General features: G+C 40.1%; 1 protein-coding gene and 1 long non-coding RNA gene across 4 annotated transcripts in view; both read right to left on the reverse strand.

Annotated features, from left to right (window-relative positions):
* Positions 1-3,744, reverse strand: part of LOC138119874 (uncharacterized) — a 9,353-nt gene extending 5,609 nt beyond the window's left edge. For both annotated transcript variants that reach the window (XR_011155647.1, XR_011155646.1), the window contains exons 1-2: positions 3,645-3,744; positions 3,311-3,471 (exon numbers count right to left, since the gene is read on the reverse strand). This is a non-coding gene — a long non-coding RNA (uncharacterized lncRNA). The remainder of the gene's footprint in view (positions 1-3,310; positions 3,472-3,644) is intronic.
* An 18,032-nt stretch (positions 3,745-21,776) lies between these two features.
* On the reverse strand, positions 21,777-110,875 carry USP25 (ubiquitin specific peptidase 25). 2 transcript variants are annotated; one of them, XM_069024147.1, is made up of 26 exons: positions 110,750-110,875; positions 90,294-90,371; positions 89,079-89,223; positions 79,869-79,992; positions 73,702-73,864; positions 60,813-60,899; positions 56,072-56,209; positions 55,137-55,213; positions 54,345-54,418; positions 52,717-52,865; positions 50,400-50,527; positions 49,522-49,617; positions 49,053-49,214; positions 46,418-46,626; positions 46,136-46,206; positions 42,440-42,668; positions 40,988-41,185; positions 39,382-39,521; positions 36,528-36,641; positions 34,615-34,710; positions 31,119-31,297; positions 30,280-30,358; positions 28,637-28,716; positions 23,702-23,825; positions 22,817-23,012; positions 21,777-22,369 (listed from the first exon to the last, which is right to left on the reverse strand). In XM_069024147.1, the coding sequence occupies exons 1-26, from the start codon at positions 110,792-110,794 to the stop codon at positions 22,197-22,199; spliced, it is 3,354 nt and encodes a 1,117-aa protein (XP_068880248.1). In that variant the 5' UTR covers positions 110,795-110,875; the 3' UTR covers positions 21,777-22,196. The 2 variants fall into 2 exon arrangements, with proteins under 2 accessions (XP_068880248.1, XP_068880256.1); XM_069024155.1 differs by lacking the exons at positions 34,615-34,710; positions 36,528-36,641.
* Between the last annotated feature and the right edge of the window lie 33,304 nt (positions 110,876-144,179).

A 144,179-nucleotide genomic window follows, 5' to 3' on the forward strand; every position in this document is an offset into this window, starting at 1 on the left:
AAAGCTGTAACCTGATCACCAGTTATTTTGGAGAAAGTTCCTCTGGCTCTGCTGGAGCCATGCCCCTTTGTATAAACAGCACAAGGAGACACTGCCTGGACAGCTGGTGGCTGGGGAGCCCCTCCACTCATGCAGGCAAGACAGAAACCTCAACGTGAACCTCAGCTTCCTGGCAGGAGTTTTCACAGTGGTGTTACTTGCTACATGGCTGCCCAACCTTTCTCTCTTCTCCTCTTCCACTCACCCACAGGGTGGTCAGGAAGATTTCTTATGAATCAGATCAGGTTTCTTTAACTAGAAAATTTCCCATCAGCTCCACTCGTACAAGGCAGAGCTGTGCAGGCATCCTGACAATTCCTACCTGGAAGCAGTCTGCTGAAATGAAAGCTAGAATTCAGCTTTAAAGGGGTCTGGCTTCTCCCTGACAATTTCAACCTCTGAGACAAAATGAGTAATTTTGAGAGCAAAGATCAACCTCACTTGAGAGTCTAGACATCAGAAACTGGCAATTGTTGCAAAGCAAACACTGAACTTTGAAGTCCTGCTCTTTCATTTCATACAGCGAAAGTCCTTATCACTCAAACTTAAACCACAGTGACTTTCCTCCAAAGTGCACATTGCACTGAAGCTCTCTTGCGAAAGACTCTGAACTTTTATCTTCCATTTTGAGAATACTGCTTGAAAAAATACAATTTGGCACTTCAAAAGAGACATTTGACTTGTCCTTGTCTCAAATGATTGCCCCTTATAGCCGTTGAGCAACTGCAGCTTTGGGAGCATTTCAAAGAGAAATGCTCTAGCATTTGGTATCAGAGAAAGTAGTTTGAGCTACTGTAATTCCCCATTATCATCTTCTTTGAAAATGTACTATTCCTTAGCGAGACACACAGCTTAATTTTCTCAGTCCTATTTTTAAGCTGTGGTACCTAACAGGGCTGATACTGCAGATGAAGAAAAGGTGGTTTAATGTATTTCTTTTCATTAAATCTGAAGAAAATAATAGCTGCATCCATTTGGGGTAGGAATAGATAAAAAACATCATTAAGTTCTTAAAGCTTGTGTTAAAATGCAATCTGTTATCCTTAAGAAAACAATCATTATCTTCCATGTCAATGAAATATAATGTGTGTGTACACTCATACATATGTATGCCAATGCACAAAACCACAGGTTTTTCTTTTTTAAATTTAAGTGACAGCATATGTAAACAAACACACTTTGATGTACATACTTATGCTCTAAAATCATTTACCATACTTGAAAGGCCAAAAATCCCAACAACAAAAATAAAATCCAAACCCCAAACTGAGAGTTACCAATAGTTCTCTGCATTTCATTTAAAACACTTCATTATCCGTCCTGCTTTCTATCAGATTCTCAGATATGCTCCATCTGACTTAAAACCTTATAGCAAGGTTACCAAGAGGAACAGAATCAGGTCAGCACATTAAACTAGATTTTTCTTTTACAACAGCTTCCAGGCAAATCTTCAGATTTTCCATGTTATTTACAAGGACATTAAGAAGGTCTTGTGCTTTCTACCTCAGTGATTTATTCTTCCCATATGCAGATGTGGTAATTCTTTAGAAGCTGGTTAATTAAATGTTCTAGCAATAACAGTAGGATCTTGACAGACTAACTTTGATTTACCAACCTTATAAAAAGCCTGTCCTTACCTTTCAGAACCTGACTTTATTGTGGGATGTGCTAAATGAGAATAATAATTCTTAAAATAAATTAGCTAAAAAAGTTAGTGTCTTACACCCCAAGATATGGCTGCAAACACAGTAAATGCTTTTACATAAGGATTTGACAATTTGTTATAAAGTATTTATGAAAAGTATTTGTAATATCAGGAGTATCAAAAGTTAAGCTATTATTAGAAATGACTTGGTGATAAGAGATGCTGTTAAACAGACACCTACTGCTTTTGTCAAATACAATTTGCATAGCAGCAGTACATTCCTACACAGTTTTGTTAGGAGATAAGGGAAAAAAATATCTTCATTCAGATAGATTTCTTCCTTTTTTTTAAACTAGCATCTACTTTGCATTCAAATAGGTCTAGGTGGTTTTCTAGACACCACTATACTTAACCCCAACTATGAGGAATCAGTATTAAGGTCCAAATGTCAAATTTTCTTCTATTCTATTTTCACTGTGTGGGCTGTCTTAATAACTTTGATTTGATACAAACCACAGAACGTCTGGAACCACACGTGTTTTCCTGACTTTCTTCATGCTGGATTTAAATATTCTTATTTTAATTGGTACACAGTACATAATGTAATACATTATTACCACTAGAAAAATTGTCAGAAACCATCTCCTGTGTATCCTGCCTGCCTTTTCCAATCTTCTTCCCCCATCCCCTCTGCTGCAAAAGACTGATTCACCAGGACTATTAAATGATGTAGTGCTGTATGGTGTGAACCATATGATGCCCCTCTTGCAGAGAGTTGTACATTGGTTGTAAGAAAGTTTTCAATAACTACTGGGAAGTTTGTATCATCAGTAACTGATAAATCTGGAATTACCCATTCTCACTCAGTTTATTGATGGAGGCAATAGTGTTATGGCTTTAGATAGTGAATTCACACGAGAATTAATTGCTTGCAAAAGCTTTTAGACAAGAAGAATCCCTGTAGAAAAATACATCTGGGTAACATCAGATGTACATGAGATAAAGAGCAAGTGGCAAATACACCAATGTTTTCTGAAAGATATTTAGGTAAAACTAGAGGCATCTTCTTCAAGAGACTATTTCCTAGGAGTGTGATATTTCTGTATTTACATATTCCATCAGGCCCAGCAAAAAATTCAAACCTTATCTACACCATAACAGCATATACAATCAAGGAAAATGTTCTATAGCAAAGATGCTAATATTTGTGTCCTTAATGCAAATTGGAAAGCTGCAATTTTTCTCAGAAGATAACGTCACACCATCAGTCAGTCATACATACAATCAGATTTTATCTATCAGCTTTATCACCAGACTGGCAGTAACCAGAATACAAGTACTGGAGTCCTGCAAATAATAATGACAAATAAATCCCACCACTCCTGCTGCTACCTAAACATGCTCAGCAGCTTCCACAACTGGACACTAACCACAAAACCAAACTGGGACAAAGTCTTCCCTAGGCTGCTTTTGTTTACTTTTAGGAAAAATACTGTTCTTCAGTTACTTTAAGTTATACAGCTCAACAAAAAAACTTATAATTATTCTTCCTACAAAACTTAATATTATATGTATATCAAAGTCACCACTAGCTTGCCTGGAAAAATCCCTTAGGAAAAGTCTTACCTTATGTGGAGGAGACAAATTAAACCCAAGTTTGCAGTTTGAGACTTTCTTTTTTCTTCTAAGATGAATTTATCTCTTTTCAGTTCAGTACCTCTGTGCTCTCTTCTGACCTAATTTTGTCTGTGATAAATGCCAGAGTTGCAGTGGAGTCACTTGAGCTCCTGTAAGAAAAGAACTGAAGTAAAAAATGAATGCACTCAACATTCCTGCTCTGACAGATTGCTTGACAGGACACTAAAAGCCTTGCAAGGCTATAGGTGAGGTAAAGCCCCAGAACCACCATTCTTTTAGACAAAATTGCATTTTGGTTGTCTGCTAATTATTCTGTACTAACATAACGAAGTTAAAGCTCATTCAGACTAAGCAGGTCTACATTTTGTTTTATGAGATTAATTCCCACAGTACTGCACGACCAGAAGACATTCAAATTAAATTTCAGCTTAGTTTAGACAGGAGAAAGACAAAAAAATGCTTTCTACTGAGAGGCACTGCAAAACACAGCTGGCACAGAAGTTTCTCAATTTAACTGTTTTCTGTTCCTCCCCTACCCAAGCTCCTTGCAGGGAATGGTTTTCACTTGCTGATGGAGGGTCAGCAAATTGGACAGAAGAGTGAGCACAGGTGCACCTGCTCTTGCAGAAGTGGGCAGAGAACAGCCACAGAAGGTGTGGGGAGGCTTCTCATCCCAGCCCTTCTGGGGGGATCCCAAGGTGTGTCAGAGGCCCTGCCACAAAAGCCCACACTGCAGGGTAAGGCAGGCAGGACAGCTCAGACCCCTCAGGTAACAACATTAAAAGGGCTCTACTGGCCAGGGTCAAAAGCTCTTCCAGCCCCATATCCTGTCCCAAATGCTGTCCTAGGGGTAACATAGGCAAGCACACCATGATTTTTGCTCTACTGTTTGCTCCCAGCTTCCAACCTGCAGCCTTATAGAGCCAGCAGGCATTTCTTTACAGGCCCATAGCAGGGCTGAAGCCCTCCTGGACTTACAGGATTCACTTCTCTCCACCTCAATAAGAGAAAAGTCCCTCACAGAGCAAAGACTTCAGCTGGAGGGGAAAACTGAAGAAGTTAGATCAGATAATCTCATCACCACTCAACACATTTAGGAAGAGGAGTCTTTCTCTGGAAACTGAAGCAAAGCATGTGACACCTTATGAAGCAGTTGGTGGGAGGCCAACAATTAAACAATTGTGGCTATATGTTATACAGTATTAAGCCTTAAGATGATGCAATAAAAAACATTATTAAATGTTTGCTTATAGCAGAAACTTAACAAAGTTGGGCTATTTTAATACCATGATCAGGTTCACTGATTCACTGCAAATGCTCCAAAGTAATTTTAACTTCCCAGAAATCATGCAGGTATATTCTGAGGTCTCAGTTTGTTGAACAGGCAAATGTTTTGTTATGTAGGATCAAGGAATGCCCAACTCCATCTTCTATTAGCAAAAAACCCCATAAGATATTTTACCTGGAGCATATGAGAACAAGAACTGTCTGTTTACACTGCTAATGAACACCTGCTTCATATTAGATGAGCAAGAAAATATATTCATCAGAAGAGCAAATTTTCCTCTATTAAAACTGCTCCATTTTTCCTAGTGTCTCCTCAGTCTTCTGTGAAAAACAAACAAAAAACTAAACCCCAAACCCTTTTTTAAGGAATTGGATTATCATATTTTTGGACTACTAGTAAAACACAATATTGTAGACATGTCAAGGGTACAGTGTTTCCCAAACCTATGTAATAAAATTCCTCAATGTCTGTAAACGATTGACTGAGGCTCTGAAAAGTCAATGTTTAAAAGCACATTTCAAGCCTGACTTTCAGATGCCCAAGTGAACAGTTGAAAAAAAAAAAAATCAATATTTTAAACAGTACAGCCACAGTTCCTCTGCACTCCATTATTGTTAGAAGATGGGTACATTCACATCAACACCATAAAACAGAACACCCACGTTGTTTAGGTATTATAAAAACTTGCAGATCTACAGAAGTGGAACAAATTTATGAAAGCATTATAGATTGCATTCTTGTTTTTAAAGGAAGAGCAGATCGTTTTCATACATCCTGTTGCTTAAACACTTCTTAATCTCCTACAAAATACTTGGATTTTCAAAGGTTTAAGGAAATTTAGTTTTGCTCCCCAATGTCAATGACACTAAGGTCTTTACTGAAGTAGTGTCTCTTTTGGAAGCTCATCTTAAATTCAAAAGAAAATGTGAAAGGCATAGACATAGATGTAGCAATCATTAGTACTCATTCTTCACCATCCTTATCCATCTTTTTCACAGTACTTAAATGCCTAAACCAAACAAAAGCAACCTCATCATGTAAAAATTTATACTTAGGAGACAGCTGTAAAAACCAAAACCCAAAACAAAATAAAACAAACAAACAAAAACAAACAAACCCCCAAAACATACAGAAAAACCCCCACCTAAACAAAACAAACAAACAAAAAAAAAAGGTGGGGTATGACTTGGGCACCCAAAATTATTTTGCAGCAATGAGAGAGAAAAACCTCAGTGCATCAGTCACTTCTGATAGCAAAGTAATAGCATTTATTTTCTAATGATCTTTTTTTACAGCAAGAAATATAATCTTGTATGAGTAATAGTAATCAGAGTGCCAGCTATAGAAAACACAGCAGCAATATATCCATAGTTTCATACTGCTGCTGTTACACAGTTTCCTAGTTTTGGCACCCCTTTTACAAGCACTCTTTAGCTTGTGGTTGAATTGTTCAGGCACTTATAACTCTTCCTCAAGGTGCTGAAAGGATTTTAGAAAAAGCAGTTGGGACTGCACCAGAGAAAGGAAAACAAAGTCATGTTTTACACATGTGTCTAATGTTGCTCTCTGCCTTCCATGATTTTAAAAAAAGAACAGGATTTCCAAAACTAGGATTCAAAAACTGCATGTTTCCTCCGCTTCCAAACCAAGCAGGGCATTTAGCTCTGAGGACTGGAGGAGGGATTTAAAGAAGTACACTCAGCACTGGTTTGTAAAGCAAAATGGTTACAACTTTTATCAATATTACTACTATTAGTTTACAAGGAGCACATGGAACCAAAAACTATCAGGGCTAAAGACTGCTAAGGCCCATCTTCCTTACTTGTCAGTCCCACAGGAGTCCTGGTGGGGCAACGGGCCTTATTATTCATTACTTAATTAATTGCAATTACTATTACTATGATTGCACTACTGCTACCAGCAACTGTGCAGCACAGTGCTGAAGATTTTTTGCAAGGAAGTATCCACTGTGTGAAGGCATCTCCCGTGAGCCTGTCTGGTTTCTGCAGTACCATGCCATCAACTCTCGATTCAATTCTCTGTCCTCTCAACTTCCCAGGGTTCATGGGATGGGAGTTCTCTATTGTGGACTTCTTTATTCCACCTGCTCCCAAGAGGAGCTTGCACAGTGGTTTGATTTACTATGAGACCCTGATAGTAGCTCAGCTGGGCAGAGCACGGTGTTAATAACACCAAGGTTGTGGTTTTGATCCCTGCCCAGGCCATACACATAAGAGCTGGACTTGATGATTGATTGTTGTGGGTCCCTTCCAAGTCACAATATTCTGTGCAATCTGAAACAGGACAGAGAGGACTGGAAAGCAGCTCATTCTGACACGAGTGATGACAGAAAACCTCTTCTTCCCTCAGGAGAAGTACAACTAAATAAGGACTAAAAGCTGGATCCTAGGACGAGTTGCCACTAAATGGTCATTTGAGCAAGGGTGTTTTGCATTGGTATCCAAGCGGCTGCTGCTGTTTGTGCAAACAGTGATCCATGGTAGCCATGCAAAAAGCCACACACAAAACACTTGTGACCTCTGGAATCTTACAGTTCACTTGGAACACAAAGGCTTTAACAGAGAGGAAAAAAGGTACAAATGAGAAGCTGAGAATGACAGCTTAAGTCCACTTTTATCTTTAGCACTTACCTCCCAGAAATAGCTTTTTTTGAAGTTCCATTTAGCACAGAACTGGCTAATAGGTGAATAATTCCCTACGGTGCACTCTCTCCAATCGTTTTAATATCAGCATAATAAAGCTGAATTTTAATTGACTTTGATGTTACAGTTACCCTAAAATGAGTCTTATTCTGCTTTCAACTAAGTCATAAGTAACATTTTCTTTATAAAGTGACAATATTGCTCAAAACTTGTGATGTGAATGTATTGGATACCCTAGGTAACTAATGTTCTGGAGAGTATTGGCTCCACACAGCACTCTAAAATCTGGACAATCACATTTGACCTATGATCTCTATAGATTTTTTCAGTTTCTTTTATGCTCTTTATATGGTTCATTACTTTGAAAGTGATTTTTAGACGTATTAATTTTTCAGAAGTCAAAATAAACAAAAAAACTTTAAGGTTATTTTAAGGTTGCATGTTTGCAGAGGTCTGAGTAGCTTTGAACTGAAATATTGATTATCAGCTTTCAAGGTGGAACTACTAAGCCCTTGCAAGCAAATCTGCTTGAGTGGCAGCCTACAGACATCCAGAACTTGTTAAAACATGAGTCTGAAGGGTCTTGCCTTTTCTCTGAACACACAGCATATTCCATTTTCTCCTTTGTGGAGGAAGAATTGTAATAAACACACACACATATACATATATGTCTATTCATACACACACATTTGTGCCAATCCCAGATTACAGACAGCAACTGTTCTGTCTCATCTATAGAAGGAGCAGATGAAGACTGACTTGATAGAACATAATCAAGACTTTTTTTAAACATATTTTCAGTTTTCCTGAGTGGGAAAGGAGCATTCAACCAGCTTCACTAGAAGCTTGTGGTTCTAGGAGGAACACTCAGCCCCCCAAACAGAAATACAGACCTCAAACACAGGGCCCAACCTTACCCTTCTTTTATTTCTGCTCAACTTCCTTTCCATACATTGGGGAGGACACATCTTTCTCCACTCTGTCTTTCAAAACTAAAAGATGTTCAAGATCATTATTCACTTTTACCATCTCTGATTTTAGTCTGCTAACAGCAGAACTTTTCTCTCAGCTGGGGTTTCAAGAACATATTCTAACACAAACCAGAAAGTGATGGTGAGACTACACATCCCCAAGTCTTGTGTCCCTCCCTGCCTCAAGTGAGTGTCAGGTCCAATTGCTGCAGGGCTGGGTTTGCTCTGGGGTACCTGCTCATAAACCACGACTTGGCTCTCCAAAATTGAAACCACATTTCCAAGAAGCGTATAATCAATCTTTCAGAGGAGGAATAGGGCAGCAATCTATTTTTCATGCTTTTGTAACCCCTCATGACAAGGTACCACATTAAGATTTTTTCCAAGTGTGCGTCATTTCAGACTGTACAGGTCACAACTACATAACCCCAGTGAACATTTCCATTACAGCATAACCTCTGCTGAATGAACCACACAGAAGAACTTACAAGCCTTGATATGTGAGGGGGGATACCACTGCACTGTCTTAGTTTTAACACATAGGACAACTAAGCAGTTCAGGAATCCCCCGGGGTAATCTAGAAAGAGTTTAGCAACTGCAAGAACAAGGACTACAATGGCAAAAAACCAATTTACTGCATGCTTTGGTTCTGCAACAAGGCACCAATACAGCTGGAAATAATGTAAGGGCAGGCAAAGTACTGGGGATTTTGAGTTTATATTAAGGAAATTGCCCTTTTTATTTTACTACTTCCACCACTGTAGGTGGTACTCCATTAAGAAAAATTCGTTACCTCAGTCTGAAATTCCATAGCTACAGGTTTCTCACTCGAAGTGGAACCTGGAAAATTTGCATGAATAAGGCATGAGCCTTATCACTGAGTACTACTGCTGCACATATTAACTCCATCCTTGACTTTTGGCAAAGCTTCTCTCTGAATATTTCACAGCGAGTACAAAGTGCAGCTGAAGAAAGTTCCTGATGCTTCTCAGCAAAGCATTTGGAAGTGGAACCATGGAAAAAGCTCAGCACCAGAAGCATGACATACTTCCTTCTGTTCTGTGCTAGAGACCAGGCTGGCAGCTGGGGACTGCTGTCAGCCCTGGAGCTCTGAGCAGTGACAGAAGTCCATTGTCACCAGGCTGGCAGCCCTGTGACACGCTGCCAGCAAGGCACGGTGTGACATGGCTGGGACAGTCAGGCTGAGCTCTCTGGAGCAGGTAGAGCATCAGCTTTGCTCCAGACAGCAGGAAGGGGAGCACGGAGCAACTGCTGTGTTAATTAAATCCATCAAATGGCAGCTCCTTAGCATGAACACAAATGGCTCAGTGCTGGCCTCAGGTTTCCAGCTCTCACAAGCCATGGAAAAGTAATTTTGATGGCAAGAAAGAAAAATGCAATGGGTCTTGAGAGTGGGGGGCTTTAAACTCCTCATTATATGAAAACTGAGTATCAGAGAGCATTTCTGCTGTACGTTGGCTTCTGTTTCATAGGGCAACTTTGTGTAAACACACATCTATCTGTTTCTTGCCCATATGACCTCATACACTGCACATTGGGAAAAAAAGAAAATTTCATAAGTCCTAAAGCACATTGGGTAAGGAGAAATGCCTGCAGGAAAGATCTTGTAGATATGCTACAGCAACACAAATTCATCCATCTCTATAACTTTGACCACAAGTCACGGTATCTAAACATCTCAGGCTATCTCTGACATGTTCATGTAGTGCTATTTTGGTCTTGCACACGTGGCACTGAGTGGCACAGAAGCACAAACACTGTACACCACTTAAATTCATCAAGAATTAAAAAGTCACCAATAGAGCTGGTCCAAATATTTTAAAAGACTAATCATACCTTCCAATATGCCCAGAAAATAACATCATTCTATTTTTTTAGCTTTTCATACACACACAGCCCCCTCCAGTTTGTCCAGTCATTCTCAGTACTCTGTAATGTGCATCTCAGGGGGAACCCCTTCCAGTCTGTGGGATGAAGAAATGGAATGTATGCCACAGGAGGGACAAAAACAAAGGCAAGACAGCATCAAAGGAGAAAAAAAAAAACTCTTTGTGATAGTTTTATTTCTTCTTTCAGCCTCCTGATAAAATCCCAGGTAGTTCCATAAGCAGGAAGTGATGGAGAAGACAAGGCAGCAGCTACTTGGGCCTGCTGAGAACCTGCACCACCTTCCTCTCCTGTGCCCCTGACATGGCAAAGCAGGGACACAGAGTTTTCCCTGCCCTCCTTTCCCCAAGGAGCAACTCAACCCTGCCTGCCCTCTGCTTGTCAGCCCTGCAAGTGGAACCAATAGCTGGCTGCACATTAGCTCAGAACATGCTGACATGCCACTCTAGAGAACCTATTTAAAAGGTTAATAACTTTTTAAATCCAATTAGAGGGCCTAATTAGCTAAAGCAATCTTTGGTCTGCCTACTGAATCTCAAACTAGGTGAGCACAATAAAGATTAATCTGTTCTTCATTCTTATGCAGGCAGCAAAGGGGATGCTGGAGCCCCTGAATGCCTCAGTTTTCAGGTGGGCACCAGAATGACCTGATCAAGCTCAGGTTTGAACTTGCTCTGAAGTTCAAATCCAGCAGAAAAGCTCAAGCCACAAACTTTGTGTTCCATTGTCATGGTATCATGATGCTGATACTTCAGTCCTGACAAGCACTGCTACACTTGCTATTTTTGCCATTCTTGGGCACAGGAAGTCAAAATTATCTGATTTGCTAGGAAGAGTAGCAGTAAAAAAAATTGGCAATTTTATTTCTCACTCAGGTATCTCTGTGGAACTTTTCCTTTGTGACCTCAACTAAGCCAGATCATCTTGTATCCACTGTTGCTTTTTCACATGTACATACTTCCAAAGAAGCAGGTAACCCATCAGTTAGTTACTAACCCACTAATTAGTAGTTAACTTGCTCTAGGCATCCAACTGAAATCTTATTTCATTATTTCATAAACTATTTTTTCTCTTTCCTGCTAGACATCACTAGCAGACATAAAATGTGAATATATAAGTGAGCAAAATTACTATTTTCATAGAAATTTAAGCCAAACCAAAATAACCTACAACAAAACCTCCTGAAAATTTCCAGTGTGTAGCTCTCCTAAATCTCCCATTTATACACAACCTTAAAGGTAGAAAGGCTAAATTCACAATATGTCAAATTATTTTTAAACATCTGCTAATAAACTATCCTGAATTCTCTTGTTCACAGGCACACCTGAGTCTCAAAAAGCCCCACTGATTTTCCTAGGAATGCTTCCTGGGAGCTGGTACATCTTGCCACAGCCATGGTACTGGTACCAATGACAAAGTGAATTTCAGAGGAAAAGGACCAGTTGCTAAGAACACCGCCCCAGGCTGTTTTAAATTCAGAAAGCAGATTAGTATGAATCTGCCACAGGAACTGCAGCCATTAGAACAAACTACTGAAAGAAGCTGCCTGTCCTAAAATAGTCTCTAATCACTTCAGGCTTCCCCTGGTAAAATCTACATCTCGTTTCCAGCCGAAGGGAAGAAAGGAATTGTTCTAATTCACGCGAACACACAACTAAAAGTGTAAAATTACTTTTCCCTTGCTGCAGGTCTTAAGTGCCCTGAGAGGAAAAAAGGCTTCCACGGGACCTCTCCGGAGCCCTTCTGCTCGGCAGAGCGTTCACTGCGGGAAACTCCAAGTGCCTCCGTTTATTTCCACAGCCCCCCCGGGTCCCGACGGGCTCGCAGAGCTCTGGTGCTCCCGCAGAACCATCCCGGAGCTCGGTCCCGTCACGGACCGCGGGATCCCGGCCTGCAGTGGAGGCCGCGGCCCGGCAGGTGCCGCTGCGGCCCCGCGGGAGGCCCCGCCATGCCCGCGCTGCCCGGGAGCGGGGGCGGCCTGGGCTGGCAGGGACCGGGAACAGCGCCCACTTCCAACCCCGGCCACGGGCAGGGAACGGGAGCGGCCTGGGCTGGCAGGGACCGGGAACAGCGCCCACTTCCAACCCCGGCCACGGGCAGGGAACGGGAGCGGCCTGGGCTGGCAGGGACCGGGAACAGCGCCCACTTCCAACCCCGGCCACGGGCAGGGAACGGGAGCGGCCTGGGCTGGCAGGGACCGGGAACAGCGCCCACTTCCAACCCCGGCCACGGGCAGGGAACGGGAGCGGCCTGGGCTGGCAGGGACCGGGAACAGCGCCCACTTCCAACCCCGGCCACGGGCAGGGAACGGGAGCGGCCTGGGCTGGCAGGGACCGGGAACAGCGCCCACTTCCAACCCTGGCCACGGCCAGGGAACGGGAGCGGCCTGGGCTGGCAGGGACCGGGAACAGCGCCCACTTCCAACCCCGGCCACGGGCAGGGAACGGGAGCGGCCTGGGCTGGCAGGGACCGGGAACAGCGCCCACTTCCAACCCTGGCCACGGCCAGGGAACGGGAGCGGCCTGGGCTGGCAGGGACCGGGAACAGCGCCCACTTCCAACCCCGGCCACGGGCAGGGACGCCTCCCACCGCACCAGGGTGCCCAGAGCCGCATCCAGCCCGGCTCTGAACGCTGCCAGCAATGCGGAGTGCACAAGCTGCCTGGGCAGCCCACAGTTCTCATCACCCAAATCCACACTGAGGTAATATACATAGACGGAACAAATTCAGAGTATTCCAGAATCCTATTACCCTAGAGGTCCCCACAGCCCTCCCAGAGGGCAGCTGTGTCCATGGCTGAGGGCAGCATTCACGTTTTTCATGGAGCACGGCAGAGATACACTTCATCCCTTGGCAGACCCTGTTCCCCAGGACAGTGCAGCATCAGAGGCTCTGAAGGGATCACTGCCAGCATTAGGCTCTTCAGAAAATATAGAAAGATATAACACAAACCAACTCCAGCCCAGAAAAACCCCAGGCTCTATAAAATCAGCAATAGCACACGTTCCATATATTTACAGGAGAAAAGCTGTCCAAATTAATGCATTCATTTAAAATCATTTCCTATGCAGGTCAGAGAAAAAGCTCAACAAATTTGGAAAAAATAGATTAAAAAGTATGTACACTGCCACTAAGCCCTCCACTGAAACCTTCCAGACTCTTTAAGGAGATAGGCCATATAAGAAATAGAAACTTTTAAAATATTGTAATACAGTAAGAGCTTGATCAAAACTGAACTTCAAGTATTTTAGCTGCATTCCTCATCGCTAGGCTGTCACCACGTAAGATTTTCAGACAGCAAAAGTTTCAGCTTCATCACATCCGTGTTCATTTGCAGTGTGTCTGATGTCATTTTAACATTTTTATCTTTCTCCGGTGTAGGAGGCCTGAGTCGGTAGGACTGATGCTGAAATTTTTAACTCTGGGGCTTAACATGTAAAAAAGTAGATTCCCACATGCAATCCTGCTGCACATGCTGTTGGAACATTTGCTATCACTGCGGAGCTGTGAAGGCTGTTCAGTGAGAGCACACTGTGCTGGTGTCAAAGAAAGCCTAGTGCCAAGTCCAACTCTACCAGGTGCTACATGAAGCACCATCATTCCCTTCAGGGAGACCATTGATTACCAAAGGAGCCTTCCCATTACACCCTCACGTCTTTTAATGCTGTCTGAGATGGCCACAAGACCAAAATTTATGATTTATCATAGAATCACAGACTGGGTAAGTTTGGAAGGAACCACAGTGGGTCATCAGGTTCCACCTCCCTGCTCAAGCAGGGTCATCCCAGAGCACATGGCACAGGATTGCATCCAGACACTTCTGGAATATCTCCAGTGAGGGCCTCCACACCCTCTCTGGGTGACCTGTTCCAGTGCTCGGTCACTGCACAGTGAATTTCTTCCTCATGTTCAGGTGGAACTTCCTGGGCATCAGTTTCTGCCATTGCCTCTTGTGCCATTGTTGGGCACCACTGAGCAGAGCCTGGTCCATGCTCTGACCCCTCCCTGCAGACACTGACAGACATGGATGGGGTCCCCTCTCAGTCATCTCTTCTCAAGGCTGAACAGCCCCAGCTCCCTCAGCCTTTCCTCACAAGAGAGATGCTCCAGCCCTTCATCATCTCTGTAACCTCCACTGGAGCTGCTCCAGGAGCTCCATGTCTCTCTTGTCCTGAGGAGCCCAGAACTGGCCACAGCACTCCAGATGTGCCTCATCAGGGCTGTGCAGAGGGGCAGGATCACTCCCTGACCTGCTGGCAATGCTCTGCCTAATGCACCCCAGGGCACCATTTGCCTTCTTGGCCGCAGGGCACACAGCTTTTTTGTTTATTCCATGGACAGTTTTGTGATGTCATGACAGGAGAGGTTTCTTCTTACTGGAAACTTCTTTCCAGAGGAAGCACTACTAGAGAAGGGAAGGAGTCACACACATCCTGCAAAAAGCTCTTCATCAGGGAGCAGAAATATAAGCAATGACTACAGAAATACGAAAATGCTGTAAAACCTGAAGGATATACTTTGCAATGAGTCAGTCAGTCAATCACAATGTAGCTGAGTACTCAGTAAGCTGGATTCAGTTGAGTGCAGGTTTAAAATAGGATAGTCCTCTTCACTGTTAGAAAGTAAGGCCATCCTTCCCTTATCCAACAGGGCTTGTACCCTAGAAAGGAGAGGCTCAGAAAGGACTTGAAGTGAAAATGAGCTCACAGGTGTGACACTACACAGGAGTGTGGCAAAGCTGGCACTCAGCCGAGGAAGCAGACAGCTGAGAGACTCAGCTGGTGACAAGGGGAACAGCCAGAGTGCAGACAGTGACTCCGGTGGAAAAGATGGGGCTTTGCCCAACTGTTTTCAGCTGTCCCTATTCCAAAAAAAAGCATGCCGGTTCCCCTAAGGCTCCTGTCCAAAATACACCAGTTTCCCCTCTTCTACAGTAGGGAGCCCCACTCCATCATTTCTCATGGACTAATCCAGCTTTGCCTACATTATTGAGAAGCACTGAGTCTCCTCTGGGCAAAGAGTCTGTTCAAACCCAGGAAGAGGGAACAAAGCCACCTGCAGAAATCCGGATGGAAGATCTCTGTCCGCTCACACCTCTGAGTGTCTGTGTAGCTGACAACACCTGTCATGTCTTTTCTGAAGTCTGAAGGGACCAAACTCCACAATACTCTCTCTCTGGAAAGAGGTGTTGGAAGTACAGTACTTAAAAGCCCTCAACATTTACTCATTGTCCAGCACTTCCCTGTAGACACTGTTTGCACAGCACCCTTTTATAGACGGCTTGTGAATAGCATGTGCAACCACGCCAAATCATTCAGTCTTAATAGCAGAACTAACTCAAGACAGATTAGTTTAAACCTGACTGTAGTACTTGTGTCTCTTCCCCTCTTAGCCAGAGCTTACCAGTATTTGGTATCTATCTTAAACCTCTTGTAGCTCTCTTTGCCACACAACTCATCTTTTCCTTGAAAAAAACAAAGGAAAAAAAAATAAACAACCAAGCAATCAAGCAAATTATAGTCTGCCCTGAGCCCACTACTTAGTTTCAGAAGTGCCTTGGCTGTGGACAGTAGGCAGTTAGCCAGGTAACAGCATAGACATTACTGAGGATAATTACTGCTAAGTTTCACAACTTCGCTGAACTGACAGAAAATTCTCATTGGAATGCACCGTACTTTCTTGCTTAACACCAAGAACTGACATTAGACATTTACAAAACAAGCCTATCCAAAGAAAACATAAAATGACTACAGAGCAGATAAAAATCCACCCTACATACTTTTAAATCAGTGTGTTTAGCTGTGTGCCTACTCCAGGAACAAAGACGAGAACAAACACACTGTGCATGCAAGTGCCTTCCCAAAGGGATTATGACCAGTTTGAACACTTACCAGATCTTACCTAGAAACTTCTACTTTCTTAGAAAAGATATGCAGCTTTCCTAATCTTGTGGGGAACTGTGTTAAGGGAGAAATAATTTCATTTTACTTTGTTATTAAACAGAAAACAACATTATGGCTCTTCTCTGTCAGCTGCAACCAACAGGTAATTAACTCCATCACCTTCCATTTCAAACAAATTCACATAGCACAAAGCACCATAAAATCTCGTAAGAAGTCCAAGTAGCACAGGGATGTCACTGTCTCCAGTGGAGTAGAACAATGGTGAACAGAATCAGTGCTGTTTCACTTTCTCCCTACAAAGCATTTGAGTAACAGCCTTAAATTGAACCAAGATAAGGGGGGAGGGGAGTAAATTCCTAAAACACAGCAGTATAAACCCTTGTATGCAAAGAATGTTGAGGATTACGTCCTACAGAAGGAAACTGAAGTGATAAATCATCTGTTCAAGCATCTTGCAACAACCACAAAACTAAAAATCACCATCAGCTGAGGGTGGAACAAGTGCCAGTGCCAAGTACAATGACAGGTTTTAATCTCACATTGAAAAATATTGGAGATGACAAATTTTCCTTCAGAAATTCAAAGAGAAATTATATGCATTTCAAAACATAATGTACTTGTTCAAACAGACTGAGCAAGGGAGGGAGGAAATAAGAAGTTTTTTGGACATCCAAACTCAACTTGGACTTTGCAGAACAGTATTATCTTCCTGGAGGAATAGGGGGATTATTTGATTTTGTGGGGGCAGTTTGTTTTTGTTGTTTTGTTTTTTTGTTTTTTTTGTTTTTTTTTACTTTCCAGACAAAAGAGCTTCATAACCAGATTACAAGAACGTACTTTACCTTGAACTATTAAAAGTTACAAGTTTTTTGGTTTCACCGATTAAGGTTCCTTACCAAAGCAAATCCCTCCAACATCTTCCCTAAGAACACAGGAGGTTTTCTTCAAATTGCATTATATAACACTGACTTCTTCGCTTAAAACTTATTTCAACAAATGTATTTTTTTTCTAATCCACATAAAAGTTTACTATGTTTACATAGCAATTCCCTCCAGCTCATGATCCTGTATTATTGATAGTTTTTTTTTAAAAAGCAACCCCTCCCCAGACTCCCACAGGTTTCTCAAGCCCTTAGCCCACATTCAGCTGAAAGTTTTACTGTTACAGATTGAAGGTCACAGACAAAATGAACACTTTGTTTCTTGAACAGTATCTAGAGCAATTACTGCCCTTCCCCTATTGCCTGTATATCCACAAAGTGCAAATGGGTCCAGGGAACTTTAACACAGATAAAAAAGCAGATAATGGTCCTGAACAGTGATAGGAAACACCCAGACACAGAACACAAACATGGGTAAGGACTGCAGTTACCAACTGAAATCAGCACAGCAGGAAAAGCTGCTTTTTGCCAGAACTTATGTTTGACTGCAGTTTTAATAATTCAAGACAAAGTATAAAGATCAGGGTAAACTGAAGATTATTGCACATGAGGAACAGCCTCTACAACCTTCATAAACTAGGACAGTGCTGATACAGTACACAAGACACTCCTCACACTCCTAAAGTGCTCAGTTAAGTCAGAGTCCAATATTTCCCTTTTTTCTCTTTTTTTTTTCATGATGTGCCAAGACATGGTACAGAAGAACTCTGCAGTTTAGTTAACTCTGGCTAACTATCCATAACTTCCCTCTTTCAGGCTCTCAAATGCTAAGCTGCCAGACAGTATACATGTGGATGGTGTTATTCAACCCACAGACCCTGAACAGGCATTTCCAGGAAAAGCAAGACAAAAACTGAAGCCCACACTAATCAGATGGAAGCAGAGGAATCCTGGTTCTGTATCCTGGTGGTGAAGGCACAGTGGTTAGTTCAAGGTGATGGTGAATCAAAGACTTAACCAACTACAAAGCCTGGAAAATTAATATTCAGGTGACTTCACTGGGGAACAACAGGGGAGGGGGAAATAAAAAGTGAAAGAATGAACCATGGAGCCCAAACTTCAAGAGGTACATCAGTTTAGATATGAAGAAAGTGATGAAAAATGACCATATCCTAATACTCATGATAAATCCATCCTGTGACCATCATCCTGAAGACAAGCCTTTCCCACTGTGCATTTCCCAGCCTGCGAGAAGGGGATTTGGGTTGATCCCAATCACCAGAAAGCAAGTCCAGCTGTTCTTTCAAAGTGTTACCTCAAGAAAGTTTTTGAGAGGCAAGAGTCCTTTCCTACTAATTACAGCAAAGATGTGAATTTCATAATTGAGAACATTTCACGGCCAAGTCCAAGATTTTAAGGGCATGACAATAAAGCTGGAGCACACGTGTGTACAGCGGCAACAGACGCGTCCGCCAAAGTTTGGGGGCTTTGCTCCCATATGGATCAGAACGGAAATAGAAATGCTGAACCAAGCAGGAATGTTCTGCTGGTTCTTGCCTATAAAAAAAGATGCTCTTTAGCAGTTAAAAGTGTATTCAGGTAACTTATCCACCAAGATCAGGACTTCAAAAGATCTTCAAGGACACTAGGTAAAGAAAAACTGGCTTACAATAACATGAAAAACAGTTGTTTCACTTGAATCACTCACTCCCCTTTCGAATTCCATCTACTGCATTTTGCTAAAAGACCTCTTTAGATGAGAGCATTTTCATATCTGTATTAATGTCCTCTCCAGAAACAAGAAATGGAAAGACGCAAACCACTTTCCTCTCACTGCCAAGACTGATACTCACTTTTTTCGCATTCTTCTCGACTCAAACCTAGAATATATATTTTTAAAAAAAACGCGTTTATGTTGAAAAATGCTGCACAGATGAGGTGACTCACGGCAGACTTGGTGTATTGTTCCATCAAAATTCTTTACCTTGTGCTTATATAAGGCCTCCCACAGACATTTGGACTCACTGGAGCTTGAAAGAAGGAAACGCGACAAATGAAGAATATGGGCAGCAACCATTGTCTCCCTTTATGAACCTTTACATTTGTTGGACAGTATCCAGCTGTCTCTTGTGTGTTGGTGTCCAGGTCCTTTCTGGAGCTGAAATCTTCACAGGAGTAGCCTAAAAGTAACCTGAAAGATACTTAATATAGACATTACAAAATTTTGGTATGTTAATGCTTGAACACGAAGCATGTGCTTTTGGCTCTGCTCATACTTCAGGTTTTCTAGAGCAAAGCTGTTCCTGCAGTAAAGCACAGACTGTCCACAAAGCTGATTCAATAGCGAAGGTCAGGTCTTGGTGTCTGGTGCGATTCCAAGTATCACCAGATCTTAGAAGTACAAACTGACTCCTGCCATCCTCTCCATTTGTGCAGCTCAATTCTGCTGTTGCTCATAGCCTTCTGCTAGGCTGAGGCTAACAGACCTGCTATGGCAGCCTGAACTAGAAACAACAGCATTCTTGATACTACCAAAATATCACTTCAAGTACAGCAATAGGATTGGGAAGCTAAAATGAAGACACATGCTTGGGCAGGATAAAAAAAAAAGGCAATTAACTAAAAAAGGACAACCTCAGGGTCTTTCTCAGTATGAAGCAACATCTGGAAAAAACACCATCTTTCACCTGATGGTGCAGGTGATTTTGTAAACAAATTTTGGTTAAGTTTCCTTAATCTTTTTGTGTTCTATTAACTGAAAAAAGAAACCCTGACAAAGACCTTCATAATACTGAAGAGACCACATCTCCTTACATAATTCAGTCCCAGAGTATCAGGTAGCCAAATGGACTGTGTGTTTTACTACCTTGCAGTTACTTGTAGATGTTTTGTGCTGGGCATTGTGAATCCAAGCTATCAACTGCCTTACTGCAGTGAGAAAAGCAAGGCTTTTAAGACAAAATTAATGATTTTGCTGAAAGTTTAAACTCATATATTTAAAATATATAGAAATTGCAAAATACATATATATTTATTTCTGCTCTACTGCCTTCTCAATTCAACTCAAAAGTTTGTCTTTGCAAGGGAATACACATTTATCTTCAGTACAATGAACTTCAATGGATTATTTTCATACTTTCAGAAACTGAAAACAAAAAAAACTGAAACAAAGAACAAACCTCATCCTTCCTTGCTTCAATTAAAATATCTTAGGTATTCTTCCCAAATGAAATAATTTCTCTTTTTACCTTAGAAAGAGTGCCTTTCCCCGTGTGTTTGTCATGAAAGATTAACCAGATGAGGGTAACTGGCTCTTTCAGGGTAAGAAGGGAGCTTTCCTTAAAAGCTTCCACAAACACTCAAACTCAAAACCTGTTAGCCATAACAAAACAAAGTTGCTTTTTCACAACTAACTCCTTTTACTATTATTGAAAAAGTGGGGAGCGATCTGTTCAAAACCTTGTTTAAAAATACAGCGCTAAGTAGGCATATTCTTGAGTTTCAAATCAAAGTGGAACAGGTGCAAAACGTGAAAGCTTTTAAAATGTATTCTCTCCCATTTCATGGTAAGCATACCTTTTTTTCTTAAGAGGGATATTTCACACATCAACAGTCTCAGACCTAAAATAAGGCTCCTGTGCAGTATTTCACTTGTAAAAGGTCAATATTCTTTCTTAAAAAAAGAATTTGATAAAATAAATGGGTAGTTTGAAAAAGCATGAAGCACTGCAATACTGACGAGAGAAGTGGAGAACAGCCCTGAACAGATTCTGAATTGAAGGCCACATTCTATTCCCAGTACACTGTGATCCAGTGTCTCTCCAGAGTGAAAAACTTCAGACTGATACATGCCGAGATTGAACTCTGCTGCTTCTTGCATATGAGATGCCCACATTTCTGCCCACTGCATTTCTAGGTGGTCTGAACTTCATCACTCCTTCCCTTCCCTCTGTGGCCTTTATTAACGGATATTCACACCACTTGAAAGCCTGTAAGGAAAAGTTGTGTTGCTCCAATAAAAACATACAAATAAATATTCACATATTTTACTGATCTAACACAAAACGTTTTCTAAAAAGAGAAGGAATCAAAATAGTGTCAGGTAACAGGATTACTTAGGGATGCATTAAATCTCTTTTTCCACAAAATAATTAAGTTTCTTCATTAAAACCAGACAGTGTTTCAATACTACAAAACAAGCCAAATAGATATGTTCTTTTACTTCCAAAAGAAATTTAATTAGGACAGATAAAAGATTTCTGAGATATTTTGTTGCAACAATAGCAACCCATTTCAAGTAAAGATTAACGCTAAGATTTTATTTCTGGTCAATTACATGACTAAAATATCAATTAAAAATGGATTAATCCTTAAGCCTCATAAATTCCGTTTTTTAAAACCTTTATTTTCTCTACCTAAATCAATTTTTAGAAGTTTTGCTCAGATGGTGCAATATATTTATACTGAAAATACTTTTAATTTTTTTTACTTCAATTTTTTTCTAAGAATAGAAGGAAGGTGCCATTATTGTTTTGCTTCAGAAGCCAGTCCCTACTATTAGGAAAGACTTGGCATGGCCATTCATGTGCACACTAAAGTGCTCAGGTGCAGTATCATACAGACCAGTGAAGAATATACAAAACACCATTGTGTATAATACTGTGACAGTTTTTCAATATATTCACATACAGTAACCTCTGACTACCTGAAAGGAAACTGGCCATAAATCCTGAAGAACCTTGTCTATAAAATTGAGTAACCCATCAATATACCGTATCTCTTCTAAAAATACCCGTATTTTACAATAATATACAAGGTATCTGCTTGCAAACACAGAAGTAGCCATAAATAAAACTTTATTCTTTCTTTTCATTTACAAGCTACCAAGTACCATGTATTTACACAGCACTGGACACTTAAAGTAGTTGCAGTCACAAAATGATCCAGACAGCTGTTGATAAAGTAAAGGATCTTAAGATAAAAGCAAAGTAATACTGTAACAGATAAATGGCAAAAAAGCAGTTTTGCCATAATGATCAGACTTGCATGTTGCATCAATTCTGGTTGAAACGACTGAGCGCCATGCGATTCTCAGCTTTGTTTGCAGTCTGGCTAAAGTTTGTACAGTCATTTCTCTTTTGCAGTTATTAAAATAAAAAAGTTAAAAACTATAGCAGCAACAAGCAAACCCTGTGACAGGAAGGCAAGGTTTAAGAACTAAAAAAGTTTATACAATGTGCTTAGGAAGGTCTGCAGAATTTATCTTCCATCGGCTGGAGTTCGACTGAGTGACAACATGATTCGGGCGTATCTTTCACACAGTTCATGTGTGGAGTAGGAGGGTAACTTTGGCGGGTCATTGAAACCTTTGATCTCTGTAGAACAATCTAGCAGTTTTGGCAGGAAATCTGTTAGTTTTTCTTGCAAGTTGGCTGCAAATCAAACCAGAAAGACAAACATAAGCATTTATGTCTGCATGTGGAATTGTCCTTTTTCTGCCCAGTGTTGACTTTTTTTTTTTTTTATTAGTGGGTGGAAGAGGAGGAGTTTCACTTGGAATAATTCACATTCTTTAGACCTACCAGCAGTAACTAGGACATACCAATTCCTAGTAACATACTGATATAAATATCCCTTTAGATGGTCTAACAACACAAATGCTTTTCCATTCAAAAAGCATGTCTCTTACAGCCTGATACCCCAGTGCAACACGTGGAAAAACTTTTTATTTAAATGTGTACAGGATTATTCAAAAGTCAGGGTAGCTCAAAAAGCATTACCACGGCACAAAAGATACAGGTTTAATTCCAGACGTTGACAACATCATACTTATAAAAGAGGTGCACAAGGGCATTTTACCTTAAGAATAAATGACTTACGTTCCATTTCTTGTCCAAGATAGGAACACCAACGGTTTCTCATATCTTCCACAGCAACAATATCTTTCTCTTCCATTTCATCCACCAGTAGTAATGGCAAACATGGGACAATAAGCTCGTTCATAATGATCAGACCATTATTTACTTCCTGATCATCTCCTGACTCAAACAGTGCTGCAGCATGTTCGTTTAGTTTCTTCAGAAACCACCACAAAAAAAGGAAAGCCTTTAAGTACACAGCATTTCACATTCTACCATGCATCATTATCAGTTTATTTTAAAGCACAGTCTTCCTACAGAATTACGTGGCAGTTTGTATTAACCACAGCTGTGTTTTAACATTTACAGCATGATGCATATGCTCTACTAATGCACTAAAACTTGTGCTGTTCCTCAAGCCACTTCATTTCATACCTGCCAACTCCAATTTTGCAGCTGTTTTGTTAAGACTGAGATTCCATCACCTGCTTTCACTTTTTCACTATTGTTAAAAGTGACATAACAAGGAAAAAATCCCTTGTTTCAGGCACAGCATCATTACTGATGCCTTTCCCAATATTTGTCTCCCCGTCAAACCATGGCAGCAGGGTGAGTCTGCTCACCAACATTGTCAGCCACTGCTCCTACCTAGTCCAGACATGATGGCAGTGAGCACACTATTTATAATCAAAGAAAATGATTGGCTATTAAAAAAAAGAAAGGGGGGGGAAATAATGTTTTCTTTTTTAATTTTGCTTTTTTTTTACAAGCCTTGGTATTAAACTGCTAATGGAGGGATGTTTGGGGTTTGTTGTACGTGATGGCAACACTCTTTTACTAATTAATTTTATTAAAACTTTGCAGCAAACTTAACTTTTTGAGACCTACACTTCCCCCTTCACTTACTAGCAAACACTCTCGTCTGTAGTGAGATATCAGCTCTTCATCGTGCCCTCTGTACGGGCCTTTGGACAAGAGTTCTTTGTTATTCTGGTAAGCATAGATAAGATAGAGCAAGGCTTCCATGTAGCTGAAGGGAAGAAACAGAAGTATTAGATGCAATATCCACGTACCTCCTGCATCAAGGTAACGACTGTGTGCCTCAAAGAACAGGTAATTCCACTTGCTGGACAGCAAGTCCACCCCTCCCCACCAATCTCTTCATAATGTTTTTTTAAACCATACAGTTTTGTCTTTTACAGAGATTAGAACAAATTATTATTAAGTTAGATCATTGCACCTGAACTCTGATCCAAAGCTCACTGAAACCAATGAGTATCGTTTCACTCACTTCAAAACTAGCTTTAGATTGGCCTTGAGCATCCATGAAAACTTAGTTTTTCCTGAGTGCATTTGTCACATTGGGTTTGAGCTTCTGTTGCCATAATTATCTTGATACCGTTCTACACCTCAGCAAGTAAGATTTAAAGCAGTCACCTTATTTCTAAAACAAAAACTGAATTTTTTAAGCTTCATTAACTGTAAGTTCTTCCAAGTTCCTTGAAATCTCATGCGATGGAAGAAGCCATCACAGCATTTCAAAAGCAGAAGTGCTGTTAGACTGTTGATATTTGTGTCTTTAATCTGAATGCAGTAGATAAATGCAAGGCTAATTGGTAGAAAAGGAGTAAGAGAGGACCCAAGAACCTATCAGTTAATCATTGACAGAGATCCTTTCATGCACAGATGAACAGTCTCCCCTCGTACTGCTGAACACCATCCCCTGCAAACACCTGAAATGGTCAATTCTCTGATTTACAGAGACCCAGTTATGACAGACAAACACTGAAAGCAGTTCAGGCAGCTACCCTAAAAACAGGCAGTTTGATATCTCATTTTTATTCAAATAAAAAAAAAATATAGGAAGAGAAATTTCCTAAGAGAGTGGTTAAAGGAACATGATATTGTGCATGCACTCACACCTGACGAGAGTATGAGCTCATGGGTCAAGTTGAAACTACCAAAACCAAATTACCAAGCTACTGAAAAAGGCTAAAATTTATGTACGCACACAGAGCGTACCTGAATACATGACAAGAGTTTTCCAAAGTAAAAAACTCAAGACTTGAGGTAATAGCTCCCAATGAGACAATATAAAAATAAGGGAAAATTGAAACCACAATGATTCCTTAAAGCTTAATCTTCTAATACCCCTGTTTAGAAGAACAAGATGAATCCCAACATTACAATTTCAGAATCTACTGGAAGCTATGTTTTCCATCATGAGATCTGCTCATAGTTCCTGCAATCAGAAGTATTTATTGCTTAAGTAGTAGAAGTAGAGTTACAGTTCACCAATATTTTGCCCTAAAAGTAAAAAACAATGCTTTCATTTAAAAAGTAGTCCTATTACCCTCTCCTCAAGTCCAGTTTTCCTACCCATGAAAGTTCTTCACACCACTGGTCACCAATGAAACTGATCAGTTGAAAATTTAATGTAGGAGGAAAGGGGAAGAAAAGATGATTACAAGAACTGAAACTGCTGGTTATAAAGCCAGAGAAGGAGGACCTTTTCTTCCATTCTTAGTTCAGTTATTTGTGAAACTGCAGGATGAAGCTACAGTGTCAACAGCTCTGCTGATGCAAAATAAAACTCAGTGCTGGCAGTGGCCTTATTTCCAGTTGCTCTCTTCTTGCTTCTCCCCTCACTTGTGTGTGACCCTTTCCTGAAACAACTGTGGTGCCATGTAACAGCAAGGTAAATTATTTTAGATTATCATGATTGCACATCCAAGCTCAGACTCCTTATATATCTTGGGTCTGAGGAATGGGACTACAGCGTAAATTAGCAAACAGATCCATAGAATCATAGGGTGGCCGGGGTTGGAAAGGGACCTCAAGGGTCATTTGTTTCCAACCCCTGTGCCATGGACAGGGACACCTTCCACTATACCAGGTTGCTCAGAGCCCCATGCAACCTGGCTGTGAACACTTCCAGGGATGGAGCCTCCACTGCTTCTCTGGGCAACCTGTGCCAGTGCCTCACTACCCTCACTGTAAAGAATTTCTTCCTGATAACTAACCCAAACCTCCTCTCTGTCAGTTTGAAGCCATTCCCTCTTGCCCTGTCACTCCATGTTCTTGTAGAAAGTTTCTCTCTATCTTTCTTATAGGCTCCTTTCAGATACTCAGGCAAAGGTTGCTTTCAAGTTTCCACGCAACCTTCTCTTCCTTCAGTCTGAACAGCCCCAACCTTCTCATCCTGTCTTAATCAGGCAGGTGCTCCATCCCTCTGATCACCTTGGTGCCTCCTCTGGGCTGGCTCCAGCAGGTCCCTGTCCTTCCTGTGCTGGGACCCCAGAGCTGGATGCAGCACTGCAGGTGGGGTCTCAGCAGAGCGGGGCAGAGGGGCAGAATCCCCTCCCTGCCCTGCTGCCCATGGGGCTTTGGATGCAGTCCAGAACATGGCTGGCTTTCTGCCTTCTCACACCAGAACTGCACATAAGCTCAAGCCTCTGCAGCCTAAGCCTAAGATCACTGAAGCTGCTCACAAAATTCTGGAGCTCACTGGGTCAAGGCTTTGGAAAAATGCAGAAAGCACAGAATGGAAAAATTTTAGCACTGCTCTGAAAAAGGCATTTTAGTCAAAACTGAAAAGCTGTATTGGCTTTCCAGGAATCTTAGAAGGCAACTGGTAAAACCTACCGTTTGTTCACTTTTAAGTTGCTGCCAGAAAAGTGATCTGCAGGCAAAACTCCTACCAAGGCTCATTATCTGGCTAGGTTCATCTCAGCCAGACTACATCTCACTCCAAACTACAGTCAGAGGAGATCTGCCTGAAAGACCCCTTAATCCTTCACCTGCAGTGAAAAGTGGCCCTTGTCACCCACCATCAGGGATCACGAGTGACCACTGTAAGTAGGCATGAAAAAGATACACCAAACTACTTTAATGCTGATTTTTGTGTTTGTTTGACACAATACAATTAAAGAAATCAGAGACTACTTGAATGAAGGTTGACTTTTAGCTCCATCAAGACACTGAGCACTGCTAGGTTATCACTTAGTGTTACTGAAGCTAAAGAAAGTTGGTCAACAGAGACATGGGTTTGCCGGGAAAAAAAGCTTCAAAACAGTCCTACTAATGAAAATCATATTTCTACTATGAAAGTCAATCCTTTCATAAATATTTTTAAAGTTATGTTTTTATGATTTCAGTGTTAAAGGAACTGACAGGGATCAGCAATTTAGTCTCATTTCCAGCATAAGGATGGTACCATTGCTCTCTCAAGTGTGCAAGGCAGGAACCTCAGTAAACCTCTGAGTCCTTTGGGAACCTGAAGCTGAAACACAGGAAAGCATTTGCACAAGATGCCTTTGGAGTGGGTCACTGGATACCCAGATCCTCACTCATCCACTAACTATACTTCAGTCCTACCATCTTTGTATCAAGCACTTCTTGAAGCACTTCTGAAATTGTACTTTTTATTTCTGACCTATATTAGAGTGTAAGATTGGTGATCATAGGCTTGTTTTCTAAATTATGAGGATGTTTTGTAATAAACACCTCACCCTAATTCTGCAAGTTATTGTAAATACTGGAGAACTTTGTTTAGCACATAGCAGAATCCTGTGCTTCCCTCTCTCCTCTATGACATAATCAGAATATGTTATGGCAAGAAGAAATTTACTGAAAACACTGGTATTTTACAATTGATGGTGCCACTCTGGAGTTCCAGTGCCAAGGAACTTGAAGATGTTTCACCCCTGCCGGCAAGACAGAGAGTGCATGAAGCACAGGGGTTCCTATAAACCACACCAATGCCTGTGATATTTTTGCCTCTTTAAGGGATGAAGCAACACCAGAGTGTTTATTTTTCAAATAAGCCAGGCAATCTTCTGACTAGCCTTTGTACATGAACTGTTTAAGGCCAATAGTGTAGCATATTTCAATTTAGATTATTAATAAATGTACTGTTTATTACATGGTGGTAACTCCAAGACAACCCAAGACTCTGGGCTCATTGTGTCAGCCAGTATAAAAAGACGTGTCCTGTCACAAAGGCAAGGCTGTGTCTTTTGCAATAGATTTTCCTGTGTTGTTTGGGGCCTTTCTTTTTTGGGAGGATACAAGACAAGAAAGAGAAATATGAAGCAATTTACTACACAACAAAGAGACAAAAAATTAAATTTGATTCCCACTATAAATTTCCCTACCTATTGTTTTATACATGAAAAATCAGTGATTGACTACATTTATACTGTAATCACTATTCTTGTTGCATGTGTAGATCAGAATAAATCTGAGCTGTTTTGAATTAAGTACATAAATGTCACCCATTTTATACAGCCAGGATTTCTTACTTGGTTCAAAAAGAGAAGGGAATGAATCACCACGGAGTTAAGGACAATCAGCTACAATTATGACAGCTATGCATGATAGTTTTTCTCAAATATGTTCTGTTTTCCTGACCTTTAGAGCCCATCATAGGAGGAGTTTTGGCTCAGACTAATGCAGAAAGTAAAACTGCTTGACAGGGGCTTGACTAATTGTGTCTGCTGATAAAAGCAGATAAATGTATGTGTACAGGTGGTGCCAGAGAAGGAGGGCTGAGGGACACCCAGAGCACTCAAGAGTAGAACAGAAGGAAGAACAGGGGTGCACGTGGAGGGTGCTCTCAAAAGAACACATGGCTTGATAATGGAAATTGGAAATGAGATTGGAAATGAAAATTATGAATAGGAAGATGCAAGACTGAAGACATCAGTAGACTGAATAAATGCTTAACTGAAATGAAGAATACATTAAACAGTTCTAAATTTAAAAAATAGCTTTACTTATCAATATTACATTTTGCCTTTACATCATTCTACTGCATTTGAGTTCTGGACTACCACTTACCTCTTTTTTTGGAAAAACTCCAATCCTACCATGAGAAACATGGTTGTTTCCCTGAAATGTCTATAGTCTTGATGCCATCTCTGCATGTAAGAAAGGGTAAATAGAACTTCATCCACAGAAATGAAATATAATTAATTTTTTTAAACACACACCCCCCCCTCCACTTAAATTTTGTGTCCAATAGTCATAGTAAGTGCATATTAAGATATTAAGCTCAATTTTCAATACAAGAATGACATAGAAAAAACCTGAACACTTTACATGGGAAGTGCTAAAAAATCCCAAATGCAACTCAGATGAGTTGTTGGCACTGGAGCAGAACATTTATCTTACTGCATCACCATTTATACAAAGTGACTCCTGGTTCACTTTACAGGTAAATGCTCCAGGTGAGAAAGGCACTTTCTCTACAGAGGGTTAATTGCTGACTTGCAATTGTGCATTAAAGATAAAATAGGGGACAGCACACCATAAGACACAGCCACTTGCAGATTCAACAGAAAGACCTTGAGGAAGCATCCATAAAATGCCAACTCACTATACAGACTGACACAACCTATGGAGAAATCCCCAGCTACCTATTGCAGGAGCTAAAAAAGGGGCACTTTTCTGCAGAAGAACAGAAGATACCCCCACTCCCCACTCTTAGAGCTAAGTCCAAAATTGTTTGTTCTCTTTGTGCAGCATCATTTAGAAAACAGTAAAATGTTCAGCCCTGCACAGCCAAGAAAATGCAACCAGAATGCCACTCTGAGGGTCCTTCCCTATCAGTGACTAGGGAGGCACACTAATGTAGCAGCATCTACTGTAGGTCCTAAACCTGGTAATGAGAAGTGGCAATTAGAATATTTGCCACTGGACTTGTGAGGGAAAGATTACTGCCATTATCCTTCTGACCAAGTTGTTTGGACCTAACAGCACAACAAGGAGGTATAGGTGGTGCACTGGGACCTGCCCAGACATAAATATCCACTGTTAAGAGGTCTTAATGACCAGAATTACTCGGACTTGAAACTGATACTGGAAAACCAGCTACAGGCTTAGTTTTAGATGTGAGATGATTTTTTTAGCAATTATTAGTCACGATTATTTAATGTCCAAGATTCATTCTCACTTTCCCTCCAAGTTTTTCTAAACACAGGAGGAAAAATTAAATGCATAAGCTGATTATGCATGGTCTTGACAAAGAAAAGAATCTGCTGCTCCTAAGAAAATGGGAATGGGTGCAGAGACAGCTGGAGGAAAAGCACCAACGGGACCGTGCCTGCTACGCAGCTCTCAAGAGGAGCAAGGCTGGGCACAGACCACTCTCCTCCTTCCCTGCCAGCTGTGTCTGCATAGAGAAAGCCATGTGGCTCATGTGGTGATAAATTACAAAATGTTCTTAGTGACGTCAAGACTCGTTAACAAAGTAAGGGCAGACTCCAACCTGACACTAATTTATGGTTCAAACACTGGAACTACAGATGTGGAAAAAACAGCTTTAGCTCAAGAGCAGCCTTTGGACAAATAAGGGGTCTTTAAATAAATAGCAAGTTTTAACTTCTCGGTCTGAGACAAGAAGAAATTTGTGAAGATAAAATTAAGCTTTACTGATAACTATTTCACATTACAACTTAATTTAAAGCATAAGAAATACTGACCTCATATTCCTCCATGTTTACTTCATCTGGCTTTATCATTTCAAGTTTGGCTTGAGCAACTTTCATGATGTTACGGCACCTAACAAAAAGCAATAAAAAAATCATGAAATATTACTGGAAATTCACAGAGGATATTATCCTTACAAAGACAGGAGCCTCAAACAGTATGAGCTACAGTCTTATGCAAACGAGTATGAAAATGCTGTGGAAAATGTACATTTTATTATGCATGGTATAATCAGCAGGAGAAAGCATACTTCTGAAGTATGTGTGATGGAGGCCTGTGCTATTTAAAGGATTACTTCTTTTATTTCGCTAAATTGCCACATTGCTCAGTCTTTCTTTTAATTTTAAATTTCAGATAGCTTGAAACTCCCTGACACTTACTTTGTAGAAGTTTAGAAGATTATTCTCTACACAGAAATCAGACTTATGTTCTCTAACTTTTAATTTACGTATTTATGTAAGTAAGTAGATGGAATTTCGAGAGGAAGAGAGACATTGTCTTGCTCTGAAGTCAGTCACTCACCCAGCTGGAAAGGCTCTGCTGTCTACTGCTGGCTTTCAGGGCAGTAAACACACAGTGAAAGAAGGTACAGAAATCTATGTGCAAAATTATGAACACTGAGCATTTCTACTTATTTTAGATGAGTATAAATGCAACTTCTTGATTACTCCTTTAACAGGGATTTTTATAAAGATGATTTGTTTTACAAAGTGAACTTGCAAGCTATTAACTAGGAGATAAAGCTAAACACACTAGCCAAATATGAAGGGGTGTTTCCACACATCAGAGAACATTCATGAACACAGGAAATGAGATGTGCAGATCTTATTACCTTTCATCAAAGCTGAGATTGTGATCTCCAAACTGCTCCAGTAATGTTCTCTCAATTATCTTCTTTGGTGCCTGGTTTTGGATGAAGTAAACAATTGCATGACGCAAACGATAATCACATTCAGGTGGTGGATCTTCTTGGGCTAATTTTAGCAGACGTGTGTATTCCAATTTAATTGCCTACATAATTTTAAAAAATAGACATTATTCCTTCTGGCTTCTAACTCAAACATCACAGACACAAGATAATTTACATCCCATCACATTTTGCCTACAAAATTTTTTAACGGTTCCAGGTTCCACAGACCACCCTTCTAAGAAGTCTAAACTATTAAACTTTTTAAAAAAGCAAACAAACAGAAAACAAACAGATAAATTGTCAAGTTGGCCCTTTCTCTCCCCTGTCAAGCCTGACAAAATCCCAAGTAAACCCTCCCTTCAAAAGTAGTTTCAATGCTGTGCTATGTCTCCCTGAAAGGACATTTATCCAGTCCTCAGAGATGTTTCTTTAAGCTCAAGACAAGTATAAGATTTCAGATGCTTGACCTAAAGAAATTTTCTGAAGTCTCATAAGGTAAAAAAAGTACCTCTAATACATGGTTAAATGCAAAGACATGAATAAAAAATATCCTAGACAAATTTTGGTGAATATGTATGATTTGGAAAATAATAAGTGGGAGTGAAATACGTCTTTCAATGAAAAACAAATGATAGGATTTCTAAAGAAAATAGTAATTCAATATGAACAGTACTGCCCTACAGGGCAGGATGCAGCCCTCACTGAATACTTTAGATAAACTTTAGAGGTCATCAGAAGCATTTACTTTTCCAGCTTTGCCAGCACATTAGGTTTTAATGAACATCTTTTGATATGTTCATTATATTTTTTTCACTGAAACTATACAGCATAAACAACAGCAACAAGAAAAATAATTAGAAAAATGGTGACAAATGTTACCATACATTCCAGGTGATCAGATGGTTTGCTAACACATTAGCGAATTTTCAGTACAATACAATGTATGCACAAAATAAAACACCAAAGCAGTTAGGAAAAAAAACCAAAACAACCTGTTCAGTATTTCAAATGCCTTTATGCTGTAGTACCTGGCATTTAACTATCAGAAATTTAGGCTCCCATCCTCTGCTAATAACACATTTTGTTTCAGGACTAAGCATGCAGTATAATAATCATACAGGTTTAAACATAGAGCATGTGGACACCTTCACAACTTAGGAGAATGTTCTGCATCAATATCTTTAAATACTCATGATATGCATTACCATTAAAAAGAATGTTTAGGACAACATCATAAATGCCAAAAGCCACCAAGTTTCTATTCTCTTACATCATAAGTTCTACCATTAGAAAGTCCACATTGCTAACAGTTAAACCCTGTTTACTGAGGAAACAAAAATAAACTGCTATTAGGCATTTAATTTTTCATATAGTTACTTAGGAGTAGGAAAAATACAACACAAACCCTGTATTTTTATATTAATTTTTAAAATACTGTGATATTCTACAGATTCAGAAATCTTAGGCAAAATGAAGTAAGAACACTATTTCTCTACACAGAACACAGGAAAAAGGGACAGTAGAGAAAAGTATTATATGCTTTCATTTTCTCACTCAGGATATTATATAAAGATCTTAAGGGTAACATTCTGCAAGGAGTTGTCTATAAAGGTTAAAGAACAATGATTTGAAGAGACCACTGACCAAGAAATATCTGAATGTTAGTCATGTCTTAAACCTGAGATCTAGAGGGGGAGTGAAACCTTGGCAATGTAACAATGACCCACACAAAGGGGTTACAAAGGGGTTTCACCTGAGTTAAATTAAAACGAAGATATAGAACCCCCCCCCGCCCAGTTTTCTGAAAACACTGATTTAATTTAAAAAAAACACATGAAGGAACACAGTAACAGTATTAAAAGATATCACAGAAGCTTTTACAGTAAGTTAAGGGAAAACGTGAGATTTAATCCGATGCATCCCAAAACAAAAATTTTGTTCCTAAAAAGGACCACTTCATCTGTATCCATTCATACTAATGTATTCCTTCAAAATGAACCATGTTTCACCTCTTCTAAGCTATTGCAAACACAATTCAGTAGAAAATGAGTAAGGAATGTTTTCTACTTTATGTCAAAACATTTTCTCACTCAAAGACATTCTGCCCCCATAAAGCCTAAATGTTTAAGCATTCGAAATTAAAGAGTGAAAATAACTTCAACTGAGCATTGTTTTGATAACTCTGAAGCATTAAATATAATTTTATTTTGAAGTAACTTTCTGTTTTAAAACTATCAAAACACCCTTCATATTAAAAAATATAATTAGATATAATTGAACTTTCTTGTAAGGAGTGATTTGATCAAATGAGGGGTTTTTTTAACTTAAAAAATAATTGTTGTATTTTCATTAATAAATCTGAAAGAAAGAGCAACCAGGACTGAATCCCAAACAAACCCAATTTCACTCAACAGAGGCTGTGGCAGGTGCCTCTCCCCTCCCTGAGATCAGGCACAGTTAAGAGAGACAACCCTGCAAACATGCCATGGTTATAACCCTTCTCTAAGTATCCACTTCAAACACCCACACAAATAGACAAACCAACCAACCCATCAGGTTTCAATTTCCTTACCAAGGGGTTGCAAACTTTTTGTTGGTGATGGTAGGGTTTTTTGTTTGTTAGCCTGTTGTTTGTTTGGGGGTTTTGTGGCTTTTACAATTTCTTCCAGTGGAAGAACACCATAACACTTGAGACTCAACGACAAGCAAGAAACTTCTTTCCCCTCTCCAAATCACGTTTGAGAGGATTTTACATTTTATACCATGTCAAAGCAATTCCCTTTCTAATATCCTGAAAATTCAAGAGGCCACGAGCTAAAAGTGCTCAGAAGTTTGTGTATTTAAGAAAATGAATATATTCCTAAGTCTGGTATCACAGTGAAGATTAATCACCGCAAAAAGCATGACATCTAATTCCCAGTAATAAAAAACTGCCTAAATAAATAGTATTGACACCCATGCAGTTACACAAAAGCAAGCAATTTAAATTTATTAAAAATATTTTAAGGAGTACAAACCAAGAACATATCGTTGAAATAAACAACAAATGACTAAACACTAAAGTCCTGGGTAAAAAATACCGTGATGTCCCACAGTCTAGCAAAGGCATGGGGTTTATTACTCACAGGAGAAAAAAACCCCACATATTTTACTGATTACACATCTAGGTTTCATGTTACTAGTATGTTACTTGCTACTATTATTAAAAAGCTAAGATGCAGAAAGGTCTATGAGCTACTGATATCAACGAGGGCAAATATCTGTATATTTTTCAAGGGAGGAATATCTAAATGAAGGACTGATATAAACAAGCATGTATAAATTCTGGAAAAGACTTTATATACAGAAAGGGGTTGAGAGAGTAGCATATCTAACAGGAAAAGTCAAGAGGAGAAAAAGTTGAAAATGTTAGTTGTACCTTAAAGAACCCTGCTTCTGGCCCACACCTGTCATAAACATTCCTGGCTTTACCTATAGCCATGATAATACCTTGCATGTTCGGGGTCAGCATGACCTGCCACAAGGGATTGAAGGTAAAAGTTTTGAATGATTAATATTTTAATGACTAAATTCAATATGCTTTTAGTCTCATGCAAGATGAAAAAGCAACTTAATGCATGCATACATCGAAATGGCACATTTCAATACAGACCTGGTGAGCATATTCTGCAAATCAAATCATGGCATGTGTATATATAGTTTTACTGTAACAACATTAAAGGAATCTTACAAAAAATAAGATAAAAAGAAGAAGTAAGAAAACTGTGTCAAAAAAGTTACATGGACCAAACTTCCCAGGAAAGGAACACGCACAGTTCAGCATTAGTACCAAGCAGAAACTGCACACTGAATGAGTGCTACCCATGGCCATCTAAGGATTTAAAAAAAAAAAATTCAACTAGAAAAATCACCCAGTCATACTTCAGATATACTGCACTAAACCCATGGCAAACTATAAAACCTGTATTTTATGCATATTTCAAGGTCAAAATAAGAGACTCACTGCTGCAAATGCAATCAATCCCTGAAGCATCTGCAGAAAATTCCTTAAACATCAAACCCAAAACAATTAACAAACACCAATCCAAACACAAGCCATCTCTCACTGCTATTCACATCAGTTACATACAGTTTGATACATCCAGGCTACTCAGAAAAGCCTTTCTCCTTTTTTATCTGTAAGCAAAGGAATACACTCCCTCTCTCCCTGCCCAAGGTACTGCTGGCACAGCAACAAAAGATGAAAGATCTTAAACTCCCTGCAAGTCTCCCACACATAACAACATTTTAAAAAAGTGAATACACTTACAAAATGAACAGGGAAATAGGCAAGAAAGTTATCCTCTAGGAAGACAATGTCATGGGGACAAAAGTAAAAAGAAACAAACAAACAAACAAGCAAGTCATTATATGAGGTTAAATCCTCATTTCTTTCAAGCTGGAGACTACACATCTGTGAGAAGCTAAACTCAGTGTGATGATGTGAATTAAACCATTTTATTCCCCATCCCATACTCCCAGTTATAACTGATCACACTTCCAGGGCAGAATGACCTGAAATATCCATTTCCCTAGGGAAGCTAATGCCCTCCAAGAACCCACATTCAGACCCCTGAGAATATGGCTGCACCAACCCTGTTCCCAAGCACAACAAACACGGAGTAAGCAGTGACAAGGGAGGGCAGTTTGATGACCTGCAACGTTGCTGAAACTGGGCAGCAAAAAATAATGCCTCTCAGAGTAACAACGAGCCTCTCAATTATCCCTCAAGTTGTACCAGGTACGTCTCACCCTGAGTCTGATTTTTTTTTTTTTTTTTTTTTAAGATTTACTAGGGTAAGTTCTACCAGCCATAGCACTTCCAGGTTACCTTCATGGCTAATTTAATCCCCAAAGCCTGAAAAGCTTAACCTTGGCAAATAAGAGATCAGACTTGAACATCAGCTTTACTAGACTGACAAGAAAGCACAAACATTAAGAACATCCCTCAGTGTCCTGTCACTTTTTAAATAATGCAGCAGTGTGCAGTCTATCATCAGCATTTTGAAGGCTACCTGGCATAATATAAACATTCAACCTCCACAGCTGAAGAGACAAATACACCTTCAGTGTAAATGGTACCATGCAAAGCGTGCCAAATTAGAGTTTGTAGTGCTTTCCTTTCATATTTCATGACAAACTATGACATTGGTAAAGATTACAAATCGCTAAGCATTTAGTTTTGCAGAAGTCTGTTAGGTGTCACAGTGTGCAAACATGCCAAAAATTCTCATCAGGCAGCACAAGAAAGCACCGAGGAGGAGCGGTGCACACAACTGCAATCAGAGGTACCTCATCGTCATAACCCCCCTCCTCTGACTCAATCACAAAAGTCCCTACATCAGGGATCGCCACCTCTACCACTCGCTGGGTAGGAGCTGCTTGAGCTGGGGCATTAGCAGAGCTCTGCAGAAGAAAACCATTATCAGTATGTGTTTGGGGAAAAAAAGAATAATCATCATCATCATCAGAAAAGACAGCAAAATTATGGAGAGATTCAAACTGACAGGCTGATCTAGTACAATGATGTGCACTGCTGAAATTCTGAAAAAATTCAGAAACTGTATCTATTTAGAGAATACAAGTGATATTCATAATTTTTTAAGCAATACATTTTAAAATTAAGCCATAATTACTAAAATTATTTCATTTGTTCTTTATTCACTAATGCTATCTTTACAGGTTAGTATACCGGTATTGAAACTCTAATATCCATTACAAATTTAAGGCACTTGGTAAAGGATGAGTCTGTGAACCACCATTTTTTGTACATTTCACCCCAAAATTACTAAGTATATCATAAAATAACAGAAAAGTTTAGGAAGGGACCTCAAAGATCATCTAGTCCTAAAGATGCCACCCACTAGATCAGGCTGCTCCAGGCCCATGCAGTCTGGCCTTGAAGAGGGCCAGGTCAGATACTTCTTATCTGAAATACCTGATGAAGTCACACTAAAGGATAGAAACAAGCTAAAAGCTAACATTTCCTGATGCTCTGGGAGGTAAAAAAAATACAAAAAAAGCTTCTAGCAATCAAGATATTTTAAAGAATATTTAAAGGAGCATTACATTCAACTGGTTTGTTTTTCAGGAGAGCAATTAAACAGAAAACTGGGAGAAGATTATCCTAGTCACTAAAATACTTTCTACTTTAAAGTAAGTTTTAAATAATGAAGACAAACCTTGGCTCCTATGGTCTATCACAGAATAATAGGCAGTTTACAACATTTGCAGAACTTAAACCTTGGCTCTAATCCAAGCAATCACAAAATGCCATGCTACTTGTTCTGCAATTATAACAATAGCCTCACTTTTTAACAAAGATTCCAAAACATACTCAGGATCTATTTACACCCAACACTGTACAAATACAAAGGAAGACTGTGCAATCAGAGGGCAGAAAAAAAAGGACAAAAGGCAGAAAATGGACAAAATGAATATAGGTGAATAACCTATAATCCTGTTACATGCGCTGATGTTGGCTTTCCTTCTTTTAAAAATGGACAAACAAAAAGTGAATGAATGGAATATATGCCTGCATGTCTGAATGCATATGGAAGTAGAATAATTAGAAAGCATGCTGATACAGTGAGAAGGAAGAACAGTTCTGCCTAAATGAAATTTGGGGATATAGAGAGCAGCTTTTAAACATTAACAGAGTACCTTCAGATTAACTAGAAATTTACTTTACATTTTAACAGCTAAAGTACATTTGGTTCTAAATTATGCTTGCATTATTTGTTTTTTATCTTTTGTCTCATTAAACAGATTGTGGTGTTCCCCAACCACAGTCTTGTGAAGTCCTAAGGCTGACCACAGCGTCAAGTGTCATTATCCTGAACTACAACACTTGATCCATGGAAAAAAGTCTAAGATTCTTTCACATCCCACTGGGATGATGGCCACAAACCCTGGAAAGAGGACAGCATTATGAAAGACATTTCATAATGTGTTTTGGTATCTTCATAGCCACCTCTTCAGCTGGAGTAACACGTATTAAACAGCCTCCCACTAAGCTTTTCTGAGAACTCAAAAAAGGCCAATATGCAGCAGCCTAAGCCTTTAGTGGAAGAGCATTTTTTGATCCACGGTTAGATGAGTTTCCCTGTTAGCTTTGATTTCAGTTTAGCAGAGGAAGCATGCTTCCCTGATTTCCTGACACTACAGGAGGGATGTAAAACACAGCAGGTCAACAGGGTGTCAATAAGCAGTCACGTAATTTTCAAAGATTTTAAGATATCTGGGGCCAGACTGCTTCTGTTTAATGAGGGCTCACACCTGATCTTAGGAAGCATTCTGCAGAGATCTAAATTGTTTAGAGGTCTAGTGGTTTCTAGGGATGCCTAAGGAAGCCATATGGTACATTTATGGATATAGTTTCAAGACATGTACGTATGTTGTTTTAATGGTCCTTGGTTTTGTGGCAAACACATTTGTCATTTATCTACATACTTATAGGGAAGGAAAAAAATATTTGCTGAAAAAAAAAGTCAAACATGAGTTTCATTAATAACCCATAAAATAGTTGATGTCCCATTCCTCTTAGTACATTTTGTACAAGGTGAAAACGGAAACAACCAACAGTGATTATTAGAGACATTTTAAGTTGATATAGGCATCCTATGAAACACAAAAAATGATTTTCATCAAGTTGTGAATCTGCATTAAAGCTACAGAACACTGCTGAAAACCCCCTTATTTTTCAAATCTACATTAACTTTCACAGGTCTGTCAAAGGAACTCAATTATATTCTTATATTTCTCAGATAAAAACCTGAATGTCTAAAGCAGTATTTTTCAAGTCTTTTACATGGTCTGTCAATGTTTACTCCTCAAAAATATATGGGATCATCTAACATTTTTAAAAGATGGTGGGCACAAACAGCTGATTGTAATTTGAACAATATGCTGTACTCCTGACAAGCACTTTAATCCCAGAGAATACCTATTTTAGTATTTTTTTTTGCACTACGCCCATTACCACTGTACACACTTTCTGAAGGGACTTTAGTGTTGGACAATCCCTGAAGATAAAGCAATTTTCAGTTCAAAGTTTCCAGACTCACACCCTTTTATCAGTGTTTGTATCATTTTCACTTGTAAAATAAAAGCAAAAGAAGTATTTCAAGCTTCAAAATGTCCTCACCGTATCCATTATAGCTTCTGGACCTCTATCTTCTTGTTCAGCTAAAGCTTTATTGATTGCTTGTACAGAATCTTCTTTTAAGTGCTTTGAAATATCAGTTCTTGATGGCTGCTCTAAATACTCTGGTTCTCCTGCTTGAACTTAGTGACAGAAATAAGATAACAATTTTGCGTGTTAACATAAGGATGAATTTTAAATGGATTAGTTTTATTTGGATCACTGTCTCATAGACAAGGTAACCACACAGAAAATGCAGGGTAGGTCACACAGTTCACAAATACAACTTTACACCAGTCTGTGTCTCATGTCATCTTCAACACTTCCTTATGCACGTAGCTCTGATTTTCTATCGGGAACAATAGACCTGTCCTGTCTATAGACCCATTAAAGCTCTTGAGTGAGGGGTGTTCATCAATCAATCATCAGGGGTGATTGAGAACAAAGATGAGATTCTAGTTAGAGTTTCTGTGGGATACAGAATCAACATATGGAATGACCTCCAGCCACTTGAGTGCAAGATTTATTTTCACTTTGTAAAATAATAAACACATTATATTTTTCTGCCTTAAGGGAAATCTCAGTCTCCTCCACTTGAGAGCAATAAATTGATTAGTACAAATAGTGTCTTATATTCCTTATTTGATGAAACCAAATTTTGGCAGACAAATAAAACATTCATTTTGTACTTTCCATTACTAACAAAAGAAACAGCATGAGTCTCAAAGTGTTTGTGAACTCAAAACTTAGAAAATGATGAAGGAACTCTCCGCAGAGTTTGCAAAACAAGCAATGCCATTAAATCACTGCACTTCTTACACTCATTTTGCAGTCACACATAGTTATGAGAAATATGTGCTCAATCTTTAGGACTCAAATACAGCAATGAGAACATCTGGACAGCAAATCCATCATGTCATCTTTCGTGTAATATATACAGCCCACTGCAATGGAGCAAAAGGTGGATGTTACCAAAAACCTGGCAGGTTTTTAAGTGTCAAAGCAGCTCTTGTTTATAATCAGATTGTCAGTGGTCCTTATTAGCTGGGTTCCTACAAGCATTGGCCTCACAGCTGCTGCTCAGAATCTTTTCCACAGTTTTAACACCCTCATTTCCACACAGTAATTTCTTAATCACGCCCTACTATTGTTGTATCTATTCACTGTACAACACCAAATAAATTATTCTGCTCTTCAGCTTTAAATGCTGTTCCAATTTAAAATGTGAATTAAGGTCTCACACTACATCATCCAGAAAAGAAGAAATATATCATTTACGGACTAACAGATCCTCAAAACAGACTGGTGAGACCTATCTTAAAAAGCCTCCGTTTCTACAGGGGGAAAAAAAAAACCAAAAAACTCAGGACAACTGGGAGGGAAAAGGCAAAAGAACCAAAGAATAATTATTTTCTTTAAATAAAAAATGAAATGCAAAAAGCCACCCCAACAAGGCTAAACGTCAAGTACAGTTACCTTAGCCAAGTAAATGGCTGTAAGTCAAGATTACACAAATTAACTTGATCCTTTGTTAAGTTGTAAAATGATATGTACAATCCCCAGTGATTTTTGGTCCTACTCCCTTTACAAATAGGTAGAAGCAGCTAACCTGGAGCAGGAGAGGGTGCTGGTGCCCTGGGTATCTGAGATAACAATTTCTCCTGCTGTGCCTTCTGAGCAAGTTCTGCATCCCACTCTTCAAGTTCTTTTTCAAAACGTTTATTGTCTTCCTTGACATAATCCCTTAGATCAGAAGGCAGCGTGTCCATTCCAACAAGGATCTGTCCTGTTTCTTTGTTAAATTCCTCTGTGGTAACATGAAATGTAAGTTTCAGAAAAAGAAAGAATAGGACAGAAGAAAGTAGGTTCAACAGATTTCCTCAATTCCTCAAGTGAATTATCAGAAATGTACAGTGTAACACCACATCCCCAAAACTACGTTAGTTTTAACTGGTTTTACTATCTGTTGAGCACTCTATGTGAACATTCAGAGAACAGTAACAAACCCCCCCACCACTGCTTTACAGTATTACTGCCACAGAGAGCTGGACACAGCTAAACTTCCCAAGAGAAAAGGGAAAGGAGAGCAGGCCTACAGGAATTCAGAAAGTCAGCTGATAAGAACACCAGCTAAACTGAGTAATCTTCCTTTTGCTTTGAGAATGGTCTGTGCAGGGGTATGCCAGATCCCAGGGGATCCATCAGCTGTAACTGTCCCACAGTGAACAAGCCTCAGACTAAACTGGAATGGCACAGGCAGCCTACAGGGCCCAAACACCCTATGGCTGCAAGTGTGCAACCAACCTTGGCCATCTAGCAATGCCAAGGGTAATAGTGGCTCTCATTTAAAAACTGAACAAATGAGCACTTGAGCCTTCTGCCCTATGTGAAAACAGGAACCTGAATATTTTCCCTGACCTACTACTGAATCTCTGGACACTTTCACAGACAGCTCTCTGTCTGCCATTATCAAAACCTTCATGCTAAGGGCTCTCTGTCCTCTCTTCAAACACTTCCATACTAAGCCTTATAGCTGCATATTACTACATGACCTGAAAAAAATTTCCCAATCCATGTATATTAGCTAGATTTGATGTGTGGTTGGTAGGGCTAAGTTATTCACATTTCAATTTACTGCATAAGCTTTCAAGTCTCCACGCTCCAGTAGAGTGCATCAGAGCTCTGAAGCTTAGGGAAAAAAAGCAGCTACATAAGAATTTTAATGTCAAAAGGCTCACTTCTCTGTTTCTGTATTTCTCTTCTCATCTTGACATAAACCCTCCAAAATTCTGCAATCACTTGTCTAAAATGTTCAGAAATTAGCAAACAGTTTATCTTTTTATCTTAATACTGCTGAAACACTGGCATTGTCTTTATTGATCTAAAAGTTGAGCAGCAATTGTTCCACCCACAAAAACAATCTAACAGTTAGGGGCAGGAATAAAACTTTCAATAACAATTAAAAACATTTCAAAAATCTGGAAATCCATGTGAAAGAAGTTTGCTTTACCAATGCATTTAGCTATTCTATACCATGCAGAATCCGTGTTGATAACATTACCTTGTATCAAGTATTGCTCCTTGTCATTGATATACATTAAACAATATGCACTGGCATTTCTGTAACCACCAAAAGAATCCCGTTCCAACTCTTCCCAAGTTGACTTTGTCACAGAAATATCATTATATTTCATCCATCTGTTCTGGTGGTGGTCATAAATATATGCCCAGTAGTGTCCTGCATTCGCCTGACCCTCATGAACTAGCACAGCATGCAACCTGTAAGGAACCTTAAAAAAAACAAAACAGAAAATACAACAAATGTCAACGAACCCTCCTTGACAGCATTTAGTTCCTACTGTATGCCAGCAATAATTGCTACATGAAATAAAAGTAACTGAAATAAAGTCAATCAGGATCAAAACACAACACAGAAGAAAAACAAGTAAAACTAGCAACTCACTAAGCATAAGGGCTTGAAACTATGTTACTTACCACTAATAGTTACATGAGATCTTAAAAATATTAGTCAGTGTAGAACATAAATTCTACTCTGCTGTCTTTACTGCCAGGCATTGTTTTTTCTTAATTGCTTAATATTCCTACCTTCATTGTATCTACCAAAAAAAACCCCAAATAAGTCAGCCTTGACTGCTTGTGATTTGCTTCAGTTCCAACCTGGCAAACCTGTCAAAAAGTCTGGAAAGGCACATGCAAATTCAAGGTAATAAACTCAGTGTTTTCTGTGTGACAGTAAGAGAATTTATTGAAATTGATATCTGTGAGTTAAATACTTCAGTTACCCAAAACCAAAATTCCTACAGTAGAATAGGAACACAACTGTTTTCCAGTATTTTAAATGTATCAGGAAAAGCACTGCTAAGTAAAGCATGGAAGACCTGAAGAGGTCCTCTCCTCCTTCTGAGGCAAAGGATGATAGCAGTTTCCAGGATCAGTGTAAAAAGAATTCCAGGCTACATTTGTAAACCAACAATTAAGAAGATTGGGAAACTTAGTTTCTGTCTAAGTAGCTGGAAATCTGAAGGAGAGAGAGAAGCAGAATGAATGAGTTCTTCCTTCCTTACAAGTCTTTTGAATGCATCTTACTGATTGCCTCATTTTAACCTGCTGGAATAGCACATGAAACATAAAAGGGAAACTGAGCTTCCCTGCTATGCACAGTGTGCCTGAATGACAACAGTTCGGCTGGGATGAAAAATCCAAAACCAGCTTGTATTGGTGTCACAATCTGGACTGAAGATAAACAGCCTCTTTAACTCAAGGTATACTCAGTACTTTTTGCAAATACCATTTAAGTACTGCAATAATCATAAATACACACAACTGTGACTTGACAAACTCCCTGAAGTTGTTTTTAACTCGATCATTCTCTTCCAGGCTATATGCAAGTGCTGGAGATTTTGCAACTCCCCTTGAACTGTAAAGCTGAGTGACTTCACAGCAGCTGGAATCAAACAGCCTGTCATTCCAGAGACTAAACTGTACTCTGAACCTCCCAAACACAAGAAGTATACACAGAAAAAACCCTGGAAAGTCCTTAAATCTGAATGCTCTGGGGTTTTTAACATTGGTTATTAAATCAGTGTGAAAGTCTCCTTAAAATGGTTGCAAGCCTGTGTATATGCACAAAAAATGCATGCAGATCCTGATTTCAAAAAAAGGTGTCTCTTTAGACTTTGACAAAATAAAATCTTCTCACGCTAAAATCAGGCACTAAAAATCCCCATTGAATTCAAACTGTTTAACTTAAAACCATGCTAACTGGGTCAGCTTGAGGGTCCCCACCCTCTCCTCCAAGTCAGGAGAAGCAGCTGTCAGTCATCCTCACCGAGCTTTCAGGAAGGTTCCCCACAGAGGTCTGTGACCAGGGGACAGGTGAGTTCAGTGCCAACAGGCATCTCCTGTGATAAACCATTACATCAACCGTAATCAACAGTGCAAGGCAACACAAACATAGGTGGCATTAAACTTCTGAGTTCACACTCACTTTAACCAGGAATGGAGCTTCACCAACTCCATCACATGGAGCTACAGAACAGGTATATTCAAGATGAACTCCCACAGAAAAAACAGTTGTGTCTCTTTCCCAGCAAGAAGGTCACAGAAGGAAGGAAATAAATAAGCAACTGATGAAACACTCATTCAGGAGAATGAAACAATAAAGATTTCGGGAATGTATTTCATATGACCACTTGACAAAGGTTTTATGGACTATTGTAGCCTCCTTAGAATCAAAAAGAACAAAAGGAGAAGACAAAGAGCTTCTCAAACAGTTCATAAATATACTAGGAAGCATCCTCCAAATATTATAGGTTCGTCTTAAAAATGTGTCTAATTTTATGCACCTAGAACTTGACTTGTGAGAGAAAAGCTTTCCATCCTGCAATTGTACTGTCCAGAGAGGAACATCAATACTGTGAAACTGCTCCCAGGGGATGGGGCAACACCTGGCTATCAAATCACCCAGAGACAGAGACAGGCAGGGAAAAGCAGACAGCTGTGCATACCTGCCTCCTTCCTATTGTGCCAAAACAGCCACAGGGACAAACCAGCTGAGCTGCAGAAGGGCAGCTTCCCTTCCAGCCTGTGATTTCAGATGGGCCCAGCACCTGCTTAGTGTTTTACTAAGTAATCTCCTTCTTCTTTTGTAATGACAGCTGACTAGTATGTTTGCTATCCAGAGGTATTTCCTCCTGCAACACCTAAGCCAACACAGGTAGACTACTGGGATGGAAGTTACCAAATTAATTAATTTTGCTGTTAGATGACATGTAGCCTGTGGCCTTCTTGTTATAACACAAGTATTAAGGAAAAAAACTGCCTGCCAGTAGCAAGCTTAAAGAAAGTCATCTAGGCAAATCTGCCTGAAATCCTTAACATCAGAGTTCAGCTGCCAGGAACTATTACAAGCCATGTACAAAATGAAAACATACCTCAAGGAAAACTGTAAGCTGAACAGATCTTACTTGGAATGAAAATAGTTCTTATTACTAACAGAAAGTAACAGAGGAAGTAATCCTTAACCTTAAAACCTGTCAGAGTGAGAGAACATGAGTATATGAACATAAGAAACAGCAGAGGAGCCACAACTCCACAGTAAAACATTCTAAAAGCACTGTTCAGATTACACAGAAGGAGAATTTGATAAAAAACTTAGACTAATAATCAGGGTTGTGACTGACACCAAACCCAGACAGAGTTAAAAAAAAAAACCCAAAAACAAACAGCAACAAAAAACCAAGCCAACAACAACAAAACCACTCACTGGAATTAACTACAAATCAAAATCAGGAGCCTTGAATTTCCACATATTAGCATGGAAGCTGCAATACACAGTGGCAGTAAGCAGCAAAGTAAGCAGTACTTTCCTGTGTCTAATGCTTCAACACCTTAAAGCCATAAGGTTACTGAGCAATATGGGCAAATCAGGGCAAGAAAATTTTGTTGTGCAAAACTCCATTCAGGTAAAAAACGAGGATCAGAGATAGAACATATTTGGGCTTTTCATCACAGCTGCTTGAATTTAAGCTTGTCACCTGCAAAATATTTTAATGCTGTCTTTCATCTGACTGTGCACAACAACAGGGCTTGCAAAACCCACTATGACTTTCCAATGAAATTTCCCAAAACACTATATAATTGTTGTACACTTGCTCTGTTTCCAAGCATCTAAGAACTTCTAAAAAGTGACAAAAAGGATCTATTTTCAATTATCTCACACCAAAACTGTACTTACTTGGACCATTGTTTTGTCAGAGTACATCAATTCAATTGTCCGATGTATTCTAGATATACTTTCTTGTAAATCTGAAAGACAAAGAAGAAAGAACCTCTCTTCCACAAAGCTGTATAATTGCACATGGCTGCATCTTTATTTTCTCTCACAAAAAGCCGAAGAGGGGTGCGTTTCACACGTGCTACATCTGTCTACATGCCAAAACCTTCTTGGATGAAAGATTTCCCCGCCTTGCACCAATCCTTTCCTGCAGCAAATGCATTCCCCAGTGTGTGGCATTACCTCTTGTGTCATTCTCTACTTCAGTCCTCCAGCGATGCAAGCAGCCCTCCAGGACAGACAGCTCCTCCTCCGTGATGTGCCTTGGTGCCGGATGCATCGGCAGGTCAGGTGGAATCCGTGATTGTGTGAATGGTTTATGTATTACTGATCTTTGTACAGGAGATGTGCTTGGGACATCTGAAGATGAAGGCCCCTGCTGTTCTATTGTGCTGCATTCATTCAAAACATGAAATATAAAAATTGAATCATCACATAGACAGACCAAAAGTTATACCATGAAAACAAGCTTTTCATCTGAAAATGGGCATTTTAAAGGTAACAATTTCCTACAGTGCAGTTCAGAACAGCTAACTACAATAGCAATATGGAATTAGTATGTAAATTCTGAAAGCTTTGTGGTATATTACATATTAGCACAACAGCAGAGTTTGCTTTATTTGAAACACTACTGAACAATTTCAAATCACGTCATACACGTAAGTAACTGCTTTGAAACATTTACAGCTACATGGCAGAGAGAGAAGTCACAGCAGTTTGTCTTATGGCCCACTGACCATAAAATCCAGTAAGCACAAATTCTCAGTTTAATAACTTCTTAATGTGTCTTATGCCTAGCAGACATACTTTTCTTAATGTCCTACCTACAACTTAAGTTAGCTGAACAGCAATAATGAAGGGACCTCTGATATTTATGGCACACTGGAAATGAGCTACCAACCAATCTAAATTCGTTCCAAACCACTCTAAGTCAAGCTGCAAAGCAGCCATCTTAGGAGAATTCTGCAAGAGCAGCAGGGTAATAAAAATAAGGACTTGTAACAGATTTTTTTCTTTCCATCAGCAAGATCACCTATATATAATTACACTGCAGAACAGGAATGTGAAGATCTTCCTTGCAAGCTACTGAACTTTTGTGTACAGCATCATAATACAGCCTGAGGAACCTGGATTCTTTAGGAGTTTAGAAAGTTCTGAGAACTTTCAGAGCTGAGAATGTCACTCCATATACCATGCTGTGGTGTTTCTATGGATGTACAAAAAAGCCACAATACTTACATTTCTACAGAACAAACTTGCTATTTAAAGAAGTTTGAAGTGTCTTACTTTTGATACTGCATTTCATGCAAGCAATGGTAACTTTTAGAAGTTTGTCTTCTCTTATCAATCATCATTATTTCTGCTGGCATTATATCAGTAAGACATTTGATATCTTTTTAAAGCCTGTTTAGAGTCATGTACTTCACTTCTCTGAACAAAAAATTTAAACTTGACTGAGCCAGAAGACAGAACCCTACTGTCCAAATACAATATACAAAGCTATGTTATAAACTGTTACAAACTCCACTTATCCAAAGTTATACTCTATAACCACAGAATTATTTAGGTTGGAGAAAACTTCTAAGATGATCAAGTCCAACTGTTAACCCAGCACTGCCAAGTACACCACTAAACCATGTCCCTCAGTGCCCCATCTACATGTATTTTAAATACCTACAGGGATGACTCCACCACTGGCCTGGGCAGCTTGTTCCAACCTTTGACAATCCTTTCTGTGAAAAAATGTTTCTTAGTATCCAATCTAAACCTCCTCTAGCACAACTTGAGGCCATTCCCTTGTGTCCTGTCACTTGTTACCTGGGAGAAGAGGCCAGCTCCCATCTGGCTATGACCTCCTATCAGGGAGTTGTAGAAAGTGATAAGGTCTCCCCTGAGCTTCCTTTTCTCCAGGCTAAGCCCCCCCAGCTTCCTCGGCTGCTCCTCCTCAGATTTGCGCTCCAGACCCTTCCCCAGCTCCACTGCCCTTCTCTGCACATGCTCCAGTACCTCAGTGTTCTTCTTGTAGTGAGGGGCCCAGAGTGGGACACAGGATTTGAGGTGTGACCTCAGCAGTGCCCAGCACAGGGGACAGTCGCTGCCCTGGTCCTGCTGCCACACTATTGCTGATACAGGCCAGGTGCCATTGGCCCTCTTGGCCACCTGGGCACAGCTGGCTCACGTTCAGCTACTGCTGACCAGCACCCCCAGGTCCTTTTCTGCTGGGCATCATCTGCAAACTGACTAAGCATACACTCAATCCCCTATACTGAGTTACTAGCTTAAAGAGAGAGAAAAACAACATTATTGGACACTTATGTCTCTGGTACTTTAGCTACTCGGGTTTTAAGAAGTCAGATTATTAGGTTCCTGACAAACTTGGTAAAATATGTAAACTGCGTGGCAGAAAAGGAGCTTAGCTCCCAGGCAAGAAGTAAAGAGATGAACTGCACACCAGAAACTGTGACGCTATGCAGCACACACACACTGCCCAATTCAGATTCTTAAACAATACACATTGGAATCAGTGACCTCACCAGATCTTCTGTCTATTTACAATTGTAGATTGGGCTGTGCTTGAAAATGGTAATCTCCTTGTGAAGACATTTTTGTAAGTGCATGAGATAAACTCAGGTCATTAACATTTTTGTTTATTCAAGCCTGCCATACTGAAAGAAAAGAGCAGAAACTTTACACTACCCCCCCTTAGGAGACGGCTGGTTTTATTGATCTGGTGAACAAAGCAGCTGAACGTGCTCCCTCTCTCCCAGAGGCTGGTTTGCTCTGGCCTCTGCCCCAGGGAGCAGAAGGCAGCCCTTACCTGGGGGGGATCTGTGGCGGCAGAGTGCCACTGGCGGGGGCACTGGCACCCAGGTCATCCACGGGGGACGTGCACACCGGCTTGCTGGAGGCGAACTCCAGGGCATACTGCAGGACATCTACCAAGGGGAATCGTTTAGGACCAGAACCATAGCTTAAATATCTGTTAACCACAAAACGTATTAATGCCATGACTCTCAGATATTAAAAAAAAAAAAAAAAGATTAAAAAGAAAAAAAATTCTTTTTTTTTTTTTTTTGTTGACTGCAATTAATTAAAGCAAGCCTCTCCTAGCATGTTTCATGAATTAGAATTACAACACTTATACACAGCTTCCAAAGAAAGGAGAAAAGAAAAGATATATAGAAAGGAAATCTCCAGTAAATAACTATACATAAGGTGTATAATTGCAAAGAGTTATTTTATGTAGCCCATAATACTAATTGCATTTACACAGTTATCTATAGTACCGTTCTAATCTCTGCTGTAAAACTGTGAGGTACTCTTTGAGTCTCTTGATTTCATCTCGTTTAATTCTTGTTATTTCTCTGTTTTTGTGCATATACCTGTAAAACATGAAATTTAGAAAGTAGTATCAGCCCACAGTATCCCAACAGTGAAACTGAGGTCTGTCCATCAACCATACTGCATAGTGCTAATAAAAGCTCACACCCTCTAGAACCTACAACATACTTCAGCACTAAAACAGAACTGAGAAGAAAATAAGCCTTCCCTTCCACAACTTTCAGAAGATGCATTTTCCCCAGTGTCAAAAGCTCTGTTCATATAATGGATGACAAACATGTATTAGAAAGCTACTATTAGAGAAAGTCTAAATTAAGTGGTTTAAGTAGCAACCACAGAGCAACACTCTTGTTTCATTGTTTAGGTTCACAAACAACATTCAGCAGCTAACTGAAAGCCATCCTGATATTTCTGCTCTACAGAGAAACTGCATCCACTCATGCTGAAAACTGAAGAGTATCAGTTTGAGATATGTATGTTTGAAGAGTATCTGGAACACCACAAAATATCCAACTTGTCACCCTCTTTCCCAAATGGACCCATAAACAGTGTGATTTTTCAAAGTATTTTGCCTGTGCACACAAGTACCTAGCAATAAATCAAAGTGGAAGCAGGTTTTTGACACAAAGGAGCAGTATGTCTTAAATTGTTACCTATGTGTATTTTCTGAAACAGATGAAACCCATGAAAACTCTAACTTGTATAAACAGAACATAAATCTACTGTGATTTAAGTGAGCATGAAACACATAATCAACTTTAACAAACTCACAAGATTTATTTCATGTTCATACTAAGATTTTGTTGATAATATTATACCGTACCTGTCTAGATACAAAATTGGAGGAAATTCTAATTTGTTGTGTATCTTCTCTGGTCTCCCCAAAGCCTGATTAAACTCAAATCTTGACAGCTCAAAAGTTAAGACAGGAGGAAGCTCTGTGAACCAATGCTGGATAAAAAAACAAAACAAAAACAACCAGAAATCCCTAACATTAATGCCTTCCAATAGCAGAAATTCAGTAATAATGGTACAATACCTGCATTCTGACACAGCTGTGAGAGAAATTGGTTTTAGAGGGTGGGTCAGCATAAAATTTCCAAAGTTCCCATCTTCTCCCTTAACTGTAAACACAGACCATTTGTTGCCCATGGTGCATCAAAGCTTTGCTATCTGTGTTCCAGCAGAGGAGGCAGAAAGGCTTGTTTCATTCACATTTATCTCACTCATACAAAAGTCAGCTCATGCATGAACCTACCTGCCTTGCCAACTGTTCTGTTCTCTTCACTCCTCAGTGACATGAAAGGGTTGTTTTCACTGCTAGCAAGTGCTCTTCCTGCTACAGTTCTCCCAGACTCAACTTCCTGATCCTTTCATTCACCTGATATCATTTAAAGTTTCTAATGACCTCCTCTGAAACAGGATCAGCAAGTGTTTGACATTTCCCCCATATTAACAGCTTGAAGTTTCTACTCATGTCTCTAATCACTGCCATCATCATCTTATCCCATTTGACTTTGACTACTCAGTAGAGGTCTATCCACATGAGACTTCATTTCTTTTTTTACATATGTTGCTTCTCAACTACAATACAAATCCAGTCCCAGTACTGGAGATTTCTTTTTTCCCCCCTCTCCATTCTCAAACGTAACAACCACAGTCTACCCATTTAATAACTTAAGGGTATCCGACCATCACCTGAAGTTTCTCTGATTGCTGCAGACACCACTGGCACATATTTGTCATCAATGCCATAGCCTAGATGTGGCATTTGACTCAGGGCTCACTTCAAGTTCTCCTATCCAGCCAAATATCTTGAATATTCTTTTCATACAATACCTGGCAAACAGCCTTTTTTTCATGTGCTCATGGCTAAAATCGTCTTGAAGCATGATTTAAATTCCTCAGGACAGGGAATGTCTCCTTTTTCTGTTTGTACATTAGCTCACTTACTGGCACCCTGCTCTGTGACTGAGGCTTTTAGGCATCATGGTAACAACAACAACAATAATAATAGTGAACAAGCTAAATAACCCATTAGAGGCAATGGTGGGAATAAGGAGAAGAAATGCAATACTAGTTTGAGGATCAGTTAAGACAGACCATGTTAAAGCTACAATAAATTCAGAGTTCTTTAGCACGTCCAAACCTTCCAACGCATTGTAACATCTTTCAGACATTGTGTTTAAATGTAACAACTAAAAGAAGCAATATTATTATGGATTATTTCAGGGAAACATCACCAATTTACTTTTCTATGGTAATAATGCAGCAATGTTCTTCTAGCATAGGACTTAATACGTTACTGTTCTTGATTTTCCACCACTGCCAGTCTGTCATATGACTTCTATTTCCACATGCTAAGAAGCCAAGCCAACAATTTCACAGAACTCAAAGCTTAACAGTATAGACCTATGCATCACTATCCTGCTGTTTCCCACTTTCCCAACATTACAAGTTAAAAAAGCCTCAAAACCAAACCAAAAAACACCAAAACACCCAAGTCTGACATTTCTAGTCAAGCATTTATAATATAACTGACATTTCATGCATGAATACACAGAGGTCTTAACTGTAACTTCGTAAGATGAACAATTGGGCTCTTGTAGCAGGTACATACAAGGTTTCACCTAGCATGAAGAAACTAAACTTGGGATTGTACCAAGAAATTTATGAGATTTTGTTTTCTTCAAATTATATTTCAGGAAATATGCTCATTGTAAAAGGGATGGTATAAAACATTTGTTGTAAAACACAAAATTGGCACCAGAACTTCAGACTGGAGGATGATTTCAGTGTGTGTCACTAGGCTTCACAGTTAAACCCTGTGTGTGCTATGATATGATTAAAGGAAGCAAAACTTCATTACTGCAAAAGATTGACATCAAGGAAGAAATTATACCTGAACTTTTACACAAGTAGGAAAAAACCTCCTATAAATCGATTTCCCATCTTTAAAATAACTGTGATGAAACATGAACAGCTGGGTAAAGAGAAACAGCTCAGCCTTTACAGGCAGTAAGGATTCCCACATATACAGCAGGTGCCATGAACCATAAAAACCAGACATGAAACCCAAAGTAAAATAAAGGGCACTACAACAACATACTAAGAGAAGTCCACAGAAGCACTTAACTCACCTCCTGCCCAGACTTTGCAGAGTTTTCTGAATGGAGAGATTCAATTTCCCCTTCTATCATTGCAGCTTCTAGGCACTCATGCAGATCTTTAAAGCCATTAACCTGCAGTGGATACTGGCCAAACATTTCCGTGTTTTCAAATTTTTTACCTTCACATGAAAAATTAAACAGATAATGGTTTAGAAACAAACATTTACTTGAAAGAAACCCTATCTATTCCTAGGTCAATTGACCTAGTCTATTGAACAATACACACACTTTCTTATCGAACAATTTAATTATATGGCCAAAGACAATCTATGTAAAAATGTTGCTCAAACAATATTGAAAATTACTGTATTTTCCTCTTCAGCCCATTTTTTGTATTGTTTTAGCATCTTCTGGTAATAAGCAAACTCAAAATTACTTCGCAGCACAGACATATGGGAAGTTTCACACATATAAATCAAAGTTCTCCTCCTGCAGATAGGAGCTTAATAATACAAATGTATATTGTATCAGCAAAGTCAGTAGAATTGCTGGTATGAAAGAGACCTTTGTATACGTGCACTTTGCAGAAATAAACCACAAAAGACAACATTCACGATTTCTGTCCTGAAAACAAGATTATAATTTGGTAACACTGCACAAAGATGTAAGAGCAAAAATGACGAGAAATATGGGGGAGAAGTGATTTCAACCTAGGATTTCAATTTATTTCAACCCGAAGTCAGTAACAAGTCTTGCATCTCCTAGTTTTTCATTGACTTGATTTTTATATATCTCCTCTGTTAAAATGAGGATGTAAGGGATGAAAGTAGCTAAACGTAAAGGAGCGAGAATGCTAGCTCCTAGCAAGAAATCTGCCAAATGGTTCTAAAATCTGACAACAGCTCATTAGAAACATGTTCAAGGTCACAGAACAACCTGGAGGCCACTTAAAAGACTATACCTGCTTCATTCAAATGTAAAAGTCATTCACTTGGATGGGGGGCAGAATCACCAACATTAAAATGACTCAAAAGTATTTTCATAGCCTCTCGGAAACAGAGAACAGTACAGTTCTGCAGATCTACTAACTACATACAGATAAGATAAAGGGAAGCTTATTGTACAGTCTCTTCCTCCTTAGTGCTCTCTCTGACACTGCCCTTGAGCACTGACTGGTTCTCCAAAAAACTGTACTTTTAGGAGGGTGAGTTTTTCATATGAGAAATTGTGCAGAAGGAAATAGAATAATGACATTTTAAATTGCATTAAATGAATCAGAGAGAGCATGAGAGAACAGCTCAGTGCAATACAGTATCTTGCCTTCTGTACACCATTAGTAAGCGGCAACAGTGCCTTCATAATTTCTTCCAAGCATTTTCCCCTCAGCATTTCACCTCAACTTCTGTTTTCATAACCTTCAGGAGCTGAGTGTATGTTCTCAGTGCAGCAGTCTTTGTGGATCCCTGCAGCTCGCTGCATTTCTCTTCAGTCTTGTACTTGACAAACCATATTTGTCACAGACAGATTATGTCTGTGTGTTCTCCACATCTGCTCCTGCAGAAGTAGCTAAAATCCTACAACTGCATCAGTCACGTGTGTGCTTGGACAAGCACTGAACAGGCATGACCAGAGAAGTCCAAGTAAATTCTGATGCATACCTTCAAGTACACCTACGGCTAGAAATCGTCCATAAAACAACTCCACCATTGGATTCTTTGGTTTCTCTCCATCCCTAAAAAACAGGAACTATGTTAGTGCACAAAAAAAAAATCAAAGTCAAAGCTACAACCTTTGATTTATAAAACTATGAACAGACTATTCTGAACTCATTATAGAAATGTTGCCCATTTCAGTGTTAATTTATTTTTGTACTTTCCTCTAATAACAATGATTCAGTTATTTGCAGGGAAAAGTATATTCTGAAAACTAATCTTCAGAAGTGTTTCATTCTAGGACAATCTGTGCAAATCAGATTCAATTCATGAGTGGTTAAACTGTACAAAACCCTTGTAAAAACTATTTCTTGCAACATCCTAGAAAAAATTATGTATTCAAAAGAGTTTCCAGATGCTCATTAATACAAACAATGAGTATTTACTCCTGAGATGAGAAAGAGGAGGGAGGTTTTGAAGTATTTCAACTACAGGATCAAAAAGCAAAAAGGCATTCAAATTAAAAAAAGCCTAACTGATTATCTATAAAACATTTCTACTCTTTATGTACTCTGGACTTCATTCAGCTAGATTGCTAACATGAAATAAGAGGGTGAAAAAGACAACTCATGGAAAAAACCCACAAGTATTGACATGTATGGAAAAAAACACACTTGAACTGAAACAAGCTACAGAGTCAAAATTTTTTCAGCCATGCTGAGAAGTGCATTTTTGGTCATATGGTTTGCTTTTCCCTCATCCAAATGTTCAACATACAGAGCTAGAAAAAAATCTTACCTCTCTTCTTCAGCTTTAATTTGGAAGGCATCTTCTAGCCAATCTAATAATTTGTGTGTGAATTCACTAACGTCTTGCTGTTAAAAAACATAAAGTGATCAGTTCACATATGTAACAGAACACAATGAAGTGTCACCTTACAAGACCTGTTTAGCAGAAATCCCTTCCCCTCCAACAGCGTTCCAAAATCACACTATGTCTCAGACTATGCCATGATTGTTTTTTTATGAGTGGCTCTGGTGTTCCTCAGCAGTGACACTGTCCTGTGATCCTTGTTACTTGGGCTCAGCTTTCACACCATGCAAGTCCAAAGGCATCTTGTGAATCCCATTGTTCAAACCCTTTGGTATCTAACAAGTGGTGACTAATATTACTTCCATCGAGCACTAAATTCAGTGTGCTGTTGCAATTGAACACCGCAGCCACGTAACCTTATGTGGGAAAACAAAGTATCTGAAGAAACAAAATGTTTCTCAAAAAAAAAGCAGAATATGCACATTATGATTTGGGTAATATCTTGAATATGAATATTTAAATCCTCCAAAACAACATCTAAACAAGCAATATAATAGGATTGTACCAGCCCTGGATGTACTGTTAGATCAGAAGAGTATTTTTCTTTCAAAAACCCCCAGACTTAGAAGCTAAACTACATCCTAAAGGCAAGAATGCTGAACTATTAGTTAATTTCTATGATAATAGGAAGAAAGTGCATTGAATAAAATAGCTCTGCTGTCTGTAATATTTTTTTAAATCTTTCTAATAAAAGTAACTAGAAATCACATAATATTGTGGGAAAAGCACAAAGCACAAATAATTAGAAGTTGCTTTTCTGTGGACATTTTGAAATTCTGTTGTTCACTGTAAGTATTTCCTAATACAATATGACCATATGAAAACATGCATAAACTTGATTGAAAATACATGGAAATTACCTGTTGGGAATCATTTGATTTAAAAGCATCTTTAAGGATTTCAACCGCTCTTGATGGATCAACATATTTTCGCTTTGAACCAACTAGAAGTGCAAACAGGTACCTCAATTCCCGCATGAAAGGCAGATTTCTATGTTCCTGTAGGTGAAGAATGAAAATATTGAACAAAGTGATAGCAGAAATCTACTGTACAGAAGCGTTACCCCATAAACTGAGTGTATAATGCCATAATAATACGTAAGGTTACTTGTAGGACTACCAAGGTAGTGCAAGGTATGCCTTTTACTTGTCAGTTTTACAAAATAACGCAGTTCTCTGACAAGAAAATTACATTTCAGAAACTAAAAGCTCCCTGAAATCATATCTAGGTGATGCTGTTTTTCCTGAAATGGGCCTGAACTGACAACTGGACAAGAGGAGTTGCATTTAGGACAGAAACGTTTCTCTCAAGACTTACAAAGCCTTAAGTAATACATCACAACAATATGCATTATTTTACTGAAATTAGTATTCCTCTATACCTCTAGCAGAATTTCTTGTGAGCCTACACATTATTCAGCACCTTTTTTAAGCTTATTTTTTACTGAAGACTAAATTTCTAAGGTCTACATTAACCTTTATTTTTCTCTTGACACAAATAAAATAGCTTGCTCTCCTTTCTACCTAATTTGAAGTACAGTTCATGTGACTACGGCATTCTTTTTCTGGTTTCCAGAAGAGAAGAAATACTTTCTGCCTGTATAATGAAAAACAAACAAACTGAAACACAAATGCCATAGATTTAATCACAGGTTACCAATGCTGTGGAGATCAGATAGCTACTCCTGAGTAGATAGTTGGCAAATGCTTGTGAAATTAAACCCCATGTAATACCCACTTGTGTTAGAACAAAGTATCATTCAAAGGCAGCACAGATGTCTGATGCTGGTCAAACTGGAATTGCTTGATGACAAACTATTTCACATGCTCATTGAACAGCAGACTTGTTTAGTCACTCCTGTGTCCATCCAGTAGGCATAAAGCTTTTAGTACGTAAAATCTGGTTTATTTCAGCTTTAAAAACTGCACAGTGAGTCAATGTGTTCCACATAATACCTAGAAAATACTTCTAGTCATGTAAATCTCTGAATTTAACTTGCTCTGCTAGTCCACCTTGAAGTTATAAACACCTGCCAGCTATAAACACTGTTCACAGAAAAGGCTGAAGACTTCACATGCCACCCTAATTCAGCATTAAATCATCCTAATTTCAGAACAAAATCAGTCTCCCATTTAGATACTTAAAGCACTACGTAACAACAAAAGAAGGACACGAATTGCAAAAGTGGTATTTTTCTTGCTGCTTTCATAAAGTAATCTAATAAAATGAACAGAATTTCAAATTTTAGGTAACATTTTATCAAGATGCTTCAATACTGGTGATAATACAATAATAATGTAAATTATTAGCCACAGAATACTCTAGATCTTACCTTGTTTTTGTTAAATCTGAAGTACATAGGCATTATTATAATGTGCATAGTACATTACTGCGTTACCTAAATTTACACTACTAATTTGGCTGAGTTTTAGCCATACCTGTAGCCTTAGCTTGAACAACTGGCTACTAATGTCAGGAGGATTACTTGGAACAAGTATCTACAAAGGCTACCAAAGTTCTCTAAAACTAGGGAAATTCTTGCTGCTTTTTGAAAAAGCTCCATTTAATGCATTAGACATGATCCTTGATGAGAACAAACCCTAAAACCCTCAAAGTAAGGTGGGCCAGTCCCCAAGAAAAGGTATTAAGTTCCACAAAAAGACTTGCACATTAAAACAAAGAACTGATGAAGTGATCACAGCACAGCATACAGCTCTCACCTCTAAAGCATCCTGTACACCAACACAAAGGACCCCTAAAATCAGGTTTTAACTAAACACTGCATGGAAGTCTCATAATCTAAGACCATTCTCTATTTTATCACCTATCCTGCCTACATAAATAATTTCTTAATACATGTTGGAACAACTTACTATTATAAATGCTTGTAAAGCAGTCCACATATTTAATACATAGCAAACATTCATTGTGGCCAATCAGTTCACCAGGAGAGTGAGATAATGATAAGATTGTAACAATACCAGAACAGGCAGAAGGATGTGCAAACCTGTAGTGCAGTAACCCCCTTCCTCTGGTTAAAAAATGTTTCCTGAAGGTATCACTGAGGCCAAATATTTAGCTGGTCTCACTGTGTACAGCAAAAATGTGTGTACACGCTGTTCATGTGATAGCAAGAGCTAAGAGAACTGGGACAGCAAAGAAGCTGCAGGAACTACAGAGAACTGCATTTGTTTTACAGAAGGAAACCAAGGGAGAAAAATTATTTTCAAACTAAAAAGAGCAAGATCAAATTGGAGATTTTAAGTGTATGCCCAAATCCAGAAAATCAAAGACCAACTATCTGAGACAAATAGGGTGGGGCTGTTGTTTGTTTGAGGGTTTTTTGAAGTAAAAAATTATACCAATGACTTCTGGATTAAAAAGTTTACATGCCAAATTATTCATAGCATTTGGATTGAACATATTGATGGGAAAGAACAAACACCCTGCTCTGCAATATTCCCTGAAGTACAACCACATGCTTTAATGCTAAATCAAGAGATAGTCATGACCCCAGCATTAAACTCTAATTCCCACCAACTGGAAGAACAACAGGATGTAAACCCAAGTATTCAAAATCTGGGATTATTAAAACATGTCCTTTATTAGCAAGGAAATTTGATCCTGGAGAATGTCAGTCACATATGGTAGCTAATATTAGAACAAAAATAAAAACAAAACCAAAACTAAGGCAAAATAGTTTTAAAATAAGTAAGCAGTCAGAAGTAAATTCCAGGGCTTTACTGGTTTTTTTTATTGCCAACAGGTAACTTATATTACAACTTTTAATCAATTTGCCTCTAATTGCCTTCACTTAAAAAGGCACCATATTTGGGGGCATGCATGGTTATGTCTTCTATCTAAATTCCAACTAGTGAAGTGATCCCTTATCCTAATTGTTTTTCAGCTGTAGATAAGACAGCTGAGTACACCAAGTAATAACGTTACTTCATTCTGGAATGAAAGGAGAGGACACAAACTACTGCCAGAGATTCTTTCCAGAAAGCCTGCAGAAAGCAAGGTTTCTGCACAAATCCATGCACTTGCCTGGAGTCACACCATTTCACACAAACTTATTATTATCATTGTCTGTCATGGTCAGAATTTCTAATATATGGCACTTTGGAACTGCTAAAGGCATTTAGGTGCAAGTGTCAATGCTTGGGCTGGATGTTTTTGTAAACAACAGCTTCTTATTACCTATTTCACACCACCTTTTAGATGCCAATTGCTTTTTACACGCTGAAAAATGAACACAGAATTTCTGAGTACTGAAGGATATTACTAAAACAAATTATATGATGAAAAATTAAATAGTGGGCAGCAAGTCAATCTAAAAATAAAAATATTTTAGTACAATTCTTTGGTAAAGCATGACTTTCTTATTATAATACACTTCCCCATCTCCACCTTGTGTTGGGAACACTACCCATGTTTTATTTTCACACCAATCTCATGACCTAGTGCAAATATACTTTCCTACCAAAATAAGTGACTTCTTGTACTTTGAATGTGGTGGAGAAAGAAGGGGGCAGGGTAGGGGAGAAATTATCCAGTCCTGATTGAACATTTAACTTCCCTTTTATGGTACATGCCCAGAGGTTTAGAAAATGGACACTGTCTTCCCTTTGTCTGTTTTCTTTTGCTTCTCTAATTACAGCTCTTACTTTTGCTAGTGAACATTCCAGACAAGCCTGAAGGGACAAGCAACTAAGAACAGGCTAACAACACACTCCCTTCTTTAAATCTGACAGAAAGGGGCAACAAAAGTCTAATTTACTGTAAGGGTGGTGAGGCACTGGAACAGGTTGTCCAAAGAAGCTGTGGATGTCCCATCCCTGGCAGTGTTCAAGTCCAGTTTGGATAGAGCTCTGAGCAACCTGGTCTAGTGGAAGGTGCCCCTGTCCAGGGCACAGGGGTTGGAACCAATTCATCTTTAAGGCTCCTTTCAACCTAAACCATTCCATGATTCTAATTTCTTGATATGCAAAAATTCATTGCTCCATAAGTCCTTGCTAAAAATCAGGCTACCAAGCGTCTTCACATTTCATACAGCCACTTCCTTTTCCCATTTCTTCCTTTCCATTTCTTAGCATAGAAACCAAGGGGCCCCATTATATCTCTCCTCAAAGGATGCCCATGAAGGCAGAAAAACTGGTCTGTTTCGTCCCTCACTCCATGACCATTCCCCCCTTGCCAGTCTGAAGTCACAAGAATCCTAAGCCAAGGCCATGCCCTCCCCAGTCCTGTATGAGTACCAGGATAAAGTTCAGAAAATTTATGCTTATAGTCACCTCCTGAAAAAGCCAGAAGAGACAAGCTAATAACCAAAAGCTCAATCTCAGATCATGAGTGGGAGGGAACTGGAATAAAATACATTTGCTAAGACAAGCTATACACATGAAAAATGTTCTACCTCTCTCAGCACCCTGCCCCATACTCTGCTGCGAGGCTGATGCCATTTATCTAAGGAAGCTCAGAGAACTGTTAAATGGCACCTCTAAAACCCACGATGACTTGAGCTAGAGAACAGTGCAAAATTCAAGTACAAGACAGAAATGCCCTCATAAGCCACAAGGGGAAGTTGGCTTCTTGTTTTACCTTTTGGTTTCGGGGCAAATCTTGAGCATTTGCAGGAGGATTGAAATTCAAAACTAGTCTTCGAAACTCCAGTAGGTTAAATAATGACTGAAAAGAAAAAATTAAGAAAATCTTTAAGCACTTCTACAAACAATAAAAAACTCATCCAGATAAGCCTTAGCAAAACAAATGAAGTGTTAAACATATGCAAGGTTAAGTTTTATTTCAGAAGGCGGATTATTGCTAAACATATTTTCACCAGAAGACAATTATTTTTGCCAAGAAAACAGTGTAATAAAATATCTCTGCACTTAATCACATAAAAGGAACAACACTTTACATGATAGGCAAATTACGTTTTACAACAAGAATTTTATTAATTGTGTAACTGTCAGTTTTCAAATTGACATAAAACACTGTTTAGCCATCTAAAATTCACCTTGTAGGCCCTCTATCATCTACTCCTCAGTGCACAGAGAGTACATCTCTGCAGATGCAACTTAATTCCACTTGCAATTAGCTGAACTTTTTGCATTCCGTTCTCCCCTCCCATTCCGATATAATCTGAGGGATGCACATTAGAGTAAGGAAATTGGGATATAAAGCTTTGCAGGTACATTCCCATTTTATGGACACATGAAAAGACAGGTGTCTGTCTGTCTGTCTAGGACATGAAAACAGGTGTCTGCAGGCACACCCACAAAGAACTCCACAGTGTAACACAGAGCCTGGAGCCAAGAATAAAAGAGCAAGATGACTCTGGGTTGCAAAAAATAGAAGTCCAAAGCATTGGCTGAGAACTGGAGGCCTCAGCACCTATGGAACTGCATCACTGCTTTTCTATACAGGCAAAAAGCATCTTAACTAAAATCACTTCATTACAGAAGAGCATTTTGATGAAGACAGGGTAGCAGGAAGGTCAGAAGTACCTTAAACATGCTCATCAGAGAAGCACAGGAAAGATTTGCCTTCCTATTTGTACCTTCTTGGGTTTACAATCTATGATTAACTCCCCTCCCACTGCATCACATATCTCAGCTATTTGTTTTGGAAAGGCAGAGTTTGCTTACCCCAGCAATAGACTTTGATCCCAGAACTTGTCCTACCCATGTAAAGACTTAAGTCACAGATCACAACAGGTTTAATAGGTTTTCAACACCACACTGCCAAGTGAGTGAAACCCAAATTGTGAAGAGGCTCTGCACTTATGCCAGTAATTTAGAACATATTGATAGGAAAAAAAAGGTTATGAAAAATTGTCATGTTCCTGACTCTCTTTGTGAAAAGAGCCTGTACAGAGCCTAACCTTTTTCCATACCCCACAGTATACAGCACCCCCAACAAAACGAAGAGGCTACTGTTGTCACACTTTTTAGATTTAAAAAGTATCAAAAACATCAGTTGAAAAAAGACCTTTCTGACCTTGCTGAATCAAGGCAGACAACTGAGCAGTCAAACTTTTTTCCTGTTTTTCTGTTCAAAATACATGTTCCCCTTTTATCCATCCTTGCAGAGAAGGAAGATTAAAACAGAGTTCTTTGTTTACTTACTCAAAGCAGAGAAAATGTTAATATTTAATTCAAGTGTCAGTCTAGAAGCTGATACTAATTGAAGTTATGTCTCATGATGTAACAGCATTCCACTGGTGGGCTCTTCATCAAGCAAAACATAGCAATGTTTTATGTACAAAATAAACCAGCTGCTGAAATATAATGTCCAAAGGCTGAATTCTCTCCATAACTAATCCAAGTGCCATCGAAGTGCCAAGCAGCTGAGCAGGCCAATTTCATAACACAAATACACAAATTATGTACAGAAAACTGTATTCAAGTTTAGCATTTTTGCCTGGCATTCAAACCAACAAGTTTTCTTACAAAAATTCTGTTTCTTTAATTCAGAACTCTACTGATCATAATTCCATGCTTTCCGACTGACCTGCACAAACCTATCTGTGCAATCTGCTGAGTGTAATTAAGAGGATTGTCCAATTTTGTCTTTTCTTCTTCAGCCTTGTACTATTCACAATTTCTTATGCAAGATGTTTAGTTATTAAACTTCTCTCCAGGGCAGGTTACACCGTGCATGGCTGGTTTGAGTTGCAGCAGAACCCTCACCGTTCATCTGCTGCCAACACCACCAAGGCACACACAGGACAGTGTCACGTCATAGCTCACCTATACCGAGCTAAATCAACTCAAGGAAGCTTCTACCTTCACTAAAAAAAGATAAATTTCCCAGTGTTAAGTGTAAACAAGTGCCTGAAACCAGCTATTTTTGTGCCTGAAGTACCTCAGTGAGGAACCTGTAGTTCCTCCTGAGGTAAGGAAACAAAAATGAGCTCACTTAAGCCCAGCAGAGACCTCCAAGGCCAACTACTCCAAAGCCCAGAAAGGGGTGAGGCAAAACAATTTCCAGTTTGCTGAACCAACTTCTGTCCAGGTTCCCTGCACCCAGAGTAAGTGGCCCATGAGGCAGAAGCTGCTCTTCTGCAGCCACCAAGAGACACAGCAGAGACTGTCTCTGGCCCAGGTGCCACTCACTGGCCCCAGCCTAAAGCTCCAAACACATTTGCTTTCCAAACACACTGCATGAAGTGGCACCTCACCTCTTACCCACTTGGCTTCAGCTGCACAAAGGTGTCAGGAGTCCCAGTGCAAGAAAACAGGCAGGATCCAAAAGGCAGATACTTCACATCTACCATCCTTGATCAAATACCTTTACAATTTACTAAAGTATGCAAAACTTATACATGAAACAAAAACTCTCTACAAGGTGGGTTGTGGGGTTTTTTTCCCCCAGTGTATTTAAACCATGTAAAAGCTGTCATCTGGAAACTTGACCAAGTCAAGCTAAGTTATACCAATTCAAATCACCGTGAAAATCAACAGATTTTTGGAATACTGCCTTGTACTATGTCAATTTTGGGGGGTGAACAAGACAGTAAAAGTAAGTGAGAATAAACAAGAACAGAAATCCAGTGTCAGTTTAAGGCATTCACACCAACAATGCTGAATAGCAACAGACATATTGTGCCTTTCCCCTGCTATCGGTGGTTATGATGTATTTTCAGTCATGCCAGAGAGAAGTAGGTAGAGTTGTAGCTTCTATACTTCTATACTTCTATACTAAAACATTCACTTTTCTGAGTAATGCTTACTTACATAGAGTCCAAACACAATTTCTGAATTTAAGTCGCCTTGGCTTCCCTTAAAACACTCTGCTTATCCCTTTCACCTCCTAGGATTATCAAACATAAGGACCTTGGCAAAATTTAGGTTGACTGCGTAAAGGGTTAATTCTTAACATTCAAGAACTGTGATGCTGCATTAATGCTGCAAGAATAGAAATTAGTCAGCATACTACATTATAAATGCCTGGCATGCAACACAGGTCATTAAAAGCCACCAGCAGAGTCCTAAATTAATAAAGTTACTGACACCAATAACACTTAGAGAGTAGGAAAACACTACTTCTGAGTCTAGATAAAAGATGACCCAACAAGCTGCTGCAGAAGCTTCAGACGGGCTCTCTGATGGATTCTTGCAAGTTTGTAAGCATCGGGCACTAAAACCAGCTGTTTCACTAACAGACTGTTGAAAACATTTGGTTCTCTTTGGCTACAAATTTTGTATTCATTTCCAGCACTGAGAACAAAAAAACAAGAAAAAGGCAAAAAATTGTCCAAAGAACTGTGCGTTATTAATATGCATCACCTCTATACAAGTTTGTGTGAAATACTAAGTTCAGAATACCATGAACACGGACAGCTTCCCACTGAATTTGCAAAGGTTAAGCTTGGAAGGACAGAAGGAAGACAGAATAGAAGGAAGAAACCCAAAAAGCTTGAAAGAGCAACCCAAAGAGCTTGAAAAGCAATTCTTGGTAAGGAAAGAGAAAAGCATGCATTCCTATAGAGCTCCTAAACAAATTCCTTTAGGTACTGGCATTTAGCTAAAACATGATCTTGTGTAAGTTGAAAACTTAGATGTATTAGCACATCACAACACCCATTTTCCTCATTTAGTCATCTAGGGCCTTTCATGCATTTCCAATTTGACATTTATTTATTTCATTTTTAATTAAAGCCACAAAGCCAAGACCACATCTACCTTCATTCTGTGTAACAACAGAGAGCAATCTTAAATAGTGAATACATTATTACTGTTCTAAAAATAAAATGCAAAAATAGAGCCCTATGTCATAAAGTATATTAATTGGAATAGTTTGCCTCTGCCAATGTGACAAATTAGATTTATGTTCTTACTTCATTTTACAAACAATTTTGGTGGTTTAAGGTATATAGAGACAGTTTTAGTAGGGCAGATTGGCTATTATTAGAGTTAACATTTTATTCATGTTAATAACTCAAAGAAAAACACAGAGCTATGGAATATATGGTCCTATCTGCGTGCATTGCCATGTTTCCTCCAATAGAATAAAGCACTTGAAATTTACTAGTTATCAATATTTGAAGTGCTAAGGTTCAAAGTAAAAGTACTCCTAAGTACTGCACAAATTAGTGATTTAATACTCCTGCATGCCTCCAATTTAATATTAGTGTCCAAAGCTCCATATTGCAAAAACATGAGCAACTTCACTGACAGCTGAGTCCAGTTCTCACCAACGTGCAAGCCTTTTGGACTCTGTATCACTGTATCTTGAGAGAATTGGGACTGTTCAGCCTGAAGAAGAGAAGGCTTCAGGGTGACCAACTGTGGCCTTCCAATACCTTAAGTAAGCCTACAGGAAAGATGGACAGAGACTATCCTGGAGTGACAGGACAAGAGAGAATGGATTCACACTCACAGAGTAGGTTTAGATCAGATATTAGGAAGAAACTCTTTACTGTGAAGAGGACAAGGCACTGGCACAGTGGAACACTGGAAGTGTTCAAGGCCAGGCTGGATGGGGCTCAGAGCAGCCCGGTCTAGTGGAAGGTGTCCCTGCCCATGGCAGGCGGTAGGAAGCAGATAATCTTTAAGATCCCCTCTAACACCCAGGCCATTCTATGGTTCTAACCTGGGAGAATCACTTCTCTCTCCTCTTTAAGGCTTTCCACTTTTTCTATTTGTTGATTTTTTTTTTTTTCTCCTTTTTGGTTCATATTCTTGAACCTACTTTCTCACAACAAAGTCCATAAAGTGGTTGCACCAGTTGCTCTGCTTGGCCCAATGTTCCCTTCTATCCTGCTCCTCCTTATAACTTACTCTAAATTACTCTGGGGTTGTCTCCCACTCCACATGTTTGTGTCTTGTTCCTGTTAAGTCATAAATCCTGTTTCCAGAATAGATACTAATGACAGGCATTAAGAAAATCAGGAAGTCACCCAAAACATAGTTTTGTGCTTCTTTATATACACTGAGGATTTGGCACAGTCCAAAGCTTCTCTCACACTCTTTAGAAAACTTCATGTAAGGAAGACAGAAAGGAAGTGAGGAAAGCAGCTTCAACCTAGGACTTGAGCAGGTTCCTGTTCAAACTTCACTGTGGAAGTATAGGAAGAGGAGTTTTCCTTTTCTCTTCCCCGCTGAAACCAAAACTCATACAGACAGATATGACACTGCCCGACGGCTGAACTTCAGCACAACCACCCCACGTGTACAGTGGCAGTGACCAGGAAAACATGTAGCAACTTCAGAATCAGAGAGCAATTCAATCCCACGTCTCAAAAGTTTTGGAAAATACCTCTAAAAGGATATTTTTACTTACAACCAACGAACCAATTAGCTTTCCACACTGCTGAAAACCTAGGTATGAAATGCAGTTTTAAGCCATCATTTCTTACATCTCTAAAAGGCTGAGGTGCAACATGGAACAAGATGGAAAACAGCTTGCATACTGTTGGAGCTGGAAAGTCAAACTAAGACCTCTAGAAGGCTTGGGTTAAGTCAACATTTTAAACAGACAGCTCACTATGGCATTACCAGCCTGCATTTAGAGAACATTTACTTGTTTATAGCAACAAACTCAGAACACTACTGCAATTTAGAAGACAGCTAAGTATGATATGTGTCCAGAAGAATTCACTTTATGCTTGTGTCTTGGCACATACTAAAAAATGCCATTCAACCACTCCTCTATTACATGGGCAAAGCAAGAAAAAAAATCTGTTAGGACATAAAATAACAGCCAACATTTCCTTACATGGTTACAGTTTTCAACTTCTTGCCTAAATGAAGTGACATAAATTTAAATAACACACCTAAACTAGGCATCCTGTATCCTTTATTCTAACTAAATGGGCAACTATTTATGAGTCAAAGTGAAAGCCATGATTCATTAAAGCTTTTCATACCTTTGCAACAAATTTTGCAGTATTACACATCAGTAAATATATGGTAAGAGTTTGAAATATCACACAACCTGAGGGAACCAGAGACTACAGAAGCACAAAAAGCAGGAAAAGGAATACCCTGTCAGCAAATATCATAGGATGACTGAATTTGGAAGGGACAGGTTCACTTTACAGGGCAACAGAGGGAATGACAGAGGAATGGAAAGAAGAAACTAGATTTCCAACATCATCATTCCTCTGCCCATGAAACTCTACAGAACGGTTTATATCTATACCCCCCACCAGCCTGCGCCAGGCTGTTCCACAGTGAAAAGAGTGGAAAGAAAATATTCCATCAATGACCAATTTAACTCACATGGGGATCGAGCACTGAATGTTCTTCAGCCTACAGCCTTGCACTGCATGCCGAGGGAAGCAAGGGGCTCATGTACAATGTATATATGTGCACATTTAATTATATAATCCTAGTCTTTTTGGTATTAATGCACTACCACATCATCCATCCCAATCCTTCCCATTCATCATGACAAATGAGAAACCTAAAATAATGTACAAGTTAGATACTTGTGGTAGGCTGCTTTAAAGAAGAACAATATTGGTAAGAACAGTAGCTGAGTCACCAACCGGGAAGAAAATACTTGCTCGATTCTCACCCATCAAGCTGGTTCACTTCTTCCCAGAACTAGAAGTCTAGGATCAGAGGAGATCCTAACCTCATATATACTGACATCAGGAAAACAAGAAGGCTGCTCCCAAACACAAAACTACAGAGTAAAATGCCAGAAGTGGTGTTAGGGACCCTGAAAATAAAAGTTAAAGAGCACCCTTGGAGATTTATGCTTGTTAACTTCATTCAGCAAGCTATGCACTTTTGGGGAAGAAAAAAATCTCATTGGACTCTGACATACTCACAGAGAAAAGAGTGTGGAGATGCCAAGCCCCAGCTGTCCTGTTGGGATATCTCATTTGGTAAAAGGAGGGGCTGCAATCTGGCCCTCTGGAAGTCATGAGATGGGGAGGGGAGTGCACATGGTAAACGAGGAATGGGACTGAAGAAAGGGGAAACAGCAGCATTTACAGTACACTTTTCACTGATTCCCCACACACTTTCCTCCTCCCACAGAAATCTGCCTCGGCACACCGAGTCTCTGACGTTCTCTAAACAACCTGGGCATCATCTCCCATGGCACCCTTTCCACAGGGCAGGTCCTGCCAGGACATTACTTCTTGCACATGACCAGAATGCTACCTGGGACTCCAAAAGATAAAGTTAGTCTAGTGCAATGTCTTAAACCAAAATATCTAGGGGAGAACTTGCACAGCCAGCAAGCTTAAGACATGATTCCAACAACTCATCCATGTCCTGTGTTACTTGCCTTCTACATCCCACATCCTGCAAACTCTTAACTTGTGCTCAGCGTGACACAAAGGAACTGCTCCACAGGCTCCATAAATGTATTATTTCTAAGTCATTTTCAAGCTATAAACTCTTACAGCCAAGAAAACTGTGACGTTACCTTTTCACAAGGAAGCCACTAAAATCTACTGCAGAAAAGTAAAGACATACAGTGGTATGTTTGTGTTTTGTTTCTTTAAAGAACTTGATGTCTTAAGCTCTGTTTCAAAAACCAGACATATGTAGTTACAATAATGAGAATATTAAAAAATTAATAAATAAAGAAACAACGCACAGCCAACACAGAAATACTCTAAAGCCTCAAGATTTATGGGTCCTTCATCTAACTAAACAGTAGCAAAAGCATGCATGGGTGAACTCCTGTCCCACATGTAAGTTTATTACAAGTTCAAGAAGAGGTAGAAAAATCATTAAGGATCTTGATTCATTTCTTGGCAGGTGAGGAAGAAATGAACGTGATTTAATACAGTTTTGTTTCGACATATTGTCTTGGGGACTCAGTTTTAAATTAATGTTATTATCAAGTCAGAAGTCCTCAACAGCAGGGCAGATTTTCAGAAGCTACACTGTGTGAAAAATATTACTGCTCATTCTAACGCTGCTGATTGTAACTGCTGAAAGCAAAACTTTGTTTTGGAGCTCTCTGAAGAGAGACTCCCCTCTTCACCTGCAGAAGAGGGTGACTTCCACATGTGCCTACTTCTCCAAGGCAAAATAAATACAGGTTAAAGGCAACATTTCCAGCGATATTTGAATCTTGTTAGAGCTTGCTGTCACTCACTAGAAATGTCTCTGGAGGAATTTCATGCTCTTAATGCAAATACACAAACCATTTATGACTGCATTTCACTAAGCCAGTTAATTGGTACATACATTGCAAAAGGAAAGCATAAAAATGTCAAAATCTTTTTTTTTCCTTAACAAGCACCCCTTAAATGGAAGGAAGATTTTTATTTCTTTGCAATTTAGTTTTAGATTATATTACACAATATATCATTGTGACTGACAGTAGTTAACATTTAGATATTGTTGACCTAAGCAACGTGTCAGGTTACGAAAGCGTCCCAAAGAAAGCAAGAAAATATTTCTACATAGTCAATGCAACCCAAGTAGTCAATCTGCCCTGTGAATAAATAAATATGGTATTAGCTAATGTTCTAAATTAACATGCATTAAATTTCCTAGGATGGTTGCTTGAAACATAAATCTTCCTGGCTGACAGATAATATTAATAACCTAAATTTTCAACCAACTGAAGTTATAAATCTTTCAATGGTTTGCTTGAAGTACATTCCATAGACCTAACTCCAGAAGTTTCACTATCTTTTAGGATCAAGCCATTATAATTCCAGACACCACAGACTTTTCACATAGTATGGCTGGTGACCATAAGAACTAGCTAGGTCTCTTTCAAATCTGTTTTCAAGGTATAAAGTTGCACACTGGGTATAAATAACATGAGATCATAGGTCTAGCAGAGGTTTTTACATTCTCTGCCCTCTGCTCTTACCTCTGTGGTTAATAAATTAAAAATTCAAGTTTCCATGAAAACATTTATTTAAATATTTGCAGTTTCCTATATATAAAAGTCATTTACAGAAATGCACACACACAAAATCAGTCATCTTTAAATTTGGGACTACTAGGAATGTAAAATCTGATTATACAATAGAGAAGATAAAACACCAAGTCACATTATCTCCATAAAGATCTTAATGAAAATAAAATGTTTGCTTCTGTTAGGACAATGTTTCTGCTATTGCAAAAAGAGCTATGCATGCGAAGGAATAAGGAAAGGAAGAGAAATGAACAAGGGAAACATGAAAAGATCTCTAGGGACACAGAAATTTTTAACACCTGTTAGTTTACTAAATGCCTAAAGAGGCCTAAGAACATAAAAACTTCAGTATGAAGGAGGGGTCATAGAACAATTAAATCTTTTCATTTCATTACCACAGCGTTACCTACACGCAACCTGCAGGTAAGTAAATCCTTCCTGTTAAAAAAAAAACCAAAGCAACAAACAAAATGACCCACTACAAACAAAACCAAAAACCTCCAAGTCAGGCAGAACATGGGTAACAGTAATCCAATGTATGCAGTCTACTGGGATTTCAGGGCAATTTCTGAAGAAGTCATTCAATGAAAGCTTTTAACTAAGCGCCAATGAGGTGAGATGGAAGGTCCAGGCACAAACAAATAGGCAATCAAAAATTAAGAGAGGAGCAAGAGCCAAACATCTGTTCCAGCCTGAAGGGAGGTCACTGCAAATTCACAAACTCTGTGCTGTAAAATCCAGAAGAGATCTAAAAAGGACAGCTAGTTTTGACCAGGTTTACTCAGTAAAGAGATATGCAGTGTAGTAAAAGCAAGAGCTGGCAAACATGAACTGACAGAAATATCATAGGAGACTGAGTATCTATGTAAGAAGAAAGCTAAATTCAAAACTGCTATGTGTATGGTGAGGTCCATGGTGGAAAGCAGTTCTGGAATTTATAGATAATGATGGGCACCAAACTAACTAGCATTATTCAAAACTTTGAATTTATGCCACATGGTTCCATGAAAGTATCAGATCAATACATGAAGCAGAATCATAGTTAAAAGCAGAGTAAAACAATTAGGAAGGGAAGACAGAATGAAACAGAAAACATTAGTATACAATAACAGGGTAATTCAGCTCAGAAGATACTGATGGAAGTCTCTTGTCAAGCCTCCCACTTGACCTCACAGGAGGTCACCTGTGAGATCACACCAGGATACTCAGGGCTTTTTTTCAGACATCTTAAAACTTTCCAAGGTTTGACAGCCCCTGCACAGCCTCTCTGGGCAACCTCCACTGCCTGCCTGTCTTCATGGGAAAAAATGCTTCTTATATCCAGGCTTAATCTTCCTTATCTCAATGACTCCTATTGCCTCTCACCCTCCCAATATGCACTGCTCTAAAAAGCCTGGCTCCAGTAAATCAGAAACCTCTTTTATTCTCCATGACTTATCAAAAATGAGAGAGTTGCCTTGCTAAGACGTTTTCCCACTGTCTCTAATCACCACTGGACATAGCTCAGTGGGTCCTTTGGAGTTATATGGGTCAAATTAGCATCTTGAACTCTACAGACAGTTGCTGCAGTCAAGAGTACCCACATTACCTCTAGTTCTCCCATTTTTGGGGAACAGCAGATTCAGCTGTGCATCACCCCTAGTTGGCCCATCAGTGCTCATACCAAGAAGTGATTCCTCAAACCCTCCAGAAATCTGGCTTGCTTGTGTCCTGCTGTGTTGGAGCCAGCAAGAGTCAGGATGTTTATTAAAGTTTCCCATGAGAACCACAGACTGTAATCCAGAGACTTCCCTGACTTTAAGAAGACTGTGTGCACATCCTCATCCTGAGGTGGGTAGTCTGTAGCAGACTAATCATAATGGCACATTTCTACCAGCCTCTCCTCTGATCCTGATCCACAGACTCTCATCTTAAACTGTCACCTTGTCCCACACAAGTACCACACACATTTGAGCTACTCCTTCAGGAGGAAGGCAGTGCCTCTCCTTGTCATCCCTACTTGTCTTTCCTGAGGAGCCTGTATCTCTCCCTCATACCACCTCCAATTGACAGCACACTCACATCTTAAGAGCTTTCCTCATCCCCCAACTAAAATGCTACTAGAGCTAGAAAAGATCTGGAGAACAGCAACAAAGCAGATCAGAGCTTAGAACAGATTCTACAGGTGGCAGTTCAGCATCCAGCCTGGAAAAAAAAAAGACCACTGAGGTGTTGAGAGTAGGAGAGCAGCCCACAGAACCATAATGGCAATCAACTTCTGTTTGGTCCACCGGGAGACATGGAGGCTACTGGACAAAGATAGTAGGAGTCAGGTTCAAAAAAAACCACATGAAACTGAGGCAGTTCTTCATGCAATAGGAAGCACAACTGTGGAATTTCTCCCCAAAGGACCCTATGGGTGCAAAATTTTGCAAGGTTCAAGGAAGACAAGTACATACAATGGAGGTCCCCTGGGGCTTACCACCTAAATAAACTGCAAAGGATTAAAAAAAACCTTCCAAGATAAAAAGTAGTGGGAGGCTCAGTAGTGTTTTACTAGAGCAATATCCTGAGTACTGTTTGCACTCTTCTGTAAGCACCCATCTGTGGAAATTGCTGGGCAGAACATTGATCTAAATGGACTCAGCCTGAAGTACAACAGTCATCTTTCAACAGCCAGTATGAAAGTAACAGTATTAGTTTGTCTGAAGTGCTTCAGCCTGATACCAATTTGCTAAAAAGGGGTATTAAATATTTTATTTTCTTCCTCTCAAAACTCAGACTATGAAAAGTTACAATACTCTGCATTTGTTTCTTGTAGACTAAAAAAAAATTTCCCACTACTGTATTCCAGTTTCATGCTCAGCTTTCTGTAGGTTAAAATGCTTTTCAGTAGATCTACAGATTATTTACAAAAACATACATCTCCTAAGAGATGGATTCATAAAGTTTATGTACATCAATTATTGATATTAGAAAGTTAGCTTTCAGTACACAAGTTGCAGTATCTGTATTCATTTCCCTACTCACCCTATCTTTTTATAAAAAAGCATACATATTGATTGTATTACATAAAACAATCAAAACCAGTTGCAATTGCATCCATATCAGACCTTCCCCTTCATTCTTCTGAAGTTTCCTGCTTTATCAGTTATTCCTTTTACCTTACCCAGCTATGTGTATCCCCTTGTAGCCACTCGAGTAAGCACTCCATGACTATCTCCACTCTTCTACCTACCTCCATTGTCAGCCATCCCCTTTCAGTCATTTGCATGAGCTCCTTTTAATACAAAAAGTCAGTTCCTCATCTGTAACCCAATTTTCCCATGCTCTTAGGCATCCACAACTGCCACTGATGTCAGCATCAGCTGCACACACCCAGGATCTTCAGAGAGCCAACTCCTTGTCTTCAACAACTTCTTAGTAAAAAACATTTTGAAGCTTCACTTAGATATGCTACTAGTACTTTCTGCACTTTAATCTGACTTACGGACAGACACATTAAGAGATTCAATAAATAAGTATTGCTCATAAACGTCTCATGCAGTGGCCTGAACTACCCAGGAAAAGAGATGATTTTAAGTTATTCACTTAAAATGAGCTAACTCACCTCCCAATAGATACAATGAAGAGTGCACACAGCTAATTGAAGAGTGCTTACCTGAATGACAGCACTAAACCAGCACGTGTTGCCAACATTCTTTAATCCTACTGGGCAGTTGTCTTGCCGCTTTCGATCATAAGGGTTTGGAGAGTCACTCCATACCTCTGGATGCGTCCTCTTTAAACTTGCTTTATTTTCTGCAATACTGGCTTCTAGAACTCTTCAGGAACAGAAGGGAGGGGAAAAATGTGAGAAAAAACCAAAAACCCCAGAAAAACAAACAAACCCCCTCCCCACCAAGTAGTAAAATACATTCAGGTAGTAATAGAGACATGATGATGACATCATTCACTTATTGCTGCTGAGCAATATATGCAATATATTATGTTATATGCAATAACATGTCTTCAAAATGCTATTTTAATTTTAGCTATGCTACAGCAATTCCATTACCTTTTGGAAAATGGTATCAGTGAGTGCATTAATCTCCTGTGAGATCTCTAGATTACAAGAGCCATGTCTACAAGTCATCAATTATTTAAGAACCAGATTCAAACAGGATGGATAAATTTTAGGCAGCACTAACAGTACAGTGCTTTCATCTACAAATGCTTTTATTGCTGTGCAAAGCACAAAGTCGCCAATCTTCCATTTACTGACAGGAAGCCAAAGCTAGCTAGGCAACTTTCAAAAATGACCGCAGTTTTCTTAGTTTCCACTTTTGCAACTCATGCAACTGTGCTAATCCCTTCACATAGCAAGTAATTACTTTATGAGCCATGGAGAGACACCTCCCTGCAATTTTTCAAATGCCACCCAGCACTCTAATTTGTATGCTTCAATGTCCACTTTCTTTGCTGGAAACTATTCCTATGTGATTTATGCTGAATATCCGTATTTCACATGACAGTAAAACCTGATGGGTGTGAAGCTCTCCAACTCAAGCTTCACTCAACACGTTATTTCTGCATCAGCACGTATGCTCAGCCTGGCAACAAAGTACACTTTTGTGGCCAGGTATATTCTAAATAGCAAGATGGAGGTGGATGCATTGAGGTCATGTAACAGTGGCTCTAACTCATATGACAAGAGCCTGGTGTGTGCACTACTGACACAGTAGTCACTGTCCCCAGCCATCCAGTCCAACTCTGAAACAAAAAAAAATGCTGAGCTGCTCTCCAACACCAAGCATAGGATTTCACAAGCTGCAACACAAGCGTCTAAGCAGTCTGAGCAGCATGAAGAGTTGCCCCCTTTCAGTTCTAGACTCACTAAACACAAAAGAAAGGCCAGGCTTAGGTTGGTCTGTAAAGGGAGCTCCTAAAGGATAAAGTTTGAACATCTTAGGAAAAACATAGAAGCGGACAACCCCCCACCCCATAATCCCTCAGTTTCCTAACTACACCTTTATTTCAAGCTATGTTCCTGTTAAAGGAAGAAAAGCTATCTTACCAAGACCTGTGAACCATCAGATTAATTTACTGGAGATAACTGCCCTGGGGAACATACTAATTTGTCATTGATACTTATTTTGGAAAAAATACAGTAAAAGAGAGGCATTCTAAATTTGAGAGACCATTTGATACAAATACCATTTTTGTATCCATCTGTCTCAGAAAGAACATAAAACTGGTAATTTCCTAAGGATTAACCAATTTAGTTTTTTACACCACCTTGTAAACAGCACTGAAAGGACAGGCACATATTCCACTAAGACTTTCTGTTCTGACATCTCTTCAAACAGTGCACAGGGATGGAACCTGACTCTGATTGTTCTAAGAGTCTTTTCTGATAGTGTTTTCTATTAAGAAAACCCCAAAATGTAAAGAAACTGTCGAATTCATTTCCCTTTTCACCAATACAGTCCTTCAAAAGTGCTAGATGACCAGTGTATCTTTGCTTTGAGAGCACAAGTTGTCATTGAGGACATTAAAAATCAATTAAAAAATATCATACATAGTTCAAATAATTTCTCATGCATGTAGAATTGCTTAAAAAATTTTGTTTAAATTAAATTGAAGGGACCTTTAAAACTGACGGGAAGATTGACAGACTGGAATAAATTTAATTGCTTTTGTAACAGGACTACAATACCTACTTCACACAATTGGGTTTCAGGTAAACAGTCAAACTTCCCTTTTTTTGTTCCCCCCACAAGCTCAAGAATATTTCAAGGTATTTCAAGATTCAAGTTCAGAAAAATAAACATTCTCAAACTGAAACAGTTCCTTGACTCCATGAGTATTACCATTCATCAGCTTAATTACCTACTAAAATTTCTTTCTTGCATTTGAATCTGTGTTTCTTTAGCAGGTAAGGGATTTACTTATCTCTAGCTCGACCTGAAATGTGTTTCCATGTGTTAATAAAGTATTTGATTCCGAAGGCGTCATGGTATTTTTTCCTTAATTCTACTCATAATATTATCTGTCCTCAGAGAGCACAAGCAATAACTGCACATTCTATGTGCTGAATTAATTTTCAGATATAATGATAGCTGTGATGCAGTTAAATCAAAAATGAAAAGTGAAATAAAGTGTAGTGAGCACAGTAAATAGGAACCTAATGATCAGCTTGAAAGCTACATAAACAAATGTATTTACTAGCACAGTGAGATATCTCATATAAAATGCTCACTGTCTTACATTCATAGAGCCACAATTTGGGACATCACCTGGATCAAGAATCTTACATTGCTTGACGAAATGAGCATCCTTCCAGAGAGTTATTACAAGGATTTAGCAATTCTGATGACAGAGCTGAAGCCCCACTTGGAGACCCTTGGGGACAGTCTCCAGCACACAGCCACCAGCTACGTGCAGGGTTTGGCATCCCCCCGGACTCACGGGACCTATGGCTCCCCCACCTCTGAGGCTGGAATCTTGTTTGGAGCAAAACGCTGTAGCAAGGATTAGTTAGTGCCAGGCTTGGCATGAGACTTGAAAACAGTTTTTTATTTCTCTGTAACAAGATGGGCACAGCCAAGCAGCTTTGCAGAACAGCACAGGGCTCACGAGACAAAGCAAAAACCCCAGGGCAAGGCAAGTCCACAGCACAAAGATTCAGTCAAACCACTCTGAGGAAGCCCACTCAACATGCTGCAGAAAAGCCCACTCTGTCAGGTTACTCAGATAAAAGAGCATGGGAAGCTATTTGTACTGCGACTGTCTTACAGCTGGACATCCAGGAATATATCCCTGACTCTACAACATTTCACAGTCCCACCTTGGATCTACACACACAATGCTTAACCACAGTGCAGAGTTCCTAGCAGTTTCAGTGACTGTGATTTAAAAAAAAAAAGCCCAGGGATTGTGCACATCCTTTATGCCCTGACAGCCTGGACTCATTCTTATATGGGCAGTACTGCAGGCACAACACAGGCCAGCTGATTTCTCCTTCCAGTAATATCTCACTGCCTTCCTTAGTGAAGCCCTATTTGGCCAGTTTCAGACTCCTTCAATCCAGGAAAAGTAATATAAACAGAAGACACTTTCTCACAACAGGAAGTACACTGATCATGCACATTTCTCTGGGAGATGTAAAGAGGAAACAGGAAAAGACTTTAAGGGTGCCATGTACAAGATGTTCAGCTCGGACACTTGAACATTTCAGATGCACTCCTCTCAACACCTACACAGTAATCAGATCTGTCCTCATTATGCAGCCTAAAGCAATTACATTCAGGAACACAAATTCTACATGCATTACAACATTAATTACACAAGTCAAGAAATTCCATTAATTCTCACTTGGAAACCCTAACAAAATCTGTGCAAATTAGGTTCCAAACTACTACGAATACCTTTGAAAAAATATTCTCCACACCAAAAACTATTTAAATACGCACATGGCAGGAATTTTTAAAAACGAAATATTTCCACAGTTAGAATTTGCTTATTATTGACCTCCTATTTGATTTCTGCTTCTTGTTTTATCTAGAAAATCAAAAGCATATAGCTGTAGCTTGACTTGTTTACAAACACAGTGTTCTACTTTTTGTTTTGAGAAGTTCTGCAGAGATCCTGCACCTTCTATTGGAATGCCAACATTTTTCTGCGGGGTATTAACTACAAAGTGGGGGGTTTTTTGTTTTGTTTTGTGGGGGTTTTTTTGGGCGGGGGGTTTTGTAATAAAACCAGTCTGAAATTCTGTCCTTAACGAAACTGATTGAAAAGTTCAGATCAAGAATTCTGAACTTTCTATATTTGTTCAACACTGACATCATTTGCCATCAGCTCAGAGTGCTTCCACGTTACTGAGTTGATCTAATGTCTCAGTACTGCCAAAACCTTCAAGATCCTCACTCATCTCTCCATCCATTCACAAAGTCCCACTCCATTCCCTGTGTCATGAAATACTACGGATCCTTCAGTGAATATTTTTGTATGGCTTTGTGAAATGTATTTGTGCAACAAATGGTCCAAAGAACACTCCAGGAAGCACAGAAAATGTGGTGCAGTGCACCAAGGGGAATATGACCTGCAATAAGCTCTTCATTTGACATTGCACACATTACTGTATGCAATTTTGCCATTAGATGCAAGTCTATTTCACAAGACCAACATTTTCTTTGCAAATAACCAAACAGATTGTCTACATGCCTTTGTACATATAGAAAAAAGGCATACTTTGTTATTTTCTGCAGCCAAAAAAATATACACTGCAATTTAAGTAGAAAGTATTTATAATACTGTTATGGGCTAAGCAAATAGGACCAAAGAGGAGTTTTTAGTTTCAAAATTGAAAAACAAAGTCTTCAGCAAATACCCTAAATCTTCAAGGCTCCCAAGAATTGAGCACAGCACAAGCAGTCAAGGCTTGGGAAAGGAAGAAGAGGGAGAAAGTGTTCCATCCCCAGAAACAGGTCCATCTTTCTGAGTGCCTGCCTAAATCACAATTCTGTAATTATGACAATTCTGCCTTTCAAAAAAGAACAAGTGAGAGCTGACCTTCTGAAAAAAAAACGGGACAGAACTTCCACCATCCTCCTGTACAGATACACATACCAAGGTCTTAGAAAAAAGCAACCCCTTAAACACTTCTTACACTTACTAATGAGAATATAAATCCCTCTCATCCTACCTTTCCCTCCTAAAATATGTTATCTTAAATTCATATAACAAGATGGCTTTTATCACAGATGGGGGGGTGGAAGGGTATGTTAGCCTATTTATTTTTCAAAAGGAAAAAGAAAATTACTGTTGATAAAGTAATATAAATAAAGCAATAAAATACCCATATTCTCAGAGACAGAATTTTCTAATTAGTCATTTAGCCTGTCAAACACAATGAACTGAGAAAAAGAATAATTGTGGTTAATCTCCGCCATCTAAATTATTTTTCTATAAAATTGCTCTTTTACAAGGAGGCAGTACTTTGCGTCCTATCAAGGATCAAATCATTGCCTGTTTCCCTTAGAACAAGGCCAGCCACAAATGAAAAACTCAACATTCCTCCCAAGGCCAGTTACAGATGGAAAAAAGAAACAACATCCCTCCCACACAACCCTACACCCAGGCTTAGTTCAAGTCCCAAACATTTCATAATTGTATCAACATTACCAAAAAACATAAACTGTACAAAAAAGTTATCATAAAATCTGATCAAAAGTTAACTCAAAGACTCTTATCACACCCAAATTGAGAGAGTTAAGTTTATAAAACTTTAAATCCAGAACTTCACTCAAAGCTTATAAATCTTATTTGTTAAATAGGTTAATAACATTAATCATCTGCTAAAATAGAGCAGCTGCTCTTAGTATATACTCAAGTCATAATATTAATACCCACTCCCTCAGTCTCAGCCTTTGCACAGAGGGAAGAAAACATTATTGTAAAACGAACACTGCAAAAAACAGGATAAAGTATTTATTGGCTTCTTAATTATATTTTGGTTTTGTTGCTTTTTACCTGGTACACAAGAGAAGCTTCGGGGTTTAGGTCCTATTTAAATATGACCACATATTCTCTATCTCCATCCACTTCCTCCATATTTAAACAAATATATCAATATGAAACATACTATTAAATCCTAGTCCACACATAATAGACTATTTTCCAGTGTAGAACATACAATACATTAAAGCAACATCCTGAAGCCAGGCATATCAGTAGCACAAGTAAAAGTAAACAAGTCATTCTTTGTTAAAAGTTTAAAAAGCAATACAGGCCAATCTCCAACTCTTTAATTTAATTTCTGCTTTATATAAGTTGGTTGTTTACCTGCTAATGGCTTGTTCCTCATCTGTTATTCCAGTCTCCCTGAATGCCCTGTTTGATTCCTCCAAACTCAAGGCAATTGCCCTCTGAAGATCATCTTTATCATCTCCAGTGAGATCAATCACATCTGAAAAGCAAAACTATCTTTCTCAAAATTAAAAGTGAAACAGAATGAAAGGTAAGTCTTACTGTAGAGGAGAGAGCCCACGTGGATTGCTGAGCACCATTCCAGTCCATCCCTCCTGTGCACTACGCTCTTCCAACCACTAATCCTGCTAACAGCTCCCTTCTGCCTCCAAGCCAGATAAAAACCTCAGCAGCTTGCTCTTGATATGATGGGCTGTAGTTCTCCCTGCTCATAATATTCTTACATTTCACAAAGCTATGGGACAAATTTAGGAAGCCATGTTTTCTGAAAGCCTTCTTAAAGCAATACACTTAAATGCATTACTTCAGCTACTGAGTTGCTTCAGGGAACACATAATGAAGAGGACCTTACTTAAAAAGGACACCTTAATTGAGCACAGTTAATTTTTCCTCCTCATGAAGAAACAATATAATGGAGTTTTCCCAACACAGCCCCAAATTCTACAAGTATTTCTGTACCCTAGTGAGCCAAATATTTCACACAGCTTCATAACAAGTGGGAGAGTTCCTTACTCAACCTAATTATTTTCTATCCTGTCTGTGCATTCCTTTTCTGAACATATTTAAATCCAATTTCATCTACTGGAAGTATCACATCTCAACATGAAAACAAATACTGGAGACAAATTGAGAATCCATACTTGTATACATGGGGAATGCTGGATGGACTACTGACTGAAAACAGCCCAACTTCTGCTTTCTTTACCACCTCTTCTTACCTAAAGGATCAAATACTGACATCCCTCACAAACTTATTTCCTGAGGGCAGCAACAACACCCCTCTTCCTGATTCAGGTGGGATCCTACTACACACCACAACAAAAATCATGTCCCTATCAGGTACAGCCAAGCTTTTAGAGCAGCTAGAGCCTACAGGCATGTCCATCATCTGCACATGATCTTCAGAAAAGTCAAGGTCACTGTCACCATTTCTAGGGTCAAAAGTCTCGTTTTCCAAGTCAGACAGACAGAGAGGAAAAGTGCAAAAGAGACTTGTGCGTGCAATACCAGACAGACACGCACAGGGAGCATGGGCTGGTTGGGGTCTCCCTCTTCCAATGCAAAGTTTACCCAAAGAGTTATGAAAGGCACTTGTCTCCAGCCTGGGGTTTGGCCATCAGAAGCTGAAAGGCTCTAGGAGAAAGAGATACAGATTTGAAACTGGCAATTGCTCACAAAGAGAGCCAAGAGGTTTGTCAGCATTTCTCCTTCCACAGGCCAACCCAATTACCCCAAGGAGCTTGTCTGTCTAGGTGCAGACTTTTCTCCTGCATGGGCTGGCTCGCTGTAGAGACTGTAGCTTCCCCTGTTTCCCTGGGCTTTCTTTTTTTTGGGACATTTCTCACTGGATCAGAACAAAATACTGAACTCAGTATACAAGAATCATTGCCACAGCCATGCATGAACAGAAAATGGGATGACTTGTCCTGGCAGAAAGCTGAAACCAGAAAGAAGCTGTAAAGAAAGTTTTCTGTTAACATCAGCATCTTCAAAACCTTCTAAATCTTCTAGTTTTAAACTCAGCCCTGCTTCCTCCAAATAATGGTTAAATTTCTATTCTATTTAGTGGGCCTTTAAAGGAAGCACTCTTACCTGCAGAGTACACTGGGCAATCTGTCGTGATCTAGAAGTATGGAAAAACACTATTACTATAAAAGCAGCACTTCCTAATTTTATTCTTAGGCCTTCTACAGTCAGCTCAGATCTTCCAGCATAACAGAAGGGTGCTTCAACTCAGATGCCTGAAATTCTCCTTCAGAAGTACTAAAGCAATTACAACCACCACCAGCAGAAGTCTCCCCGAGAGAAGTTTTGATAAATAAGCTGCCATGCTGAGAACAACATAATTTGGGCAAAAATGCCACCTCAGCCTGGGTCACATGCAAACCTGCCTCCGTCCTGCAGCCTCAGAGAAGAAGGAGACTAGAAAGGTTGACAGAGATATGAGGATCCCCTCACCACACACACACACTACCTATTATGCTCTAAAATGTGGTGCTTGTGTTGTATTTTCTGCGCATTTACAAGGAGCCACACACAGCACCTCATCTCCCCTGAAGCCAAGCTGCATTTCTCAAAGTAGCAATAGTGGTCACAACCCAGCAGCCACACATGTTGATGGACAAGTACAGGGTTACTCTGGTCACTTCCTTATGGAGAGGAATGTTCCTTGAGCTATCCTCTAGTCAGGTAAGAGTGATGAAATTTTTATATGACAATAAAGGAAATTAGATTAAGAAGTCAGTTTCCCTGTATGGACAATATTTTCTAGAAAAAAACTCTTAATGTAGGTGAAAATTATATATTTAACAAAACCTCCCCCATTATATAAAAATCTATCTGGATCAACTCCAACTCACACTTCCATTAAAATATTCAACTTCTTTGCACCTCCCTAGCTCTCTAATTTTTATTAATCTATACCACCACCCTATGTGTTCAGAAGTTTATTACCATTCATATTACCAGTGATTACATAATTTTAATATTAAAACCCAAAATTTTTTATTACTGTTTGCTTTCCAAAAGCAGATGAGCCAAAAGAGTTTGTTTTGGCATGCAAAGGTTTTGAGTAGACCCTATAGGATTCTCCTCAGAAATATTCTCTTAATACACCGCTCCTGCTCTGCATGAAAAAAAGACAATAGCGTGAAGACCTGCTGCCAGATACTACCACTACATGGGAGTGGTGCAATCAATTCATGTCACAGAGGGTTTACCTAGCATAATTTATGTCAAAAACTACATTTATAAATATCATCTAATCCATGGTAACCTACTTCACGCAAGCTTTTAGTTCACAGCAAATGTAAAATAAAAATGGTTTTGAGATTTAAGATAATGTATTTTAGCTCATGCTTGCTGTACCTGGAGCAGGTTCAAGGTCTTTTTCAGCATCTCAGCTGACACAGTAACTCATTAAGCTGCAACACCTCACATAGGACTTGAATCCTAAATCATAAGATGCTAAAGAAGACTTCAATAGAAGTCATAAAAGAAGGGTAACAGTCTGAGACTAAACCCTTCTTTCTAAAAAACCAAGAATAAATATATAGATTTATATATATATATATGTTACCTTGTCTGCACAGCTTGTATTCCTGTCAGATGGTTACAGATTATACTAGAGTACATACAATACATGAAGTTCAAGCAGGTTTGTTTTCTTGTTTTTGTTTTAAAATATCTTCATGTTTTATAAATTCTTGTGTGGGGATGTTAATGTTACAGCTATTAACAGTAGAACTCATTCATGAAACTGAGCTACTGAAGTTTCCTATCTGACCAACAGACTTCTCTGAATGTGAGTTTGAAGAAAAATGAAAAAGATTACTTTCACTCAAAGTTTCTCAGACACACAAGTTTCTTCTGTGATAGGCTGAAGGATGCATTTCAGAAAGGTGTAAGAATAATGCCACTTGCCCAAATTTAGTTACCTGACTTTAATTTACATATGGCAGTTTCATAACACTCCTCTCACTTAGCCCACAGAACACTTCAGTTCTCACTGGCTCATCCTCATAAAGGTGCTTATTACTGTAATGTCAAATAGCCTTAGAAAGTAAACATTCTTAACCGGGCCATGACTAGTAAATAAAGTTTACTTATGAAAAAGTTCTCTATGAGCGAAGAAACTGCTCATCAACACAGTCTGGCTTAGTGCATGCGTGTTTATTCAAATAAAACTAGCATTCATAATTAATCACTTGTTTTACAAAGAAATGTATTCTTGGTTTACAATATTATTATAAAATTATGTGTCCTGATACATAAGATTCAGAGAGTTTGACATCGTTTGTAATTCTGCAAAGCAATTTTAAATTTTATATTGAAATTTGTGGCAAATATAATAGTGTATGTATAATAAATGCACTCACTATATCTATCCCCACAGATCTTCCTTTTTTTCTAAGCATTTATTAATCTGTTTACTTAGGAAGTTTTTATCATCATTTAAATAAATGGTTCTTACTTGGTTATTGCCTAGGTCATTAAAGTAATTACTGTGTTGTTGACTTGGTACTTATATGAGGAGGAGGCAGAGAGCAGAAACTTCAAACTTAAGTAGGCTGGGAAACTCAGCATGAGGGACAGATCAGAAGTAGCAACTGAACTCAGGGACAGGCAGTAGAACATCCACAGTGATGCAACAACTGGAACAGGAAGAGAAAAAATGAAGGGGCAGCCTTAATGGGTTCAACGGAGTGGTGCGAAGTATTAAAGTCCAGCAGCAAGATTCCAATTTCAACACATCAAGAATATAAAGATGCAAAAAAGAAAGTTGAGACTACATCTGGTTTATTTATTACAAGCAGGGCTATGCAAGATCCTATATACTGCCACCTATTCTGTGATGTTAAAATTCACAGTGGTCTCAGGCTCCCAATGTGAAGATTTAAAAGAATTTAGGGGGCTGTATATGCCAATTTTGGTTTAAACTGGATGGGGGGAGAGCACCCAGCACCTCTCCAGCTATTTAGCCAGGTCAAACTGCTGTACTGGTGCAGGAGCTTGTAAATATTAGCCACCACTATCTCACAGCTTCCCCATCTCAGCTGTATTTACAACATCCTACGATTATAACACCTTAAACTGACAACTCTCACACCGATGGGGGAGAGGTAATCATGACACAAAGCAACAAGTGAATCTGTAAGATGAGAAGAAGACCTCAAGGTACAAGACTCCTGACATTTTGAAGCAGGGACCTTGACATACCAAGCTGGCCAAACTCCCAGGAACCTGGATGGAGATGACACAAGTAATCCCTGAAATAGAAGGAAATGTAATGAAGAATCATAGCGATGGCTGAGTCAGGCAAGGTGACAGAAGAAGCCACTGTCAAATTCTCCTCACAGAAACAATAAATGAACAGCTAGAGAATGAGGACTGACTAGGACTTGTGCCAAGAAGGCTCCAGGAGCTACAGCCAACTCATGTTCAATCTGCAATTCACATCATCACAGCACTGAAGAAAATAGGAAGTGTTACACTTCTGTCAGAGTACTACATGGATATTTATAGAGATTCACCTATTTTTTCTTTAGAACTAAGGTGATGTCTTCATTACTGTTTCAAATGCCACAGCTCAGAAAAAAAAGCAGACTAAAGAAGGCCTAGAGGAGAAGAAAAAAAAAAGGACAGTAGGTGTAGGAAATGCATCCAAATACTTGGAAGGAATTTAGGCTGTTTCATTTAGATCTGAGAGAAGTCTTATAATACACTGTCTTCGAGCACACAACACTTTGAGATAAAAGGAATGAAGTTTACTATAATTTCCACAGGGGACACACAAGGAGTAAAGGACTTAACCTGAAGCAAAAGGAATTTAGGCAAGACACTAGGAGTCTAAAAAGTAGGGACAGTGAAGCTCCAAAACAAATTACCCCATACACTTTTCAGAGTCTCTAGAATGGAACAGTAAGAAATGTTTTATAAACACCACTTCAAAAGGATTTAGGTACAGCTGAATCTAAACTCTACCTCACTGGAAAGGGCTGACTGAATGACTTTTGAAACATATGCAAAGGCTCAAACTAAGAACAGGAAGATATAAAAAGCGAGAAGCCATGAAGTCTACAATCCTCAAATTATGAAATGCCACACAAAACAGTTACACTGTACTATGCCCTTATAAAAGGGCTTGAAATCTTTTGGTTTGGCTATGGAATGTGCAATTGCAAAGACTAATAATTCAGTTATAATGAAAAATAACTGAGTTTTCAAAAGAAGGGAGGGAGAGAATTTGTCCTGACAGCTGTTTCATTGGAACACAACACAACTTCCAAAATACATCTCTACATTCAACTGCTTCCTTTAACCCTGGGTTCTTCAAGTTCCTTCAATAATAACAAGAAAATGGATACATTCTTAGCAATCCAACAGTTCTGCTGTGCAGCCATAGAAGGAAATACACAAAATTACTTCAAATGGGAATAAAAAGGTTTCTAGAGAAATCAATAAAGTGAAAACATTTGAAAGTACTACTCAACTTCTTTCGTTTTTCTTTAAGCACAATGCCTGGGATTTACTCTAGCAAGTGGAACATTAAAATTACCTTAGATTAAAAAGAGTGCATCTGTACAATGCAAGCCTATTGTTTAAGCACTTTCTCTTCACAGATTGCAGGAAGGAAAAGAAAGTCAAAATATTAAAACCACCTTTGCAAATGGTGATTTGCACTAAGCTTGCATCACTGTTGATGTGAAAATACTACATTTGCAGGTGCTTGCACATGCCATTTTGAACAGACAAAAAGGTAAGCAACGTGAGTAACACTGTGCAAGTCAGTCTTTATTTAAAAGATGAAGTAGATTTTATGCAAATCCATTAATATTTTTGCAGCTGTCAAAATGCTGCATTTTGTAATAATACAAACCAGGTTTCCTTATACCTCCTACCATCTAGCATGCAACTCTCACCCCACTTATGACCACTGTCACTTTTGGAAGAGCCAGTTAACCATTCATGCTAATCACTGGCTGTTATGGTACACATTAACATTTTCATTTTACCCCTTAACTAAGTAACCACGTCAAACAAATGCAGTCAGTCAAGCTCACAGGACACATCTGATATATCTTTACGCAAGGAATACATTCAACAGCCTTTGTAAATGGCTGCAGGTTTTTCTGTGGCATAAAAAACAGCCCTGGTATTTATCTGTGACTCTCTCATTCCCAGTTTGGATGCTTTAACTTGGCAGGACTGCAAAGTTCGGTGACTCATAACATCCCGAGTTCCAAACACACAGGTAGTTAAGCAGTAAGGAACAGTAAGGGTGAGTTATAATTAATTCATGTAATTATACCTATGTGAGATAATAAAGGGAGTCCAATTTGAGAGATAAGATCCTGTCAGCAACTCAGCATAGCCACTGAGAACTGCTAATAAGAGTTCTTTTGCAGAAGGGAGAGGTGATGGTCAAAGCCATCCCTGAGGAAGGTGTTCCATCCTGTGCCCACCCTTCCATTCTCTCCTCACAAGTCATTGCTCTTTCACACTCCCTTGCATGACAGTGCTCACTAACACAGGGCCCTGAGACTTGGCCTTTCAGGTGCACTAGACTTTTAAGTCTAGAATCCAAATAATTACATGCAAGCACATTACAAGGAAAGTGTGGGTTTCTTCCAGAAGCTTTCACTAGATCTCTGGGGGCCTGGAGGGGGCTCCATTATCACACTGCTTTAGGCTTTTGTTCTGCTGTAGGTGTTCAGTTCTTGCCTTGTAAGTCCTTCAATATGATGAAAAGTTGACAAAGATGCCTTTATCTCATAACGTGTTTTCAGTCTAACTAAAACAACAAAGGGTGGCCAAGGGCTCTCAACTTTGTTGCCAGTGAGGACCTGACCAGACACCAATGATGTTAAAAAAAATTTTAAAAATCTATTTTTCCCGCAGCAGTTGGTGCTTCTTGATTACTGACTTGTCATGCTGTGTAGCTCTAAGGAACCTGGGTCTGCACTTCAGCCCTCCAGAAAAGAGAAGACAATCCTGAAATTCACCTTGGAATGTACAACTCAAGACCTACTCTTCTCAGTTTGACCATCAGTCACAGGCAATGTATGCTCTTGCAGGTTTGATTCATATCCCTTTCCATTGTCCCTCATTTCTTCAGTAAGGTTGTACAGCACAGTGAGTGACAGCAAAACTAAATACTTCTATTAATGGGATTACTATTAAATCTAATTAAACACAGACTCCAAGAGAATCCAGCTTACTATTCCACTGCCATAGTAGGTTGTCAGTACCAGGAACTATAACACAGCGGTGAGTTTGTTCTTAAAAGCCTTCATTTCCTCAGTGGCAATTTCCTGACACTGAAAATTAAACACATGGGGAAGGCTTGTATGTGTTTTCTTTCCAAAGGAGTGAAAAGAAAAAAACACACAAAAAACCCCAAGCCACCCACCACAACTTAGTGCAGGGATAACACAACTGCCAATAATGCACTCGGGACACTTTATACAGGGTTGCTAGTAATACCAAGGATTTAAATGCCATTTTCAGATCTGACATGCTGAGAATAAATTCATCACTAACTAAAAAAAAAAAGTTTAAGAAGTTCATGTCAGTGTTCTACAGACAAAAGATAATTGTACAATTGATAAGGAGATCTAACTAAACTTCTTTACATTGAAGCCACCATGAGCAAAACAAAGGGGGGAAAAATCCTACTGCAGGAGACACTAAATAATTCTACTAGTTTAATAAAATCTACATAGATGTACTACATATATGGCCAAAGAACTGATATATAATTATTCTCCACTGCACTGTGAATAAAATAACTATAGCATCAAGAAACTCAGATTTTACAGAAATCAATCCCACTACATAACTTCCTTTGACTTTTATTTCTATGTTATTTCCTATATTTATTTGCAGAACACATTTAATTTTTTCTCCCATAAAAAAAAACTACACTAAAGCAGAGGACTAGAACCTGCACAACTTAGAGAAATGCAGGTTGTGGGACCTCCGTATCAACTAAATGAAACTGTTTAAAATCAGGTATATTTAATGCTAATTTCATATATAAAATACCTACTCTTTTATTACAAAATACACACTTAACCTCCCACTTTTCCCTTTGGGAAAGTCATTCCTGTCAGGGAGAAACTACTCTTAAGGTTATTAAGCTTTAGCATATTAAGGCAGACAATGACAGACTCTTCTCCAATTATGTTTTGATGGAGGAGTACCCAGCTTTTGCCTTAAATCATTTACTGCATGACCCCAAAATAAATCTTGTAATATGGTGAGGGAGGAAAAAAAGGAAAAAAATATGGAAGGCCCAGTCATTCACCCTTTTATCAGTACCATACATACATGTAAAGGTAATGCTTAAAGATAGCTCAAATTAAAAAAAAACAAAAAACAAAACAAAACAAACGAAAAACCAACAACAAAACAAAACACCCCCCACTGAAATAAGAAAGGAAAGAACACATATTAATCAAAGAATTGATAAGTAAGAATTATCTGCAGATTAACAGTTTTGTCACAGGCAAGTTTTATTTCCCATGCCTTTACACTAAACTTATGAAAAGAAAAAATACCTACTGGTGTCTGCCTGGCTGCCCACGCTGATGTATCTGTCATTCCCAGGAAGGGCTGTTTGGTAGTAAGTTGCCTCCTCTAGTTGGGGAACTTTGGCATTCTTCGCGGTGAGAAAAGCCACAGCCAACTCCAGATTACCATTGCTGTCCTTTAAGCATAAAAAACCCCCCAAGAAGTGAGAGCCCCCTCACTCTTTTTATAATTTTTCTTAAAAGCAAACTACATGATTAGCAACTTCAAGTCAATAGCCACTGTACTGTCAAGTAAAAATACTGACTAGAAAATAAAGTTTCCAAACTTGACATATTCTGCATATTTCAATATTTTTAACCAAAGTAAAGATAAAACATCTTATAAAAACTTGTTTTGGTGACGTTCCACTTATTGCAGAAAAAAAACAAACAAAACACCGTCTTATAGTGTAGGTCAACCTCTCAACAACACAACCAGCACATTCACAGGCTTCTCAACAGCAGTCAGATGAATTTTTCTGAAAATCTACAGTTTCATTTTTAAAGCCAGAGATCCTGGTTTTTGAAAAGCAGTTGTGCACACGACTTATGCTAAAAACAACTATTTTTTGTGTGTGTATATATATATATATATATATTTGATTTAAATTACTAAATTCTCACCTACCATGTATAAATGGCTAAATAGTTCTGCTTGAGGGAGACAAAGCATTTTTAAAGTTTTTATATCTATTTAAGTATACGGAAATAGAATACAGAGAGACCTGCCATTCTTGCATCAAAGAACTCTTCTGTGCTGTGGAATAAATTACTGTGGCTGAAAAAACGGTGAAACAATACCAAGTTAGCAAAGGCTGGCAAGTTTAAGCAGAGTTCTTCATTCTGCACAATGAGAAAGGCGTGTGCATGATAGAAAACAACCACACCTTGACAAGAAAACACCACTTGATTCCTCAGCAGCTGACCAGCTGTAGTAGCACCAATGTATCCCAGAACAATTCACACAAAGGTTACAGGCAAGTCGTAACATTCCTGTCTTTTCATTTCTGAACACTGGATTAATTTTTATGTCAGTACCAAAAGAGAACAAGATTCCTTGTAAAGTGAACAAGCCATCATTTCCCCTGAAATAAATTCAAGCTGGGAAGGAAGGGAGGGACAAGAGTAAGAAAGGGTGGGATTTATGGCTTTCACAGGCAGTTAAGATACATTCAGGTGCACTCAGCTACAAGTCAGTTTACCTTACCTTCAGTGCCTGTTGTAGTACTTGGATGTCATTGATACCGGTGATCTCCCTCAGCTGATTTAAAAATGTTTGCTGGTGCTAAAACAAAAAAACATCATCAAAATAAGATTAGAGCCAAATAACAGCAAAACCAATTACTTACAAAAGCACATTCCTCCACAAATATTAAGGGCATCTCCATTTGAAGTTTATGCACCAAAAAGCGGTACTTCATTACTCAAGTTTGTCTTAGTTTCTGCAATTCGGGCACTTCTAATTCCCAAATGTTATGATTTTGCATTTTCCTGGGCTTGCTTGGTTTTGGATTTTTTTAAACAAAAAAATGGGTAAGCTTAGGCAACATGGACTCAACTAGCCTATATAAAGCCACAATTGGCCCTTCTAAACAAATAAAACTCCGCAGCTTTGGTCTCCAAAGGCAGTAGGGGAAATAGCTGACTGAACTCCCACCAAAACCAACTTTTTTAACTCCCAGTTACTCTCAACCCCATTATTTCCTTAACATAAATAATTCCTAGTCATTCCAACCACAAAATCAGGAAATTCAACTTTACTGATCACTGAGGTGTTTTAAGAGAAATTCTATTTAAAACTCCAAACAAAACAGTTTCTTGATACTGAAACAGAACTTCAGGAATCCATCCAAGCTGCCTTCCTAGACCAGTTGTATCCAACTCTCCCAAATCACATTAGTCAGCATCCATGACTGAGTTTAAAGTAACATTTGGAACTAGAAAAAGAACAAGAGGTCCTGGGTCTCTTAAATATTCATTCCGTAAGAACTTTGTGTCTTGGTTTTGTTTTATTTAAATAAAAACCTCGTCCCACCCCTGTTTAGAGCCAACAGATGATTCACTCTGCTCATGCTCAGCTATCACATCACAGAAGCAAAAAGCAGGCACTACGCTGGAACAATCCTTGAATTCCTGTTAATCATTAAAAGCATCTTAACCATTAAAACCATGAAAACACAGAGCACTGACCATTGTTCCATACTAACAAATTTAATTGTTCCTTTGGCAGATGGGAAATGGAGAAAAGATATTTTCAAGTGGTTTTTCTTTTTAATTCTTTGCCCACCACATCCTGAACTCCAAACAGTAATTTAATCTATGAAAGAGAAGATTTTTGTAAAGTACAGGGTTTTGTTTGCAAGACAAAAAACATATTTCCTATCGGGAAGAAATAAACATTCTCCTGCTACTCTCCAAATTCAATTTAAAATAGCAACTATAATTGTCTTGTGGCTACTTCTAAAATACTTATCTTTAAAGTGAATTATTTGGAATCAAATACTCAAATACCCTTATTCTCTCCTTATCACTGCTTTGTATAGAGGAGGAAATTAAGAGCTGCATGAATGCTGAATTCCCCAGTGTGAAATTAACCTGGCAGGCACTACTTCATGCCCTAATAAGTTGAAATAGAAGGCGTATAGTTCAGGATGCTTATGAATTACATACACAATCTTCCCTTCATTTATGATCCTAAGAGACACTGCTAACAATCCAATTTGCCTCTTTCTTTTTTCTTTTCCTTTTAAAAACCCTTCTGTTGGCACAAGAGAAGTGAAGTGATGCAGGAAAACAAACTCCCACTCTATCCCTATCCCTCACCCCCTCGTTTGTTTACTCTGTGCATTTCACAGCACTGTACAAAGCCACGACTTGTTTCCCCTATAAAGTTGCTTTCCTGCCCCTATGTCTGGAAAGAAACAAAGAAAAGAAATAAAGTATTTGGGAAAAATAATTACAACAGCATTAAAATTGGCAGCAGCAATCCAAGGGCATGACGGTAAAGTGGATTTGTTTTCTTATTTGCCACCAACATGATGGTGAACAAAACAGAAAATAGTTTCACTGTAAATTATTACAACAACAAGTTATAACAGATTTCTGTATCTTCCACAATATATACAACACTTGGAAAGGCTGACTGGAGGATCTTCATTGTTCACAGAGACTGGGAAAAGGCAGAAGAGACCGTTTACCAACAAACAATCTCTTAGCAGTTCAAAATATTGGCTGTTAATTTATGAGCACAGCTGTGACTTATAAACTTAGACATCTGTAGTTTATATCCACATTTCAGTATTCCAGTGTAAAAGCTGTGCTTCAAGGTCCCCTTCCCAAGGACATATACATTTAACAGATCAGAACCAAGCCCAGAGATGCTCCTTTCTCATCAGGAGATGATTTAAGTATTTAAGTATACTTCTTTTTAAGGCCAAAAGTTTAAGGCACTCAGCTTCAGAATTTCTAACTGGTAATTAAAAGAACAACATGGAGAATTCATAATCACCCTAGTTAGAAGTGACAGGAATTAAGAGGAAAATTAACAGTTCTCCTGAATACCTTAAATGGAGCTTTGGGGCATTTGTCTGGTTTAGACATTGCTGTTTTTTTCAGCTACATGTGGACAAGTTGCCATAAATTTCTAATTGACTTATTTCAAATCATGCAGAATTTAAAGAATGGATACATTCCCTTTCTAGAAGAAGTAAAATTGAAATTGTTTCCACCCGATCAACGTGTTCTTTTAATACCTGCTAACAGACTAACAGATTTTCAGAAACAATTGTAAAACTGCATAAAGGAGCTAAAAACTCCAACTGGTGGCCTTCTTTTCCACAAATTCACCATGTGCCCTCATCCTCTCAAATCTGATGTAATTGCATCTTTACTGTGTACTGACCTTTCTTGCAACTGGATGTTTAACTTGTCACTATTCTCCTTCACTGTTTTAATGACAGTTTCTTATCACCCATGAAACTATATTAACACAGGTAATTCTACTTCTTTTCATTGTAAGTGACTGAGCAGGCAGCTACTATCAAACTCTTTCCTCATTGACTATCAGGGGCTGAAATTCAAATTTCTTTCTGCTTTTCTTTTCACTTAATATGCTTATGAAACAATTGCAACCATATTCAGAGAGCTAATATTACTTAATTCCTGATGTGACTTCATTTAGTGCATCTGTATTACACTGCAAAAGTCAAAATGAGTAAATTTCTTTTTTTTTTTTTTAAATAATATTCCTTTAGCTCTGGTTATTGTGGCATACAGGAAACTTATTTTACTATTACCCATGACTGAAGCATGGAGATCAATTTCTAATGCGACTGCTAAACAGTTAAGTCTCTTCTGTATGATAAGAAATATTTAATACAACACTACAGACAGACTTCTACATATGAAGCAAGCCACCCTCCTCATGCCTATTAATGCTCATTCTGATTACATTTACCCTAAAAGCTTTACTTTTCGTGAAGCTTGGGCTAACTAGAGCTGAAGTGACTAGCATATAGGACCTCAAATGTCTAAAAACACATAGATATATTAAACAATTATAATTCATTCAAAGGCTATACCCAAAAATATCCAAAAGAACTCACCCTACACTAAAACGAAGATAAAAAATTAAGAAGGCAGCAGACAAGTATTTACAAGTGTCTGAAGCACCTACACCAATGTATGCTCATGAAATCAGGTCAGTGAGGGAAGATTCAGATCACAACTACCAGTTCTAACGTAAAAAAGCTGCCGTATTTCTTCAAAGCAGCTCTTTCCTGATGCCCTGTTTTTTCCAAACTTGCCTCACCAGAGGTTCAAATTCTGAATTATAACAAACTGTACTTTAATTCAGTTTAATAAGCAGCCTTTCTTTTCAAATGGAGACACAAACCAGACCATTCCAACAGAACCAGGTGCACCTACAGGTGCTAAGAAATTCACCCCCATTCTTTCAAATTTGCCTGTACCCACTTCTGTTTGCCATCCTATCTTTAAATTTGCATGACTGACTCAGTATCTTTTCACTAGCAGAGATCCTCCAGTTTAGTGAGTCAAGACTCCAGGAATATCTGCAGTGCTAGGACACATGTGCACACAGGTCATAGGCACACCCATTCTCCATGGAGCATCAACACCATTTGACTCAACTCTAAAAAGCCCCCAGGACCTGAACTACACCACCAGACTGTGCTGGTACAGCTGTTGCAGGGTACCCCAAATCCTTGGCCACACAAAGGAGATGGTTCACTGATGCTATGGCTGCCCTGGGATCCAGCTGCTCACACCACTCACTCCCACCATATCACACAGCAGTCTGTTCCCTTGGGGTTTTCATGCATGAGCTATTCCCAGCCTTTCCCTTTCCTCTGGATCCCTGAGGTATGCACTATGTATCTTCAGGCTTTCAGCTCTTGGATGATTTTAACTAACAGGAAATTCTCCCATTTTCCTGGACAGAAGCCAAATTTGTGTATTAGGAATGCATGCCCTTATTTCCAATTCTCTCCTTTTTCAGTCATCCCTCCCTTGCTGTCAGGAAATGCCCAATTAAGATTATCTGGTTTATAACCTCACACAATAGCATATTCAGTAGCTGTGCCAGCACCAGTGAAGCAGAAAAAATCTACACTACAATCAGCTTAGGGAGATACTGTACCCAAATTAGTTCCACGACAGTACTGTAAACTCTGATAACTTCCTACAATCAGAGCAAAAAGCTAAATTACACAAATTCTTTTTTTGGACAAGGCAAATCTCATAAACTGACTAATACTGAATTATAGTGAAGATAAATTTGGGGAGAAAATTAGCCACCTTTTGATCTGTTTATTTTCTCCTCTCTGTAGCTTCTGAAGAAACACACGTAAACTTTGGCTTTATTCATGGCAACATCCAAATGTTTGCATTTGCAACACAAGCATTTACAAACTCAGAAGATAAAACAACCCTCTTCCATTTCCAAGCACAGATAAAGTTGTATGTTCAGGAATTAATGAGATGATCCAACCATTAGCAGGAGAAAACGGGATCCATGGCCTCACTACACAGTTCACATTTCAATAGTACATAATGAAAATGTACTAGGGGCACCAAGCTGATTAGAAGTATGGAGCACCTCTCCTATGGGGAAAGGCTGAGAGAATTGGGACTGTTCAGCCTGGAACAGAGATGACTTAGGGGTGACTTGCAGCCTTCCACCACGTAACAGGAGCCTACAAGACAAACTGAGATTATTTACAAGGGCCTGCAGCGACAGGACAAGGGGGAACAGCTTCCAACTAACATAGAGTAGGTTTAGATTGTATATCAGGAAAAATTTACTTTGAGGGTGGTGAGGCACTGGAACAGGTTGCCCTGGGAGGCTGTGGATTACACATCCCTGGAAGTGTCCAAGGCCAGGCTGGATGGGGCTCTGCTACTCTGGGGTAGTGGAAGGTGTCCTGCACACAGCAGGGGGATTGGAACCATACATATGATCTTTCAGGTACCTTCCAACCCAGGCCATGATTCTGACACCTGAGGGATGAATACTCTTATTAGAGGCAAAAAGAAAGAAAGAAAGAATACAAATGCTGAGAATGGCATCTTGACTCAGGCCCTCCACACAAGTTGTACTTTCTTTACTTTCGAGTGCAACACTGATTGGTAAGACCTATTTGTTGGAGGAAAACTCAAATGACATTGCAAATATATTTTATATTAAAGACAATTCTAATGAAGCCTGAGCCGCAGAGGACCTGCTAATGGCACTGCTTGCAGACAAGTAGCTAATAAGCTGGTTTCCTCATATGATGCTGCTGTAATGAGAAGAACACTGAGAGCTTAGAGGAATATAATCCTCTATAAACAGGCTTTAAGTTTCTGCTACAAACAAACAAATAGTTTAACATACAAAGGACAAGCATACTAAAGACCCTCAATTACTACTGTGAATATCATTTTCTGCCACATTAATCATATCTCCCAGGAATAGTTAAAAGGCCCACAGACACTGCTGTACATTATAGCTTCCAGCAACACAGATACATTAAGCATTTTCTAAATATACTGCTGGTCAAGTTCCAAATAGGCAAATAAAAACTAACCCCTTCCATGAAAATACTGAGTTGAAGCACAGGGAAAACATGCAGTCAGCTCCAGAAGGCTTTACTGAACGTCTTTGCTCTTCTCAGCTCTCATGGTTTTTCTCCATGTTTGTGCAGAATAAATGTATTTATAAAAATACATAAATTAGAAAGTGGCTATATATATATTTTTTTTTTAAAAGCACTATTTTGATAGTGCAAAGATGAAGTTAAATCTCTGCACCAGCTGTAAGGTGTTCCATAAAGCATAACAGAATTAGGTTCCCTTGCCCAGCATCTGCTAACTGAGCTTCCTTTTGTTCAGGTATGAAAAGAGAAACCTCTTACATGACATTGTATCCTCTAAGAAAGTAGGTAAAGATATATTTTTATACACACACAGATGCAAAATGCACCTCAGCTTGGCTCAGACAAAAATCACCTGTGGAGAACAAAGGACATGCACAAAGACAGCAGATTTTCAGTCCAGGACTGCTCTGCACAGGCTGCCAAAATCTGACAATTACAGCAGCAGCTGGTACAAAGTGCAACTGGACTGAGAGCAAAAACTTACTTCAAGGAGGCAAAAGGACACAGTGTATGGTAGGAACTTCCAGCCAACCACAGCCTAGCCCAAATAAAACTTTAAGGGGGAAAAGGATTGAGTGCACTACTTAGGTACATACACTCCTCTCTCAAAAATTAAATGAAGGATTCTACATAATCATAGCTTTATGTAACTTATATCGATCCTAGACAACACACAAAATACTCTCACCATACTTCTATGCTTTCCATGCTTCAAGTGACGTTTCAATGAATTTTACAGTTTGATATTAAGGTTTCTACACAACATGACACCATGCATTCATATAAACACTCACTATTTTGAGCCTCATATGTGGCCAAAAAAAAAAAATCTTTTTCACTCTCAGCATATGCGTTTGTCTTTATCCAAGCTACAGTTAAACATTTTGAAATAAGATTTTAAGGAGAGGCTTGAGGAGTTTGGTTTGTATTCTCTGACACTAAACATAAGGCAAAGCCACCTCTGACACTTATTTACAAAAAAGCATCCAGAAATTATGAGCCAAATCATCACCTGCATGGGGAATATTCTTCCAATGAGCAGGAAAACCACCTGCTCAGTTCAAAGGGGGGAATTTTAAAATTAGTCTAAGAACTGATTTATGAACACTTGCTTGAGTTTCTAGTTGTTACTGATAGGTACTCTGAAATGAGCCTCAGTGACAGGATGATAATCAAGAAAGTAGCCTTAGTACTTACTGAAAACAAAAAGGTGTCAGAAATGTAAAATTACTGTGAATTTTGAGGTCTGTGTGTTTTAAACCATCATGATTTCTCCATACCCTGCTCAGCATAACAGTGAGCTTCCCAATAGTAATGACAGCAGCTCTAAAATTAATTAACTACAGTAAAACCAGTGAGATCTCCAGCTTCACTTAACTAGACACAAGTTAAACTTCAGGTTGTATTCGCTGGAACCACCATGGGAAAACCTGCTTCACAAAAATCACTTTTGATTCTTACATACTCCAGTAACTGTGACAGTAATTAGCAAAAATCTCTCTGCTCCAGTTCAAGCCTGTTGGGTGATTAGTTACTGGTGGCAGCAGGGCAGGTCATTCAAAGCACCAGCACTATTATCTGTAAACTACAATAGTTCAGGAGGATTCCTCCAAGAGCCCACCCACGGACAACAGCTGGGCACTGCCACAGTACCAGTGGTTCACAGCCCTAGTCCCACCTCAGCACCAAGACACCTGCCAAAAGCATGCACGAGCCATGGCAAACTGAAGCCAGCGGGCTCAGTCAGACGCAACATTATACAAACAGAAAGGAGAAGGAGGCTGAAGGATGACAGATACACAGCAAACTGTGTGTACATAAATCCACACATACAGAACCACAGGGGTAGGGGGTTGGAAGAGGCTTCTGGAGATCATCTAATCCAACACCCTGCTAAAGCAATATACATACACACCTGAGGAAAGGCTGAGAGAAATGGGGCTATTCAGGCTGAAAAAGAGAAGGCTTTGGGATGACCTAATTGTGGCCTTTCAGCACCTGACGGGAGCCTACAGAAAAGATGGAGAAAGACTATTTACAAGGGCCTGGAGTGACAGGACAAGGGGGAATGGCTTCACACAGAGTAGGTGTAGATTAATATTAGGAAGAAATTCTCTACTGTCAGGGCAGTGAGGCCCTGGCACAGGCTGCCAAGAGAAGCTGTGGCTGCCTCATCCCTGGGAGTGTTCAAGGCCAGGCAGAATGAAGCTCTGAGCAACCTGGTCTAGTGGAAGGTGTCCCTGACCATGGCAGAGGGTTGGAATAAAATGAGCTTTAAGGTCCCTTCCAACCCAGATCATTCTATGATTCTATGATATTTTCCCAATCACTCCTGGCTACTTACTGTTCTAAAAGTTTACTTCTTAATTTTATTCTTGTGTTCACAGATATTTACCATCATGCATAAGCATCACCCTGCTCTGCACAACACAGAAGAGCTCCCAAGGAAACACCAAGCTAGCCCCATTCCACCTCACACTGCCGTTATGATAACAAGGGCAACTATTCTAGGAGCAAACAAACCAGCTCTGGAAATTCCAAGTGTCCTCAGATCAATGGGATCCCAGGCTCTGTAATACTTACAAGCAGTAACACTCACGGGGGCTGTCAGACCACAAGCTGCTTCTAAGGAGCCAGCAGTTCTTCCCAGGCTGTAGCTCCTGCCAGCGCCGGGCAGCCCAGGCTGGTGTTGTCAGATGCCACTCCTCCCTTGGATCAAGCACCACCACTCACCCACCCAAACCTCTGGCAAGCCAGGCCAGGCTCTCAATAAACCATCAGAGAGTCGCTCTCCGCATTCAATAATTTCCTGCCAACTTAGTGAGAGCCAGGGGTGGGAGAAGGGACAGGAAAAGACAAAGACTGCACCGATTTCCACTGGATTCAACTGTTGTGGAGCAGCAACCTTTTAACAATGAGTTGTTTCTCTGCCATTATTTTAATCCTTCTTTTATCCAGTGAGAGAAACTGACAGAGGGAAAAGCCTCCTGCATTCCCCATCCTACTTAGGCAGCATTGCAGAAAACTTACTCCAACAGGAGGTGAATTAAAATTCTCACAGTGACAGAGATGTGGTGCTCCTGATGTACACTTCTCACAAGTGAACATGCACAATCAGACCCACTCCTGCACCAGCTGAAATGCCATACACTGTTCTCCACTCCCTGCTTTAGGTGTGCACATCCAGAAGGATTTCACTTACTGCAGCTGTTGATGGCACAAAGATCAAAGCTTCCACTTCACCTCAAACAACTCTGCTACATGCCCTAGGTAAGTGATACCAGGAAGATTTCACAGTTTTTCCACACAAAATTCAGCATAGTACAGCAGAGAAACTGTAAATAAAATTTAAATTGAACTTTTTTACAGACAGGTCTGTATTACAAAGAGTCCACTGTATTCAATAGAAGGGACACATTTGGGGAAAGAGCTCAGCTGTCTGTTTTGAATAGGAAGGAAAAAAAAAAAAAAAACACAAAAACCAACCAAACTTAACAGAAAGCCTTTCAATAAAGGCTCTTCCCTTTAGTCCCATTAAAAAAAAAAATAGTAACATAATTTCCTACAGAAACAGGCCTTGTAATCACAGAGTGGGCACGTACCCAGGCATGTCTGCCCTCCTGTCTCTCAAAAGCAACACCCCTGACAGCTCAAAGCCACCTCCAGCAGCTTGGCCTGACCCCAGGGATCCCCAAAAGCCTCCACAGCACCCCCAGGCTCCCTGGCATGTTGGCCAGCCAGAGTATAGCTCCTCATCACACTTGCCTGCTCTTGCCCACAATAAGTTAGAGACAACCCAGCGGGCTTGGGAAGAAGAACAGAGGGGAAACATCTCCACTGCAGTGAGGTCTGCCAGAGGTGAACTCATCCCACAGCCTCAATTGGTCACCCCCTCCCCAACTGTTCGTGCATTAGAAGACAAAATTACATCAGAAAAGCCACATAACCCTATTTTTAGCATTCAGTAAAATGATTTGAGAGCTTATCCTGCCCCCACTAACCATTTAAAAAGAAATCGTGTGAAGAGACACATGTTTTTAGGCTGGGGAGAGGAGTGGGGACAGGGAGAGACACAAGGCACAACTCTGCAGAAGAACAGCCTACAGATAACATTAAGCCACGTGAAATCTGGGGCAGTGTTTAACAGGTCACCTGGAAGGTGACAGGCTTCTGACAGCAGTTCCAGCTTCTGAGGGGAGACAGCTTTTCCTGGGTCAAGCACCAGGAATGCGCTGGCGTGTGCTGTGTCCCTGCGGAAAGGCCACTGCCACACCATGGACTGTGAAGGGCAGCCAGCAGCTTTCACCTGCACTGGGTAATAACCTCCACGGATGCAGGTGATATTAGAACTGAAACAAACCTCAAACACAACAGAGACACTACGGTATTCAAAGACATGGTAAGATTTGTACCAGGGAATCAGCATGTAATTTTACTACCTCACAATTAAAGAAACAGTAAATTCAGCACTGCACTCCACAGAGGGCAACTGAAATTTTCTAGGCCATTTTCTTTCAAGGAGAAAGAACAAAAAGATAATGTTTAAAGTTCTGGGGTTTTTTTTTAATGGACTTTGAATTACATTATATTGAAACACACATTTGCCTCACCTCCCACAGAAAGGTGGGTATTCTAATACATTCGGACACAGTCTCAAGAAATTTACAACTTTGGTTCATAAGCACAGTTTGCTGTAGTTTAGCCCTGCCAGTTTTCCCTGTCTCAGTGGTGTCATAATAGTATCACCAAGAATGACTTTCTGCCATCAGCACATACCTACCTGAAGCTTCACAAGCCGACTTGAATAAAAGGGGTATGAAATACTCCTCTAATGAGTTCACATTTTTGGAAAATTATTTGAAACAAAACCTTAAATTCTGTGCTGCCTTCCTAGCAGCAGCATTATGCCAGGACATTTTCCATTAAATGACAGATGATAAACTCTGATACTAAAATCTTCAATCCTTTTCTACTCAGTTGGGTCACAAAGCATTCAGTACCTCCCCTGGCCTCTAACAAGTAAGCAGAGCCTGTGCACTGCACACACCCTCCACTCAGCACTAGCAGTAGGTGGCACATTCACCAGTCACCTTACAATCAGCCCCAGAAAAAGCTTCAAGGCTACACAGCAACTTAGCAAGAGCTGGAACTGGTTATGATGAGGAAATCTGGCTGTCTTCACCATTGATAAATCCAGAGGTTATCCTCTAGACCAGCAGACTGTACTCAAAAAGGCAGCCCAAGCAGCTTCAGGAAGGGGGACAACAGTGGTCCAGACAGGGCTGTCACAAGACACATTCTGTGGCTTTCAGCACTATGTCCCATAAAACATGTGCAAGACCAGGGGGAACTTTTAGAAGTTGCCGGTAAGCTGTTGGTTATTTTTTAATTTCCAAACAAGTAATGGAATACAGACAGAGAAGACTTAATTCTAGTACCCCATTAAAAAAAAAAAGTTATAAGCTTAGATGCCAAAATTAAAACTTACTAATTACTACCACCAAATAATTAAAAGGTTCTAATGTAAGAAAACTACACAGTAGTGGGAAAGTCTCTAAACAAAAAAAAACATGGTCCTCAAACAGGTGGAAATAGAAGCAGATTTTGAAGTAAAGAAGCTGACAGATGGGAAAATAGGTAATACCAAGAAGGGAAACCCCTGTGTAAACTGTCTATAAAGCCATTTAGCTTTAAAACAAATTCATATGTATAAGCTTAAAAACATTCTCATATATTCTCCCATGGTTCTATATCAAAACAAAGCAAAAGTTAAAATCTGCGAAGTATAAGAATGCTTTCTCAGTCATAACCTAAGATTTCTGGGATACAGCATGGTATTCAGTCCTCTAACCAGGCCATTTATACCTACATACTGGAAAATGTAGGGGAAAAAGAGAAAAGTACTCTTACAACAGCTGCAGTCCCACGAGAAGTTTCTTTTCCAAAGTAACTAACTTTCAGGAGAATAAAATGAAACCAAAACCAAAAGGAAAGTGAAGTAGGAGTCTGTTCCTGCCACCTCCTCTTCTGAAAAGAATGAGGAACATCGAGTGCCAAGGCATACCCAGCCTTTTCCAGATGCTTACTTTAAAGCACTCTCAAAGCACACACCTGAATGTAAATGAATACTATTTTCAACTTCCATGTGACACTCTCCTTTTTTTTTCTGGCTTAATCCCAGTAAAAACACAGCTAAATTCAACTTCTCAAAATGGCTTTATGTTTTAATTGAAATTTGATTGAAAATCAGCATAATTTTTGGTATGAGAATAGGCATAGAAATTTCAAGCACAGGTATCTGATTTTCCTTAGTCACACTGCTTTGAGACAGACAGTTATCACACAAACCATGTGTGACTTCAAGCCTACCACTTACTATTCAACAAAAGTAAAAGTTGGCATAAAATACAGCTACATAATTCACAATCCAAAAATTTTACACCTCAGACCCTAATGTCAAGTGAACATCCTCTTCTAAAGGGAGCCCTCTGGATTTTGGGGTACAACACCAATGAAATGATTACAATTGGCAGGAAGAAGCCACAGGGAGATGGAATGCCATTATATCACATGCATTCATTTCCACAAATTTTGTGTATAGTAAGATACAAGGGTCAATTAGATTTAAATAGCTCCAGATCATGCCTTGAAAACACTATTGCCTCTCTGACAAGCTTTTATTAAATACATTGTTCTGTCTACCTCTGCTTACTGTAAAGCTGAAAATATGCTTTCACCTGACGGCTAAAAAAGCTTTAGTCAAGGGTATTTTAAGCACAATCTGCATTTTCTTGGCACCTAAACTTTGATAAGCTTGACTGTTGCCAATTAGTGTATAACAGAAACATTTTAAAAGAAATGCTGTGCAGAGTATAATTTTTTTCAGCAAGAATCCACCAGGTAAAATAATTCAGAAACCAGCTATAAACAAAAGCATCAAGTCAAAACTGTGAATCTCAGAATAAAACCTGTTAGGATTTGCATACAATATTTCTGATGCCCTTAAAAAAAAGTGTTTTACATACACAAATCTGTGTCAGGTGATGTTTTCAAAGTTAACCTAGTTGCACTCCAGCCTTCAAGCTGTTCCACATCACATGTCCTTTGGATTCCACCTTTCCAACACCCTTAGAAGGAGAGATACCTTAAAACTGTGGACACTCAGTGGTGCTACTGCTCACAACAGGGCTGTTCCTCTTAAAGTCCCATCACCAAGTAACACCAGATTTCAGGGGAAATCTCATGCTGATGGCTTTCAACGTGCTCCTGAATTTCATCCTTTATGGCAAAGAAAAGCTAATGACGTTTACAAAACAATGAAAACTACGAAATCCAACTGAAAAAAAAAAAAAAATCAGTGCCTTCTTAAATTGCAAGAGTCTAGTCTGAATAGATTGATATGTTCATTGTGATTTTCAAATGCTTGGAATGAATGATGTTACTAAACTAAATACATGGGGAAACCACTCTATAATTAAACAGACAAGAACTCAGAAAGCCTCCCACGGATGACTGAAGTCATCAGTGTCCAGCTCATGACATTTTGTGTCAATCTGCACTTTACACCATCTTAGGACCCAGCTTCACAGCATTTCACAGCAACCTCAACATTTTGAGTCAATGTTGCTTAACATTTCATTCATGCTAAAGCCTAAACCCACAGATTCTGCACCACACTCAACAGGAAAATTACTGTGTAGTTCAGTATGAGAAAACCACCTCTCTACCAGAAGATAGAGCCCTGTGAGCGTCAGCAGGAGTCAGCACACCCCCACAGCCACTCCAGAACACAGGCTGGTGTACTCGCCTCAAATACTGAGGCAGGGGAGGTGTAACCCTCTGCAGCCAAGAGACACTTTATCCACTTCTGAAAAATGGGGTGGTAACAGAGCACAAAGGTGTATGGACAGGACCATTCAAAACAGTTTCATGAAAATTTTCCACTAATGGTCTGTAGAGCTCTTAGTCAATTCCAGGTTTTGAAGTCCTACAGAAATCTAGCAATAAAGAAATGTAAACCCTGCAATACAGTATGAGAGAGCAAATTGCAATGCTGGAAGGAAGTAACATTTCAGATGGTCACCACAGCACACACTACAGCTGCTCCCCATTTTACCTGAAAGTTTGGCTGAGGTGTGCAGGCACAATACAGCTTATGATAACATCTATATTCAGCACAGTATTAAAGTAAGGTAAGAGGGAAAAATCTGGCACGTGCTGTCCAGAACACACTGTGTTGCCAAATTAAGAGTTACAAGTGTTCACCAAAACCAGCAAGAAACGGCATCTGCCTACCTGAGGAAACAGGAAAAACTATTTCCTTTTGCTTGGCACAAAGCCTGAGTTTGTACTGTCACGCAAGGAATGTTCTGCAGGAAGACATCTCACCACCTCACCTCACCACCTGAACACTAAAGCCTCACAGCTTTAGTATGTCTCCCTTTTTTAAATAATAAAAAAGATGAGCTTATAGAAAACTTTCAACTTGCACAGTTTTGCATGCAACCAACTCCTGTGATTCACAGTATCAGCTTTTCCCTATTAATTATGCTTGACCACTCATGAACCAGAACATTGGACATATCACAGTCCCAAAGGGAACGGAGGGAGCTTTCATCCCATGTGTCACACACTCAGCTCCCTGGCAGAAGTCACACGTGAGTGACATTACTTTCACTCCACCACTGAAACTGAACCCATGCTCAGTCCAGTCTGATATTTTCCACTCTTGGCAGATGCTGACTTCTTTAACAGCACCCCAACGGATAAAGTGTAATCATCGGCTAACAGAAGCCATCTCTATTTCATGATGTGAATAAAAGACTGAACTCTTCCCTGAATTCATAAAATCCTTTTGAAATACACTGTCACAACAGTCTCTCCTCCATTACTCACCTAACACTCTTGACTTGTGATTTGAATCATGATACTACACTGCTACCCCAGGCAGGAGTCAACAGGCCCCTGCTGAGAACCTGAATTCCCTCAATTTAAAGGTGTCTATCCAGGGACTCAAGACCATCACATTGGTAACTTAGTCACCAGGGTTTGATGGGGAAGTTTAACAAAGCCAGCTAAAAAAAACCCCAAGCAAACAAACAAAAAACAACTATACAAAATAAAAACAACACACACACAACCCTTCACTGTGACTCAAGGCAACCTTTACCCACTTCAAAATAATTGCAGTGGTTATCACAAGAGAACTAGAAAGTGAAAGCACTCAGGATACTTTCATTTCCAAGAAAATCTGCTCCCACACCTGTGGCTTTTTTAGTCAGAGGAAGTAGAAAAGACTTTTCTCTCTCAGTCAGGTCCCAGCAACTCACACCCCCCCCGCAGATTTTTAAGAGCTCTGTTCCATAACAAGTACACAAAATCAATTTTAAAAAAAAACCAAAAACACAACCAACTAAACAAAACCAAAAATTCAGCCCTTTAAAGGAATTTTTTCCTACACAAAAACATATAAGTGAAGACATAGCTCTTAAGCTTTTTGTTTACTTTTTATGCTAAGGAATACCAGGAATGTCACATTTGACTCTTAGCTTTTGCCAGATGATCAGCTGAGAATTGCAAATCAGTATCTTCACTACAGAAAGTGAAGAGCAATACTAACATACCTTTAAGCACCTCTGGGCACCTCAATAATCCCATCACTGGCACTGCCAGCAATGGCTGTAAGGGGGTGACTGGTGCAGCTCCCCAAACAACTCCTGGCACAGGTGAGCGTCAGAGACCTCCCTGCTGGTTCTGCAAAAATCTCAGCCCATCCTGAAAAGGCATCTCCCAAGTCTACTGGGGCCTCAGGTTGATTCACTAACCTGGCCACTTGGTCCCCAACACCTGGGACATCCCTCAACCTCACCATTCACATCACTGCAGCTGTGGAGCCAGCTTCTCAGGGACTGAAAAACTGGGCTGGGTTCTTCAGCAAGGAAGAAGAGAAGATTTACACAGAAACAGAAATTCCATCTCCTACTCTACCTTTCTTTCCCCTTCAGTTACCCAAGTCCACAAACACCAGCTGAACTCACAGAATTAAGGAGATGCCAGCCATAATGTATCTTCTCAGGCACAGGAGTGTAAGAAAAGCAACTGTTCACTTATCCTTCCACTTATCTTTATGAAGCACTTTAAAAATGGAAAATACTTTTCTATTTTAAGACATGGGTAATTTGTTTTTTTGACCTTTTCATAGAATCTGATGGGTTTTATAATCTTTTGTTGCTGCTGCTCAAAGTAGCTGTGAATACAGAGTTATCCTAAAAATATTGGGGGCGGGGTGTCGGGGGAATGTGTGTTAATTATTTACTAAAGATATTTTAAAATAATATTACAAAATGTTACCAGGAAAATCTATAAACTTTACACTTTCATATTCTGAAGCAATATTTTTCTTTTGAGGTATGGACCGAACATACTTAAAGACATTATTTTAGATAAATTCTAATGATAGTACTACACTTGTAAACTCCTGCAACCACAATTGAAATCATTACTGAATTTCTGTGAAGGGTTTTCTGAAAGCAAAAAGCTTTAAACTGCTGTTAAAGGTTTCATAAGGTTGCTAGTTCATATAATGTTATACCAATAAACACAACCCTCCAAGATTCAGCAGGCTTGAATAGATACCAAACAAAAAAAAAGACAAAAAGACAAAAGAAACAAAACTAACCATGCACACCTCCACCCACTCCCACCAAAAATCCATAAGAACAGTCAGAAAACCAGGAAGCATTCAGCAGACCAGTCTGATGAGGACTTTCAAAATTACTTTGAGTAACTGGCCCTTACACCTTGCTCTAACTTTCAGAAATACCAACAGGAATCTGCATCAAAGGTGTAACTGTAAGTATTATAAAGATTTTTGATAAGAACTTTTTTCTTAAATACAGAACAAGCTGTGTATATTTAACAGCATAACTCCACAGTACTTCAAGTAATGTTTGCAAATTACTTGGTAGCTGGTGCAAACACCTTCCGTGTTGTTATTCTGCTCATCCTGGCCAAAGACGAAGTAAAGCTCTGGGTACCAGCACTGGCAGCTGTAACTCCCCATATTCAAGCCCTCCATTCACGGAGCCCACTTGTCAGTGCAAACATAGACAGCTTCCCATTCATGGGGAGATGCATAACCCTTCCTCATTTCATGACCCAAGGGCCATTTCTAAGGTGCAGAGGGACACCTGCACGTTGGTCACAGGAAAGAGTGGCTCTGGCCTTGTGATGAGAGAGGGAGTCTGCAGCCTCTTGGATCCATCAGGCAACAATACAGAGATTTTAAAGGTTTGAATTTTAAATCCTTGGAAGGTTGCCACCTATTAAGATGGGGAAAAAAAGGAGTACACAGCTCCCAAGATACCGTCCTTGTGTACCAAGTGTTCAGTAGGTACTTTGCAATCACTTCCTGCCATTCAGGGCTGCATCATGTCAATTGGTGGAGACAGGTGACTCTATCATCCTCTGCATGAAGTGGCTGTTGCTTTCAGGAAAGAAAAGCACTCAGTGCCATGTTATTAGATAAATTTTTAAATAATAAGTACATCAAAATCATGGGATGAGCAGAGTAGAAACACACACGAGCTAGCACAATTTTCACTTTTTTACCCCAAAAAAGAGCAAGAGAGATGAATTTAGTATCAGACCTCACTTTAAGCCAGGCATTATTTCAAGTGGTAAATATCCTTAAAAGTTTGTGTTTCTTTCAGAAAAAGAAAAATGAGCTGAGTTGACACGCCTAACTTTACTATTCCTGAGTTTACACTGCCAATGCACTGCTGAATTACAGGTCTGAAATAACAGTGGGTGTGGGAAACCAAAGAACAGATATAACAGCCTTTAAATTCATGTATCAACCAAATGTCAGGCTCTCTCCAAAAGCAGTAGAGCTTGATAAGACACATTGTTGAGAGGCCAGCTAAGTGCCAGCAATTAAAACCCAGCTTCTTCAATCTGCTGTTCCGAGATGACCATCACAGTAATTATCAGAGCTGAGACAAAGCTGAAACATGTTTGACCTCCCCACATCATAACTTCCAGTTACCAGAAAAATCACCATTCACCCAGCCCCTGAACCCACTGTGTAGGGGACACTGGCCGAGGGAAGGGTCTGCACACCATGAGAACTGTGAACTGATCACTGTCAACATTACCTATAACTTCCAGATACCAAACGATGTCAGAGAAGCACACAAGGGCCATGAGCAACAAGAATATTATGATTCATTATCTGCTTCAGGACATAAATGACAAGTTTTAACTAAGGGTCAAGATAACCAGCAGAGATGAAAGAAAACCTTTTAACCTGATGCAGCTGCTTTAACTACACAATAAACTAAAGATAGCTTCAGTGGGAAACGGGCTGTTTGTAGTTGGAGCATTCATTAATACAAACCTAGATCTCCAAGTGCTGGTGAAGTTTGACACACACTTCCTGTATGACAGTAAGAAAACATCTAATGAACAATGTTGGGAACCACAGTTCTGAATAAGGTATGCTGATGACTCAGGCATCTCTTGTAAATCTAATATATTTCTGCTTGTATGTGGTTTCTTCACACTAACAGAAAACAATTGTAACAAACTTTGAGGTCTCCAGAACAAACTCCCTTATTTGTGGAGATTGGAATTCTCCTCTTTCAAGAGGAGACAATGAGTTAGTGCTACGGTAGCCTCTCCACCTTTCATCCATGCATCAGCCCACTGCACCTTCACGATTTGCCTTCTTACAGGCAAATACCTGATCAATGTGAAAGTTTGTCATCCAATTAGCTAGTCATTAGTCTCGCTAAGCAATGAGATACTCACTTTGGAGTTAAAAAAAGCTTTTTTACAAGGTACTCTCTAGATCTGCCTTTCCCTCATTCCCTAAATGCATGCAATTAGGGATAAAACAGGTAACAAACAATTTCAGAAAATAAAATAATCAACAGAAATTTAAAAAAAAAAATCCTGTCATGAAAAAACCTTGATATTTTATCCAGTTTCTCTAGACACTTAGAGAAGTGGCCATCACCCACATGCTGATTACAACTTCACAACTACTGCTAGCTTTATTTTTTACTGCAGCATGGATTACCTGGCATATACCTCAATCAATCATCAACTTCCTTTTGGGCTTGTCCTTGATTTGAAGCTCAAGCAATCCTGAACTACTGACCCACAACCAGTAGTTAAGCTGAAAACTAAGGATTCTCCTAGTTTAGCTGAAAACTAACATTTCTCCTTCAGGATTATTGCCAGAAAGCACAAAAAGGCAGCACTGATCAGAGTCCACAATGCATCATGTAACAAAGTATCTGATGTGATTATTACGATTTATTAAGTGAACCACTGACAAGAGGTTTTGTAAAAGATAATCTTGCTCACGGAAGTTCAGATGCACAGCAGCAACATCAGTTTTCAAACACAGCAGGCACATGTAGCAGCAAATCTGCTATATTAACCTGCGAGCACACCCCGGCTGAAAACACTGACAGAGGAACAAAATCAGTCTCTTCAGCCCTTACCTTCCTGCTGAAGCAGCCAAAATTGCTGCTAACTACTTCCAACTAGGAGACCAGTCCTCGGCCAGACACGCCCTCCCTCCAAAAAAGCTTCTTAAATACGAATTGTACCACTTTAACCAATTATCCCTTAATCAGCACGTTTCCACTGTCCACTCTTACGGCTGTAGCCATTTAACTTCCACACCGACTATACCAAAGCATATACACCTTTACCCCATACCACTAAAACATTAATAAAAATCAGGGAATGAGGCAACAGTCATACCACTAACCACAAGAGTTGCATTAACCTACAAGTTAGCTTCAAACCTTATTATTTTAAAAGCACTGCAATTTAATTTTAGACATTTCTCTTGACAGTTCAGTTCAAGCCAAGGAAAGCTTTAGAAGGTATTTTTTTCCCTTCTTTTAACAGAGAAACACTCTCCGTGCGTCCAGGCGCACAGTAAAAGCTTGGTAAGCGCCGTCATTCCCTTAACCCCGTTCCATGATGCACGTTAACACGAGTCCCTAAACCCGGCACTTTTTCACTCCAGCAGGAGCGCGTCACTCGCTGGAAATAGCGTTCACCTTTGGCAGGCGCGGATGCCGGCGCTGCAGGGTCACGCCGGGCATGTGCAGCATCTCCCCCCGGGCCCACGGGGGGCTCGGCCGGGACCGCCGCGCTTCTCCTGCCCAGCCCCGGTACCCCCGCTCTCCCCGGCAGCCTGCAAGCGCAACAGGCCCGCCCGGGGACGCGGGGAGCGCGCCGGGGCTCTCCCGAGGGCAGCGCCAAGCCCGGGGCCGGGATGACCCGGGGCCGGGCCGGCGGCGGCCCCCGCTGCGGCTCCGCGGCCGCCGGAGCGGCGGGGCCCGGGCGAGGCCGCGGCGCGGGGAAGGCCCGGGAGAAGCTCGGCACGGGCACGAGCAGCGGCGGCGGTCGGAGCGGGCGCGGCCAGGCCCGGGCGCGGCGGGGACGCGGAGCCGCTCCAGGCCGGGCCCCGCCGGAGACTCACCTTGGCGGCGCCGCCGGGCTGCAGCACGTTCTGCTCCACCGTCATGGCCCCCGCGAGGCTCCCGGCGGCGCCCCGGGCTCGGCGGGTGTCGGCGGCGCCGTGCGGCGGCGGCTGGGCCGGGCCCGGGCTGGGCGAGCGGGGCGGGAGGCGGGGCGGGAGGGGGAGCCCGAGTCACCGCCCGGCGGGGGGGGGCAGCGCAGCCCCGCTCCGGCCCCGCTGCCACTCCCGGAGCGCCGAGCGCCGCCCTCGGCCCGGCTGCGGCTCCCGGCGGCGCCGCCCCGCGCACCTGCCCCGGGCGCAACCCCCGTCCGGCCCCTTCCCCGCCCCGTCACACCGCCCGCCTCCATCTTGAGAGCTCCCGGCGGGAGCGGGGCGGCCCCGCCGAGTCCCCGCGGCCGCCCCGCTCCTCCCCCGGGAAGGGCTCCGCGTCCTTCGCCGGATGCAGGGGCGGCCCCGCCGCGTCCCCGCGGAAGGCGAAGTTTGCCCCGCTGTGGGCGAACCGAGAGCAGCTCGGACCGGCGCCGCTTTCCAGGGGATCGCCAGCGATTTCTGAGCGGTTCCAGCGCTGTCGCTGCTCGTAGCGACAACAAACCGTATCACCAAATAAATCAGAGAATCAAAGGATGGCTCGGGTTGGAAGGGACCTCTAGAGATCACCCGCCCCAACCTCTTGTCAAGGCGAGGTCACCTGGAGCAGGTGACACAGGAACGTGTCCAAGTGGGTTTGGAGTGTCTCCAAAGAGGGAGACTCCACGCCCTCCCTGGGCAGCTGTTCCAGTGCTCTGCCACCCTCAAGGGAAAAAAGTTCTTCCTCGTCTTGAGATGTTTCAGTTTATGGCCACTGCTCCTTGCCCTGTCACTGGGCACCACTGAAAAGAGTCTGGCACCATCCTCTCGGCACCCACCTTTGAGATACTTGTATGCATTACTGAGATCCCCTCTCAGCCTTCTCCAGACTAACCAGGCCCAGCTCTTCTCATAAGAGAGATGCTCCAGACCCTTATCAACTTTGTGGCCTCTGCTGGACCCTCGCCAGGAGCTCCTTGATGAGCCCAGAACTAGACACAGTAATGGTGCAACCTAAAGTTTTAGGTCTTCCCCTTCCCTGAGGTTTGGCTGGGTTTTACTGGGTGGGGTGTGAGGTGATGGTGTTCAGCCTTCAAATTGAACGTCATTAATGTATGTGGAGGGCAGCAGGTCTTGGCAGCCCACAGTGAATTTTGGCACCACAGATAAACAGTATTAGGGAAGAGATTGTCTCTCTGTCACCCTGCTCTGGGTGGATGAGAGAGGATGAGAAAGGACTCCGCTTTGGGCATCAGCACAGGCAGGGCAAAGAGACTCGGCTGGCCAAAACACATTTGACCAGAAGCAGGTGAAAGGCAGCAGAGAAGCCCACCTAACGTTTCGAATGCCTGCCCAATGCATGGTACCTGTGTCCCAGCTACATTTCCAAGGCTGGCGAAGCTGTCTGTAGGAAAAGCTGAGGAGAGCAGCACGGTTCTGAGAGCCCCGAGTATCTAAAAAACATGAGCTGGGAGCCTAATGCAACAAAATGAATTGTGGCTGCTGCTTGTCTGTCACACACAGCCTTTATGACTCTGTAATTCAAGGCCCTCCTCTCCCCACAGTAGAGTATGGATCTTTTTAAAACTAAGGTTATCAGGTAATAACATCGCTGGCAGATCCTGGACTTTAGGTAAAACACGAGCACAGCTCATGACAACCTGCAATCACTGCTTTATTTCACTGTAGCTTCTGTGCAGGAGATGTTGCAATGTGATCAATATTTGCACTCCTCAGGTTTGTTGCTCACAGATTGTATCAGTTTTAATGTTTTTTGCCTTTTATGCTGCAATATGTGAGGCGATTTTTAAAATTAATGTTCCCAAAGAATTTATTGTGCAAAAGACAAGAGAGTATGCAGATAATATAATGAGATCAGAAATGGCTTGCAGATTGCTTTTCTGGAGATAGGAGTGGAAATTCTCTCTCCTCAGACTGATGGCTACGTGTAAGAAAGACCACAGGAGCAGCTTGGGGCTTTTTAAAAAAAAGTTTTCTGTAGCAGTTGTGCAGGAGTGCTAGCCCAATTCCTCTGTCCTCTTCCAATATATAACCATGCTTTTTCGTATACATTTTTACAGCTTCTTCACTGTGTTTTTGACATGTTCTATGTTCAGATAATTTTCATCAAAACTATTCATTATTTACATTATTTGAAAATATTATAAACAAATTAGCATTTAAATGAAATACATTTGTCTTGCAATATTTTTTCAAGTGTTTTCACTGTTTCATTTAATAGCTTTCCTATGTCCAAAAATAAAATGTGTCCAAAAAGAAAGAAGAAATAGTATGTTTTGTTCAATTCTCTTTACATCAGGATAGGATGACAAAGTATCACCTTCCATTAAATTCCCCTCCCCCAATAAAATTATCACGTTTAAGGGCTCCCACTTCCTAACTTTCTTTAAAATAAAAAAAGGCTGAGCAATCCAATCCTGAGACAGTGATTTGCCATTGAAATACATAATCTGAACCACAGCCATGCAAATTAGGATTCTGTCGTACTTATGGTGCTGCTGGGAACCACAGGGAGCAGATTTCCCTGTTCCGTTTGCAGCACAAACTCTGTATGAAGTAGATTGAGCACAAGACTGGAATTTGTACCTCATCAGAAAACACTAATGCTTTTCTCAGGGCCACAGTTTAGGAAAAGCTCTTGACTTGATGCTACTAATACTCCTTACCATCCCTTAATATCTAAATTATATATATATATATATATACATATATATATACATGCATATTTCTGCAGAAGTTTGTCAGGTTTCCCCTTAGTTGCACCTCAGCTTTTAACAATACTACAGGGTTTGGCTGTTACCAGACATGATTTTATTGTTAAGCAACTGGTGACACGTTGCACCACCACTGCCTCCAGCTGCTTGGTCCCCGAGCAAGGCTCACCCTGTCTGCACGTCCTCCTCACCAGCAGTGCTGGAGAAGTGATTCACCTGAAATACAAGCACAGGCTCCCCTCCCCCTTAAACTGGTTGTTTTCTTCTGCTAGATCAGTTCCCCAAAATGGTTCACTGACTGGCTGCAGGAACAGCTGTGCTGGCCCAGAAGAGAGGGTGACACAGGCTCAGCGATGGTATCCATTAAGTTTCATTTCACCTATCTCTCAAATCGGTAAGTGATCGCGCCTTCCGGATATGCACACTGCCACTTGGAGGGAAAGCCTGTGCCTGCTCACGGGAATCCTTGTTTTCCCATTTTTGAAAAGAGCAGCCAAAACATCAGCCAACCACAAAACACTTAGCACATGTTTTATTGTATACAAAGACCATGTACAACAAGAAATAGCTCATTATTTCCCTCCATTTTCAATAGACTTGGGTTTGTCTTTAATTAAGTGCAACATTTATTTAGTGCTTTAATTAGACTATGGCTGCGTAAGTTACAGCTGGGGAAGTACAAGTCAGGGCTTCTTGGTTTTCTTTTCCCAAATGTGTAACCTGCTATACTGGGGATGAGAAAGCACTGCTTCAAAAAGCACAGTGAACGCTACAAACACACATTCTGTAATTAAGCCTGGACAAGAGCTGCCCTGGATTCACATTTATAAACCTCATCTCGGTGCACTTTCACTTAGGCCTTTTGGCTCTGCAGTAAATAGTTCAGCCAACTGACAAAACCACGGCCATTCCAGCAGCTTTTATAGCACGACACTTTTGAAATCATCATTTGGCAATTACTCTCTGTGTCACTGGTAACCATTCAAACATTGCTTTGGCACTGCAAAACCTCCTGGTGGTTATTACCCAAGGGAGCCAAAACAAAATCTAACCAAAGCTGTAACACAGGAAAGAGAGCTATTGTAATCTGAAAGCCTTTTGAAAAGTAAAACTAAAATGACGTGAATGTAGGTTTTGTTGCTCTACAAAACACAACTTCATATTCCATTGTTAATGGATCTTAAATTGAAGGTCCCTGACCTTCCAATTGCTTTCTGACAGCAGATGTCTATTCACATGCCTTCTTAAAGTCAGGTAATACATTCAAAATAAAAATTCTCAGATTTAAAATCTTGAGTTCATATAACTGCAGCTGAATTTCACAGAATTTATGGATTTTAAAAGAACCTTTAAAGTGCCCTTTCTACCCTAGCCATCTTCACATTTTATTTACTTTCTTGACCACCCTTGCACACTGATCATATTATTTGACACAGTTTTCCTGAGAGGCCATAACAGTATGAGGCTGAAAGTAATTTAGAGCTCAGCAATGACTACTAGTCCTTCCAGTAGGCATTAGCCACTGTTTGCCAAGGAGTAGAAAGTTACAGAACTGTTCCCAAAATACTTCTTTCTGTCATTTAAATAAGCATGTTTCACAACAAATCACTATTTCCACTGAATTCATTTTAAGCAAAATAGTAATTAACATTCCCCTGGTTTAGACTTTACCTAGTGATTACTTCTAATGTTTATTTTGAAACTATTTGAGCTCAAACATTTATAACTTTTAGCACCATAAATGTCTAACTCTCATATTCAAGGTCTAAACAATTTATTTTGGATTACAAAGCAATCAAGTCAGTTCTATGTATTTTTTTTCCCTATTCTTATTTTGCATGCATTTTTTCAAGTGGCAAACTTCCTGTTCTTCTCTTCCATTCAATTTCTCAGTCATTTCTTGCTTTTTGTTGAAGCAAATGCTCGTTGACCGTGATGACAACCTATCACAGCTGCTGGATGAGATTCCCATACATGCAGTCATGTAAATGCATGCTGCACTCTTCCTTAAATAAATAATGACACACAATTGCTTTCTTAGCCAATGACCTTACATTTGATGGTCTATGTGGATAAACAGGGTTGCTCTCCATCAGGATCCTGTAATCCACACATAAAACTAGGAGTCAAAGCTGACAGGACTAGTACAAAATTCCCATGTTTTGCTTCTGTCATTTTGTATGCCCTTCTTTCTAGTTACCCATAATCTGCTACTCAAAGAAATTAAAGGCCCCAGACCACTGTAGTGCATAATTTCACATAGGTTTCAGGTATTGAGTTCTCAGGGTGATATTAAAATACCTCAGCTAGTTACCCAAGTTCCCTGTCCTAGGTATGGAATGGCCTTGGATGCTTCAAGCTGGGATCCACAACACCCAGCAACCTATGACCTGCTTAATTGCTGAGGGAGACATGTGCCTAATATCCTACCCCTGCTACGGACAGGGAAGATACTTCTGAATGGGTGGAAAGATGCTTTACATAGGGATTCATGTTTCACAACTAAAGCTTAATGATCCTTGCTCAGGTCCAACCACTCCATGTCCTTATCACAGCCTGGTCTGCAGCCTCCTTGTCTGGCCACTCCTCTGGAATGAGGGGAATGTGGACACCAAACCCCTGCAAGTGTAGGAGGGAGCAGAACTCAAGGGACAGTAAATACGAGCAGCTTAAGTAAGGAACAAACATCATTACTGCCTTCCTCAGTGGCTGTATTTTTAAATGAAGAACCCAAGGCTCTGCATGCCATGTTGATTCACCCCGTCAGCATGCTCAGAGCTCAGCTATCAAGTGCTCTCTGGGAAGATGAACTGGGGAATACCACTGCTTCCCTTTTAGGGAATGTTCCTAGGTATTCAGCCCTGGCAGGGTTGAAGCACACACACAGAAAGAGCTTCCTCAGCACTTAGGAAACTTTTCTGATGACAATTTGTTTGTTTAAAAATTTAGATGGGAGTTTGCCTTTTTTTGTGGGGACAGTTTTTTCCCTTATAAATCTTAATTTTCAGTTGACCTGGCTGTAGACAGGCAGTTTTCTATAGACCATGGTGAGCAAGTTTCATTGTATTCATCCCAAAAAAAAGTTAAGGAAAGATCAGGCAGTCCCTCACAAATGACTATAACTTCCATAGCAGGATTTAATTACAGCTTTTTTTTTTTTTTTTTTTTTTTTTTTTTTCCCAAGAAAGGATTTTAATAGGATCTTATAGGATTTTTATAGCCTAAAATTTTCATGCCCTCAGCCTATTTAAATATATTTTTTTTTACTTAATAGCTCTCAGTCTGGGTCACACGAAGCTACTGAGTAAATGGTATAGAAATTTCCTCAAAAGGAACTGCATGTTTACATTTTTGCATTCCCTGAGTGGTTTTCTCTCTTTTATATCCAGTCATGGGACAACATGTCCTTCATTTTCTTGATTAAGTGCCAGTTTGGTTTGTATCTTATTACTGACTGTACCATATTATATGTAAAAAATCAAGTAATACAAAATATTACTGAGGTTTGCATGGTCAGGCTCACACCATCGTGTATTTTTTACCTGAATGTAGAAACTAAATGCTTTCTAAAATATATTTTTGGCAGAAATGAATGTGTTCTGCATGTTACTTCAGTGACCCATGGTGTCTCACCACATTTACTGTCTGCAACAATAGCAGTTTTGTAAGGCAGAAGGCATAAGAGAAAAAAAAAAAGGGTTTTGTTTTTTTCTCATGGTTTTAACCAGCAAGCCTATTTCACTTAAATGGTACAGAAGAATGCTGACAGTTCCAGACCATTTCACCTGACATACTTGACTTGTTTTATCTGAACGTAGTGTTCATCTGAGTGATTAAAAAGTTATTGTTCTAATAATTAATTCTGGGGAGGTTACCTACCAGTAAGAAAGCAAAAGGAAGTTTTTAAGCAATATATAATAGCACTTTAAGACCCCTTTATTGCTATTAACCCTCTTAGAGATGCATTGAGGGTGGTTGTGGCTGTTGTCAGTGGCTGCTCTAGAAACAGCTGTAGGACAACCTCAAATGAATGTGCAACTTTACTCTTTGTGTATTCACATGGGGAACAGTATTGGGCTCCAAGAGTACACTTGGCACCACAAAATCTGTCACTTTATATATTCTAATGAGATTTCCAGTCCCCCTTGTCCTGAGAAGAGCAACTGAAAGCAAAGTCATTTAATATGTTCAACATTTAAAGCTGATCTTGTCTACAGGTTTCACTGTGACTCTTCCTCATCACGTTTGGTATATAAAAATGAAACCCACCTAATAGTAAAGTCAGCTTAGTGACCTTTACTACTACAATATCAGGCACAGCACATGCAAAGCCTTTAAATGTAAAAACACAGACAGCTGGGGTGAAACATAAGATTGAAAGGATGACACATTAGCTAAACAGGAGCCTGAGGAGATGAGACAGGGTCATAAATTGCATTAGTCATACTGTTTGGTAAATGATCTCCAGTGGTACTTGCTTCTCAGTGGTGACTTTCATTGATGATCTTTAGTATTCACCGGTAAAACTCTATTCAGCTTCTTACACTATTACACATTTGGTACACGTTTCCAAGGAAAACCATCCTCGGAGTAAGCTTTGCTGCCATGGAACTGAATGTGCAGAAGGCGGGGAGTGCTACACTAGCTAGGACTCCGTGCTGAGCAGCTAAAGCAAGGGTTAGCTCTGGAGAGGGAGAATCCATGGCTTTAAAAGGAGACAGGAACTGAGGTGGTGACATCAGGCAGTGCTTTTGGGGAACCTGGGAGCAGCAGCCTCCTCAGAAACACTGCGTACAGATTGACGGCAGGAGCCGCTCGGAACAGCAGTTCATGCATGTTTCATTGAGGCACACTACACATGGGCACACTTTGCAATTTAAAACAAGCTCAATATAGTATTCCAGAGAGTCAATGGAAAAAGAAAAACTCCAAAGGCAAAAACCTAAGGGAAGTGTTTGTTATAAAAATGGACAAAATTGAGACAATAAAATTGTTCATCACGTGAAAAGGATGGGGACTGATTATCTAAGCGTTAAGGCAGAGACAGAGAAGGTTTATTATTAGTTGGTGGTCAGCATTACAGGGAGGTAAAGTTTCATACACTTAGTTTAGTTGTCCATGTAGAAATGTGGGCAAAGCTGTTCATTCTGAGGGCTCTACTTTTCTTAACCAAGGCTGGGACATGGAATGCCTAAACAGAGCTCAGGGATGGCAAAGGATTAACTGCAGGAGGAAACAATCACAAGGAGGGACTGTGGGGAAAACCACACACTATGAGGGCAAGCAGCTCTCTGCACCAGGTTAGGCAGGTGACTGGTGTGGACGCTGTGCAGAGTGCAGCGTGGGAAGTGGCCAGGACACAGTGTCCCACCACACTGGGAGCCTTTGCAAATACACCTTCATGGCCTGTCAAAAAGTCACAATGCTGCACTGGAAATATGAGTTCCACACACATGGTGACAGAGCAAGGGAAACAGGACAAGAGACTCAGGACTCCCCATCCCACCAACTGTGCATCTATAGTAAGGTGAGAAGTTCAGGTAAGCACATCTTTATGATATGGGAGTTTTATTGTTGCTGTTGTTGTTGTTTGCTTTCTTTCAGCTATATGATAAAAAATAATTCAAATTGTTCTTTATTCTAGTGGACTCTGGTCACCGCAGAGGAGAGACGTGGATCAATGTAATAGACAAATTCAACATCTTTGTGTAAGGTTCTTTGATTCAAAGGGTGTATTTACTAATTCACACAATGACATGAGTTTGGATCTTCACTAGGTGAATTCAGTGGAAGGAAAACTTTGGCTCTGGGATCTTTACTTTAAGACCAGGTTTTATGGACTGTAGAGCCAATTTTGACTCAAGTGGTCATGGATTTGAGGACTCATCTAGAAAGCCCCTAGATGAAGGCATCTATTTCCTCAGAATCAGTGTTGAAAGGCCCTAGATGAAGGTATTTTCTCAGGACCAGTGTCACTCCTTCTGATATATTCAATTTTGATCCATTCTTCATGCTTGCTATACTTTTTAAAGTGATCTAAACTTAGGTTCATGAATGCTATGTCTTTACTGACAGTCACATCCCTAAGACTTTCACAGATGACCAGGAGAACTTATAAAGGCCAGTAGAGACCCAACTTTCAAAATCACCACTACCCCTTCTGTGTAGTGGAGCTTGGACCCCAGCTTGTTGCTCAGACTGCAGGGCAGCACTCTGCCTCTGTCAAGAGTTAGTACTCATTTCCTTCTTGTCTGCTTACAATTGCAAATATTTCAAAACAGAAGAGTCTTCCGCTTTTTAGCCCTTCTAGACAGACACCCTTATGACAGACCAGGAAAAGACAAACTAGGGAAGTAGATGGCATCAACCCATCTATTATTACTACTTAGAAAGTTGCAACACCTTCTGGTTCTGACACAGCTATCACTGCACCTGCGCCAACACGTCTAAAACCCTTTCCATGGACTGTTCTGGAACCTTTCAAAACCCAGGCAGTACAAAGCCAGCTAGCTCATTGCACCAACTAGATAATGGACATCTGGGTTCACAACCTATATAACCTTGTCTCCTGTTCTTCAAGGCAGTTTCACTCTGAACCACAAGCTGTATCTCTACTCCAGCTCTCTGGTGAGGCTGCGTGAAGAAAATGCACCATGGTACAAGAGCAGGCAGCACATATGAACTGACACGGCTGGAACAGTCCTGCTCTTTCTGGGTCTGCAGCAAAGCACTGCAACCCAATGCCACAAGACCAATTCTACTTGCCAGGAAACACAGAAAAGAGGGTCATTTGGAGAAAACCATAACTGTCAGGATTGTTGCTAGTATAAAAGTTACTGCTTGTGCCTGAGTTTAAGGTGAGAAATTAATGCCTGCTCTGGTAACATCTGAGACATGTAATGCTGGATTTTTTACCTTGCCAAGTGGAAAGCTGCAGCAAAACTACTGTCATATTGCTACACATGGAGGTACTTCTACCTTCTGTAATTCCTCTTTACTGTTTCAGCTTGGAAGAGTAGAAACTCTCAGTAGTGAAGAACAAAACAAAGCAAAAAAATCACCACATTAAAGAATTCATTTTACTCGGATAGATTAACTTGTAATTGAAGACTCCAGCTATTGCATGACACGTCTTTTTTGAACCTGTGCATATGTTATGTTGCCATTTAGGTGGCGCCGCTTTTTGCATAAAATTTACTTTGCATAATTACAGGCAGTTTTGCAAAATATATATTTGAAATCTTTGGTGCTTGCTTACCACATATTTTTTCATTTGGTTAAGAATGTTTGTCATAAATATCTGTTGTCTGTTATATGGGGCTAAGAAGTGACCTCTGAAATACCATGGAAAAAAGTCTGCAAGTCTTTGCAAACTCATGAATTATTTCCTTCTTCTGTTTCTAGGCCCTCCACAGTTTGCTATCACATGTTTGCCAGGGAAAACCATCCCCGCAGAAAAGCAGCTGCTGGCGCTGTGTGTACATGACTCAGATGCAAAGTCCAGCAATTTTCTTTAAAGTGCTGACAAAAGCTGGTTTGGGCCAAGAAAGAAGACTTTGTGCTGAGGCACGTGCAGGTGCTCCACCCCTCCAGGCCAGCTGTGGCAGGGACAGGACAGACGAAACAGCTGGAGGGGTTCTGCCTCTTAACAACCTCAGCGTAGATTTGCAAGGCTGTCCCTGTGCTCGTCCCTGGGCTACAGGAGTGGCTAAACTGCTTTGTTCAAGGAATAAACACAAATATTATGAATAACAGGGTACCTGTGTGGCAGGTGAAGTAAACTGGGGATTTCTCTCATTTCTAAGTAGAGTAATTCAGTGGGAAAATTCCAGTCAATTGAGTTCAGAGCATTCAGTTCACAACACCTCCAGGTGTGGTGGCATTCTGTTGAATCCAGGGTAGAAGTGAAACCTTTCCATGGTTACTGCGGACAACTGAAAGCAAAAACTGGCCCTCATGTTCGGCATTTCTGAGTCAGAGCCACCAGCTGTAGCCTGGGCGATGGAGACCCTCTGCAGACAGCTCGCAGCACAAAACATAGGATATGCCAGCTTTGTGGGCTTCAAGGGGAGCCAGGGTAAGTTTGCTGGCTTGTATGGGGCACGAGGAAGGGAGGTAAGCACAAAGGCCATCAAATGAGGGATATGTGGGGTATTAACAGGGCAAGAGACATAACAGAGAAGGAAAATTATGATCTAACATACTGCAAGTCATTCTTAGGATCCAGCAAGACTTTCATGTTCAGATTTGTATTTCACAGACATTTCTCTCCTTCCCATTTCTTTAGATGCCAAAAATGTCTATTATTTCCTCCATGTTTTGTTCTCCATTTCCCCTTTCCCTGTGCATTGTTTCTTCTTGTTTTCTGAGTATTTGCAAAACTACATTTCAAAAACAGTCTTTTTTCCTAAGTACCAGGTTGTAAAATACAGGAGCCAATTGTTGCTCACTCTCACTGGTGTAAAGATAGATCTAAAATTGAACTAAAAATGTTGAATGGCTGAGCTTTTTTCATGTACAGACAAATCTCATTATAAAACCATAAAGAAGAATTATCCTGCTGTCCTTCCGAGATACATAGTTTAATTAATACTGGATATATTTAGTTTCCAGAGTGCCTCTCCCACACACAAAAGCCATGGTAAAACAGGAATATTCAGTTGCTGCATAATGGGAGGACATTTATAAAAACAAAGCTGCATTAAGCAAAGCATTGTTCATTTAGATGGATGAGTTGCGAGATGTAATTAATGTGAACTTGCACACATTACATGTATGACTAAGAACCCATACAAATACCTAAATTAGATTTTTAACTTGACTATGCAGAGTTTGCAACCTGATTGTTTTGGTAGACATTCCAGGCCTGGTTTTACTAGTCTGTTAGCTGTACAACTCCTTGGCTTACAACAGCTCTGCATGGTGTACAAGGGAGGTGTTATCTGCATTCCTTCATATGACTAAGTTACACTGCCATGAATCTGCTGTATGCAAATTAAGATGAAGGACAAGATTCTTGATTCCACCTACAAGAAGGAGTAACTCATTTGAACAGAGAAGTAATTCAGACATAGCTTGAAGGGCATTTTGAACTAGCACAGACATGCTCATTTGGTGACAAATACTCCTCTAAGGTCTACACACTCCTACATGGTCTCCTACATAGGAGAACTCTAGCTAATTAATTTGTCAGACTATATTTCTACTTCAATTTACAGAGTAATGAGAAATACATGGATGTGACACAAGAAAAATCTGTTTCAACAGGAAATTGGTCAAAATCCCCAGAGGAAAATAATAATCTGGCCAATAGATGGTTATTACACTTGGTGGGTGTTGTAGTCAAAGCATGGTGCAATGCTCATTGCACAGCAACTAGTTGCAAAGTACTAGTCCTTTTTATTCCATGTTTGAATTTCCACATAGCAGGAAGAGCTAGTGAATGGGCTCTGCTTGGTTCACACTAAAAGCTTCTGCCTCCACCAACACTTCTCCCAGTTATGAAGGTGGTCTTTTCTTTATAACAACAGTTTCCCAGCTTTCTGCTGCCAGCCCTGGCCAGCTCCCAGTGAGACCTACCTTGCAGCACTCCGTGGGGACATGTGAGATGTGGTAACAGCCTATCTGACATGTTCTTTAGGCTTCAAAGGTAATATCCACTTTTAAATATACAGAAGTTTAACCCCAGCCAGCACCTAAGCACTGCACAGCCACGCGCTCCCTTCCCCTCAGTGGGATGGGGGAAAGAATCAGAAGGGTAAAAGTGAGAACACTTGTGGGTTGAGATAAAGACGGTTTAATGGGGAAAGCAAAAGCCATGTGCACAAGCAAAGCAAAACAAGAAATTCATTCACCACTGCCCATGGGCAGGTGTCCAGCCATCCCCAGGAACGCTGGGCTCCATTACATGAAACTTGGCAAGACAAAACACCATCACTCCAAACATTTCCCCTTCCTCCTGCACAACAGCAACCTATACTTCAGTTAATTGAGAGCCTTATGCTTTGCAAAAGCATAATTAGTCTGAGACCATCGATATTTACAGCTTAGGAAAATCTCTTCACCCAGTTTTCAGAGAAGGGCACAACTAAGCTTCAGTGCTGAGGCACCATTTCAAGGAACATGTGGAACAGGGCTTCCACACAATGTTCAAGCCGTCCCCACTAAAACAAGCAGGTGGCTCAGGAGATCTTAATCCACTTGCATTTGTGAGTTGACATTTAAGAATCTTCTCTCTCTTTAAAACCATCAATCAAAAGTATTTACAGAATCATGACTCATGATTCTATGAATCAAAAGTATTTGCAGATTTAGGAAATTGTCACTAAACAGACCTGGCCGGGAACTGAATTTTCTATTTCACAAAAATTTTTTTCTCCCAATTTCAATTTTTTCCTATTTAAACCCAGTATATTTTGTTGTTCTGATGTCACAAGACATTTCCCAAAGTTTAGATTTCTTTTATTATTTTAAATAGCAAATTTCACATAAAAAATATTTTTACATGGTCAAAATATTCTTTGCTGGACTTTTTAATGCTTTATCAGTTCTCCTTTGAACAGACTTATATCAACTTAGCATATTTTTCAAAGCATTTCAATTTTGATAGAAATAATGCTGCATTAAGAGAAAGAATCTCTGAAAAAGATACACTAAATATCCCATCTGCTGTACTCATCATACACCTTTCTATTTATTTCCCTAAATTTACAGTTCCTAGATAGATTCATGAGCACTCAGAACAGAGACACGAAAATGATAGCAGTCATTCTGGAAAGCTTTAGTTCAAGATTATTTTATGGCTTCATCAGTTATTTCTTTAAAGATATTCTTGGTAATATTGCTCTAGTAGCTATTTATATCTGAATGAGAAATGCCAGGGGAAAAAAAAATAGCCCAGCTGTGCTTGAGAAAATGTTTAAATCCATAGCAGCTTAGAGAGCCACTGCAGAGCAGTGACCCACTGAAAGGAATCACTAAGAAGCTTCTTCCCCTCCCTTCAAGTCTTTTCCTTACGAGAGTAGGTTTTTAAAGCCCTCATTACAAGACAGAAATATTGGAGGTCTTTTTACATGTGTGTCTTGGGGTGACTTGTGATGTGTATCCCCTATCGCCAATTGTACCATAAGATACAGATACTCTAGGATACAGGCACACCTCTGCTTAGCTCTGTAAACCTCACACCCTTTTCATTCAGCCTGCACTTCAGAACATTAGGTTCCATCTCTGTGGGGAGGGTGGCAGTGAAGCTCCTGATGCAGCATTTCTTAATCAAGAAACTAAATTCGTGAGATGACTTGAATCAAGGAGCTCTAAAACCATCACCAATTTGCACATATTCACTGTTCCTTTAAAAGACTAATTGTTTGACTTGTGACTTGCATTTTAGCTTGAGGAGTGGCAGATCATTTTTTGACTTGGTCCAGGGATTAGACATTCAGAATATACTGGAAATCTTTCAACTTACCCAACTCAATTAAAAAAGATGCATGTACAGCATTTATGTAGTGTTTTGACAGGCTTTATTTTCTGCTTAAGTGATTCAGTTTCCCCTGGATACATATGGCCCTCTCTTTGTTATGCAGAATTGGAACTGCACAGAAAGAAGATGAGGCTATTGGTTATTGGCTAACTTGCAATACATTCATTAAACCAGTAATTTCAAATAGCCTTCAATAAATGAAATGTTCTTTAAGTAAAATCTGATTCTCAGCTACTTTAAACATTAGGCTACCATGCTAAACGAGAAGAAAAAGACCCGTGGTATCTATTAATAAAAATAAACACTGGTGACAGCAAAAGCAACTGCACAGCCATTACAGTCAGAAGAGAAAGTAACCTTCTGACTTCTGTACCCACCAAAGTTTCAGAATCAAGGAAGTTTTATATGTCTCAGTTGCTGTAGACGAACTGAACAATTTTATCAGGTGAGAATGATGAATACTAAACAATCCAGCAATGAATTTCAAGATCCAGATGCTTAAAACATTCTGTTTGAGTAAAAGTTTAATAAAAAGTAAGAAAATGGAGCAGCGCAGTGCAAAAGAACATCAAATTGCAGGACTTTCATCACAGAGATGGAGGAGGTCAATGCCCACCTAGAGAATTGTCTAAGTCAGTGCACCTTGAAGTCTCTTGGTGACTCCCCTGAAGTCCAGTTTTTGGTTCATCCAAAACTGTGAAGTTTTGAGTATCTGAATCCAGGATATGGGTGAATATGCACTCACAACTTCAAACAACTGAGCAACTGCATTCTCATAAATCCAGGTGACCAGGCTCCTCATGGGCAGCCTGAGACAGCTGTGGGGACAGGACGTGGCATGGCAGAGGGGCTGCAGTGCTGGAGCATGTTCCTGATGTGCTGGAGCATGTTCCTGAGACCACTCTTCATGTGCAAAGGCACAGTAAGTGCTTTCCAAATGCAGGCATTATCACCCACAGCTGACAAACACAATTGGAACAAAGCATTAGTCAGAACTTAATGCCATGTAATTTGCTTGCCGTAGCAAGAAGATCTTGCCCCAAAATGTCAGATACCTCATCTACAATATTTTTGAAAACCAAAAGACAGGTGTAAGAAGAAACTGTAAGAGAAGAGAAAGGATGGACTGATATTCCAAACAAAAGGTGGCTGAACTGGTGGCCCAAAATTCAGGTATTGGGCTCACAAGATGTTCCAGCTCACCGTCCTTTTTGCAGCAGCTCTGGAGGAGACAACAGCAGGTGAAACTGGCACGTCCCTCTGCATCTGTGCATGGCAGCCTGTCAGGAAAGCCCCCAGCAAGCCTCCAGCACTGAAAAAGTGGGAACACCAAGGCACATCCACCCCTTACATACTGCAAAGGATGTCTGAGACAGTTTTCCCTCTCCGCTTCCTCTCCTCTCTCCCACAGGCTTCCCGTGAAGGGTGGCACAGAATATCTGAGACACTCTTCTGATCAGGAATTCCCTGTGAGATGCACTTCCTCTCTGTGGACTGTAGAGGGTGTCCTTGGAAATTAAAATCTGAATTTTGTTGACCAAAATTAGTGACTGTAGAGGGATTCCTGGTGGAACAGGGGCATATGATACCCCTGGAAAGATTGGACAACCCAGGGTTGCTGAGGAAAAACCCCTGAACTGGCAGGCCTGGAAGACATCTGGCTGCAGACAGCCTTGAAAGTCCTTGGCAAAGTTATACACTGGTCACTCTCCCACGGATTAGGGGCTGTCTAGAGGGACTGGGTGTGAATCTTTGCAAAGTAGATATAAGCTTGTATAGGTAAACAATAAAGGGGAGAATGATGCTCAAATTGTATCTGTGTCTGTGTCATTTATCTGGCCGGCTCTTCAGCACTCGGAACCCCCCCCCACTAAAAGTGACCTACAGCTAGGGAAAGTGAAGTCCTTATCCTTTCCTCAAAGCATTTCCCTTGGGCAAAGTAGACAATTTTTGAAGTTTTTTTTTTTAAAAAGTGTTTCTAATAAATCAGTATTTGATATTCAGCCAAATACATTTACATAATTTCCAAAAACATTGAGGAAATAATACCTTCTATTAATAGGAATGAAAGGCAGAAGCAAGCCCAAATCTCCAAGTTAAACTACAAGTTCTGGTCACTTCTGGAGTTTTGTGGTGACACTGTAATCTCTGCCGATGTTAATAAAATGGTTTAAAAATTATTTAAGCTATTCTTTAATATTTGATCTGTAGATGTTCCATTTGATGTAGATGCAAGAAAAGGGTATCATCTCTGTTTAGGAGAGGTTATAAATCAAATGAAATTTACTAAAAAATCCAAACTATGATGGTAAGCCAGTTTTTAAATACTATCATGGCTCTAGTGTATTACTCTCCACAGAGGACAGAGGCTATAGTGAGACAGCTGTTAAAAGCATCTTTGTTTATTGTTAACCAATGAACTTAGCAGGGGGAGGGATTCCTGTCACAAGGCAGGATATAAGGAAGGAAAAATAACAGTGTATTTCTGTTGTTGTCTTTACTCTGTAATATTCTGTATAATCCAAGTAGTTGTTGATGCTATGTTCTTGGCAGCAGAACAAGTAGCTATTGTAATTAGGAGAGGCCAGGCCATATTCACGTGAAGCAGCTTTCTGAAACACTACAGCAACATTCAAGGTTGGGATAGAAGACTGCAGAGAAACAAGGAAGAGCAGAACTGGACACACTGATATCTCCAGGTTTCTCATGGGCAAAGTCTGGCAATGGCACTCACTGGTCCCACACAATGTGTGCTCTGAAGCTGTGACGATGTTACAGCTCAGAGCAGGACAAGATGCAAGATCAGCCACGTCTAATCCTGCCCTCTGCATAAACCCCGTGAGACAATGTGGTGGCAAGGCTGGGCCTTCACTGCCCCTACGACAACTCTTTAACTAACACGCAGGGAAAAAGGCAGTCACCTTGCTGAAATATGGCATAAGGAGGAATCAATGGGATATATTTATTTCCCAGCAGTCAGACACTGCAGATACATCTCTCTTTTCTCATTATTGCCTCTGTCCCCTCCCTCTCCTAAAATGATGGCATTTGTAAAACATCAGTTGACAGGTTTCTCTGTAACTGCAATGTTAAAATTGAGATAGTGTTTACCTTTGTAACCTTTTTGTTTAAAGATACAGCTTAGTGTAGAATAAAATATATCAAATGCAGTACTTTTGACAGTATTTATAAATGCATTCTCCTTGGGGTTTTTTTGATTGTGGACTTATTTCAAGGTTTATAAGATAGTTGTACCTCATTTGTGATCAATAAATGGTATCTAGTCAGCTAGATCCTGCTACAGAGTGACAAGAGAGACTCCTGCAGGAGCTCTAATCTTTTTAGTCCAGAACACTGAGCTCTTCATTAGCCAATGTGAGTGATTAGCTGTCTAGTTTCCAGCACTGAAATGAGGCATCTAGAACTGTCTGGAGTAAGTACCTGACTTCAGGACAAAAACTGATATTACAGGTTCTGGCTTCACATACTTCCGTCTGGTCAATTCTTCCCCAGATAGAATCATGGTATTGTTAAGGTTAGAAAAAACCTTTAAGATTTTTGAGTCCAACCATTAACCCAGCACTGCTGAGGCTGCCATTAAACCACGTCCCTCAGTGCCACATCTGCACATCTTTTAAATACCTCCAGGGATGGTGACTCCACCCCTTCCCTGGGCAGCCTATTCCAATGCTTGACAACCCTTTCTGTGAAGAAATGTTTCCTCATACCTGATCTAAACCTTTTCCTGGTGCAACTTGAGGCCATTTCTTCTTTTCCTATTGCTTAATCATTGGGAGAATAGGCCAACTCTCACCTGGCTCCACCCTCCTGTCAGGGAGTTGTAGAGAGTGATAAGGTTCCCCCTGAATCTCCTTTTCTGCAGGTGTTGAGCCCCCCCAGCTCCCTCAGCTGCTCCTCACAGGACTTGTGCTCCAGACCCTTCCCCAGCTCTGTTGAGCTTCTCTGGACACTCTCCAGCCCTTCAATGTCCTTGTAGTGAGGGGCCCAGAACTGAACGAACACAGGATTTGAGGTGTGACCTCAGCAGTGCCCAGCACAGGGGACAGTCGCTGCCCTGGTCCTGCTGCCACACTATTGCTGATACAGGCCAGGTGCCATTGGCCCTCTTGGCCACCCGGGCACTGCTGGCTCATGTTCAGCTGCTGCTGACCAGCACCCCCAGGTCCTTTTCTGCTGGGCAGCTTTCCAGCCACTCTGCCAGCAGCTTGTAGCTCACTGTACACTCTCTACACTCTTTAAGGCAGTGTACAGACAGTAATTTATGGCCCAAATACTCTGAGCTTTTTCAGCAACCTAACACCATAGCCATTATGAATTTATGGAAAAAATAATATCGAAACCCCTTGAAACCTATGATTCTACTTGTTACATATCCTCTTTGTGTAATTAGCATTATCATTAACAAGCTAGAAATCCAAATTCCAAACTCTGAGTGCAAAAGACCCACAACCAAGCAAGATTATTCTCCAGGTTGTTAAACAACATCAGGTAGTTCCTGTGGGAGAATCTTCTCTCACTGTGCTGGGCTCTGTCCTACCCCTGGTTACAAAGCACTGATCTTCTTAAAGCATTCCTTTTTAAAAAGAAATTTCTCCACTACCCCACCTATAGAAAAAACATTGCAGAGACTATGGCAAACATTTCAAACTTCCACAAGAATTTCTAAAACTCTACTTAACTTTTGTTACTTATTTAAGTAGAAATGAAAGAGAAAGATAAATGAAATAGGTATAATTAAGGGTTACACAACCCCTTTTTTCTACTTTGCTGAAACTAAAAGCAATGATGATATCATCATAACTTTGAGACCTAGCCATCCCTTCCCAAGCCCATACAACAATATTTTGGATCTTTCTAAATAACTGCAATTCTGTATCTGCAAATTTTTTTCTGAATTTAAAGAAAGCTACAAATATATCATGGCATCCTTCTTACAGAAAGGATCATGACAAGGAAAGGAACTTTTCCAATAACTTGATTCATACTTTGGAAGCCTTTTCTGCAAAAGTGGATGACTAAATCTCATCTCATACCAGTGAAATTTCTCACTAAAATCTCATTTCTTTAATTAAGATTTCCACTAAGCTGTTCTAGACACACACACCATATACATACATACAGTTTTTTCCTCAGTCTCACAGGGGAGAAAAGGAAAATGACGTTTGAAGAATTTAAAATCAGCAGGGACAGGCTCTGAGGGAATATGATGGGCACCACAATACCTGAACAGCACAGCTCAGATTGGTCCATTCACTTCTCAGCCACATCTGTGGCTGCTCTTCCATACAAACCATTGCTCAAAATGTTAACTGTCCTTGAGGCAAATGTTCAAATACCATCTGACAAATCTACAGACTTCAGCTATTGCAGGAATTATTTTGAATAACCTGTGTTTATTTCCCTGCTCTTTGTCATCAGTTTTCACGATACCATTAATGTAAACCAGAAACTAAAGAATTATCCAGCACAGATGGCACAGCAATAAAAATCTGGACATTTTTCATGAGAATGTGTGTCTTTGGACCTATTTTCTAAGCATATGGAATAGAAACCACTACATACTGCAGTGTGGTAAACACTCTTGATAGCAGTAATTGACTATTACTTGAGTATAATGCTAGGGGTCATTTGACATAAAATACATATCTTAAAACAGGTTATCTACCTTGGCACCATGCATAACTCATTCTGCTTCTTCTGGCACAGTAAGAAATCCATCTGCTGTTTCTAGATATCTCCAGTGTTGAGTCTCGAGGTGGTGATCTCAAGGATGGAAGATTTGAATCTCTCCAGTCAGCTGAAAGAAAGGCAAGGTTTTAATCCATGGGAATTGAACTTTTATACAAGATAGGCTTGGACTACAGAAACTAAATACCATGCTCCTAAAAGAAAAATATGTCTTGCTGTGTTAATGAGCATGTATTACTATTATTTTGGAATGAAGGAGAAAGAAAAAAAAGAGGATTCAGAAACCATTTTAGGCCAGAAACTTAACAGCAGTTATCACACAAAGAGAACTTAGCTAGGGCAGCACTGTAGAGATAGCCAAGTTAATTTGAAACTGGTCAAGTGTGAGAAGTTTATATTAAAGGCCATCCATGGCAAGAAGGAACAGAGTTTTAGCCAGCTTACCTGCTGAGAGCCAATTACTCCTATCAAATTCTTGTATTGCCACTTCCAATACTTCAATGGCTAAATTAAAGCTAGTTCAAGTATTGATAACTCCAGTTTATTATTTCTAAATAATGTCTTAACAGTAGCTTTTAAGATGGTAATGCATCTTCACAGCAACAACTCCTACACATTCTCTCTGGTTTTAAAAAGGAAATGGGGATTAGTCCAGACTTGAAAAGGTCCCTCAAATTAGGAGGTATCAGTTTCTCCAAATCAAGAAGCATTTGATATACACTTCTAAGAAAATCAGATTATTTAGTCTTTCAAGTTGAAAATTACAATTTTGAAAGGGTTGTTAAGAAATATCTTGTATGATATTTGCATATATACAGTCTCCTTGTATCTTGAAATGATTTCTGATTGATTCCTGGTGTTATAATAATTTAGTTTATTGTGCAGCTATCAGATGAATTAAAAAAAAAAAAATAGGAGAACCCAGAAATGTTTTGCAAATCATACAGTATCTAAATTTTTTCCAGCTATTCAGCCCAAATAAAGCTGAACTTTCTCTGAAAGAGTAATTGTTACATGGTTGTGTTTCTATAGTATTAAACACAACTGTGCTTTAGGAATCTCTGACAGTGAGGGAATTGAGGCAGTGTTATTGAACAGAAATTATGTTATAAACAATTACAACCTTCCAAAGCAGATATCATCAATAACTGGAAAGGAAAATTTTAAGAAACTTAAAATTTTATAGGAATAGTCTTCTCAGACTCCTTCTGTGTACCTGTATGATCACACCTTTTCTTGTACAGCTAAAACTGAGCACACAATTACTGTTGGTTCTCTGTTCTAATACAGGTCATTTAACATAATTCACAGAAAGTCAACGAAGTTTTTGGAGCTGATTTTTCCAAGTGCCATTCCTCTGAAACATAAATGTCTGCTATGTGAGATTTCTAAGGAGTGAGCCTGTGACATCTGATACAAATATTGCTACAGATACAGTAGTATCTGTACAATGTAGAACTTTTTTTTCCTAAAACACTAAGCCTTAAAAAAGAGTAAGAGCAGGAGACATCCTCGTGAGTCAGGGTGCCTGGAAATGCTCTCAGAGCACTACAGAACAGGCATGAATACTTGTAGCATCCAACAGGACTCATGTGCTCCCTGAAATAAAAGCTGCTCAGGCCCACAGCTCCGCTAGAAGGCCATCTTCCCCCACAAGGTTCTCACTGTCAAGCTAGCTTCCCCTCAATGAATAAAATTATGTGCCTCATAATCAATGTTTAAACCCTTGCTGCTACATAATCAGGCTATTAACACCATCCACTCACACATTCTTTGAGATTTGGGATGATCCACAATTACTCCACTCTGGCTGCTGTTAGGTTTTGAAGTCACTTCTCTGTATTAATTACATCATGTGAAAGAAGAATATGAGTAACCTCTTAGTAACATTACCCTCAGTGCATAACACATGCACAGGGCTTCAGAGACAGATTAGGGATTCATGCCACAGTCTGGCTGACACCTAAGAGTGCTACAGTTTCAGGATTTCTAAGCTAGGGAAGGAAGCAACACCTTGTTTACAGTTAGTGTTCACTTCAGCTTTAAGAAGTACTCAAGATAAAGAGCATTATATAAAATCTCATTATTACTCTGCCTCCTCCTCCATTTGAATTTCATCCCTTTTATGATTTATTCCCCTCTGCCTGTGCTGTATGTGTCTTCTCTTCTGCAGATGACAACAAGAACATGAAAAGGGACTAGTGATGACATGTAAATAGTATCTAAAGAGGTGAGCTTGAAAGCACCAGGCATAAAATTGCTCTTTACTGTGTCTTACACATCTTTGCTTCTTGCCATATTTCAAGAAGCAAATGCAAGCACTTAATAATGTTCCTCAGCTCCTGACCAGTAAATTTAATAAGAATGCTAGAGTCCTTTAATTTGATTTGCAGAGATGGTATGAACTGGAAACAACTAAAAAAATAGAAAAGTGTAATGAATTTTTCCTCTCTGTGCCTCTTGCATATCAACACGTGCTTATCTGTAACAGGTTGCAATAGTCAGGTCATATTTTAATAACCAAAGGAACTCTTTACACCATCAATGATTTCTTATTAAGATGCAAATCAAGAACAATCTCTGATCTTCTAGCAGAGCCTGAAAGCAGTTTCTTAATTAGTCAGGCTCCATCTAACATCTGACAAGACTTCCTTCCTCATGGGAAACTGACTTTAAAATTATCTTAGGAATTCAGATTTGTGGTCAGCAATAAAGGGCTAGAACCATATATAAGCCATCAAAATAATATGGCAATTTTTAATAGTCACTATAAATCAGCATATATTCTCCTTAGCAATAGAAAGTGTGAATGAAGTTTAGTTGTTTAATCTCTTTTTTGTAGACTCATTCTGACACCTGAATTCCTTTATATGCTAAAATGCGATGTCCAATGCTAAAATGGAATGTCCAATGCTACACAAGCAGAATGGTATTTCACTGACTCAAGAGTCACTTCTAACTGCTCACTCGGTGAGCTTTTCTTCATGCTTTCTCTCTCACCACTTCCTAGCTTTTGCAGCATCTCCCTTCATCTTTTAAATATAGATCTTTGGAAATGTAAGTCTCTAAAGCATCTGTGGTGATGACATGATTACCACATCTCACCTGTTGCTGCCATCATATGGTCCATAATTAACCTCCAAAGTGCTTTGTTGCTATCTCAGCTTGAGTCATAAAATCTTTTAGACAAACACCATGGCTTGCCTTGATTTTTAGACAGCTTGCTTTTCTTGCCATTGATAACAGATTTATAATAAATTATTAATACCTCTATCCCTTTCAGATCTTCATTTGTATTGAGCAGAACTTTGCTAAAGCCAACAAATGTCTAAGGTCGCACTGAGGCAGAACCACATGTCATGGCAGCATCTTTACTTCACACATTTTGGCAGGCTGACGAGTTGTGCTGTGGGTACAGGCACACTGGGAAAATCCAAAGAAAGCAAAACAGGTATAGGTGTTTTCCACCCATATTCCAAAGAGATGTTCCAAAGAGGCTGAATATATAGGCTAGTCCTGATTCAATAAATTTCCATACCAAATTGTCTATTTCCCCAACTTCAGCAGGGCTGCTTGCTACCTTAATTTAAAACTGAAGCCTAAGGAGATTTGTTTAAAGGAACTAATCCAGCTAAATACACTACCATGAGGAATTTACACAAGCTAGCTCTCTACATTTGCATCTCCCCGAGGCAGTATTCTAATGGCACCATAGTAAAAGAGTATTATTGCCTCAAAAAATCTGACATTTTCAATCCTCTAAATAGTTTACAAAAAAATAATTATAGGTCAGCAACTATCTGACTAAATCTGATGATGAGTCTAAAGCATCTCTCTTATGAGGACAACGTTCAGTCTAGAGAAGGTTGAGAGAGGATCTCATTTAATGCATGCAAGTTTCTCCAAGGTGGGTGCCAAGAGGATGGTGCCAGACACTTTTCAGTGGTGCCCAGTGACAGGACAAGGAGCAATGGCTGTAACTAAAACACAGGAAGTTCCACCTCATCATGAGGAAGAACTTTGCACTGAGGGTGGCAGAGCACTGGAACAGCTACTCAGGAAGGGCGTGGAGTCTCCCTCTCTGGAGACACTTCAAACCCACTTGGACACCTTCCTGTGTCCCCTGCTCCAGGTGACCCTGCCTTGGCAGGGGGGTTGGAGCGGGAGATCTCTGAGGTGCCTTCCAACCCGAACCATGCCGTGACTCTGCGATTGGAAACGCACGTCCCGCTCAGTTACCGAGCCCACGGGGCGCTCCCGCTCCGCGCTCCGCTCGGCGCTCGCAGCGAGGCGGGCCCGGCTCCTCCTCCCGCGGGCGGTTCCGTGCTGAGGGCACGGACAAGGACAGGGGTAGGAGCAGGGGCAGGGCACAACCCCCACCAGTCCCGGAGGGCGAAGGGCGGTCCCGGCGGGAAAAGGGCGGTCAGGGAGGGCGGTCCCCGCCCCACAGCCCCGGCCTGGGCCGCCGCCTCGTGGTGGAGCAGCCGCCGGCCGCGGGAAGCAGCCGCTTTTGGGAAAGCACACCCCGAGGAAAGCCAGGGCAGCCGCCTGACACCAGTTTTGGGCGAGCTCCGAGACAGCTGCGGCAGTGGCGGGGTGTGGTGGTACCCTCACGATCCCGGTCGGGCCAGCACGATTTGGGATTCGCTGTTGATTCCGCCGAACGCGTGGCTGGTAATTTCCGGGGAGCGTACACCTGCCTGTCACCCTCCGCAGTGTTTGCTAAGACGCTTGAGGGGCAGCTGTGTTTGTAGTTAATTCCGCTAAGTCAATCCACCAAGGAGATACTTGCCTACTACACATTTAAAGCTTTCGTAAGTCAGCTCAGGCTCACTGATTTACAGCCAGCCTTGCGGGTTGTAAGGGTGAACAGGATCCCTGATCAGTTTGTTTGGGGTGGCTGCGCCCTGAACACAGAGGGAGGGAGGAAGAGAGCCGTGGTTCCGCCCTTCTGCCCTGTCACGGCGCTGCCATGACAAAGCCGTCCCGTGCCGCTGCTTCCTCCCAGCCCAGCACCTGGAGACAAGCCGTGGGCAAGGAATTCCGCCTGAGGAAAAGGCAACAAAGACACAGCTGAACTCTTTTCTTACGGCTGGAGCAGCCATCCGCTACCCTCGTGCCCAGGTGTGGTCCCACACCAGGTGTTGGGAGCGTTGTCCTGCGTTCAGGATCGCTACAGGCAGGCCCCGGTGTCCTGCCATGCCCGGCCAGTGACCTGCAGGAGCTGCCCCGAGCCTCTCACCTGCACTGCGGTGCAGCCCTGGCCTTTGATCCTCTGGGTCCCACCCCAGCTGTTTCTTCACTAAGCCACAGTTCCCATTTGAGGTAACATCAGGGACTGAAAACAACTGAATTTTTGCTTGGTATGGGAAATCCTGGGTAAGTTGGCTTTTCTTCCTGTAAAGACAAACAAAACAAACCTTTGGTTTCATTTATCTGTATGCAACTTCAGTAGTCTTCTCGACTGAAGTGCAAGCTCAGCATATACTTACTGATACTACAGTTTTTCTTTTTCTTTTTCTTTTTCTTTTTCTTTTTTTTCTTTCTTGGACCTTTCCAGATCCAGTCACTCTCAGAGCCCTTCTCTGAGGCCATTCTGAATTTTTCAGCATCTTTTCTGAGGCACTAGTGTCAGAATTGGACACAGCATTTGACAGTGATCTCACGATTGGGGCAGAGAAAACAAAACAAATCAGCCAAATGAAAACCCCACACCACCTCCTGAGTAATATCTCCTTCCTCATACAGTGGAGCACTGGGGCTGTCTTATCTTTGGACAATTATACTGTCTGTCAATATAGCACTTTCTTATCCAAAAAAAAAAAAAAAAAAAAAAAAATTGCCTTTCATAGCGCTAGACCTGTTTGGTTCCAGAAGAGGGCTCTTCTAAAACCTTACTCACGATTTTAGCATACAAAGTCTGTGTCCTTTTTTGGACATAGGCCTGCAAATACTGCCCTGCACCTGATTTCAGGTTCTTATCCCTGACTTACAGTATTACAGACACCTTGCAGGTGCACCAAATCTTGAATAGCTTCGTAATCCTTTTCTCCCCTGAGGTGGTAGCAACTACCAGAGGCTACCCTCAATTCGACAGTGCCTTTTTTTTTTTTTTTTTGGTAAGTTAAACCACAGTGTAGGTTGTAGATGAACCAATTAAGTCAGTGATCTCCTCAAGAAGCTGCATATTTTTTTTGATGGCCAGATTAAATTTTCATAGCTAATCTAAGACTTCAGTGAGTTTGTGGAGTGTATGAATCTTGTAACTTTTGTCCTCCTTCCTTAGTTTGCAGCGTCTGCAACTGTGTGATGAAACTTGGCAGCCAGTGTATCTCTGGCTGGGACTGATACAGGTTTGCCCTTCACTTTCAGGCACAGGGTCAGTCATGAAAAGGATCTAGTTCAGGATAAACAGCAGAAGAAACAAGCAACACTTCTTAATACCTAGATTGTCTTCAAAGGCCAAGCTAGAAATATTAATACACTGTTCTGAAAAAGAAGAGACCCACTCATACCCAAGCAAGTGGGCAGTACCAGGGTATTCACATGATGCAGTGGAAAGTGAGCCTATGTGTTGGTCCCAGGCCAGAACTGTTCACCTTAGGAAAACAGTCAGGCCCATTTTTATGAAGCCCAAAGTCAGAGCTTACAAGAGTGAGTTTTCTGCTTTGACAGGAAAATAGGCTAGATCAGGCCCTTCTTCCTTTCAGTTTAGTGGCAAAAAATTTAACCTTTCCATGCAGGATCACAGAACCATTTATGCTGGAAAAGACTTCCAAGATCATTGAGTCCAGCCTTTGATAGATCTCCAGCCTGAAAACTAGACCATGGCACTGAGTGCCATGTCCAGTGATTTCTTGAACACCTCCAGGGATGGTGACTCCACTTGTGGGCAATCTGTTCCGATGCTTGACAACCCCTTCCATGAAGAAGTTCTTCCTGAGAAGAATTCTTTCCAGGAAGAATTTACTTCATATTTCTACAAAAGCCAGAACCCCAAATGTGCTGGAGGGTTCAAGTGTTGCCTTGCTTATAAACAGGAGCGATCAAACCTGCATACTGTTAAAAAAAAAAAATCAACAACCCAAAACCAACCAACCAACCAACCAACCAACCAAAGAAAAAACAGAAAGGAAGACAGACAAAAGAGGAAGTTAATAATACTAATGAAAAATCTATCCTAGCCACTATGCATCTTCAGGAATTGGAATTTTTTATTTCTCCTCTGGGTGAGAAACTATACTACGCTATTTTATCTTTGCCATTCTCTTAAGGTCTTTGATAGATGTCATACTTTAAGAAAAATCATCAAGAGTTTCAATTTTTTATGAATGTTAGAGAAAACTCCATCAAACAAGACATGGAAGGCAGGCAGTAAGATGCAGAACATAGAATTCTAGTAATTACAGGTGGTTTAGTTCTTAGAGATTTTTTTAAATTATAAGGATTTTTCTTGACAAGTTTAAAAGCATGTCACTTCAAAAAGGAGAGGCTAAACCAGGAGATACCAAATTCCTGATAATAAACATAATCTAAAGCAACTTCATAAAAATCTTCATTTAGTAACACTTGGATTCAACTTCTTGGTTACAGAAAAACCCCACGCTGATAGAGCTGACCCACTAGTAGAGCTGACTTTTTTAATGGTGTCTTAAAACTGATTTAATCAGTTCTTTCAGTCATTTGAGAATAAGACAGCTAGTGAGGGTGCTGTAAAGGGAATCTCCTTCTGATTTCTGTATATAAGCTAATGCTTTTTACCTTATGGAATGGGGACCAGAGCTGTGCTGCAGGCAGCAGATTCGGGGAAGTGTTTTATCTCCCCGACCCCCTCCTCCTTCCACACCTCAAGGCCAACAGAGATTTCACTTCTCAGTACTATTCATTTAAGCATTTGCCTAGTTGATCTCTAGCCTATAGATTGAATTGGCTTGAAATAACCCTTTTCTTATGAAGAGGGTTTTCAGTTGGGTCATTTCTCAGAACTGATTTAGAGCCTGCAAACCTCAGCCTATTCAAAGTAGAATGTAGTGGTTTGGTCTAAAATACTCATTACTGTTTATCTTCTGTGAGATAAGAATTAGGAGAAATGCAAAGCAGGCACCAAACTTGAAAGAATATAAAGAAGTTTATTAACAGACCTAAAAGAAGGGGAAAAAAAAAAATTATACCACACCTTCAGAATTCTCTTCCTCCCCCCACCTTCCTCCCTTCTCCCACTGACAATGTAAAAAGACAACCCTTAAGATGTTCAGTCTGTTTACCACTTCCATAATAACCTTGTTCAGTCCATTTAGAAAGAGAAGTCTCTTCTTGCTCGTGCTATGAAAACAGTATCACACCGAGACAGCCACCCACTTCCAAATATTGTTCAGTCCATTTAGGAAGAGGAGTCTCTCTGCTTGCATGTGAGTTCCTTCCCCCGACTTGCAGCTTTTCCCGCAACTGCTTTCGAGGGTCCACTCTTGAAGTTTTTTGGGGTACAATTTTAAGGTTGAGCCGTTCAGAAACAAAAACCAGAGGCCCTTCTCCTTCCCTGGGAGCAAAGGGTCTTCCTCATCTTCATCGTTAGGACTATCTCTGGGAGCATCTCTAGGAACTGAGGTTTTCTCCTTTCCTGTTTGGAGCAAAAGTCCTCATCTGGTTCATCTCTCCCTGTCCAAACTTCTTATCAAATTACAGCTGCATCAGCATCTGCCCATCTCAGCAGAGGTGCTTTTGCTTACGAGTTGAACACTCCACCCCCCATATCTTCATGAAATTACAACAGGATACTCTGATATATCATAGCTTCACAACAGAATTTCAGCTATAAGCATCTCTCTCTTCCCTCAGGTTTTCAGCTCTTCACAGCAATAAAAGGGTTAATCTCACCTCAGCCTCGAAGCTTTACAGCTGGAATGTTGAATATTTCTTATCGTAGTGGAGAGGGGGGAGAGCCGAGCCGCTCCGGCTGCCCACTGCAAGGCAGTGGGGGGGGGTTCCATGGCTGGAACAGGCCCATGGCTCCAGGCTGGCCATGGCCCGGCCCGGCCTGGCCCAAGCAGGGCCTGGCTGGGCCCACTGGCCCCTGCACGGGGCCCGCAGCCACCTGTCCCAGTGCCGGAAACGAGAGGGAGCTTGGGGGGGGAGTTTGTCTATTCTTAAGTGTGGATCACAGAGGCGCTCACAACTTTAGGTGGCTTAAAGAATTGTCCATATTCAAACTGGCCAGCTGATAGGTTCTGTCAGGTCACAGAGGAAGCTGTAAGCACCCCTTAGCAAGGACATCCCTTCCAGGACTATGCTTGCTAACCTATGACACAGAACAGATGAAACCCAAACCCAATGACAAGGATCTCTGGCCAAGGCAGAAGTTAAAGGTGAGAACAAGCAGCTCTGTGGAGGTGAGAGGGTGTTTGTGTGTGGGTGGTGTCAATAAAATATCGATTGAACTCAGCTGTAACGGGAATAGTTCCTCTGACCATACATATAGTGCTTATTTCCTACTCCATCTTATTGTCTGTACATGACTTCTTTAATTGAAGTAATACAGCTTTTGGGTCGCTTTCCTTGTGTTAACACACAATGGAAGTCGTAAGTGAAGGAGAAGAGAGAGTCAGCTGTTACATTTGTATTCACCTTCCTGATACAGGGCTGGAAAAATATGGAGGCACGTCTCAGGCAAACATCAAAACAGCTATTATACAAATCTGGGAGAACATCAAAGTGAAAGCTCTCGTGTGCCCTGGTTGATTTCCATTGCAAATACAGAGCTAACTCATTTATTTTCCAGTTTGTGCTCATGATTATTTTAATTTAACATGTTTGTCCGGAGGCAGCCGTCATGTTGATGCCATGGTGCTGTGTCACACAAGCTGTGGCCTGAGACACCCCAGCTGGGCATCTCAGTATCAGGAATTTTTTCATGCCTCATACAAAATGCATTGTACAGGAAAGCTTGCAGTGGTATTTTGCAAAATAGCAAAATCTGTTACTCTGGAATGTTACAGATATTTTAAGAATTCCATATGGGCTTTTCTAGTCTACTTTTTTTTCTGAAGACAGCCAGAATATACCTTAGTGGCTGATAGAAAAGTCTCAAGATGCACTTACTGGCATCAAGAGCAGATTGTCTGTAGAAGCACTTGTATTTCTGTGTGAGAAAATCTAAAGAGGTTTGCTGGGTTAGCGGGACCACCACTGGTGCCAAAGCTGACAGCTGACTGAAATTTTGTTGTAAGATCAGTTACAGGTCTGCTACAGAGCAGCAATTCCACAGAGTTTTGAAGAGGAGGTGTCAGCTGTAATTGTGAGGAACCATGCAAATACACCCTGGAGTATTGTTTTTCTCCTGGAGCTACTCAGGAGGAAAAAAAAAAACAAAAACCCAAACTAAACCAAAACCCCTTAGCTTTATAACCAGTGAATTTAGATTCAGTCGTGGCTGTTGCAAGCACCTCACAGGTTCAGGGAAATTAGGGCTGGAAGGAGCCTTAAAAACAGGTCACAGTTGGGAAATTTTCTTAATGGTTATCCAGAACTTACCTTGCTGTAAGTTCAGTAAACTTTTGTCCTGTTTGTCAGGGAACAGTGACAGTGGGGCTGCTCCCAAGGGAGGATGAGCCAGGGGCCAAGGGTAACTCTAGCACAGGCAGTGCCCTCACCGGATGGGGTCAGCAGAGCCAGAGGCTTGTGACAGCGTCTGTCAGGAGCCCAGACACAGGAGAGGGCATGAACCAGGGCCAGGGCCATCTAGGGGCAGCAGGAATGAGACAGGAGCCGAGGCTGAAGGCAGGATTGGAGACAAGGTGACGACATGAACCTGAGATCCACCAGGGAAGCCCTGTTAGAGAACAGGGACAGGGGAGGTCTGTGGGGGTGTCCCAGGGAAGCTAAGCTGGTCAGGACAAATAAGACCTGTTAGTGCTGACAGTGTCCTGACAGAATTCACAGGGGATGTGGTGATCAGTTATGCTCTTCTGTGGAAGATGAACCTGCTGGTTTTATCCTTCCTTCTGAAATTGTACTCCTATGCTTATTGAAAGGAAAAAGAATTGTGGAAATGTACATTAAAAAGGTGCATAAAATTATTCACTCAGTTCTTGTGTTTGGTGGTGTTGTGTCTCAATACAAGCCCATGGAAGGATTTTGTTTCTATGTGGTGGTTGTTGTTCTGGGTGGGATTTTTGTCTCTTGGCAAAAATGAGAAATAAACTTTTTTTTTCCTTGAACCACTTGACTCAAAATTCAGATATATGAACAAGTTTGAAAAGCAGTCCATGATAATTATGAGTAGTTTTAAGTGCTATTTCTTTTATCAAAACAATTAGTTTTTTTTTTTTTCCCAGAAGACACTACCAAACAATTTGAGTCCTTAGGATGGGAAAATCAGGAAAAGTGCAACAACATGCAACAACAATTGGCCATACTTTCAGTTAAGATGGTTAAAACCATAAAACTCTGTCATCTCCTTCCATTTATGCATTTATTGTAGCACAGGGATTGTCAGTAGTGTCTCTGAGCAGGTCATCCTCCATTCTAGGACCTGGAACGGTTTTGTATTTTGGTTTATACAATTACATAATTTATATAATTTGGTGTATATAATGGTTTTATATTTGCTCAACACTATCAAAAGCTCGTGTGAAAACCATACCCTGAACTCTGATAATTACCTCCCATCACCTTTTCAAGCTACAAATAGTTCAGCTCTACTTTCAGGCATTTTCTATTAAAGATTTCAGAGAAGATAAAAGGGCTCTCTAAAGGCTGAAAATCTGGGTGCAGTTATGTTGAACTGAATAGCAAAATGAGTAATTTATGGCTTTTATATTTTCAAATATATTTCAGTTAAATAAAAGACCCCAGAATTTCCAGTTTGCAGTAGAATCTTGACATTTCTGTTCCTCATTCAAAGTGTACACAAAGCTGTACCTATGCCCATTGTGGGGTATTTCACACACATTCTGTGAGTAGTGCAAACACTGAGTTATTTAAGAACAAAGTATTTGTAGCTGTGTACAGAGAAAATGCACATACTTGGGAAACAGATCCATTTACAGTGCTAACACTTCACATACTTGACTATTTCCCACATTTTCTGCCGTATGTTTTATTAAACCAGGAACTTTTGAACCTTTGTCCCTGTAGGGAATTTAATTTAATCAAGGCTCATTCACAGGAGTGACAGATACTATATCTTGTCTCAAAGTGCAGTCTAATTCTGCCTTGATGCTGCTGCATAATGGATGCATACTTTACACTCACATTCCAGAGTGTATTTTTCAGCTAATATACTGTTCCAGCACTGCAGAAAAATCATCTGAAAATTGAAATATGTGTCAGTCAAATGGTAGAGATTAATAAAAATTGCTGCCTGCATGAAAAACCTAAACTAGGTTTCTAGTAAGAAGGTATTTTATTAGCAGAAATAAGTTCTTTTCTGAATTCAGTCTCATATGATAAATTAACTTCTCTTACAGTACAGATATTAAATCATTTGAGGCTACCTTACCACAGTTCTCAGCATCTGTGCCCTTGCTGAGCTTCCTTTACTGCCCAGCAGCAGGAGCACTCAGCTAGCTGGAAATGGAAACAAGTTGTTTATATAAAAATACTGAGCCACCTTTGAACTGATTAAAAGTCCTCCTGTACACTGCCTGCATAAGGAGTTGTCTGAGATTATCTCTTGTAAACCCATCACTTCCTCTAGTTTGTATCTCATAAGCTTTAAGACTCATAACTTTTTGCAGGGACACTTTTTCAGCCCAGATTCTTTACCGATGCATTTCTTTTTTATCACAAAGCATTTGTATTTTGCCCAAAGCACTCATACCATAGAAGTTTTCTGCATCCCTGTAACTAAGGAGAAGAAAAGAAGACAGAAAATAAGGCAATTAAATTTAGCTTTTCTGCTACAGAAGTTTGATTTTCATCAGCTGGTGGAGACAGGGAAAGGGAAGAATGAATGGATGGATGGATGGATGGATGGATGGATGGATGGATGGATGGATGGATGGATGGATGGATGGATGGATGGATGGGACAGGACACATTTCCTTGTTTGTTGCCAGAGACTGAACTTTGGGGTTGCTTCCTTTGTCAGCAAGTTATCTTAAAACATTGTGATTCTGGTTTCTTTATAATATATTTGAGGAATTGAACGATTGATGGTATGTCTTTAGAAAACCATTCATAAGGCACTCATTTTCTTTACATATTGCAAGCAGTTGATGTACATTATGAGCTAATAATCTGTCAGAATTGTCTGATACATGATTTTTTTCTCATTGCATGTACTTCATCTTGACCAAACTGCACTATTTGTTAATAATACTATTGTACTATGTTAGGACCCTGTTGTATGTGAAGACTGGAATGCAATTCAATGGAAAAAGACCCAAAAGTAAAAAAGCCCTTCCTTCCCCTGTCTCAGTATTAAACAAAAAGGATAAAT

The sequence above is a fragment of the Aphelocoma coerulescens genome, chromosome 1 (assembly GCF_041296385.1).
Source record: "Aphelocoma coerulescens isolate FSJ_1873_10779 chromosome 1, UR_Acoe_1.0, whole genome shotgun sequence".
Classification (NCBI taxonomy): Eukaryota; Metazoa; Chordata; class Aves; order Passeriformes; family Corvidae; genus Aphelocoma; species Aphelocoma coerulescens.

Excerpts from the sequence above, each read along its gene's own strand:
- USP25 (XM_069024147.1), bottom strand. The coding sequence starts at position 110,794 with ATGACGGTGGAGCAGAACGTGCTGCAGCCCGGCGGCGCCGCCAAG. Across the intron at positions 60,900-73,701 it reads GGTTTAGTGCTGTCATTCAG|TCATTATTTAACCTACTGGA; the intron begins GTAAGCACTCTT and ends TTTTCTTTTCAG. Across the intron at positions 52,866-54,344 it reads AGCCGTAGGTGTACTTGAAG|GTAAAAAATTTGAAAACACG; the intron begins GTATGCATCAGA and ends TTTCATGTGAAG.